The 126,478-nt window shown below is 31.1% G+C and overlaps 10 protein-coding genes, 2 long non-coding RNA genes and 1 other non-coding gene across 24 annotated transcripts; 7 read left to right on the top strand and 6 right to left on the bottom strand.

The window, feature by feature from the left end:
* Positions 1-8,137: 8,137 nt before the first annotated feature.
* Positions 8,138-12,094, bottom strand: LOC107940119 (double-stranded RNA-binding protein 2). 2 transcript variants are annotated; one of them, XM_016873547.2, is made up of 3 exons: positions 10,930-12,094; positions 9,299-9,518; positions 8,138-9,173 (listed from the first exon to the last, which is right to left on the bottom strand). In XM_016873547.2, the coding sequence occupies exons 1-3, from the start codon at positions 11,173-11,175 to the stop codon at positions 8,374-8,376; spliced, it is 1,266 nt and encodes a 421-aa protein (XP_016729036.1). In that variant the 5' UTR covers positions 11,176-12,094; the 3' UTR covers positions 8,138-8,373. The 2 variants fall into 2 exon arrangements, with proteins under 2 accessions (XP_016729036.1, XP_040930994.1); XM_041075060.1 differs by lacking the exon at positions 10,930-12,094 and adding an exon at positions 10,588-10,810.
* Positions 12,095-12,969: 875 nt separating this feature from the next.
* On the bottom strand, positions 12,970-19,365 carry LOC107940118 (vacuolar fusion protein MON1 homolog). 9 transcript variants are annotated; one of them, XR_001695361.2, is made up of 16 exons: positions 18,765-19,365; positions 18,418-18,497; positions 18,232-18,303; positions 18,055-18,094; positions 17,292-17,396; positions 16,970-17,091; positions 16,063-16,195; positions 15,829-15,920; positions 15,162-15,243; positions 15,012-15,076; positions 14,494-14,793; positions 14,291-14,382; positions 13,780-13,844; positions 13,554-13,676; positions 13,150-13,193; positions 12,970-13,067 (listed from the first exon to the last, which is right to left on the bottom strand). XR_001695361.2 is itself a non-coding variant. In XM_016873545.2 (15 exons), the coding sequence occupies exons 1-14, from the start codon at positions 19,203-19,205 to the stop codon at positions 13,581-13,583; spliced, it is 1,785 nt and encodes a 594-aa protein (XP_016729034.1). In that variant the 5' UTR covers positions 19,206-19,365; the 3' UTR covers positions 13,107-13,193; positions 13,554-13,580. The 9 variants fall into 9 exon arrangements, 6 of the variants coding, with proteins under 6 accessions (XP_016729034.1, XP_016729033.1, XP_040930992.1 ...); XR_001695360.2 differs by having other exon boundaries at positions 13,150-13,190; XM_016873545.2 differs by lacking the exon at positions 12,970-13,067 and having other exon boundaries at positions 13,107-13,193.
* Positions 19,366-24,627: 5,262 nt separating this feature from the next.
* On the top strand, positions 24,628-25,517 carry LOC107940123 (60S ribosomal protein L12-3). The gene has a single exon (XM_016873551.2). It carries the CDS (start codon positions 24,835-24,837, stop codon positions 25,333-25,335), a length of 501 nt encoding a protein of 166 aa, XP_016729040.1. The 5' UTR covers positions 24,628-24,834; the 3' UTR covers positions 25,336-25,517.
* An 8,861-nt stretch (positions 25,518-34,378) lies between these two features.
* LOC107940116 (probable aquaporin PIP2-2) lies at positions 34,379-36,290 on the top strand. The gene is made up of 4 exons (XM_041075056.1): positions 34,379-35,190; positions 35,291-35,586; positions 35,679-35,819; positions 35,915-36,290. The coding sequence occupies exons 1-4, from the start codon at positions 34,893-34,895 to the stop codon at positions 36,026-36,028; spliced, it is 849 nt and encodes a 282-aa protein (XP_040930990.1). The 5' UTR covers positions 34,379-34,892; the 3' UTR covers positions 36,029-36,290.
* A 2,708-nt stretch (positions 36,291-38,998) lies between these two features.
* Positions 38,999-39,695, top strand: LOC107940126 (uncharacterized). Its single transcript, XM_016873555.2, has one exon. The coding sequence runs from the start codon at positions 39,094-39,096 to the stop codon at positions 39,511-39,513; it is 420 nt and encodes a 139-aa protein (XP_016729044.1). The 5' UTR covers positions 38,999-39,093; the 3' UTR covers positions 39,514-39,695.
* Positions 39,696-50,572: 10,877 nt separating this feature from the next.
* Positions 50,573-51,278, bottom strand: LOC107940127 (uncharacterized). The gene is made up of 2 exons (XM_016873556.2): positions 51,151-51,278; positions 50,573-50,924 (listed from the first exon to the last, which is right to left on the bottom strand). The coding sequence occupies exons 1-2, from the start codon at positions 51,209-51,211 to the stop codon at positions 50,680-50,682; spliced, it is 306 nt and encodes a 101-aa protein (XP_016729045.1). The 5' UTR covers positions 51,212-51,278; the 3' UTR covers positions 50,573-50,679.
* Positions 51,279-54,432: 3,154 nt separating this feature from the next.
* LOC107940128 (putative defensin-like protein 263) lies at positions 54,433-55,139 on the bottom strand. Its single transcript, XM_016873557.2, has 2 exons — positions 55,011-55,139; positions 54,433-54,783 (listed from the first exon to the last, which is right to left on the bottom strand). The coding sequence occupies exons 1-2, from the start codon at positions 55,060-55,062 to the stop codon at positions 54,539-54,541; spliced, it is 297 nt and encodes a 98-aa protein (XP_016729046.1). The 5' UTR covers positions 55,063-55,139; the 3' UTR covers positions 54,433-54,538.
* A 4,762-nt stretch (positions 55,140-59,901) lies between these two features.
* LOC121205090 (skin secretory protein xP2) lies at positions 59,902-60,432 on the top strand. Its single transcript, XM_041076019.1, has one exon. It carries the CDS (start codon positions 59,902-59,904, stop codon positions 60,430-60,432), a length of 531 nt encoding a protein of 176 aa, XP_040931953.1.
* A 2,753-nt stretch (positions 60,433-63,185) lies between these two features.
* On the bottom strand, positions 63,186-68,367 carry LOC107962783 (4-hydroxy-3-methylbut-2-en-1-yl diphosphate synthase (ferredoxin), chloroplastic). Of its 3 annotated transcripts, none has more exons than XM_016899294.2 (20): positions 68,122-68,367; positions 67,586-67,824; positions 67,153-67,310; positions 66,825-66,931; positions 66,617-66,717; positions 66,459-66,535; positions 66,148-66,267; positions 65,829-66,059; positions 65,582-65,698; positions 65,414-65,488; positions 65,252-65,329; positions 65,121-65,180; positions 64,974-65,036; positions 64,735-64,879; positions 64,498-64,636; positions 64,276-64,353; positions 64,032-64,191; positions 63,856-63,954; positions 63,641-63,745; positions 63,186-63,523 (listed from the first exon to the last, which is right to left on the bottom strand). In XM_016899294.2, exons 2-20 carry the CDS (start codon positions 67,791-67,793, stop codon positions 63,422-63,424), a joined length of 2,223 nt encoding a protein of 740 aa, XP_016754783.2. In that variant the 5' UTR covers positions 67,794-67,824; positions 68,122-68,367; the 3' UTR covers positions 63,186-63,421. The 3 variants fall into 3 exon arrangements, with proteins under 3 accessions (XP_016754783.2, XP_040930988.1, XP_040930989.1); XM_041075054.1 differs by having other exon boundaries at positions 65,564-65,698; positions 68,122-68,350; XM_041075055.1 differs by having other exon boundaries at positions 65,585-65,698; positions 68,122-68,350.
* Positions 68,368-81,043: 12,676 nt separating this feature from the next.
* Positions 81,044-81,150, top strand: LOC121205602 (small nucleolar RNA R71). The gene has a single exon (XR_005900678.1). It is a non-coding gene; the product is annotated as a small nucleolar RNA R71 (small nucleolar RNA).
* An 11,845-nt stretch (positions 81,151-92,995) lies between these two features.
* Positions 92,996-93,683, top strand: LOC121204702 (uncharacterized). Its single transcript, XR_005899890.1, has 2 exons — positions 92,996-93,110; positions 93,336-93,683. It is a non-coding gene; the product is annotated as an uncharacterized lncRNA (long non-coding RNA).
* Positions 93,684-103,502: 9,819 nt separating this feature from the next.
* On the bottom strand, positions 103,503-107,188 carry LOC107944690 (uncharacterized). The gene is made up of 8 exons (XM_041075053.1): positions 106,702-107,188; positions 105,785-106,270; positions 105,347-105,509; positions 104,888-105,185; positions 104,570-104,642; positions 104,381-104,471; positions 104,207-104,286; positions 103,503-104,017 (listed from the first exon to the last, which is right to left on the bottom strand). Exons 1-8 carry the CDS (start codon positions 106,786-106,788, stop codon positions 103,769-103,771), a joined length of 1,527 nt encoding a protein of 508 aa, XP_040930987.1. The 5' UTR covers positions 106,789-107,188; the 3' UTR covers positions 103,503-103,768.
* A 7,952-nt stretch (positions 107,189-115,140) lies between these two features.
* LOC121204701 (uncharacterized) lies at positions 115,141-115,938 on the top strand. Its single transcript, XR_005899889.1, has 2 exons — positions 115,141-115,265; positions 115,492-115,938. It is a non-coding gene; the product is annotated as an uncharacterized lncRNA (long non-coding RNA).
* The last annotated feature ends 10,540 nt before the right edge of the window (positions 115,939-126,478 follow it).

Here is a 126,478-nt window from a genome sequence, read left to right as displayed (position 1 = left end):
CTTTTATTCTACAATTCAACTTTCATCCTTTATTCAATTTAGTCATTTTTCCTAATTACTCTTAATTAAACTAAATTTACTTAATTAAACTCTAATTAACCACTCAATTGACTTCGTAAATATTTTTAATAAATATTTTTAATAAATATTTACGAATCCATTTTTCAGAAACGGAGACCCGAAAATACACTTTTTCGGTAACGGTAAAATTCGGGTCGTTACATTTAGACTATTAGCTAAATTGCTTAAATGCATTTTATATGCTTACCTTGAATGTAAATGAATGGTAAGCTTATTTCTCGTTATACAAACTTATTAAGCATTAAATGCTTACTCTGTTTTATTTTCTCTGTTTTATAGTAGCTCGGAAGCTCGTTAAGATCGGAAGCTGGTCAAAGACACATCACACTATCCATCGGCTCATTTCGGTATAAATAGTAAATTAATTTTTTGTTATAATGACATGTATAGGTTTAAATAGCCAATATTGGCATATAAATGTTTTGGTTGTAATTAGCCATTGGAATGGCTTATAATGAATGTGTTTTAATGTATATATATAAGATAATGTCATGTTTGATATGAGTGTTAAGTATGGACAATTGATAGTAAATCTCATAAGTAAGCCTAAATGTATTTTTGGTCAAATAGGTAAGTTTGGATATATGGATTTATGAAGTAATATGTCATGTATAAGAATTGATTTTTGGCTTGGTTTAAATGTCTTAGATTGGCCGGTGTATGTGTTAAAGTGTTGATGTAGGTGGAAAACTACTTGGGTGAAAAAAGTGGCCTCGAAAATGGCAATTTTCTTCCACACGAGCATGTGTCTCAGCTGTGTGTGACACACGGCCTAGCTCATGGGCGTGTGTTTTGGCCATGTGTCCCTTGCATCTTTAAATTTTCAAAACATAATGCTCAGAATTGATCACATGGCTTGGCACACGAGCGTGTGGCTTGGCCGTGTGACCCTTGCACCTATTTAATGTTAATTTTCATATTCACACGGCCTAGCACACGGGTGTGTGACTTGGCCATGTGACCCAAGTTATGAGAGTTACACAGGTACGGACACGGGCTGGGACACGACCGTGTGCCCTACTTTGAATACCCACACGACCTGAGACACAGGCATGTCTCTTGACCGTGTGGCCCATGTCTTAGGCCGTGTGGCTCACACAGCCTAACCATACGTGCGTGTGTCACTTGCACCCTCGAAAAATTTTAATGTTTTGCGAAATATTCTCTGAGTACCCAATTTAGTCCTGTCTTGTTTATAATGTATGTTTTGGGCCTCAAAGGCTCATATAAGAAACTTTAAGAATAATATCTAACATGAATATTAAATAATATGAAATGCTTGTATTTGATCTGTTTATTCCGGTAATACTCCGTAACCCTGTTTCAGCGACGGATATAGCTTAGGGTGTTACTTTTATATATTTGTACGTGATTATTTAATATGAAATTTAAATTTAAATTATAAATTGTGCGTAACTATTCTGTAATTGACTATAGCATCTCGTTGTTCGACTCCGGCAGCCAAACCGAGTGAGGGGAGTTACAATTTCACCCCCAACGACCATAAATGTCCACAAACACATTTCTTGGTATAAATACAAGTCAAAGCCACATCAAGAGATAATAGATGAACATTTAAGCTTAAATCTCAAGAGAAAAACCTTTAATTCATTATTCTCTTTATTTTCTCTTATACATATCTCTAGGAGCTTATTTTTATATCTTTGATCATTATCATTTTCCTTTGTTTAGAGTTCAAACTTGTAAATATCCACCTTTTTAGAGGTTGTTATTATTTATTTTTCATTTCATAATTGTAAATTGGGTTTGAGTTGAGTCATAAAATTAAGAAGGATTTTAATTTAGCCATAAAAACTAGGGGAAGAGTTTTATCTAAGCTTTAAGAAAAAATAGTGCTATAAAAGTTATACCTTCTCATTGAAAGGTATAACTAAAAGTAGTAAGTTGAGAAATCTTTAGCATGGAAAACTAAGGTATGGAGGTAGACAATTGAGTTCGAATCGCTATAAATTAAAGTGTCCAAAATTCTCTTCTATTTCCTTATATAGAATCAAATCTAGCTGTGTCTGATGAAGTTGATAGTAATGTTCTTGCTTTCGATTAGGGAGATACCCAAAGTTTTCCCGCTCTGCAAGCACCTGGGAACGAGGTAAGAGATGTTTTTTTTCAGATGATGAACCAATGGTTCACTCGGTTTATGGGAGCTACCCCTTCAACTCCACAACTTCAAATCCACCATCTACCTTTAACTGTACCTCCTATGACACCTTTTTGTCCTCAAAACCTAATACAGTAACTGTTAATCGATCCCCGATCGATAAAATTCGTAAATATAGAGGATTATATCAAATGGTGATTTAGAGGTACCCAAGGATGAATATGAAGGGAAGTTGAGAAAAAGAAGGCTCAACTCAATGTCAAGGTTATACACGCTCTCTTTTGTGTATTAAGGCCAAATGAGTAAATAGAGTGTCCTAATGTCAAAATTTCAATGAGATTTGGGACAAGCTTACCACCATTCATTAATGAACAAGCCAAATCAAAGATTGGTCTATTCACTACTGACTATGAGCTTTTCAAGATGAAGTTAGAAAAGAACATCAAAGATTTGTCAAATTAACTCATCAATATCATTAATGGATTGAAGACACTTAGAATATTTATTTTAACAATGAATTGGTGAAAAAAAATTCAATAGTCTTCCAAGTGATTGAGAAGCTAAAGTAACAATTGAGGTATCCAAGGATGTGAATAACCTTTCACAAACAAGATTAATATTTAATATTTTAAAATATTATTAAAATTTCAAAATTTATTATTAATAAATTAAGATTTAGCTTTATTCAAGTTAAATTTTATATAAAAATCAAGTTACTTATAAGTAAAATTGATCATAAGGCAGACTTACTCACCCATTCAGGTTTGACGGCCTGCTCGAAAAGTGAGAGGGTTTGGAAAAAATATAAGTCCGAAAAATGGGCTTGGATAAAAAATAAAGCCCATTTTCTAAAAGGGTCAAGCCTCGGGTAGGATCTTTTTACCTAGTCCCAACCTGAATAAGTTGTTTTATTGTCATTTTGTTATTATATTGCTACTATTTTGTTGTCATTTTGCTTTTATACTGTTGCTATTTTGTTGTTATTGTTTTATTATTAATTTTAATACTATTTCAGAGGTACTTGCTTTCTAAGTTGCTACTATTTTAATATTTTTAGTGTATTAATGTATTATATTTTTTTAAAATGTTTTTTCTATAAAAAATAATCTAAAAAATTAATAAGGTCGGGTCAAGTTTGGGTAGAATTTTAAGATAATTTTTTGGGCCGAGTTCGAGCCTAAAAAATGAGTTTAAAATTTTACATCGATCCGACTCGTGATCAGGTCTACTTATAAGAAACTATTTTCTATAAGATAACTTGTGGTTTTCAAAATAAGAAGCCATTTTTCAAAAAATATATACTTTTTATTTCACCACTAAATTATTTTACTTGAAACAAATATAAAAAAATACATAAATATTTTCACAAGTCATTTTGGCTAAATTTTATATAAAAAAAGTTTATTTAAAAAAATTAAGGTTTAGGCCATTTTCTGGGATATTTAGGAAAATAAAACTATTTTGAAGAGAGAAAGTAAAAATGCATCCTGTTAGACGTGCTTTTGTCTAATATGGCAGGGAAGGGCTCATTTTCACAACGATAAAATTTCAACAATCACAAAACTCCAATGGCTAAAAGACAACTAGTTTATAACCATTTTCTTCATTTTTCACTTAAATCTAATTCCCTCAATTCATCCATTCTCTCAAGTTTTTAGTTCTCATTCTCGCAAACATACGATGGAAACGTGGGAACACACCGCACTCAACCACAGAGGAATGGGATGAAGATGGAGATGAAGCTCGATGTGAAGACGAAGACGATAGAGATGAAGAGTCGAAACCCCAACTTGTACGAAGAAATTCGTTTCGTAATCAACACCCATCGAGTTGTGGCACACATTCGGCCCGATGATACCGATGATTTTTTTCCACAAAAATTTTGTCTAATTTGTATTATATTAATTTTTTTTCCATCCATAATGTAGTTGATATCAATAATGCATACTTATTTTTTTGTAATCTACAGAAAAATGAAAAAAATTGCTTATGTTGTATCTCACGGTATTTTACATCAATAATATATCAATATTCACAATTTATCAAAAAATGAGAAGCAATGAAAAAAATGAACAAACTGTCTATCAAAGGAATGAATAAATGTGTTAATGAGGTCTTGTCCTCAATATTCCACCAAGTGTGGACATGGTGGCCTCGTATGCCCTGAGTTCCTACAATAATTGCATAACCTTGACTGGTTTGTCCTCTCCCGAATATCCTCTTGTCGTGTATCCAAGTAGAAGTCGACCGACCTTTTGGCTTGCAACACAACAGAATATTCGATATCAACTCAAACGAAATGTTCGATACAGACGACCACATACTTTCATTTAAGATCGATGAGAATTCAAATTTTCATTCGTTATACATATGTTCTAGTTTGTACACTTCGTCAACATAGCTCATACAATCTAGTCGTGTCAAGGCACGTGCAGCAATTGTTTTAGAAAACGACTAAAAGCCCTAAACCTTTAAAAATCTTAAACTCTTAAAAACCCCAAAATCTTAAAAAATGTCTATGAGAGAAAAAGTGAACTCGTGCATTTTCATTTGCTCTCTCTAAAAGCAACATATTTCCTTAAATGTTTTAGAAAATGGCCTAAACCTTATTTTTTAAAAATTGACTTTTTTTTTTCAAATTTAGCCAGTCATTTTTTCTATAGAAAAAAGGCATAATGATTTTTTTGGCCCTCCAACTTTATAAAAAAGTTATTTTAGTCATTCATTTAATTTTTTAAAAATCTTTTTAGCTCTTAAAATTGCGTTATTTGTCAAATCACCCAAAAATAGATGAAAAAAATTAATGTTTGTTAACCTTGTTGACGCTGTAAAAATATGGATTGCCATGTGAATGTCACTTTAACAATGAATTATTTTTTTAAAAAAATTAATTTTTTAATTAAATTATTAAAAATTATATTTTTTAGGTTTTATTTTTTCAAAATTAATTAATTACTAGCATGATATACATATGACAATTAATGTGTATGTCATGTCAATAAAGTTAACAAACATTAACATTTTTATTCGTTATAAAATGATTTGACAAACAATATAAATTCAAAAACAAAACATAAGTTTTGTTTGGAAGCAGGTAAAAGCATTTTGTAGTAGAATGAAATGGCATAAGATAGCAATAACAAAGTCAAAAGGGTATTTGCATATATATTAACTTTAGGCGATGGGATTAATATTCTTCCACTTTGTCCCCAATCCCCACAATTTCTGTTCATCTTATTTTTGCTTTTTTCTTATTGGCCGAAAGGGCTATATAGGTGGAGGAGGGGGGTTACTATTTCATTTTGCCAGTGCTTTTGGGCCCATTTTAGTTGAATTATAAAAGCCCACTTCCTTCTCACTATTTAGCTTCAAAATCCGATTTAGAGAATTTAAATACAAATATTAATCTCAAGAAATTACTTCAGAGAAAAAATAGGAATTTAATTTTTATTATTCAAAGTTTGAATTTTGATTATTTTATTTTTATATATTATATATTACATAAAAAATTAAATTTTTAGCAATATATTTATACTAAAATTTAAATATTAAATATTAAATTATTTATATTTAGAATTTTAATAAAAAAGTATAAAATTATTAAAAGTGACAAAATATATATTTTTAAAAAAAGTGTAAATTTAAGAGGAATTCAAAATATCCATTTATAAGTATAGATGAAGTAAGAGAAGATTATAAATCCAATGGTACTTGAACGAGTACAAATTATATTAGTACTTGACCTAACACATAAATCCCTCTAATCTGGAAAAAAAAAAGAAAAAGGAGAGAACAGTGACGTGGCATTACCTTGAAAGGTTGTCCTAGTTGAAGTGGAAATTTGGTCCCACACAAAGGTCAGCCACTTGATCACACTCTCAAATTTGGACCATTCAAAATAAATTTGTTGTGACATAAATACATAAGCTGGCTGCTTATTGTTTCCATATGATTTTCTATTCTTTTTGACATGAAACTTCACCTTACAATATCATGAAATCTAATTAAAAATATTGTAAGTGCTAAATTATGTTGATATGACTACAAACATTATGATTAATGTTTATGAATGAATATGCTGAAATGAGATATCATGGGTCACCCACTCTACATTTACACAACCTTTTTTGAAGTGAAATGATAAATATTTCAATTTTTCCCTATTTCAAATTTGCATCAACCTATGTTTTCATTCTCATTATTTTTTAATAATAATTTTTTTAGTCGATGAATTGTTTTTTTTTTAAATTTATTTTAGCTCTTAATTTAATTTATTATTTTTTTAATTCTTAAAATTAATCACCATAAAATGAATAGAAAAATTAATGTCTATTTAATTTTGTTGACGTGACATACACATAGATGCCACCTTAGTAATTAATTTTTAAAATTTTAAAAATTTAAAAATTATTAAAATTATAAAAACTATAAATATTTTTAATATTTTTTAAAATTAATTGCTAACACATCCACATGATAAACCATATGTATATCACATCAATAAAGTTACTAGACATCAATTTTTTTATTTATTTTTGAGTGATTTGATAAATAATATAAATTTAATAACTAAAAAAGAAAAAAAATTAAATAGGGAGCTAAAATTACTATTTTTAAACTTGGAAGAGCAAATAAATCATTATATATATTTTTTGTTATTCATGTCTATTTTGCAATGTATTCTTATTACACATCCAAATTACAATACTGTTGAGATCATAAACCAGTGTGTGTGTGTCTTTGGAAGGTTTTCATTTGATCAAAACTGCAGGCTTTATAAATGTATAGAGAGAAAAATGGACGGAGAGGGCTGGATCAACATGTTTGTAAGAACATCAAAAGAGTCTTGTGGTTTAGTTCAAGGAATCAATGAAGATAGCTGAGGGCTAGGCTAAGGCTAAGGCTAAGGTTAAGGTACCCCACTTGCTTTATGTTTCACAGTTTTCTTTTCCCCACTGGACCTTTGATTAATTTACCTCCCACTAAATTAGATAGTGCACTCACATACCCCACGTCCAATTGCCATTCTGTGTTTTACTTTATCACCTACTTCCTGCCTGCTGAAATATGCATTACTTACTTTCACAGCAAACTTTCACTTTTTTGTTCCGTGGTTTCAATACCTTTTTTTGCGAATATATTCATTCATATGTTAAAACCATTTTGGCTGTGAAGGAAGGAGAAAGACAGGAGGGCAGCCAAAGGGACTGTTAGAACTGCTACTCAGGCTCAGCCTGTGTTAGGGGGCTTTATGATTTTGTCCTTTCTTGCTTCTCTAAACCAACAAAAAGAGGCATTTAAAAAACAAAGGCCATCACATCATCTGTTTTGTTTTTGTTTTCGGTTAGATCCAATAGTCAAGGACCAATGACAAAGACATTGCATTTGGGTCAGTAAAGATGTCTGTGGGAGGGGGGGGTTCCTATCTTTTCAACTGTGTGTAACAATAAAGAAAGTCTGTTCTGTTTTTCTGGTTTACAGACCAGTTAAAAGGGTTTTCCTTTTTTCTTTTTCAGATGATTGAAAACAACCTATTTTGTTTGGTTAGGCAAAATTCTCAACTTTGGTGCTGTCAACCCCAGAAAGAAAAGAAAAATATCGGTGCTATTAGCAAAGCCCTTAATATGCAATGCGTGTGTGTTTTTTTTAACAAGCCAATAAACCCTTTTGAAGTTTGAACTGATTGATTTTCACTTTGTCCTCTCACAAGGGGGGCCACTTTCCAGGGAATTAAGGGCTTTCGAGGTCCCATTGGGACCGACCATCTCTTCTACAATATTTTGCTATTCCCTTCTGGATTGTTTCATACCCTTATTTTCAGCTTAAAATGTCAACTTTCTAATTTCTTTTTCGATATCCTTTAGTCAACTACACTCCAAATCTTCTCTATTCATAAGCTTGAATAAGAATGGCCCCGGATGATAGAAATAAGCTAAATAAGAAATCAATCTAAAGATAGTATTAACTTTAATTGTAATTATATATGACTGCTGATACTAACTTAACCTGCAGAAAGTTTAGTTTCTAAGAAAACAAAAAAAGGATAGTGAAGGGGTGGAAAAAACACAAAGAATAAAGATAAAAAGCACTCATATGATGAGGTGACAGAGTAACAAAACAAGCTCGATTTCAACACAACCATGGCTCCTGTCTTAATGCCTCCTTCACTACCATCAGATTTTGAGTTGTTCTAAACTCTGTACTGTCTCAGATTCTTGCAGGTTCTTTGTTTTTGTGTTCGCATCTTCCTCTATTTGAGCATGTGATTTAGTGGCAGTTGTGTTGTCTTCGTTTATAACTGGTGGAGTATCTTGTTTTCGTACTGGTGGAGAAGCAAATACTGGAATTGCTTGCCTAATAGTGACGGGTGGAGGGATACGTAGCAATTGGGTTGGAACTGTAGATGGTGGCTGCTGAGGGGTAGCTGCACATGGTGGTGGCTGAGAGGAAAGACCCGACTGTCCTTGCTGAGTAGGAACTGCAGATGCTGGTGGCTGAGGGGATACTGCAGATGGTGCTGGACGTGGAGGCGCAGAGAAAACAGGCACAGCAGTTCTTATTGTCACTGGAGGAGCAATGCCATGGCAAGGTGTCCTGAACTGTTGGATGGGAACATATGGAGCTGCCCCAGCCACAGGGAATTTCTGCATACGAGGCCCACGGCTTTCAGGTGCCTGCACCAACGGCAGCATGGGCTTGTCACTTGCTGTTGCTGACATAGATCTGTTTCGAGGAACCACCTTCCGGCAAATAAGCGGAAGGATTTTTGAGGTGGTAGCAGGAGGCTGTGGACTTGTTGGTCTTGGATTCTGAATCGGAAACTTCTTTGTAAATGGTATTGGGGCAGTGGAGGAGTTTGCCATAGCCATTTTTTCCTTTATGCGGTAATTCAGCAATGCTCGAGCTATTGTGATCTGTTCAAGCTCATCATTGTTCTCCGGCTCTGATGAAAAACTTGCAGTTTCTTTCGCCACTGACAAAAAAGAAGACAATGTTATTCAGTTTTAGGGTCACACTACTACTTACTGCATACAGCATTTTTAGGTCAGCTCAAACATGAGGAGATTGATAATTCTTCTAACCACGAAATGGACTCACATTGTTTCAGAGAAGTCCAAGCAGCCATGGCAGCATTCTTTTCCGCTTGTTTCTTGTTCTTAGCAGATTCCCCGGTGAATGTGATTCCAGCCAATTCAACTGTTCCCGTAAAAATGGGTAGATGCCCAAGGCCTGATCTAAATGTTGTATACTGAGGCAATGGAGCTCCAACTCTCTGCGCGATTTCCTGTAAGAGGTTCTTATAAACCCCTGTCTCGTCCTAACATCATGAAGCAATATCAGTATCAAGCTCCACAAAAGAAACTCCATAATCTACCCTTCTTTTAAATTTGAAAGTTTTCTTATACCTCTACGAACTGAATGAGATGACGACAAATTACCAATATCCAAGTTCACCCACGTTTTCTTATAAAAAAGGTATTAACCTCTACAAACTGAATGAGATGACAACAATTTACCAGTATCAAAGTTCCTCCACGGACTGGACACTATAAGCTGAACACAATTTAAAGTACACAAACTACTTCTACCGGGGGGTGAAAATCGAACAAATGTGCAAGCAACTTAGCAAGATAGAACAAGGCCAGAAAGGTATCAGCCAATAAACATAAGTAGCGACAACCATCATAGATGATGTATGAGATGAACATCTAAAATGTCTCTCATACATACTTTGTAGTCCTACGTAAACATACTTTCCGATCAGCTTGATCATAACTATATACTCCTCTTTCACTACATCTATAGTTCACATTACAAATGCACTAAAATTCAAGTCTCAACAAGACCGAGTCCAACGGTATATTAACTTAATCTCATATCAACGTTTGCTAGATTAAGCCTCTAAATTATCTCTAAAAAGTGACATCTTTAGTTTTTGGAAGATTCAAAATTTACACATCTGCTTAAAGCAAAACTTTTTTTATCCATGGAAGAAAATCAGACCCGCCCCCCCCCCCAAAAAAAAAAATAAACAAAGCATTTCATTTGCATTTTACATTTATTTTTCTTTATGGGGTTTTTTTTTTGGGTTGCACCGACAAGTGCTCCTACAACTACTCGAATTAATTGAGTCTGCAGGAAATTAAGACGCCTTTTTTTTTAAAAAAAAATTTTGAAACATTAATTTTTGCCCTCTCTACGGTTATTTCTCCAGACAGTCAACTGAGACGGCCGGAAAAAAATTATTTTTAATGACCGGAATACCCGTGATTAAGCCATTAATTACACCAATAAAACCCAGATTATTGAAGTACAGCTGTTTCCCAAAATATGAGAATTATTTTTTAAAGAAAGTCACAGTTGTAATTAATTATGGCATTCAATACCTGAAGAGAGAAACTTCCCCAGTTCCCATTGTTCATTTCCATGGAAATTAATTAAAATTTCGCTTTCATCACCTAAAAAGTCAAGAAAACCCCCCACTGCCTTCTGTTAATTCATTAACCCCGAAGGACTTTCCGGTAATTTCCACTCCTCTATCCTCCCCCACCCCAACCACCTGAATTGAACCTCCGGTGAACGTGGTTTAACGCCGATCACCGTCAATGGCTCAACTTAACAAACAAAAGAAAAAGAGCTTCGTAAAAAAAAAATCCCCCCCCAAATTTAAGCCTTAAATTAAGAGACGCATATTAGCAAAAAAAAAAAAAAAGCTTTGAGAAACTTACTAGGATTCTAGCGGCTAGAGAGTGAGAGGGTCCACGACTAGAGAGGGATTGAAGGGCGACCTCGGCGGCTGAGTGTTCTGCTAGACGGAGAGTAGAACAATAGTGAGGACTCTCAAAGGTTTCGCCGTTAAAGTTAACGGTGGCCTTGAACCTCGGTGCGTGGTCTGGACCTTCCCTAATGCACGTGTAGGAAGGAAGATTAAAGCAGCTCCTCTGGGCTAGCTCTTGAAGCTGATTTTTATACATTTCTCTAAAAAAATCTTTTCTTATTTTCACCTTCTAATTTTTTTAAAAAAAATATCACTCTTCTTCTTCCTGGGGTTTATCTACTTCGGGTAGAATAGGAAGGCGAAATGGGATAGGACCCAGATCGGGTCGGGTTGACATAGGAAATGGGTTGTATGAAGATCAAGGTTTTTAGGGTTTTTGCATTGGAGAAGAAGAAAGGTGGAGGAAAAAAAAACAAAGAAAAAAAAAAGGTGAATTTTTTTTCTGAAAAACTGAAATCAGAAAGGAAGGGCTTTGCTTTCTACGAGAGAGTATTTTAATGAGATATTATGTATTTATTATATTGCTCTTTAATTATTTATTTATTATATTGCTCTTTAATTGCTGGGGTCAACTGAGCATTAGGCTGCAATTGCATGCATGCATGGATGATGTATACGAGTTGTGTATCTTTTTTGCTGGATTTTCTATATTATTTTCCTCCTCCATCTTTTTTTCATTTTAATTGATTCAATAGGTTTTGTTGATTCAATTAGTATCATTTGATTTTTTAGTTGCTGATTCAGTGGGTTTATTGATTCAATGAGCAGTATCACTTGAATTATTTGCTTAGTGATTCTTCGCTCATTTTGACCCAACAAAAATTGTCTTCGTGGATGAAAAAAATGGGATAACTTTGCTCGCATCAGGGGTTGACAGGACGAAATTTCAAGTTCAATAGGAGCCAAAACTATTATGGAAGAATTAAAATTAAACAAAAAAACTTCAGATTATTTTGAATTATCAGAAGAACCATGGGCAGAGATTGAAAAGTAGAAACGGAGTTTCATGGATGTGATGACTAGAATTGAATGTCTGAAAGTTACAGCTCAAAATTAATTAAAGATAAACAGAAAACTAGTATTGAGGCTATTTAAACCTCGCCATGCTAGGTCTGGCTAGACAGTCCAAACACAATTAATGACTGTAGGACATTATTATTATTCCCACTATAAATTATCCAACTACACTTCGTGTAAAAAGACGAAACACAAAAAATTTAGATAAAAAAAGTTTTCTTCACAAATAAAAAGGATTTAGCTATATTTGCAAGGTTAACTAAAATTATCTAAAAGAAAATTAAAATGATTTTTTTACAATAATTGAGAAGTAATAAGAAAAGATTATTATTATCCCATAATAGTTGTCAAAAAAAAGTAATAATGGTTCAAATAAAATAAAAATAATAAATAAATAATGGGGGTGATCACGTGAGCCAATGAATTAAAGTATTATTGGGTTTGGTTTTTTTCCATGATGAATATGAAAAAGAGGTGGCCTAGGCCTGGCCTCCATGACCACACCATATATAGTAGTATAGTGCACTCTTTTTATAAAAATAAAATGATGATGCCCCCCAGTCAGAGTCAGAGCACCCGGTCCATGCACAATCACCAATATACCCTGCACCTTGTATTTCTACTTTATTAATTTAATTTTCCTTTTACATTTAACATATTAATATTTTTATTAAGTAAAATTTAATGCATATATATCTTTATTTTTATCATATTTGCATATAATATAATTTTTCATACCATATTTTAGTTATGGTTTTAAAAGTACTCGAGTTTATGAAGGAGTTAATGGTCATTCCACCAAAATAAAACAACATACTAAGATTTCATTATCGTGGACTAAGTGGGGAGCAAACAAACTTTAATGATAATGATAATTATAATCTCCAGAATTGAATCCATGAACTTTGACCAACTTGAAATGACGAAATTGTCACCAACGAATTTCAAAGACGAGTTTTAATACTCGGTGGGATCAAACTCAAAAACTATTTGCGTTTTTGTGTTTTATAGCAAAAACCCCATCAAGACCTCATTTTGTAAGGTTAGATCAGTTTCTTAAATATGAACTTCCTGCAAAACCAAAGACTACCTTTCACTTCACTTAGTTCATGCAATAACCTTAAATGATGTCATATGGATCTCGAATTCAAACCTTAACATCTGCAACCCCTTTCTCTTCAACTTTCCAATAATCTTCTTTGTCCACCCCCCCCCAAAAAAAAACAAAAAAAAAAAAAGAAAATAGTTCAGCTAAAGTCATACTAGGAAAATATGCACATAATGAGCTATTTTTCTCACCTCTATTTATCATCCAAACTAATACGAAACAAGGCCTCAGTTTGAAAGAATGAAAGAGTACCGCTAATTTTAAATTTTCTCTAGCACGTTAGGACTTATTATGTTACTGATGAAAAAGAGGCAAATCTTTAGGAGGATGAATCGTACAAATGGCCAGCTAGCTAACTATAAGTAGAAATTCTAAAGTGTATGACCGCGGGGGGGGGGGGGATTACTATGAAGAGCAAATTGAAAAGGACAAAAAACTAGAGTACATACTGTATAACCGGATTGACTTATCAGTTATCACCATGAAAAAGGGCTTGCTCCATGCAAAAATATCTCATTTTCCACACCTTTTAACCATTGACAAACCCGGTTGCATGTCTTTATGGCTTCTGCCTGAAGATAATGTAAAAAAAATGGAACTTTAAAGCTTTTTCCACGGAGATGTATTCAGTATGTACTTAAGACATCATTTCAATTTTGAACACGCTAAGCAAACCTTGTCTGCAAGGGGATCAAATGCCGCATAGAGTTCAAAATCCTGCGTGACCCAGCATAGTAAAACTGACAAATAAAATTAATCACATTAATTCTATAAAGGCTGTAAAATAGAAACTGCAAACTGATAACTTGTAATAAGCAATTGCTGTCAATTAACCAGAGAACATTAAGAAGGAGAACTATAGTGAGAGACACTCAAAAAGTTTTTTTTTTTTTTTTTGTCTGAGACCCCCAAGTGTCCTGTAGTCACATTGGGCTCCGACTAAATCCAAGTCAAGTTGGGCCGGAACCTTAAACGGAGAAAGATCTCTCATAGGTGTTTTCTCCATCCACAAGACTCAAACCCAAGAATTTGCTTAAGGGGCATCGAGCCCCTTACCATTTGTCTCAATAGACATTGGTACATCAAACGAAAAAATTAAATTTCATCTAGTTAGTTGTAGTTCATAATAGACGTCAGCAAAATTAATGTGTGTGTGTGAGAGAGAGAGAGAGAGAGAGAGAGTTACCGTAGTTTTCATCTCTTTTGAACTGCGTTTTGTATGGTCCAATTCCTTTATCATGCATGGAAGCATACAGTCTTAGGTAAGCTCTATACAATCTGGACCAGAAAAAACCAGTTACCCTCCCAACTATCATAAAGCAAAATATACTATATCGATTCAACATGAAATAAGTACAAATTGAACTGGTACAGGTTCAACAGTTTTACCTTTTCTGTTGCTGATGATTGTTCAGTGGTGGTGAGAACTCTGAGGATACATATTGATCTAGATATATACTGCGATAAATGAAATGCCAAAGTCCAGCAGGACCACCAATGCCAACAAATGGTTCCCTAGGCCTCTCAGGAGAATCTGTTTGAAGTATTTGCTGGACTTGATGAGGTAATGGTCCAGATCGAGGCAATGGGGCAACATGCAAATCCTCAACTCGAATCCCACCATCTAGCAGTGATCTCTGAACTTCACTAAGAACATTGGACTTTAAGAGGACTGTTTCTATGCGTATCCTATAAAATTTCAGTCAAATTTCTCAATTGCCGAGAGGATCAAAATAAACATTTTATATTTCTATACAGAAGGCCTAGAGACAAGTAAATCTGGCTATATTTCCATTTTTTCAGATGGACATAAGTCAGCCTCAAGATATACAGTCAACTTTCATAAATAATAGGAAGGTTATACCCTAAGTTCACTAATATCATAATCAAACAAACATACAGTTTACCTGCAATCTTTAAGATGATAGAAGGCATCTGAACTAGTAGTAAGCAACATCAAGTATGTATCGACCTGACACAAGAAAGTAGAAGTTACCACAGCATTGCATGTAGAAGTTGCATAAAATTTAACATATTGCAAACCAAGTGTCACTCACATCAAGAAAATGCACATAAGCATGCAAAAATGCCAAAGGATTATATCTAGGCAAGCAAATTGGAGAAAATGATTCTGAGGTCCTGCATAAAGCATGAAGAGATCATTCGTAAAAAGCCCACAAAATCATTAGCATCAATGAAACATTAAATCTGCTAGATATAGAAGGAAAAGAGGAACTAAATAAAAAATGCAAAGACTACACAAACTCAGGACTCAATTGTCTAAGTTCTGGATTATAAAGAAATTGTTTTCTGCCAACCAAATGTGGTTTTGGACTGTTAAGAACTATTTTTTAAAAATGGTCACCAAAATAATAAAAGTGCTAGTAAGCATGTTAATTGCTTAAAATATGCAAAAAAATTCTAAACTGGAATTTCAATTTAGAATTCAATTAGCACATGAGGAATACTTGTAAGATAAGATAATGAAATCGAGGTTGTTTATTGTACAAAAAATGTTTAGCTAGAAATCTGCATAAAGCCCACCTCCTATCCAAGTCAAAAGGATCAACATTACTGATCCACACTCCCTACTAAGGAGGATTATCTAAGAGATGGTTCTGAAACATCATAAGTAATGTGTTTCTGAGGGCAAGTGCATTCAGATTCTCAGGAGTTGACTGATAGAAGGGGATTAAAGACCAGTTAAAAGTTTATTCCACTTACCTAAATGACTCTGATGACATCACAAAGTTTGAAAGTAGCAATATATCATCAGGACGAAGAGAGGCTTTTTGTGCACCAACAAGACTGATAACCTGAAATTGACCTTCAAGTCATTAAAATGTTCTAAACAGTAAAACACTTCTTATGAAGTAACAGGGAAAGAAATAAGAACAAATACAATGCTGAAGCTTATTTTCGGGGGAAAATAAGAAAAAAGAGATGCCAGAGTTTTACCTTGTGTTTACACATTAGTATTGCAAATAACACCCCTGAATCAGCAACATCTTGCAATATGGCACCAGCAGCCTGCCTTGTTGCATAAGCAAGGGGTAGGCAGGTGTATGCATGAAGAAATGTAGCTGGGTTCCTAAGAAAAAAAAAAGAAAAGGTTAGAAGATACCATTCAGCTACTGTGGAGGAAAATGAAAGTAACACAAATGTGTAAATACAAACACATATTATCCTTGTTCTGAATGCATAATCAATATTTTCAACCAGGGATAGAATAGGACAAATTTTTAAACAACTAGAACTGATAGTCACGGAATTGACTCGGGGTCTAGTAGAGATTACAATAGTGCTTGTGCCGAAATTAGTTATGATAATAGTGAGACTGGAGTTGCAGTGCAAACTGCAGAGATATGTTTAGATAGCAAAAAACCTGTAACTATTAGTGATAATAGAAATTGAGCATTAAGGACACTGATATTGCTACATTATTTTATGTATTTATTTTCCTATTTTCATTATTTTTGTACTTATTATATAATTATATAATCTTTTTCATTAAATTAAATGAATATATAATTTGAAAAGAATATAGTTTAGAAACTTTTAAGTAAAAAAATAGTAAAAATTGGAAGGAAAATTGCAACCATAGGGATGAATTTTCACTGGACCCATGAGGGTCCAATCTTCAACTGAAGGTGCAACACGGTGAGAATATTCCAGCCATGTTACCCATGAGTTGTGTGGTGTGATTGAAGACCCAATCACGTGCACCAATGTAATCCAAATGCGGCCTTAAAATAAGTCAAAGTAGGTTTAAGCAAGAAAGCAAATGAGGGGGGTAGCAGGGTAGGATGGAGGCAGAAAGGGGAGCTCCAATATTTATCTGCAGGAAAAACCCAAAGAAACGCACCAACTGAAGGAGTGAATAAGGGAAGAAAAAACATCATCTGTTCCTCCAAGCAAATGTGTCATATCAAACTTAGGATTCTTCTCGAAGCTCCTATTTATGGACTTTGTTAAGATAAGTATCATCTGCATCCATTTGATAACCAATCAACAGTGACTGAGAGAAGTACTTTTGCGTGACCGTCATTAACAAATAATATAAGGGTAACCAAATAATAAAGCGTGAGAAATAAAGGGATCAAGGGAAATTCACAAGCCTTGAATAGGCAGCAGCAATTGAATTCATCAGTCAGGAACTAGAGATTTGCAAGGGTTATTGTACAAACTACCTGACCATAAATAAGCTCCAACTGTCCCTTTAGTGATTCAAAGGGCTCCTCGTTGCAGCTGATGCAAACTAAATAAATCGGTCCCTTTACAACGAAGACTACCTGAATGAAAATAATACATCACCCCATATTTTATTCAATTGATCAAACAAAAATGTTTGAATATATAAGCTTTAAGTTGGGCCAGTGTTTAGGCATTCTATTCCAAAAGAATAAGAAAAAAGTGAGAGTTTTGTGTGCTTTCTTGATGAAATCAACAGACAATTTTCATGTAAATGTGCCTATTTTCAACAACAATATCATTTAGAATTTTTGCTTTCTTTTGCAGTCTTCGTGTGTAATAGAATTATTAGATTATTGAATATTTAGTTGCTTGTGAAATGCAATTTCAGTTGTCATAAGTTTCAAAAAAAAAACTTTCTGCTATCACGCCACGACATTCACTTTTCTTGCCAAAAACAATAACTCTCAAATAAAATGTCTTGAAAATAATTATTTTAGAGGATTAAAGTTCAACTATAAGGAAACTATCAATAAGATAATAAGATTAAGGTGAAATAGAAATTAAATTGAAGCTTTTCACTATTTTTTTCCTATGGTATTTGATATGTGAAAGGAACTCCAAAAGGTGCACTTAAAAACCTGAACTACTAAGCGAATGAGAAAGTAGTTTGAATGCAAGTAATCTAATAATAACTGATTCTAAAGCTAAAAAGCATAAATATCATCTCCAGAAATAGAAAATTTAGCCATGCAATACCTGGTGTTTTCCAGCCTTCACCAATTTGACACGGTCTCCCCTGAGAATCAATCAACGATACATTAAAACTCCTTCAAAGAACTGACATAAAAAGGGAGAAAGTAGCTGAAAATTTTGCATTTGATTAAGCAAAAGAATCATTTGTAAAATCTAAGTAAGCTAGATCCAGCCAAGTACCCATTCTCCATGAAGGAAATAACGGCTTGTAGTGTCGCAGAAAAACCAGCTAATTTGTGTTCATCTCCATATCTACAAGTTAAGTATACAAAAGAAACTGAAATAGGAATTATAAGCAAGCAGCCGCTAGTAATTCGCACATCATGCACCTTCCAGTGCTAGAATATTTAGGAACTATTAACGAACCTGGAATATATTGGTTTGCCAGAGTTACTCAAGATAAAGAAGTGTTTCTTCCTCTTTCTCCATGATATCGAAGCATCATCCTGCACTTATAAATCAGACATGGTTTATTATAGAAATAGCACTTGAAAATAGCTTCTTCTTTTTTTAAATAAATGCTGACAATGAAAGGCAAACAATAAAATCGTTGTTGATTAATTCAAAGCTTCCTATCTGTTTTCAATTCCAAAATCTAGTTCATAAATATGAACGGCAATGATTGGTGAATTTGGTTAAGAAAAAGCTAAACAAAAAAGTTTTCTCCACATTAACAAGGCCAACAAAAACAAAATGTTAATGAAATGGCTGACCTCGTCGACGCGGTGTTTACCGGGCACCCCAGAGGAGGGCTGAGAATCCGAGATACCTTCGAATGAGCTCTCGTTCCTCACTTCCTGAATCTCAATATCGTCAATATCACTCGCTGCATCAATCCTCGACACGCTGGTGGCGCTGGCGCTCCCTCTCTCACCGGCGTAACTGTAACTGTTTGGACTCGAAGGCCCTTCATCGGCAACCAATTCCTGATCCTCCACTCCTAATTGATCGTCGTCTTCGTCGCCGGTGCTTCTCTCCGGATTCAAGGATCCATTGGTGAATCCATCGCCATTTCCTCGATGACCGGGTTCGGATTGGATCGGTTCATCAGTCACTGATAATAAATCAAACCGTTGGTCCACAGCTTTGGGATCAGAATTAGGGCTTAGTTGGGTGGAGTCATCTAGAGATGAAGTAGATGAGACCGAATCCATTGATATTTAGCTTTACACACTCAGGAAATAAAATCAAAATAACTAGAAGCACTCTTTCAGCTACGCTGCCCGCCTTAAATTTCTTGTTTTGATTGCGCGGTTTTTTGTTGGTTGGTTGGTTTCTCCCCGACTGTTTTCCGCTTTGGTCATGAAAACCGATAGTCTAATAATTATATCAGGTAAACTAACAAAATAATCTTTTTTTTTTTTTGAAATGTTACATTCTAATTATTGATGTTAATGTGTAAGGATAAGCTGATATCACCTATTAAATCATCATTTTAAATAAAAATTTTAGATTAAATTATACAATTGGTCTCTATATTTTTTTTAGCAATTTAAATTTTTTCTTTTATATTCTTTTAACTTTTCTTTTTATTCTTTACTTTTTATTTTCTTCTACTTCTCCCTCTATTTTTCTCCATTCTCCGTCTCTTTTAACATAAAAGAAAAAAATTAAATTGCTCAAAATGAAGAAAAAATATAGAGACCAATTGTATAATTTAACCTTAAATTTTCATTTGAAATACATGTTAGGTTAGCTTATCATTACATCATTAACGACAATTAACGCTCAATGACTAAAATGTTACAACACGATAACATAAGTGACTAAAACGTAACATTTCAAACATATGCGACTAAAATATAACCTGAGAAAAACTAAATTGAGACAAATTAAAGTGACTATTTTGATGGTTTATCCATTATATTAAGGTTTTGTTTTATAATTAGAAAGAATTATAATTTTCTTGAGTTTTATAATTACCAATTATAATTTTTGAGAGGTGTTTAGTTGATAAAGTGTAATTATATAATAATTTTATATATGATATTTAATAGTACAATTTGTAAAACATAATTTATATATTTTTTAAATATTAATAACCATAAAAACTTGTTAGTATGAAAATAATATTGAAGCAAGTAACAAAAATTAAAATCAAATCATTAGATGCATTATGATGGTCTAAAAAAGTAGTTGATAATACAATTACTAGTAAAAATAACAAGAAAAATAAATCTCATATGTAATTTATTTAATTATTTTAGTGCATATTTATTACGTTATTTCCTCTTTAATATTTAACGTATATGCTTTATTATCATCGGTTAGTCCTTAACCGAGTTCACCACATAATTAAAATTATCAAGATATCCTTCTTCTATGTACTCTTCGAAATATGAATCGTCTCAATTCAACCTATGGTTGAATATATGAAATATACAATATACTAGTACAATTTAACATTGTTTTTTCATGCTATACTAAGTTGACGTTAATATAAGAAATATTTTTTTAGAACAACAAATGTCTTCTCAATTATATTTCGAAGCTTTGAATATCAAATTAAAGAGTTAGCGAGCTGTCTTAGTGCTTGTGTCTGCATAATTAACATCAACCTTATAATATTTTGGTTCATACTCTAAATAGTCTGTAGCTTTAGTTATAAAATTTTATTTAAATTTAATTTGGAGTAAGACTTATACTAGATTATATTCATTTTTTATAATACGTAAAGTAATTAAAATATATATAATTTATACTATATAACTTTTATAAAAAAATTTTTATAAGTTGTCCAATAATTTTCATATCACTTCTTATAAATAATATAATTTTTGTCATGACTTTAAAAAATTTATTTTTTATAAATAATTTATGATTAAAAAACTATAACATTTTTTTATGAATAATTTTATTATTTTTAAAATATATAGCATGGACTCATAAATAAGTTATGTTTGTACTTCTTGACTATAAATTTTTATAAATCAATATATTAAACATTTTTACAACTTGTAAATTATTTTTATAAAAAACTTTTTGATAAAAAAATTTAGAAAATTTTTAAGATTTAATAATATAATTTTTTGCTGTAATTTTATAAAATGCAGTGCACAATTTATATTTATAATATAATTTTTTAGGATTCATAATATAATAATTTTTTTATCATAACCATCCCAAACACTCATACATTTTCATACTTATAATATAATTTTTTATAAGTTGTATAAAAATACATTTTTAAACTTGGATTCGGGTGTAATTATATGTGTAATTGCTTCAATTCTCACCCTCCCCTTACGAATTTGAAAGTGTAATTAGGGTACTCCGATTACAACCAATCTGGTGAGACCCATCAATTACAATGGTTACACAAACATATCATCATTGTATAATTACAAGCAATTATACTCGAATCTAATTACTAAATAACTTTTCAAACGCTACCTATAATTTTTTTTATAATTGTATTAGACGAAAACTTTTATATTAATCACTACTAACATGTCACATTAATATTAAACTTGAAATTCCATCTTACGAAAGTAAAACAATTTGTATTATAAAAACAAGGGTAGTATCAAAATTATACATGAATTTTAATTCAATGTGCAATGTCATACATGAACTTTGATTTTGTGTATTTTTATACTGAAAATTTTGATTTAATTTAATTTTCACAAATTACTAATAACATTACCGAATTAGCATTATTTTACATTAATATATTGTATACACAAATAATTATATTAATATAATATGAAAATAAATGTTTGTATTCATTTTTTAAATGTGTACAATTGAATCAAAATAGAAGTTTTATGTATACATATGAACCATAATTCAAGTTTCATGCAAAAAATTGCACCCAATGAAAGTTCATGTATCGGATTGCATATTGGACCAAAGTACAAGTACAAATTTAATATTTATCCCATAAAAATATTAAAACAAAGTTTTGATTGGAGTAGAAAATACTAAGTATCAATCTTAAAGTAAGCTTAATGTCCAACGTAAATGAATGTGCTTTATACCGCGTTCAATTGGAGATTAATTGATAAGTTGCTACTCTGCTTATGTGAAATTGTATGATGTCATGATATGAGTTGTAATGTTAACATTATAGATATTGAGAAGATATATTGAAGTGCATAGTGATGAGATTTGATAATAAAGATTTGTCTTATTAACAATACGGGGTAGAATTCAGATATAGTTGGCATGCCATAGGATTTATGTGTTTATCGATGGGAGCATTCTGTCACATCGATGCAATTTATTTTGACACTTTGATGCAATTCATTTTTGCACTTCAATGCATATTTTGGCACTATGATGCATATTGTGGAGTGTTAAGGGATGTTGATGTATTAATGCTCAATCAACACTTATGTGCATATTGTGGAGTGTTAAGTGATTAATCCATGTACATGTCCTTTATTTCATATTAAGTTAATAGAGGCTAATTATGAATGTGATACGTGATCTCGCTATGAATATGATATAAAATTAATTATTTGCACTGATAACAAGAAAGATAATTGTGACATGAAACAATTAATAAGGTATAAGAAGCATTGTATGAAATATGATATTTGGATTGGTAATGAAAATTGATTGAGTAACATAATGATTCATGGATATGAAATGCATATAGGTATACGAGATATTATGAAAAGAGACGACATTGGTATATATATATATATATATAATACATTGTATAAGAGACTATTGTAAAGTTAAATTAATTATTCAAAGCAACATGGTGTAATGTAATTGCATGATATGTTAAGTGTTAAATTGAAATTAGTGTACTATTATTAAAGGTTGTCAGAATGTTTAATTATTTAATGATTTAATGTTTTTATTTCGATTTATGTTGGTACGACTGAGCTCTTAATGCTCAGCGTGTGAATTTGTTTGATTCTGTGTGCAGATGATGCATAAGTTTTGTTGAGCTCATGTTCTATTAACAGCATACAAGACTCTTATCTTAGCTCAATCACAATTTGTAATACTCTTTTTGGTTCTAGTTGCGTAGTGGCATATACCTAAGTTAACAAGGAATAGTTGGAGTCTTATATGTTATCTTCAATTTGTTGGCTCTTGGTAACTTTGTAACCTAAGTTAAGTATGTTTTGATCATGGTTTTGTATGTTTATGTATATATATCATGCCATGTTTGATGTATGAAATAGTTATACGATGGATGAACATTAGAATGATCAATATCTTAGGTGTTAAGTAAGCTAACATGATGGTTGAACTTGGTAATTCTTGTGATATGTATATGTTCACTAGGTTTATAGGTGTTCTATTGCATATTTTGTATGTTTTGAACTTGGTTTTGAGTCCCATGAGTTAATATTTTGATAATATATAGTGACAAGTTAAAATTGATGAATTATGAGGTTAATTTTAGGCTTAGTCATAATTGTATCAGTACATGGAGCCAATTCAATTGTAATAACTCTGGTAGAATCTAAACATCTGTAATACCAAGGATTTGTATCCTTACAAGTCCCTACTTGTATCGATACATCTACGCCAAATAAGACTTCCTCCCATGTATTACACTGTTTTAACCCCAAAGACTCGTACTTTGTCCCAAGTGCCTTTGGATACTTAGAAATAGTTTCAAAATATTTTCAACTTGATTTTAAAGTATTAAAATTGAAATTGATTAATATGAAATGATTTTATAAAAAATATTTTTAACTTGATTTTCTAGTGAGTACCTTGCATGATTATATTAGAGTTTCTTTGACAATGAATGTAATATCTCACATTCGGATCAGATATGAAGTGCAACATAATTAATAAAATTAAATGAAAGAGAGACGAAATTAGTTATTGCTCAATTGCTACAAATTATGTATATATTTTTTGAATTTATAACAATTCTTATTATAACTTTCGTATACATATAAATTTTATACTCTTCGCCTGAGAATTTAAAGAATTAATTTTAAATTTATTTTAATTATAGCAAAAAATTATCATTTTAACATTTCATCAAAACAAATTCAACATTACACTTATATAACTATGTTAAATTATATAAACATATAAAATAAATTGAAATATAATAAAAATATGCCGCGAGACTATTAAAATTCAACACGTGCCATAAAAGATTACAAGAAAATGAAATGAATATATGGATTTTTTTTTTACTTTCCAATATAATGTTTAATATGGGCATTGTAACTTTCAATCTTAAATTTTTATAACAATGCTAAATATTCAGAAATTAAACTATATTTTTCCACAACACTTCCTTCTAGTATTTTTTAAAAATTATTTTTTTTCCGAAATGCAACCATTTAAAAGCTTCTACACTACAGCAATAATACCAAATTAGCCCTAACTATTTTGATTGAAAAGAAAATGATATAATATGGAATTAAATAAATATTTAAAATTATATTAAATTGTTTATGTTTAAAATATTTTTTTAAAAATAATATAAACCAACCTAAACAATTTTGGATATCTACTTCACGAAATCAAAATATCTATTTATGGTGTTGATATTTCAAAAAGAAAAAAAAAAAAAAAAGGCATTGATATCACCTAGTCCAAGCCTTATATATAAAGTGGAACCCAATTGAGGATAAGCCCAAACATCGAAGTCTCACCTATTGCACAGCCCTATATCTGAAATTACATATATACCCATCAGATTTCGATTTTCCCGAGTTCACTGAAGGTTAAATCGGGCGATAAATCAAAGAAACTGAAAAACCCTAGCTTTATTACTCCACCCTTTTATACTCTTCCATTTCTGAAAACCCTAATCCTCCTTTTCTCCTCTATCAAAGAGTAAGCCCAACAATGCCGCCCAAGTTTGACCCAACACAAGTTGTCGATGTGTTCGTCCGCGTCACCGGCGGCGAAGTCGGAGCTGCTAGTTCCCTCGCTCCGAAGATCGGTCCACTCGGTTTATCTCCCAAAAAGATCGGTGAAGATATTGCCAAGGAAACCGCAAAGGAATGGAAGGGTCTCCGCGTGACCGTCAAGCTCACTGTCCAGAACCGTCAGGCGAAAGTCATGGTTGTCCCGTCGGCGGCGGCGCTGGTGATTAAGGCTTTGAAGGAGCCTGAAAGGGATAGGAAGAAGACCAAAAACATCAAGCATAATGGGAACATCGGCCTTGATGACGTCATCGAGATTGCTAAAGTAATGAGGCCAAGGTCGATGGCCAAGGACTTAAGAGGTACGGTGAAGGAGATTCTGGGCACCTGCGTCTCCGTGGGATGTACGGTTGATGGCAAAGACCCCAAGGATTTGCAGCAGGAAATCGACGATGGCGATGTCGATGTTCCCCTGGAGTGAGAATGCTTGTTTTCTTTTTTTCTTTTATTATCAATATTATTCTCCCGTTTTTACTTTCCTTTTTTTTTTAATTTTTGTTTAGTTTTAATGTTTTGGACAATTTGCCGATTTTTGTTCACCAGAGGTTGTTTTTGAGGTCAAGTTAGACGATTTTAACATTTATGGATCCTCAAATCGCTCTATATGTGATGTTTATTTACTTTGTTTTCTTAAAGATCCCTTTTTGCATCTTATATTGCCCGTTTAAATGAAAATCTTGGTAGTGCTTCTGCTTGGAGGGTAAGAAATCAGTGGAAAATGCAGGTCTTGGTAGTGCCCTGTTTGGTAAGTCGGAAATGAATGGGAAATGCAAGTTTTAGCAGTCATTCTGCTTGAGAAATGAATGAAATATTTTCATGGTAGTTGAGTATAATTTTTGAACTTGTTTTAGGAAGTCAATCACATCGTTCTGCTGGTTATCAATGTGTAATCTTTTTGTGAAGGATGTTAAATATTTTCAGCTTTGATTCTATTGATTTATTGCTGTTTTCTCCCTAAACTACACCCCAATTACCTGTCAATGTGGTTGTGTTGTAGGATTGGGGATTACTTCTTCATAGAAGGTTGAGAAAAGCTCCTTTTTAGATCTTATTCTTGGAAGCAATTAGTACTTGTTGACATGTTTGCGTCTCCTTTATTATTTTATCTGTTGTGCTAATGGTTTGATTCGAGATCATCAACTCTTGTTTTTAGGCTTTATTCCTTAAATTCAAATGCGTAAACCATGTTTTTTCTTGATTCATGTTGCAACCACAGGGAAGTTTTTCTGTGTATCAGTTGCTGAACTGAGATGGTGTTGTCATTAAGTCAATTCATCTGTGCTTTCTGCTTGTTCCCTCGCATCTGAAATGATATAGCAGTACAATGTGTAAGGTGTATACTTCCCTAAACTCTAATCTAGCTACTTAGAAGTACTGCTTACGAATACATATTCTCGAGTTATGATTGACTTCACAGTTTAAGTTAGTTTGCACTGGTCATGAATGTGTCTGATACTCTAATCTAGGAGATGTTGAGTGACCAAAAAAGACCATTCATGTTTTGTGTGCAAATTAGGGGTTTGGTAGAGGAACAACCTGGGTTTTTATAGATGCTATAGGATCTCTTGTTGAATTATCCCACTCCATGACTGTCTCTTGAGACAGTATAGTATTGTTGGTGTAAAGTGCTTTCCTTTTTTTTAGTCTGGATTGGAAAACCGCTGCAAAAGTGTTTTTTTAAATTAAAATATTACTTTTGGGAAGTTAATTTAAGTAACATTTCATTAATATTACGATGTTATGATATATAAAATATAAATCAAATAGAAGTAGAAATGGGTTTGAACAAAAGTTTTTTTTTTTTTATTTGAATGAACAATAGAGATTGAATTGATTATTTAATTTTATTCCTTCTTTTCAACCTTAACCTCTAGCAATTATTATAACGAGGATGGAGCTGGATTGTTGTCTCCTAAGCTGAGCCACTGATAAAAGCAAAGAATTATATAAAGAAAATTTCCCAGGCCTTTGGAATTCAGCCAAGTATGTGTTTTCTTGTTCAACAAAAAGTTCAATTTATAAATCAAAATTATTAACAGCAGTCTTCATTATAAAATAAAATTCAAAATTATAATTATTGGTAAATTAACAAAATGATACGTAGTTATTGATAAGGAAAAAAAGCAGTAGAAAGTATAGGAGTGCTTTTTAAATGAGTGGTCATTTTCATTATTTTAAAAAATTAAAAACAAGAGACTTTGAGTCACGAGTTAATTATTTTTCCTTTTGGAGAAAATGAAGAGAAACATAAAGTAATCCGAGTAGTGGGGAAAGAAATGTTTTTTTTTACACGATTTTATGTAGGATCTTTTTTTCACTCCACTCACAAATCATATAATATATATTATAAAAGATTGCATGTATATGAAATTTTTGAGTTTTGGGATTATTTTTTAAATTAAGTTTTAAACATGATTTTCTTGTCATAAATAATAATGTTTTCAATAATAAATAACTTTAAACATGATTATTAAATTATAATTATAATTCAAAATTAAAATCTCAACAATAATCACAAAATAATATAATTGCATGAGATATAATAACATTTTTTCTTTTTAAATTCTTATAAAAATATTTTTTAAATATAAATATTTTTTTATATATTTAAATGACATTTAGAAAATAACCAATCAAACCCTAAAATGAAATCAACTTATAAAAAAATAATTATTTTTTAAAATTTCATGAAAAATAAAAAAAATGTTTTTTTTTACTATCGAGAAACGATTTTTGCTAGCACCATAAATTTTGTATTTTTACCTTTTTTTTTCTTCTAAAAAATATAAACTTTCTAATATTAGAAACTACATAATTATTGGGACCTATGATATTTCCAGTATTGAAAACTAGAAACATTTAAATTTTGTTGTATTGAAATAAAACCCAACCTAAAAAACGATATATATATAGCAAGGAAAAATAAAGAAGGGAAATTTTTTTTTTCTTTCAATTTTTTATTTTTATTTTTCAACTATCCCATTATACATGAAAAAAGAAAGCTAAATCATCAAATTGGGCTCCATCTTTTTAAGGATTACTCACATAAGAGTTAAACCTTTAAAAAATATTCATATAAGGGATTAATATTTAAAGAAATATTTAAATAAAAGGAAAACCTTTCAAAATACTCAAATAAAAGCCAATTTTTTTTTAAATACTCAAATAGGGTCAAATCTTTTTATAGTGCTTAAATAATGGTTTCTCACATGTTGTATATCTTATTTCAAATTATATTATTTTTATTTTTATTTTCAAATAATATCTAATTCAACCGTCATATATTTTATTTTAAATACGTTAGAATTCACCTAATTTTTACTCAAATTGAGCTAAAGCTAATAAAAAATAATATTTTTATAAAGTTTGCTTCCTTTCTTTCTTTAATGGACGGTGAAAGGAGGAGAGAATGGGATTAAGGTTTTTCTCTCTCCCATCATCAAAGCATATATATAGAGATAATTAACGCATTAATTAAGTTAATTAAGTCACTAATAATGATTTAATTAACTTAATATTCACTTAGTGGAAAATGATGACACTCCACTTAATTAAGCTCTAACATGAAATTAAAATGGTTTAATTGCTAATATAACTTTTGTTTAATTGTCATTTAAGGCACTTGCTAATTTGAAAATCACTTTCCTTTTCAATTTTGTCACTAATCAACTTAGTCCTTGTGCTATTTTTATTAATCGATTTAATTTAATAACACTTAATTACTTAATCTCTCCGACCTATACGTAACTCTTAATTATTCTATTTTAAATTATTTACTAGCTCAACTCAATTAATCCGATCCAAAATCGAGTTTTACGACACTATTAAAAATCAGGTTGTTACATGCAACCACTTGATTAGTCAAAGCAACATTCTCATATTTTAAACACTTGTTTTCTTGAGACAGTTGAGTGTTGATCTCACACACCATTGCACATTTACCAAACATCTCTTTATAAGTCTTCAGAAAGTCTTCATCGTTTTCACCACAAAACTTTATATTAGAATCCTCTTTACCAACATTAATAGTAAAAGCAATAAAGTTTTGATGATCATCTTCTGAGTCAGAGCCACTAGAGGAATCCTCATCACTCCATGTCGCATAAAAAGACTTTTTCTTCTTTTTAAGGTGTTAGCACACTCAGATTGAATGTGGCCAAACCCTTGACATTCATAGCATTGTACACCTTTCTTTTTGTCATTCTTAGGTTCTTCTTTGATCACAACTCTCTTTGACTTGTTTTTGGGAAAATTGGTATTGGCTTTAAATTTCTTGATTCTCTTTGAATGTTGTCTGAATGCTTTACTAAAATTCTGAGTAAGCAAGGCTATCTCTTCTTGTAAGTCCTCTAATGTAGTATTTCGAGAAGTGGGTACTTCCTTTTTTACTTGAAAAGAAATATTTTTATCCTCTTTTCCTTTGATTCGCTTTGCTTCATCTAGATTTATCTCAAAGGTTTGTAGAGAACCAATGAGTTCATCTTGGCTAGTTGTTCAAGGTTCTTGGCCTCTTCAATGGCAGTGACCTTGATGGAAAATCTTTCAGGGAGAGATCTTAGCGCCTTTCTTAGAAGCTTGGCTTTCAAATGCAATTTTTCATAAAATTCACTAATTGTCTTTGACTCCTGTATCCTCAGACTTTCAAATCTCAAAGTTAGCATTTACATTTTTTATTGCTTGACTGTGGAGGTTCCTTCATATGTTGTTTCTAAGATATCCAAAGCATTTTTTGCCACAATACATCTGACATTCTTTTGAATTCTTGCATATTGATGCGGTCATTGAGAGCACCAAAAATATCCTATTCCCTGTAAAGTAGTAAAAATAACAGTAAAAGGGGAGTGGGGTCGAATCCTTAGGGACCGGATTGTATGAATGCTCGTTTCTTGAAATTCTGGACAATTTCTTGGCCAAGAAAACCTGCGTTCCTAAAAAAAAAAGACAGAATTAAGAATTTCGAAATAAAATAAAAACATAACTTAAAGTCGAACTGAATTTGCAAAATTAAATAAATTGCGAAAATTTAAAATAGAGAATATAAAAATAAATAGAAGTTGAGGAAATAGAGAGTTTCTTATGTGGCGAGATTCCAACCTCCGGTTGTCTCGATTCGCCTTGGGTTCAATCCTTGGCTTTTAAGTAACCCTTCTCGAGCAGGATAAGCCAGTTATAGTGGAAGAAGACGCCTACGACCACCAGCTCCAAGAATTTAGACTTAAGATTTGGCGGAACCTAACTTTAGCCAATAATCGCTTTTGTGGGACTATCTTCTGCTAGATCATCACTTCCCAACGGTGAATACCACGCCGTTTTGTCTCTTGAACTTGCCAATCTCTGACGAGAAAGCCAACGAACCGACTGTGCAACCTTCTTAAAACGTACAAAGCGGCCGTTCCTTGCACAAGTTGAAAATATCACCTATTAAGGGACATGGACGGAAGCGTCAGCCCCGTAATGTGGAGAAGCGATGAATACCCTGTTGAGAAGGCTAAGCGCGGATTCTAAGCCTCACATGAACCTTTTTTGGGGAATTTCGACAACCTTTGACTAGATTGCTTTAGTGGCTCATGATTTTTGGAAAAGAAATAAATATAATAGAAATGAGATTTTTATTGAAGAAAATATGGAGAGAACAAAAAATAGAGTTTTTGGGAGAGGGAGTGTTTACAGAAAAAGAGATGTCAAATATGTGCCACTCTATCCCCTATTTATAGTACTAGAAAACCTAACATATTCCTAATTAAATTCTAAAAGATAAATACAAATAAATAAAGATAATTAAAGATAATTAAAGATAAATAAAAATAAATCCTAAATTTAAATCTAAATAATTATCCTTAATAATTATCCTAATATAATTAAACATTAAATAGAGTCTTGTGCTATAAAATCTTTTTTTTTTGCACTTTTGCCCTTATGTCTTCATACTTGCATTTTTGGCACCACCTTTTTTCCTGCGTTGCATGTTGGGCCATTGTATCTTCAAATTTTTTGCCTCTAAATTTACTTTTGCCTCCAATTTAATCCCTAAAAGATAAAAGATTATAAAATAACCTAAATTAGTAGGATCATACTCAAAATAAACATGCAATTAGCACATAAAATATGTCGTTCTAGAGTATTATCACATATCCACTCTATAGAAAATTGCATATAATGCCTTTGAGTTAACATTTCTCAACTTCTCTTCCTCTATGGTCCACTGTATTTTTTACTTTGTTACTCTCTCATTGTCACTATCCATTTTAGGTGCCTCCAATCCAGTTAACATAGCACGACAAGCTTTCTCATCAATTGACTTTAAATAGGACTCCATGCGTGCTTTCTAGAAGGCATAATTGCCAACTTCAAGCATAGGGGGTCTTGACGTGGATGAACCTTCCATATTTAAATCTTAGCAACACTTTAAATTTCTACTAGCTATTTTAAGTGGTAGGCTTTGATACCAATTATTAGCTAAAATATGTTGCTAAGAACAAAAACTTCACAATCAAATTGGTGCCTGAAATGGTAGGTGCTTCTCCAATGACTAAACTAAAAACAATAAACACACAAGACACAAGAAGATGATTACGTAGTTTGGTTTCCCTATGCTTGTGAAGCTTAGCTCAGTAAGAAATATGCACTCCTTCAACAATTGTAAAGTGAGCCTACTCAATCACACACTGTGATTGTTTCCCTTACCATTGCACTTTAAAGATACAATATTCTCACCATTATGATCACAACAGGTAAAACCACAACCAAAGATTTTACTAGCAAAAAACACTCTTACAAATTATTCTCACAAGAATAGATTAAGTGCCTAACTCTCAGTACATTATCCTAGGCAAGTCTCTCAAATATATAGGCATTGATTTCAAGGCTTGCTTACAATAGAAGATCTAATACAACTCTAATAAAACATTAATACCATAAAAGTAATACAATATAATAATATATGAAGTAAATATGAACTCTATGTAGCTCATTAGCAGAATCATGATCCAATCCAAAATCCATAATCTAAGGGATTGCTTTGGGGAATCAATTGCTAATGTTAGTATTCCCAAGTAAAATGATCTTTCATAATGAGCTAGATATTCACCATGTAATTAGTATAGCCCCAAAATAAGGTTCAATAATTTGCCAGCACCTAAATATAGAAACTGTCTCAACACAGATTTGGTGGGTAGGGAAGTGGGCACTCTCTTTGGCATCAAATTGCCAGTTTCATATTTTTCAACACTTTCCTAACTTTTATTGTAAATAAAACTATGACCATAGTTTTGTCTCACATTAAATCATTTTGTTTAAAATATGTTTACATTTTTATTAAAATATTTATAAAAAGGCAATAGATTTTAATTAACACATGATCATCTCGAGTAAAATAATTTTTAATACTATTTAAATTTTAATATTTTTTTCGTAAAATTTATGCATGTAATAGATTAAAAAAATTACAATATTACAAGCATATTATATTTCAAATATTCTGTATAAAAAGTAAGCCCATGCTTCGCATGGATAAAGAAACTAGTGGGTATATAAATTATACCATTATTCTCATTTTGGTATTAATTTTTTTTGTCACAAGTGATGCTCAAGCTATTTTTCATTGTTCATTTTGTGTCAAAATTTTATATCTATAAAAAGGAACTTTAGCTGATAACAATAATTTTTAATTCTTTTATTTTAATTTTTTATACACTCTTTCACTTTTACTTTATTCTTCCTTTATAATACCTGGTAATGCCAACAATGCTCAAAATTTTCCCTCCAAGGTCGAGACGCTAGCGATTTATTTTGTTTTCAAATTTTATCACCTACTTGCTCAACCTGATAGGATTTAAAAAATTCTTTCATCAATCAAAACTAACAGATCAACTAATTGAATATGAAACTAGTTGAGATACCACTTTAAAGATGAGAGGTTGAACCAAGATAAAAAATTAATTGAATTATTATTATTTTATTTTAATAAGTTTTTAAATAATTTATCTGATTGAACCTAATAAACCAATAAAACTTAAAAACAGTCCATTAAATTAATTGATGAAAAGAAAAATGGTAAGAAGAAATGCTGAAACGAGAACCACATCCAACCTTGAGTGATGAATAAAATAACAAGTCTAATAAGAGGGTTAGTAATCCATCGTAGTCCCATAACAAAGAAGAAAAAGGCCACCGCCCAGGCTACTCACTTTATTAGATTTTGAATATTTCAGAATCCCATGCTTGATTTTAGGATAATACGTGGCGTCTTTCTAACCATACCTCATATTCAATGACCAGCCAGCCGCCGCCACCAGAGTAACCCCAAATCCAAACAAAAGCAACGCATAGAGTTTATATAAAAATTTGGAATTTAGAACATGCTAGATGATCATACCATGAGGTTAACGTTTGAGAACAAATATATATCTGATAAACGTCAGATTGTTCGGTTCATTTATACATTAATGTCAACACTGGGCATGAATTATGTAATTTATGGTATTATTTTAAATTTCCTTTTTTATTTATAAGTATTTGAAATTTATTTGTTTTAATTTTTCTAAATTTGAGGTTTGTAGTTTACAAAAATTAAGTTTTTATTTCAGTTTTTCATACTTAGAAATTAGACAAGTGGGTAATAGTGTTGAACCTTATTACTAAATGTTGAATTTACATAATGAAATAGTAATTCAATGATTTATATACAAATGGGAGCAAGTTATCACTTATTATAAAGTAGAAAAATTAAAATAAAGGGACCAATCATAAGATAGAGGGATGGAGTTCTAATTAGACCATTTATAAATTACATTTTATCATTTTATTGCGAAAAAGCTGATGAGGATATTTATTTTGTTCCATTAAATGACCATCTTGTTTCTCCAAATAAAATTAGTATGGGAAAAATCAATTAATCCACCCTATAAATTATATAGTTCGGTGAAAGCTTTGCAATTTGCATGTAGGTTTTAATGTCAAGGACCGACTTTTTTAAATGCTTTTATTAATTTTGATTTTTTTTTCCATGGTTCAACTTGTGAAATGGAAAGGAAAAGGTGAAAAGTTAAAATTTTCACGTCTCAATCTTATTTTTCTTGACCAACCAAGTGTTCCGATAGTTGTGAATTGCAAGTATAACTATTAAAATATTAAAAAAATACGGATTGAGTCCTAGTTTAATTTATATGAGTATTATTGTCAATGTTATGTTGAAATGTATTATCTTTTTAACTATTTATAAGTTAAGAAGATGTTATGGTTAGTTTTAAGTATGATGTAAAAAAGAATAAATATGATTAAAATTTATAAATAGATTCGATTTATTAAATTTAATTTTAAATCCGAAAATCATAAAAATGATGTGATGTGGAATAATGTAGCAAATTGTTGAATTAGGTTTTAGGTAATGGCAAACGGTGTTGCCTACTTTACTAATTAGAGTGGAAACCCTACCTATTTATATGTTATTTTTCTCTGAAGGACATAAATGAATGAGTTTTGATAATTTTAAAATGACCTAATTTAATTTCTATTTTGTATTGCAGGCAATGCTTTGATTATGATAAGCTTTTAAATTATAAACTAATAGAATGAATTTAAGGAAAATTACCATTCAATTTTAATCTCTATTTTTTTTTACTTCCCCCTTTTTTTTTTTTGCATTGATTAAGAAAAAGGGCCAACAATGCATTGTTTCTTAGAATTCAGTATCTCTTTTTATCTGTTATGTTGCATTTGCATTTTTTTTTTGTTATATATATATATTTTTTGTATTGGTTTTTTCGTGTTAGTAATAATTAAAAAATCGAAAATCAAAGGTGGATTGGACGGCTAAAAATTAATCATAAAATGATCATTAATTTAAACTTAAAACATAATTACTTTGTTTAATCAGTAGAATCCTCCCTCCTTTATATACCCTTCTTCTCCCACTCAACTCTCTTCATCTCTTCAGCTTTTGCTTTAAACCCACAAATTCCAAGCCAAAAAAAGCAAAATATGGTTAAGGATGTAGAGATGGCAGCAGGAAGAGACTACCATGACCCACCACCGGCGCCATTGATAGATTCTGAAGAGCTCACCCAATGGTCATTTTATAGGGCTTTGATTGCTGAGTTCATTGCTACCCTTCTCTTCTTGTATGTCACAGTATTGACAGTGATTGGCTACAGGGTCCAAACCGACCCTTTAAAGAACACCGTCGATCCTGATTGTGGTGGTGTTGGTATCCTTGGTATTGCTTGGGCTTTTGGTGGCATGATCTTTATTCTTGTTTACTGCACCGCCGGTATCTCCGGTGAGTACTCTCTCTCTCTCTCTCTATATATATATATATTTTTTTTCCTGGTAACCAAACAAAAGTTAGCAACGAATATAATGTAATGAGACACTTGCAGGAGGACATATCAACCCGGCAGTGACCTTTGGGTTGTTCTTAGGACGAAAGGTGTCACTGGTTCGAGCCGTGATGTACATGGTGGCTCAGTGCTTGGGTGCTATTTGTGGTTGTGGGTTAGTCAAGGGGTTCCAAAAGAGTTACTACAATACCTATGGTGGTGGAGCCAATGAGCTACAAGATGGTTTCAATAAGGGAACTGGGTTGGGTGCTGAGATCATTGGGACTTTTGTTCTTGTTTACACTGTCTTCTCTGCAACTGATCCCAAGAGGAATGCAAGGGATTCTCACGTTCCTGTATGTGCTTTTATAATCTTACACTCTTTAATATAAAATCATTTTTTTTTGGTGTGTGAAATAGTGATTAATTAAACCCAAAAAATGGAAAGGTATTGGCACCACTTCCCATTGGGTTTGCTGTGTTCATGGTTCACCTAGCCACAATTCCAATCACTGGCACTGGTATCAACCCTGCTAGGAGCTTTGGTGCTGCTGTTATTTACAACAAAGACAAGGCCTGGGATGACCAAGTAATCTCTCTCTCTCTCTATATATATATTTCATTTGAATATTTGTGTTGTAATGTATGTATTTAACATTAATGAATGTGTTATTGTATGGGCAGTGGATGTTCTGGGTTGGACCTTTCATTGGAGCTGCCATTGCGGCAATCTACCACCAATACATCCTAAGAGCAGGAGCAATGAAGGCACTTGGGTCTTTCAGGAGCAATGCTTAATTAAAATCGATGGGCTTTTATTTTTCACATAAAATTCAAGGAGTCATCATGAATTAGAGATGAAGAAAAAGATGAGTGTAGGTTTGTGAGAGAGGGTTCCCTTTTGCATTTTGTTTCTGCAATGTGTTTGGAGGAGAAAAATGCTTAAGAAGAGCCATTGAACTGTAAATATAATATATATTAACTTGTGTTTTTGTCTTCTTTTTCTTTTCAAATATTCTGTATACTCTTTTATGGAAGAATGTTTGCATTCTTTTCTTAATAGTGTTAACTATATTTATTGGTTGCATGTTCTTTTAAATACTTAATTATAATATATATATATATTAATTTCAACAAGGTATAATTATCTAGAGACTAAATTTGAAGACTTATGTCAATTTAAGATTTCAACACAATTTTTAGCAGGTTGAATCCACATTCTCAATCACCATACTTTTTTATTCATAATTCTACTACTATATAACATAATATTAGGTATTCAATTTTTATCTTCTAACTTTAAAATTTTAAACCATTTAATTCAAATTTAAATAGATACTAATTGATTAAAAACGAAAATCAACCTGAACGTAAATTAATTTGATGAAAAATATTATTCACTTTTGTTTGAGCTGAATTATTCAAATTATTACACTAACAAATTATGTATAATATAATTGAAGGTCATTAATAATTTTTTTTACAAAGTTTATTAAAAAAAAGTCATTATTTGATTTAGAATTTTTTGTGATGATTCTTTGGATTTGCCTAAAATTTTTAGATTTTATTTATTTCTCTTAAGAGTGACTTGCTTTGGTTTTGACACATTTCATGTAACAGAATTGTATGGTCCTGAAACATGAGTGTCGAACCTTTATAGACTAACTAGCAAGGTCCAACCTGTAAATCCAGCATGGGTTGTAGAAGGTTTTGATCCTTTTGTTTTAGGAGGAATAGCCTCTCATCATATTGCAGCAAGGACATTGGGCATATTAGCAAACTTATTCCATCTTAGTGTCCGTACGTCCCAACATTTATACAAAGGATTATGTATGAGAAATATTGAAATAGTTGGTAGAATATTTTAGATTTCACAAGTGAGACGAAGATGTGACAAATATCATATTTATTTATATCATTAAATTTTTTTATTTTCTTTACTACACTTTATAATCACTTATCAAATTTTAATCACTTGTGGAGTCTAAAAAACTCTACTAACATATCAATAATTTTCCTTTTTAAAAAAAAAAGATGGGATAGAAGGTGACATTTTTTTTATCTTCTTTGTATAGCCCCCGGGTTGAGCCTTTGAGGAAAACCATTGGTTTCCCAATTGTTGTTCTTAAGAGTAGCCCATCAAACCACTAAATCAACCCTTTTCTCCTCTACACACTATCTAAAAAGTCCATTAACTAACAAACACCAAAGCATCATTGTAGAAAATGTTTAAATGGGCCACACTGCAGGGGTAAGAAATAAACATATTTACTTGTAAGAACATCAGCAAATTTTGACATGATTTTTAACTATTCATGTGGGGGGAAGTTGGCTGCTGCAATTGATTTCAATTGCTGGGGCTTCTAGGGCATGCTTATCCCCTTCTCCTACAATAATATTCAAAGGCCAGGTGTCACAGCCTAGCCATTATAATTACTCACATCAAATTATGTTTTTTTTGGGCCCTTTATTGATCCTTCAACTTCAAGCTAACTAAAGTGTAACCCTATATGCTTCCATTTCTTTCTTCTTCTTTTTTTCTATCATATACAATATATATGAATAGAAAATCATTCACAGCATAGTTTCCTATCCATTTGTTTTTCCTTTCGTTGATTTTAATTATTTCTATGTACATAATGAAATCAGAGTATGATTTTTCTTCTCATTTGAATTACATGTGAGTGAATTGTAAATAATAATTAAGTTAAAAATAATATCTTTTGCTATTAGTCCCTAGTCCATTAAAGTGTTAGGGAAGGCACTCAATCAAAATGATAAGTCAATGGAGATTGAAAAGAAAAGAAAAGTTTACTAGAACTCTACTAAACATTGCCATGTTGAGCCATTATTAGCTTTATTCTACAATGATGAGAGAAGGGGCTCAAAATTAATAGTACGAGACATTTTAGTTTAGAAGAACAATTCGCTATATTGGGCACTTAGGACTACAACAAACACTTTTTTTTACCTACTTTAGATCAATTATTTATGGGTCGTTTTTTAAAGATGATAACATGCTTGAAATAAGTTTTTCTAGAAATCTTTTCGATTAAATGATATCTCGAATCTCTTTCAATTTTGATATTAAGTGAACTGAATATTCTCAAACAAATCGAAGCAATTTAATTTATGTTAATTTTGAAAGCGAGCAACTAAAGACAATTAATAACAATGATAATGTTTTCAGTCAATTGTACATATTTTTATTGGTATAATAATAAAATTATTGCTCAAAGTTTTTCTATTCTATCAATTTGACCCTAATTTAACAAATTTAGCCCACAACACATTTGTGTAAATTTTGAGACTACATTTGTTGAATTTTTTAGAACCAAGACCTTGACAAAATATATAAGCATTGAAGATTAAATTTGTTATTATACAAATCAAAATTATGTATAATTGACAAAAGACATTAACATCGCGATTAATTGCTTTTGTTGCTCAAGTTTAAGCAAATTTAATCAAAGTTCTTGTTGCTCAAATTTAAGAGAGATCAATTTGCTTAAATTTATATTTTAGAGGGATGGAAGAAATTTTTTACCTAATATTTTCTTTTATTGTTAAATTATCATCTCTTCTTTTATGATTAGCATGCACCTTAATTTTGTGCATATTGTAAACTGATATTCCAAGACTGAAATCAAGGGGAAATTTGGGAGACCAAACTATTTAGAAAGAATCATTCTCATCATTTTGTTCCCCTCTTTTGTACCATCATTTGCCTTACCAAAATTAAATGCTAAGCAACCACCACTATAAAACGCCCCTTCCAAAAGCCAATTGTAAAGCACGCCCAAAATTTTAACTCAAAAGCCTGCTGCTCTTTTGGCCTCTCCTCAATCAAAGAAAAACAACAAATGAATCCATTTGCTTCTTTCTTGCTTCTCTTATCTTCTCTAGCTTTTCTTGTCTCCATTGGTAATGGTCAAGACAGAGCTCCCCATGGCATTGCTCACGAGAATCCGATGGCCTTCTCCCCGTCGGCTTACGAATTCTTCCACCCCAAAACCCAAAATCAAGACACCAAAAACCCATGTGCAGCCTCCAAATGCTCACCATTGCCTGTAGCAGCTGAAGTGGACTCTAACAAAGCACTTGAAACCAAAGCATTACCACAACAGAAACCCGGGCATCCACTCGGTGCTGGTGGAGTTGCTGCCATAGTTTTCGGTTTAGCATTTGTTGTGCTTTCGGCAATGGGTGTTTTCTATGTGATTAAAACCCGCCGAGTTACTGCTACAACTAATCAACCAAACACTGTTCAACTCGATGCCTGATAGTGTACTCTTCAAGCACCAAATCTCCATTGTATAAATACATATAGGCGAATGCTCTATTAGAATTAAGCTTTTCTTCAATCTTTTTTTTTTCTTATTTCTCTTTGGGGTTTTTCTGCTTTCATGGAGTGTATTTGCTTTATGATTCAATTTGTTATATAATTGGGATGATAGTGTTTCACATATTTAGACTATTTCAGTGTCTGAGACATAAGCAAAGTTTATATAACACAATCATTGGAGGCAATGGCAGACACAAAAACTGTTTAAAAGTCCTGAAAGTCAATGAAAGATGATTGAGATTATCATTTATGCCCCATAATCATTGGAAACAGTTCCAGTTCCTGGTAAGAACGTTACAGAACAAGTAAAAGCTATACCGTAGGACTTTAATTCTCTCATTTTATACTCATAATTGCATCATTGGTCAGATAACTAAGATACTTAAAATTGCATGTAAGGTGGCTAAGAATTAAACCTTGGTCACCAAGGGTTTTTGTAACCAAATCGGACGTTGAATCAATTAGACCATTGGTTCAAATAAATAAATAAATAAATAAATAAATTATTATTTTAAAAAACGATTCGTACCTATTCACAGGTCGACTGGTCTAATGCCACTCTATAGACTGCTACTGTGACTAAATCTGGTTCAAACAATCATATTGGTCGCTAAAATAGCCATTAGAACAAACTAAATTTCCATTCTTCATATATAGTAGATCCTAAGAGCTTATTTTACCAACACGGGAACTTTTGATAAAAAAAGTCCAATAACATGTATATTTTGATTTTAGGAACTAAACCATGATACACTATAGGGATTATATTAGTAACTAGAGAATGAATTTGGATAATAAGAGCAAAACCACTAATCTTACGCTCAGAATATAAACTTAAGAGAAGGAGTTTGTATATAATTTTTCTGTGAAAATTCTGAGCGTAATTGCAAATAGTATTATTACCCAACAAGTTAATAAAAAGTTAACAAAGATTCACAATTTATACCATTAAAAAAGAAACAATGGAGAAGAAATGAAATATGTCATGAAAATGAATTTACCATTTTTACAAGCTGCGTATTACAAACAAGTAAGCATTCCCCCTTTTGGTTCAAAGAGATTTGAGAGATAAAATTAACAGCAAGCAATTGTACGCATGCAATGATATGAAGTAAAAGCCACATCAATAGTTGACCGTAAAAATTACCCCAAATCTTCTACCATCGACGGGAACTAATGGCTTCAATTACTGGGACAAATATCTGGTCCACCGTTTTGTTCCATAGAAGGGCAAACTCTGAGCGAGATTTCTTTCCAAATATTGGTTCTTTCATCTGGGAAAAGTCAAAGTCAAACTATGAGAGCTTAATTAATCTACATGCACTGCAGATGGCCAAAACCAAATTCAACTTACGAATGCGTAATCTTCTTGAATAGCTTTCAAATTAATACATGGCTAGAAAACTAAAGAGCCCTTACACTTTCTAAGTTTATTAGCCCTATCCATTTAGTTTATATCCAATAAACCTTTAAAGCATTATTTTCATCCAATTGAGCCCTTGAAGTGCTATTTTATCTAATTATACCCTAAAAGTACTGTTTCTGCTTGACTAAAACCGCTATTCTTCTGATTATATTTAGAGGTTTCCATGCAAAAAGGGGCATAATAAAACAGAAGTAACACTTTAAGAGCTTAATTGGATAAAATGGAAGGATCAAAGACAATTAAAATAAAATTCCCCAAAAAACAAACAACTATATATTCCTTGGAAGTTTTCTCCTGATCAACCTCAATTCCTATAGATAACCAGATTAACGAGAAAGCAGAATGTTGAGAAGAAAACCATTTTGTCTTGTTGCTTCGTAGAACCAAATATAAAACTAAAAGTCTACATTTCTCATTACACATTTCATTTTCACATCTTCACTCCTTTCCTTCCCCCAATCAAATCCCCAACTTTTACCACTTGAGCTAAAGCACATGGGTCTAAAGGTCGACTAGGAAAACTTTACACCACATTAACTGGGTCTAGGACATACTTGTTCTAATGACGCATTAGCTTAAGCGATAAAAAGCCAGACAAGATTGGAGTAGGCATTAATATTGACTCTAGCAATAGCAATAGCCTTATCCAATATAACTTAATTTGTAATAATTCCTCAAAACATCCAAATCTTCAAATACAAAGCATCTCATTTCCTTTCATCTAAAATATAGATAATGACACAACAAAGTAATCCAGAAAAATCCTCTTCAATTAAAAAAGAAGCAACAAATAATGAAAAGAAGAAAATATGAAATAACTTTAATCTATTGCTTGCTTTTTCTAGGGTTTGATATGAACAAATATCGCTAGAAAATTGAAGAAAAAAACCTCAGATTGATAATTTGAAACGGAATCATATATGCGTTTACGTTGCTCGAATACAACGATCCCCGTCAATGCGCATCCTAATGTTGCACCAAGCAAACGCTCCTGCATTTTCATCAAACACCATATAATTAAAAGGAAAGAAGAAGAATTAGGGAAAAAAAAAGAGATCAAGCGTTTTAGGATTTGATTCAAGTGGGAACCTGAGCAAGAATGCTGATCATGGTCACAATCTCTGAATTTTGGCCTCGGATTTGGGGGGAATTTCTTTAGGGTTTATTTTTTTTATTTTAGTTCTGCTTTAAAATTTTAAAAAGAAGAACTGAGGAAGAAAACATATAGCGCTCCGCGTAAGTAGGTTTGCCCGTACATGTCCATGGCCCGAAATAGAATAACATTGGGGGCTTGAGGCCCATTTTCCTATTCACATCCCAAAAGCTACGAATTTTGATGTTTATTTTTCATTTTTCAATTTTAGAAATTTAAAAAGCACTTTTTAAATGAGAATTAAAAAAAAACTAAAAATAGGAAAACATATTTATATTTATTTTTCATAGAAAAAATATATACATTTTATATTAACTTGGACTAAGTTTTATGTATTTGTTAAACCCTAAACTCTTCTGTTAGAAAAACATGTGTTAAACCTAAAACGCATTATTGATTTGCATTGATTTTCTAAGCACAGTCATCTGACCTACTTCAAATGGAACTTACCATTCGTGTTCATAGGAGAATGTTATTTTAATGTGAACGCACTTCCAAGACAATAAGGAGTTTGTTTAAACTTAATTACTTCCCATCAATAGGATCTCGTAATACGTGTCCATGATTATCTATTATGCATTTAATGAAATTAAATGCTTATTTAACCAATATCATTCCATGGACAATGAGACTTTTTCCTATAAATACATTGGAAAACTATGGATAAGGGATGGACTCTTTTTATACCTTAGAGTTATTTTAAGCATTTATCTTTTTAATCAGCTTGCTCTCGTGTCTTGGTTTTGGCTTTCAACTTCTATAAGTGAATTGACCTCCACTACGTCACTTTGATCTCCTCTTTGTTCCACTTTATCTTTCTCCATTGTTATACTTTGTATCAACAATTGGTGCTTACTCCTCCATTGTTATACTTTGTATCAACAATTGGTGCGGTAAGCGTGGACTAAATAAAATGTCTCAAAATGAGAATGATGCTACCCATAACTCCATTAACAAAAACATTGACACCAACCCTACCAATTCTTCCACTTGGAAGAATGGCGACAATGTCAGAAGCACTGAACTTCCTTCAACCAAATCAAAATATCGATTCACCTAAGCATGACTACTATGAAAGCCCTCACACAACTCTTAAATACTCCCTCAAGTAATCCTGCCATCATGGTCTTGCCTTCAACTCCCAACACGTTATCCTCCCTTGCCACCCCATAAGACCTTAAAGATGATCTTTTAAAACAAATCCCCTCTTGTTTAGCCTCGCAATCTCAAGCTACTATTGTGGTTATTCCCTCATATCAAACTTCCCAACAACAACATCTATCAGCTTCCCTACACCATGTTGTTGAGATACAAAGAAAGAAGTGTCTCACGGAAGCATCAATTTCAAGAACAATAGGAATGCCAATGCCTGCTAGATCAACGAAATGCCCGTAATGAGTGACTAATAACAGATGTTGCACGCAACAAAAGACATTGTCAAAGAGGGTGAATTACCCCTTTCGGCAGAACTGGAAGATACAACACAATCAACTATCTATACAGACAAGAAAATGGTGTAATTATTATAAGATTTTATAAGACCCTCAACTTGGTCAAGAACCCCGAAACAAAATCATTCCTGTTGAGGAACAAATTGCAGCGCTTCGATTAGCATTTTTACAATAGGCTAAAGTTTCTAAATCTGATGAAGTTTTTTGGAGCTTGCTAACAAACCTTTAGCTCCTTCCATGTTGACTCATAACTTTTCTACCTTTTTCAAGTTTTCCAAGTTGACTTACGTTGAAACTAGAGACCAAAAGGTCACCTAGCCCATTAAAATAACCACATGAACATTCTTGGAGCCTTGGACGCTATGAAATACTGAACTTTCTCTGAGACCTTTTCTAACACAACCCAACAATAGTACTTATCACTTCTTTCAGGATTTATATATAATTTTGATTATTTGGTTGGGTTAATTATGATAAGATTCTTAACCAACAAAACCCTACAACAATCTCCAGCCTACTTCATATCCTTCCGATAGAAAGAAAAACCCCGTAACAATCCCCAACCTACCTCATGTCCTTCCGGTAGAAAGAAAATAAACCCCTCCGTGATTCCATGAAAAGATCTAATGTCGTAACTATGATAACCAATGGTGTTTCCAATACTCTAGCCATCCAAGCTTTCTTGGAAAGAACTACTCACAAGTTCCTCCGATTTGACCTCATTAATAACCCCCCAAAAAAGCTATCTTAACTATATGAAATGGTCCATCGCTTCATAGAAGGTGATCATATGGACATTTATCAAGCAAAGTTGATGACCCAAGTAAAATAAACATACATTTTTTTAAAATGATCCCCTTCAACATAATAATCCAGTGAAAACTTACCAACATCAACCACAACAAAGAACTCTCCCTCTGATAGGTAAAAGGTGATTTCAGCAATATAACCCACTGTAACAAGGGGATTGATGAATGGTTAAAATAATATGTCCACCACGTCACCCATGACCCATGAGAAACAATTGTCCCAACCAACATCAGCGAAAGTGAGTCCCATATAACCAACATTGCACATACCATAAACTTATTTTCTCTTCCGCTACCATATTTGAGCAAATCGGGTATCAAAAAATTCTACCGAACCCATCAACCATGCCTTTCAACCTTCGCTGAGATGATTCGCCTTTTCATTGCCATTACCATACTGTTGTTACCCCATCGTAACTTGCCTTCTCCTCCAAGGTATACATGTACTTGAACAAAGGCATGAAAGGCCAAATCCTCCTCTGACTACATTTGATCATAAATCTAATTATTAGCCACCAGGAACTCCCAACAATTGCGTAGGTGCCAAACAGTAGGAACACAAAAATTCCATTACAAATTGGTAAGTCGACAGACGAATCCCCCCTTCCAACAAGAATAACGATAAGTAAAATCCTAATCTCCCTTCGTTAAAACGTGGCCCTAACACAAAGCTTAAACTATGCTTCCTCGTGGGGACACTAAACTCATATTTGGGATGCCTGGTAAGAAAGCCCCTATATCTTTGTGCCCTTCTCATCTCTTGCTCTGTTGCCATGCACTTACATTCAACAATAGCTACTGGCTTATTGTAATCCCTCAAATGTTTTGAGAATTTTCCCTTTTGGCTCTCGTCCGTCAAAAGCCTCCTAGAATTGACTATAGTTGGACTATTACTTGTTGTTGCCATCATATTGTCGACGGTAAAAGACTTTTCCCTACTTTTCTATGACGAAGACTTGTTAGTCCTCTCTCTTCTCTTCACAAATCTGACCATTTTTCGATGGAATAACACAAGAATGACAAACAAAAGAAAATTTCAAAGTAGCTATAAAACTGAATAAGAATCTTAGCTAAAAAGATTTTTAAATGAAAATATAATCTCAAGCACAAAAGAAAAATAAAATCTATAGACGACTCAATTATCCCTAAAAAATTTGTCATTTTGGGGACTTGAGACCATGACCAATAACATTTGGTTACCTAAACAATGACAGATATTCAACATCATGACCACTACTTGTAGTACCCCTAGCCTGGTCCAATCATTAGACCTGAGTTAGAGGATGTTACCATGCAAGATTCACATGACATACACATACAACATATATGTCGGATCATGCCACAAACTAAAATGTGGCGGATTGATCTTACGAGTTGTCCAACTGTGGTAATTCCTACGGACACAACTACTGCGGAAAGTAAGGTGGACACCTTATTTTGTAATTTTATATGGATATTTAAAATGACGAACTGTTTCGCGAATACCCCATATTGAGATAAGTTTCGCAAAACTTAACAAACGGAACATAACAGAACCTGAAATCATTTTATTTACATCCATCAAGATAGCCCAAAATAAACATCTTCAACATTTAAGATTTTTGCTTACAAAATGACCATATACTTAAATACATGCCACTTAAACAATTAAGTCAAAACCAAATGTCTACCGCAATTCTTAGTGGATAGTATGAACTTCTTGTTGATTCATTCAACATGCTCTGAACTTTCGAAATCTACAACATAAAAGCAACCTAAGCGTAAGTATTACGAACACTTAGTAAGCTCATACAAATTTAATAATTAACTTATCGCACATAATAATTATGTGATAACTTAATACTCAAACATAGTTTACTTATAATCCAACACAATTTGTCAACAAGGTAAATACGTATACTATATCATATATTGCATATCTAGTACGCAACATGGTGCATTAGCATGCTTCATATATGATTCATTCCCATACTATTCACAGGTGCATACTTTAATTTTTAATAGTTTAGGCTTCCAATATCCCTCATTTCTTAATTTTCCAACTTGACAATCTCACATGTTTTGTACTACTTGATAAACATCGTAAAAGAACTCAAAACACAGTTACTCTTCACATCAGAGGCTCGCTAGAGCTAGTCATGTATACAGGTGTCAGGTTACCCATTCGGGCTAAACCTTTATCGACACATTGAAAGCCTGGATAGGGCTTTATGTGCATGTAAGGTTAATAGTTCAGGCTAAACCTTTAAAACATCATTAGATTTAGCCTGAACAAGAAACGAAAAAAGTTAATGATGTTAACTATTTAGACTAATTAATAACATAATAAAATATAATGATCAATTTACGTTAAAAATTTAGTTATAGAAATTAAATCTTAAATTTAGACATTTTAGAGGGACCAAAATTAAAATTTAACCATTTTGGTAAAATGCAAAAGAGAAAGAGAAATGGAATGTAATGACCCAAATTTTAAGGTCATTGGAAAAATTAAAATTTTCGGGTCATTAATTTTGCAAAATGAATTCGTAAATATTTATTAGAAATATTTACGAAGCTAGTAGTGTAGTTGATTAGACTTTGATTAAGTGAATTAGCTTGAATTAAGGCTAATTTAGTGAAAGGACTAGATTGAATAAAGTGTGAAGGTTTAATTATAAACTGTAGGAAAGCCAAGGGACTAAATTAACAATTAGGCCATAAGGTGACAAATGTATGGTAAAAATAAATAAAATGTGTAAAACTATAAATGGTACACATGTAATAAACATGTGTATTTACTTATTTTATAAGAAAATAATAATAATGATTAAAGTATATTATAATAATATAATATAATAAAGTAATTAAATAAAAAAATAAAATAAAAGAAAGAAATAAAAGAATGAATGAAAATGAAACAGAGCATGGAAAGAAAGAAAGAAAAAGGGAAAGAAACAGAAAAGGAAAAGGAAAATTTAGGGTTTTGGAGTTCCAAGCTTGATTGGTAAGTCAATTTGATCACTTTTCTTGTAATTTCGATGCCTATGGAATCCTAGGAAAGAACACTACTTGAGTTATGTTGAAATTTAGAAAGTTATTAAATTTTTAGATGTTGATTAAGTTGAATAAATGGAAGAATTAAGTGTTAATTTGATGGAAATTCAAGTTAGAAGTGGGAGAAGGATTAAATTGTGAAAGAAAATATAGGTCTTGCAATAATAGAGATTGAATTGAGAAGATGTTATAATTAGTGTTTTATGCTGTAAATTTAAGAGTTGGAATAGTTTAAAATGATAATTGGATGAAAATATAGGATTTGTTTTGAAGAAAAAGAATGGTTATGGTGGAAGGACTAAATTAGAATTTAAGTAAAAGATACATGAAAATACAAGAGTGTGTTATTAAATAATATTTATTGATAGTTTTAAATGTTAAATTTTTGATGTAGCCAACGTAGCACCAGAACCATCATCGAAAAAGGGAAAGGAGAAAGTGAACGAGGATATCGAGTAAACTCGAGAAATTTGGTTTGTATTTCTATAAACTATGCTTAATGATTTAATACAATGTAATTGCTATTCTTAGTAGTTAGAATGTATAATGAATGATATGATAGAAACTATTACTGCTTTTGTATTGAAATGTAACAATTTGTACATCCTATTAACAAGTGTCGGACTAGTCGGATATAATTGGCATGCCATAGAATTGGAAGTGTTCAGGGATATTCCGACTGTGTGTCGATAAGACACTATATGTGTCGACTACTGTGACTGTTCTAGATTCGTTTCGAAGAGTTACTTTGTACTTGACTATGACTGTTATTGTTATTGTTACTATTACCCTATGGTGTATTCCAGTTTCGGCCGATGAAACATTGTATGATATCCCGGTGTGTGGGTTGGACCCGTGTATCTGTCCAGGTCCGAGTTATGTTAATAGGGGTATATGAAAGTATTGAAGACTGACTACTGTTGATTATGTGACTATGACTGTTATATAAATTATTGAAAGATATTGAATGATATGAAATGTATATAAAGAATTGTTTAATTACATCTAAGAGCTATAAGTTAAAGGTAAGTGATGAAGTTATTAAGATTATGAAAGTAAAAAGTTTAAGTTACAATGTAGATACATAGCTTATTATTGTTTAAGTATTAGTTTATAGAAATACCACTGAGTGTATACTCAGCGTACGGTTTGTTTTCTGTGCGCAGGTCTAGGTACGAAAGAAAGTTAAGGACTCAGCATCCAAGCCAATCTCGGACTCAAAGTGGTGAATACTTTTCTTTTGGTAAAATGGCATGTACCTAGGTTGTTAAGGTGTTATTTTGTATATAATAGTGTATAAACATGAAAGTTGTTGAAGCATGGTATGAAATATGCATATTTTGGAAGTTAAACTTACATGAGTTTGACTAGTATGATAATGTTGTATAATTTTGATATGCATTGTGGTACATAATTCTCAAGAGGTATTGAAGTGAATGAATGAATATTTGCTAAGTTTGAATGGAATAATGAATGATATTTGATTTAAGAACTATTAGTAAATGTTTGGGCATGAAATAAATGTGTTTAGCATGTGAAAATAGCTTAAAAATGGTCAAAAATCATGTTTTCACACGACCAAGTCACATGGGCGTGTGCCCAGGCTGTGTGAATAAGTCAGAATCTGCCCATGGCCAGGCTACACGCCCATGTCCCAGGCCACACGGGCGTGTGCCCCTATCTTGAAGGAAAAATTTCTAAAGTTGCCAATTTAGTTCCGAATCACTTCTAAAACATATATTGGGCCCCGTAGGCCCATATAGAGACTTTAAGATGAAATTTGAAAGGTTTTGATTTGTAATGAAAATTTATGACTCGATTTTGTATAAATTCTAGTGTATAAGTCCAGTAATGCCTCGTAACCCTATTCTGATAACGGTTTGGGATTAGGGGGTTTTACATGGAACAAGGGTTAGGTGTGCCATTTGTAAGTAGAAGAGGACCTTAGACATATTAGAGGGACCAAAACTGAAAATTAATCATTTTGATAAAATGCAAAAAAAGAAAAGAAAAGAAAAATAGAACATGATTTGGTTGCCACGTGTAGGTAAGATTACCTTTCTTTTATATATATAGTTATATAAAAAATTAGTTGAAATGGAATTTAAAGGCTTTCAGCTTCTCGCCATCTCTTCTTCTTTCTTCTTAAAAAAATTATATATATATCAAATAAGAATATTTACATATATTAAATATTTTAAATGCATGTAAAAATGATTTGAAATTTGCTGAGTGAGTCTTAGCTTGATTGGCATGTGCATTGTTAACAATGTAGGAAGACGTGGGTTCGAGAACTAGGTATTGTCTCACATGGATTAGATATAATAAAAACCTATAATAAAATTGTTCAAAAAAAGATTTAAAATTTAATAAAAAGTAAAGAGGAGGTTGACTTCATCATCTATCCTTAAGTCGAAGATGACGCAAGAACGCCACGTTGGATCGGACTGTGCATCACCTATTAAAAGAATGTGAGCGTTGCGCGCTTGGTAAGGTTTAAACCCTTGCCATTATATTTGCTTCTAAGGGCATGTACATTGCCACTTAATCAAGTGGTACAATGTTTCCCCTTTAATTACCTATATGGTATAGGTTCAGGGTTTCATACTCTACCACATACAAATAACCACTATTTCCTTTAGTAGGTGACCATGCACAACATATAGTCTGATTCAACGAGGCACTTCCGGTGTCTCTTCAAGTAGTTTCAGGCGCTCAAGTTTGCCGTACAGTTGGGAGACAAAACACTGGGTTGATCCAAAGACAATAGTGACCTGTTGAGGGGTTTGTTTGGTTCAAACACTTAGGTGCCATATAAAGAGGAGGAGTTCAAACCATACTAAGCACATGACGCACGGCCCAATCCAACAAGGTGCTCCTACTTTATGAATCCCGCCTTCGATTCAGGCTCCCATCAATGTCAGAAGTTTTTTGAAGTAAATTTTATCATGTTAGATATGACATGATTACACAATATAAATATAACCTGACATAAAAAAGAACATAAACATAGCACAAATACATTTTTTGTATTTGAATTGGAAGCATGATTTTAACTATTAGCTTACATCTATTTTTTCAAGATCGATAACGTAGTTTTTAGTATAATAAAGACAATTTGATTCTCTCAACACCTTTATCTATTCATTCATTTTATGTCACCAATTTTTTAGAACAAATTATTGAAAGGCTTAAATTTGGAGTCCTTTGAAAAAGAACAATATATTTTTCAAGCACTACAATAGCATAAGCAAAAGCAATGAAAACATTTAGGTGTGCAATCTGGCGGACAAGCATCCTTGCAATCATCATCTGTGCTGCATTTAGCATTCGCCATCGGTACACCATCAAAGGGTAATGGCTCAGGCACCGGCAAGCAACTACATTTATTGGTTTTTAAGTCACAAAGACCGAGATGATCACAGTTCAATTGACACTTTGAGTCATGAGTACATGCGTCCGAGTTTGATACACCTACAAAATAAACAATAAATTTTCATCATTTATTTGTTTTATTTAATTTTTTAATTAGATATTGATGCATATATATAATATGAATCTAAGACAAATAAGATTTGAATCTCAACAATTGCAGTCTCTCCTTTTATCTTAAGATCGCAATACCTTTTGTACAAAAAAATCATATGTATATGTATATAATGATTAAATATCGAAGTAAAGAAATATTATATACACTAACCAAATGCCACGATCAAAACAATGAGAAAAGAAGCAACACCAAAAGAAGCAAAAGAAGCCATTGTTTGAAAGATGTTGAGAGATGAAATTTAGAGTCGATTATATTATGAAAATGAGTTGGTGATGCACAATTTATGAGATATATTGGACATTTTATAGCAGAATTTGTAGAACCTTTTGAATCTAATATTAAATGATGCAATATCTAGTTGATGATATACTTGCCAATTATGTAGCATAATGAAAATCTCAAATAGGAAAATAATAAATTTACAATTTAATTTACACACAACTTATGGTATAATAAGGATAAGAACAAAAGTAAGACAAATAGAGTTACCATATATAATAAATTTTTTTGGAAGTTTCACTATTATAAATAAAGATAAATACCAAAACTATACATGAATTATGATTTAATGTGTAATTGTATACATGAAATTTGATTTTGTGCAATTTTATATATGAAATTTTGATTTGATCCAATTCTTGTAAATTATTAACATAATTATTGATATGACATCATTTTATGTTTATATATTGCAAACATAAAATAATTATATTTATCTAATATAAAAATAATTATTGTATTTATTTTTTAAAATGTGCATAATTCAAATCAAAATTAAAGTTTCAAGTGTACATTTGAACCACAATAAGAGTTTCATGTGTATAATTGCACCAACTTAAAGTTAATGTATACTAATACACATTAAATCAAAGTTCATGTATAATTTTTAGATTTATCCCTTATAATAAATGCAATACTTTCACAAATATAATATAAGAACAAATTTATGTTTAGCCAACTATAATGTAAAATCAAACTAGTACAAAGCATAACAGATGAAGAATCGAAAAGAAAAGAATTGAACAAAATTTACACATTATACACACATGGTACAATTGAAGACACATATTTCAATAATTTATCGTGAAATTTGAATCTGTGTACTCAAAGCATTTACCATATTAATATTTTTTTTATAATTTGCAGTAAATTGAAAATAATTTTCTAAACAAAGACAATAATTGTTTTTAAAATTTAAGTCAAATTATTAAGTTAAGATTTATAACTTAGTGAATATATCTTATATCGAAAAAATCATTGATGTTTCATTTTTGGGTAAACTTCTAAAATAGTCACTTTTGTTTACCTCATGTTACATTTTAGTCATTTATGTTTGAAATGTTATGTTTTAGTCACTTACGTTATCGTAAGTCTAAAACTGAAGTTTGTTCATTGTCTAATAATGTACAAAAAAAAAGAAAAAAAGCAACAATACAAACCTAAAAGAAATAGAAAACTATGTATCTGTCTCTAAGGTTGTCTTCAAATTATATATAACCATGTAATATTTTAATTGAAAAATTAATTATATGAACTATTTGTACTAATTAATAACGCTATAAAAATACAGTGACCAAATTGCATTAGAAATTAAAGTGTAGAAGTTAAATCTCAAATTTAGGACCAAAATTGAAATTTAATTATTTTTCTAAAATTGTAAAAAAAAGAAAAAAAGAAAATATAAGACTGGCGCAAACTTAAAAGAAATAGAAAACAATGTGTCAATGTGCCTGTCTCTAAGATTGTTAGGGTATTCAAATTGCATATAATCACGTAATATTTTAACAAAAAAAATTAATGATACTAACTATTTTGACTAATTAATAACATAATAAAAATATAAGGACCAATTTACGTTAAAAATTAAATTATAGAAATTAAATCTTAAATTTAGAAATTTTAGAGGGACCAAAACTAAAATTTAACCATTTTGGTAAAATGCAAAAAAAGAAAGAGAAAGGGAGCACGGTTTGGCTATGCCACTTGTAAGTAAAAGAGGGCCTTAGTGATATTAAAGGGATGAAAACTAAAATTTAACCATTTTGGTAGAACGCAAAAAAAGAGAGAGCATGATTTCGCTGCCACGTGTAAGTAGGAGTACGTTCCTTTTATTTATATAGTTATATAAAAAAAGTTAGTCGAAATGGAATTTAAAGGCTTTCAGCTTCTCACCATTTATTCTTCTTTCTTCTTAAAGAAATTATATCTATCAAATAAGAAAATTTACATATATTAAATATTTTAAAGGCATGTAACAATTATTTGAAATTTGTTGATTGAGTCTTGACTTAATTGGTATGAACATTGTTGACAATGTAGGAGGACGTGGGTTCGAGTGCGTTGAAGCACATTATCCTCCTATTTATGAGTTGGGAAAAGGCTATGGATAGTTGTAGGCATTATGATACAAATAGCAGATATAATCAAAAACTATAATAAGATTGTTCAAAAAAATGATTTGAAATTTAGGAAAAAGTAAAGAAGAGGTTAACTTCATCATCCATCCTCAAGTCGAAGATGACGCTTATAAAGCAAGAACGCCACGTTGGATTAGATTGTGCATCACCTATTAAAGGAATGTGAATGTTGCACGCTTGGTAAGGTTTAAAACCTTGCCCCTTATATATGCATCTAAAGGCATACACACTACCACTTAATCAAGTGGTTTTATGGCTCCCCTCTAATGACCTATATGACATAGGTGCAGGGTTTAATACTCTACCATAGGTAAATGACCACTGTTTCATTTGGTAGGTGATCATGCATCACATATAGTTCATTTTAACGAGGCACTTCCACTTTATGAATCCACTGAATCTTCAAGTAGCCTCAGACATTCAAGTTTTCCATAGAGTTGGGAGACAAAACAGTAAGTTGATCCAAAGACAATAACGACCTGTTGAGGGGTTTGTTTGGCTCAAACCCTTAGGTGCCATAAAAAGGGAGGGGTTCAAACCTTACTAAGCATGCGACGCATGATCCAATCCAACAAGGTGCTCCTACTTTGTTAATCGCACCATCGGTTCAAGCTCTCATCAATGTTAGAAGACTAAATCCCCGCTAGTTCAATCTAACATTTTATTTGGGTTTTTGTTTTCCTGCTAGTTCAATTTTAATAGTTGAAAAAAATAATAATAAATCTTTAAGTACTCAAACATGTCTCTTTTAACAAAACATAGATGATTTGCAATAATGGTTCTAGCAGAGAATTAATGAAGTTATGCAACAATCAAGAAGTTCTTTAGAAGTAAATTTCATCATGTTAGATATGACATGATTACACAATATAAATATAACTTAACATAAAAAAGAACATAAACATAACACAAATACATTATTTATATTTTAATTGGAAGCATGATTTTAACTATTAGCTTACATCTATTTTTTCACGATCAATAAAGTTGTTTTTAGTATATAAAGACAACTGAATTCTCTCAACACCTTTATCTATTCATTCATTCTATGTACCAATTTTTTAATACAAATTATTGAAAGGCTTAAAGACAAAGTCTTTTGAACGAAAACAATATATTTTTCAAGCATTACAATAGCATAAGCAAAAGCAATGAAAGCATTTAGGTGTGCAATTTGGTGGACAAGCATCCTTGCAATCGTCATCCGTGCTGCATTTAGCATTCGCCATCGGTACACCATCAAAGGGTAATGGCTCAGATACCGGCAAGCAACTACATTTATTGGTTTTTAAGTCACAAAGGCCGAGATGATCACAGTTCAATTGACATTCCGAGTCATGAGTACATGCTTCCAAGTTTGATACACCTGCAAATTAAACAATAAATTTTCCACATTTATTTGTTTTATTTTTTTTAATTAGATATTGATGCATAAATATAATATGAATCTAAGATAAATGAGATTTGAATCTCAACAATTGTAGCCTCTCCTTTTATCTTAAGATCGCAATATCTTTTGTACAAAATAAAAAATCATATGTATATGTATATAATAATTAAATATCGAAGTAAATAAATATTATATACACTAACCAAATGCCACGATCAAAACAATGAAAAAAGAAACAACACCAAAAGAAGCCATTGTTTGAAAGATGTTGAGAGATGAAATTTAGAGTCGATTATATTATGAAAATGAGTCGGTGATGCACAATTTATGAGATATATTGGACATTTTATAGCTGAATTTGTGGACCCTTTTGAACCTAATATTAAATGATGCAATAAATAGTTGAGGATATACTTGCCAATTATGTAGCACAATAAAAATCTCAAATAGGAAAAATACTAAATTTACAATTTAATTTACACAACTTATGGTATAATAAGGATAAGAACAAAAGTAAGACAGATAGAGTTACCATATATAATAAATTTTTTGGAAGTTTCATTATTATAAATAAAGATAAATATCAAAACTATACATGATATGATTTAATTTGCAATTGTATATATGAAATTTAATGTTGTGCAATTTTAGACATGAAATTTTGATTTGATTCAATTCTTGTAAATTATTAACATAATTATTGAGATAACATCATTTTATGTTTATATATTGCATACATAAAATAATTATATTTATCCAATATAAAAATAATTGATGTATTTATTTTTAAAAATGTGTATGATTTAAATCAAAATTAAAGTTTCAAGTGTACATTTGAACCACAATTAGAGTTTCACGTGTATAATTGCACCAAATTAAAGTTCATGTATATTAATGCACATTAAATCAAAGTTCATATATAATTTTTAGATTTATCTCTTATAATAAATGCAATACTTTCACAAATATAATACAAGTACAAATGTATGTTTAACCAACTATAATGTAAAATCAAACTAGTACAAAGCATAATAGATGAAGAATCGAAAAGAACTAAATGAAATTTACACTTGTTATATACACATGGTACAATTGAAGACATATTTCAATAATTTATTATGAAACTCGAATCTATGTACTCAAAGCATCCACCATATTAATATTTTTTTATAATTTACAATAAATTGAAAATAATTTTCTAAACAAAGACAATAATTTTTTTAAATTTAATTCAAATCATTAAGTTAGGATTTATAACATAGTGAATACATCTTATATCCAAAAAATCATTGATGTTTCATTTTTGGGTAAACTACTAAAATAGTTACTTTTGTTTACCTTCTGTTACATTTTAGTCATTTATGTTTGAAATGTTATGTTTTAGTCACTTACGTTATCGTGCTGTAACATTTTACTCACTGAGCTGTTAACTGGCATGGCACGATAAATCATCATTTTAAATGAAAATCTTATGTTAAATTCTAAAATTGGTCCCTATTTTTTTTTTCATTTTGAGAAATTTAATTTCTTTTATGTTCTTTTAACTTTCTTTTTTTTTCATTCTCTTTTGCTTATCCCTCTGTTTTCCTCCCTTTTTCATTTCTTTTAACGTAATTTTTATTTATTTATGTTTTCTATTTGTTAAAACTAGTCCGCAAGCTTGCCTCACTCAAAAAAATTAAATTGTTTAGAAAAATAAAAGTATAAGGATTAGTTTTAACAAATGACAAATATAGAAAAACTACATTAAAACAAATAGAGGAGAGGAAAATAGAGGGAGAAGCAAAAGAGAATGAAAAAAAAAGAAAAAAAAAAGAAAAGTTAAAAGAACATAAAAAAAATTGCTTAAAACGAAAAAATATGGGGACCTATTGTATAAATTAACCTAAATTTTTTTGCTAGAAATGATGATTTAACGTTTCACGCCAATTTACTGTTATATCGTTAACGGCAATTAATGGCATAGTGACTAAAATGTTAGAACGCGATAATGTAATATTTCAACCATAAATTGCTAAAATGTATTGTAAAATAAATAAAAATAATTATTTTAAAAGTTTACCAGATTTAAAATTAATTTATTTTTAATTCATTATAGGAATGCTCCTCATTATTAATTTAAAATCTAAATAAGTTTTATAATAACTTAATATATGAAGTTGGAAACAGTTAGTGGCGTTAGTTATTGTCCAATTTCATTAGTTAATGATGACATGGATAGTTGGAAAAGTGGCATGTGATCAAAAAGTTTAACATGTAAAATAATTTAAAATATAAAAAAAATTAGAATGCTCAAACTTTAAAGGGTAAATTACTCCGTTTTTATTTTGGTCTATGTAAAACCCTTTAGTCCTGATTCTTTCTCATAACCTCACATCTAATATAATTAATTAACACAACATTTTCAAGCATTCAACAATGGTAATCTCATGAAATTTTTAACAGTTTTAGAAATGAATACCTCTGCTAGCTAGATTGAAACAAAACAATCTCAAAAACACAACATTCATGCACAACAGTCTCAATTTAGCTTACCATGCAAGAGTACAAAGCTTGACTGATTTTCCTTGCTCAACAAAGAGGAAAAACAGTGATGGAAAGGATAAAGGAAAGAAGATGATCTGCCTCTTTCCATCTACTATGATACGGTATATATATGTCTAATCTAATTATTAATTGAGATTAACATCATTATAAGTAATGCCAACACCCGCCCGACCATTATATATATAAATGGATGAATTATCATTTTAGTCTCTAATCGATCAACGTATTGTCATAAGAAAAAGAAATCTATAATGGTCACTTCTACCACCTTTACGATTCAGGATCTATACTATAATCAATTTTCTAATCAATCTGATTACCAAATCAAGTTTTTGTATAACAATATAATAGACTAATAATTTAAGTATTAAAACTTATAGACTCAATCATCGGTAAATGGGGTTCCAAAACCATCGTTTTTGACATCACTGAAACGGGGCACTACTCCCTAGAAGAACATTACGTCTATGACAATTGTCCAATGGCACCTCATCCTCTCCGACTAGATAAGCCTTTAAGAGACTCTTGGAATATGTATTGTGAGAGGTCACTTTATGACCTCTTGCTCGACTAGGGGGTTATTGTTATGCCCCTCCGCCAGAAAGACACGTGTCAAGCCCAAAAGGCATCGTTGACTCTACATTAATCCTTTGTATACAACCATCCGACCCACTTCAAGGGGAACCTACCACCCATGTTCATAGGAGAACGTTATCCTAATGTGAATACAGTTTCAAGACAATATGGAATATATTTAGGCTTAATTACCTCATACTAATAAAATCTCAAAATACGTGCCCATAATTATTCATTACACGTTTAATGAGATTAAATACTTATCGAGCCAATATCATACTAGTGGACAAGGGTGTTTTTTCCTATAAATACATTGAAAAACTATGGGCAAGGGATCAACCCTTTTTATACCTTAGAGTTACTTTGAGCATTTATCTTTTCAACCAACCTGTCCTTTTGTCCTGGTTTCAGCTCTTGGCCTCTACAGGTGAACCGACTTTCACTACATCACATTGTTCTCCTCATTCCACATTGTCTTCCTCCCTTATTATACTTTGTATCAACTGTAATAGCCTAAATTTTTAGTGGTGTCGGAACAGTGATTCGAGATCACTAAATCCGACAAATGAGTAGAAAATATTATTAATTTAGTGAATATAAGTTAAATGTGAAGTTAGGAAAATTTTTGAAATAGCGAATAGTGTACTAGAAATAAATATTAAAAAATTAGAATCAGAAACGAGGTATCGAGACTTTGAAAATTTTAAACAGAGCCATAAATATTTTTTATAAATATTTACGGAGTGTTAATAAGTTAGTATTAAAGTTTCGTTAAGAAATTTTAAAGTTCCGATAGTTAATTGAATAAAAAGGACTAAATTATAACAAATGTAAAATTATGAGAAATGATTAAATAGTTTAAATGATAAAAGAAAAAAGGTTTAAAAGGCAAATAGACCCAAGGTCTATTTGGGCTGGACGGCAAGGGGCATGAAATCAGCAGGAAAATTGATGAATTAAAGGCAAAATTGGAATATTGTAAAATTTACTTAGTAAAGCTAGGACTAAATTGGAATTATCTAGATTTCTCTTTATTTTTCTGCATTCTCATCAGCAAAAACACCATAGAAGGGTTTTCTTAAGCTTTTTTCATATTTTTACTGCAAGTAAGTTCAATTCTTGATTATTTCTTGAATTTTTTGTGTTTTTGTAACTTTTACAACTAGGTCCACTTGTTGAATTCATTAGTTTTTGATTCTATGAAAGAAATTGAAAGTTTCTATGAATATGTGCTGGAAGTATATGATGATTTAGCATGGAATTAGAGCTTTAAATTGTTTATATGCTGATTTTATTGAAAGAATTGAATAGAAAGTGAATGTTTGGGACCTAATGGTGAAAGAGTTTGAAGTTAGGGTTTTATGTAGAAATTCTGAATCTAAAAAGATGGTTCTGTCTTTTCATGTTTTTCTACATATGTAACAAAAAGAAAAGATATACTTCATTTTTGTTTATTTGTGTATTGTGGGCAACCACAATAGCAAGTATGTATAGAGGTTGGTGCATCTATTTCTTCTTTTTCTTTTTATTTTCTATAGTTCTGCTCTTCTCTTCTCTATAGTAACAAAAAAACTTCAATTGTTGCTTTTTTTTTTAATTGGAGAAAATTGAGTTTTAAGGTAAAATTTTGTATTCTATTTTCATAAAAAAATTAAGTTTTCTCATCCCAGTTGAGCATTTAAAATCCATTTTAACTGCTACATCATACTGTCGTTTGAGATGTAACAAATTTTCACGATAGAATGATCATTTTATAACATAATAATAACGTAAATAATTAAAATATAATATTTCAAATATAAATAAAAGTAACAATTTTAATAAATTAATATTTTTCTCCCTAGATGTATCCCGTGTTAACTACCTTATAAATTCCTTCTTCCATAGCCTTTCTTTTTGAACCTTCCTCTGTTTTTCTTCTTCGAACTTTTTCCTCTTTTTTCAACTGCATTTTTTCTTACATCTACTCTAATGGCAAAACTTGAATTTCTTACCATTGCATTCCTCCTATTTCTTCAACTCACCTTCGCTGCCATTTTGGCCCAGCCCTCGCCAGCCCCAGCCCCTTCACCCGGTACACACTCGCCCGCGCCAGCCCCTTCACCCGGTATACACTCGCCCGCGCCAGCCCCTTCACCCGGTACACACTCGCCCGCGCCAGCCCCTTCACCCGGTACACACTCGCCCGCGCCAGCCCCTTCACCTGGTACACACTCGCCCGCGCCAGCACCATTTAATTCCACTCCGGCGCCGTCTCCATCAGATCCGGCACAAGCGAGGTCTCCTTCTCCTGGCAGAAATATCCGCCACAACAACGTTAATCCGGACGTGAAGAACGCCAGTGGTGGCGGAGGAATGAGCGCAGGAAAAAAGGCGGGAATCGTTGTGGGGGTGTTGATAGCAGCGTGCTTGGTTGTCGTCGGTGGATTGATTTACAAGAAGAGACGAGATAACATCAGGAGATCTCAGTATGGATACGCCGCCAGGGCAGAACTTCTCTGAAGAAGAATAAGATAAGTTCGTGATTATACATATTAAAACAAACAAGATCAGAAAGGTTATATTCAAAAAATCAAATTTGCTACTACTTATTCAGACTATTTCTGCATGAGATAGAATTGTTGTAGTCAGCAGTTTACTCTGCACTATAATAAGTATTAGTCAACCATGTTTAATTTTATAATACATTTATGGAATTCATTTCTCATTTCTTTTATTTGATTGAAATTTTCCATTCCTATAATTCCGAGTTCTGGGTTGGGATATTAGGCTATCATTATTTCAACTTATTTTTCAATTGTTTTTCAACTTTCTTTTAGCATGAGAAAGTTAAACTTTTGTTTATGACAACTGTCTCATGTTAATCTTTTGCTTGAATCATACATAATACTTTCGTCTATAATGTGTGAGCGAGGACTAGGAGGGGCTAAAGTTATTTGCTCGTGGCCCCCCTTGCACATGATTGAAAGACTTTAACGTGTCTTTCCCATCAACGAGGGGATGGTTCCAATGAAGAATTTGTCTTCCAAATTGCAGCTTTCCTTCTTTTGTTCATTAAATTACAGCTCCCTCTCTCTCTTTTTCCTCTTAATAGAAGATTCATTAATATATATAAAGTTTTACTGTTTGTTTTAGTAAAAACAAAATCCATCTTAAAAATAGGGTACTATTGCATGACTGAAAGTCAGGTAATAGCAGAGAAAACATTTTACCTGAACTTACTGTTAGAAAAACACAGGTAAAAACATGAAAATCAGAACACAAGTTACATCAGGGCACCAAACACCAAATCGAAACTCCAGGAGCTTGTGTGTCAAATCCGAGAATGATGGCATTGTTGTTTCTGTTGAAACTAATGGAGCCTGTAGATTAATAAAATGTTATGGGTCGTTTTTACCGTTACCGAAACGGGGAGTTTTTGTGTTTTAGTTGTTTTCTTAGTATAATAAAACGATGTGGATTGAAGGGAGTAAGTTGTTCTTAGTGAAATGGTGCGTTCCATTGTGTACAGTTTTAAGTAACAACTAGCCTAACTGAATTTTAGTTCTGTTATACGTTACTGTACTTAAAAATGATTAATTTACACAAAAATGCCAAAAAAAATTAAAATAATTACCAAAATAGGTTGATTTTTAAAAAATTTACAGGAATAGACTGTTTTTACGAAATGATATTAAATTAATATAATACTTATCAAGATGAATCTACATTAAATTTAATATTAAATCTATTAAATTAATAGATTATTCATGCATGAGATAGATATTAAATTAAATTTAATATTAATATAATCACTTTAATATTAAATTAATAAATATTACCAAACAAGTATTAAATTAAATTTAATAATAAGTTTATTAAAATAATATTATTTTTAAAATAGTTAATTTGAAATCAAATTATTCAGTAGAGTTTCAATAGGAGTGATTCTTCCACTACTTAACCGTTGAAGGACTATTCATCGACCACTAGAATACCACCATTGTTGTAGCTGATATCGTCGTGTTCAGTGGTGCCATCGCAGATGCGACACCCTCACGGCACCCCAATCTGGTTCGGTCCGGGCCAATGACAACTCAACTAGTCTGGTCTTGCCACCGGTTATACTGTCGACTCGGTTTCACATAAAAAGCCCCGTTCGATCATTTTAGGGTCTCGATCTCAGTTTTGGGTTCTTGAGCCCAATTTTCAATCTCAAGTTCAATTTTCAAATTCAATTACTCATTAAGGCAATTGTCTGACTTGAAAATCAATTTCCAAAAATATGATATTAATTTTAATTAATTTGATTAATTTAATTTTACTTGATTAAAATTAATTCTCTAGTTGAACAATTTTGACGAAAGCTTAATTTAATTTTACTCAATTAAATTATTTCCAAAGTCATAGAATTTTATTTTGATTCAAATGCAGTCAAATCGAGCTTTTGTTGAACTAGCGGAGGAATCAATTGAACATATACAATTAAGCTCAAATAATTACAATTATATTTAAAAGTATCATTCCGATAATTCGTAATTTACTTTGTCGGTCTAAAAGAATTAGCATGATTGAAAACAATAAATTTCATGCCCTTAAACAGTGTGTTAGTGAATAGTGTGTTCCATTGTGTACAGCTGCAAGTAACAGCTACCGTAACTGAATTTCAATTCTATTATAAGATTAATTCATTAAGAAAAGAAAATGATTTTCAATTGAACCCATTACTGAATCAAAAACAAAAATATAAAAAAAGAAATCTAATTTTAAAAAACATTTATGGATCCTTAAAAATTGCTGATGGGGTGTAAAGGGGTTACGGAATTGGTTATCAGTGAAATACAACGGAACTTCTTCATTCTTCTCTTTTCTCTCTGTTTCTCTAATTTCTGGAATCAGCCCGCATCATAAAGCCATTTGGCTAAGTGTAGCAAACCACCACAAACTCGAGAAAAGTCAGTCATCAATGAGTCTGAGAGAACTTCTATTTTTCCGAAAGCAGGGACTTCCTCATGCCGGAAAACAATAGAAGGCTAATGAATAGAAAGCAAGTCCCAGCAAAGGAGAGGATAGGAGGAGAAGGGCCAATGACCAGCACCAAGGTCCATGCATGCCGGCCAGCCGAATGAAAGAAGATGAGGGAGGAGGTTGGTGAAAAAAATGCTTTAAAGCAATGCAATTGCAGCTCTCTTTCAAACCTTGTTTGTTTCATTTTTAAATTATTTTAATTTTCAAATTATTTATTCATGTCATGTAACAAATTTCTATATTCCATGTAGGAGTAACACAGAATACTTTATATATTTTTTTCTGTCAAAGTCACGTCTACAATTCGAAACATTTATATGTTTTACAAAACATTGCATACGAATTTGTGCAGCCTGCAATGAGGCAATCATTTTTGCCCACACGATCTTCAACCGCTATTATTTACTATATGTGGTTCGAAGATGGGAATGTGATTCCCCCTTGACCCATGCTTCTTCCATCCACAGGCTATAACCTCCTAAACTTATTCTTCAGCAGGAGGATCTACCCATCGCCCATGATCTTTTATTAGTTGGATCAGAGCATCGGTTGCATGCTCCATTGCGATTCCACGCTTCACAACAGTCTGAAAGAGAATCCATAAGTTCAGAGCATATTTCATAATCCATGCATGCATTCATTTTGTGCTCATGTTATTTTCCCGTGCTGACATGAATTAGAAAGGCATGAAATGCTCTAGTACCTTGCCTACATAGAGGTCGATTTTTCCTGGAGCACCACCAACATATCCGAAATCTGCATCAGCCATTTCCCCCGGACCATTAACGATGCAACCCATAATTGCAATCTGACAATGAAAAAGAATTTTCATTATTCAATGTCTGTTTAAAACAAATCAATGACGAACTCGACTGTTATTCGATGTCGGACTGGATCACTAAGGACAAGTTATATTACCGAAACACCAGGCAAGTGTGACGTCTTTTCTCGTATTTGTGCACTTATTTCTTGAAGGTCAAACAATGTTCTACCACAAGATGGGCATGAAACATACTCCTACAACCAGAACTCGCATATATTAGATGTAGATCTGAAGATTGTCATGTTTTTCGACTCAAAGATAAGATCCATACCGTCTTGGTATTCCTCATTCTACAGCCCTGGAGTAAGTTGAAAGAAGTGTTTCTGAGGAAATCGAAATCTTGGTCTGGTGCTTCCAACAATATACCATCTCCGAGTCCATCCACCAGAAGGGCTCCAGCATTGGTGCCAGCATTAATGACCAAGTCATCCCTGCATGTCAAGAAAAAGCCATTATAAACCAAAACTATTAATACCTTGTACCTCAGTCAACAAACCCTATGGGTTTTTAGTTACCTGTGAGTCCCATTTGGAAACTGAATATGGTGGATTACAGGGAAATCAAGACTGTTCTCCGATAGATACTCAAATAACCTGCGGAAGCATAATGTTCAAATATCTGGAACCCAATGTGTGGCAAAACCATAAAAGTAAAGACAAAAGGCTAAAACAAGTCAAGCATAACCAAAATAGCACTAATCTTAACAAATATGCAGGTCAAGTAATTGAACAAATTACCTCCTTGCTGCATGCACTCGACCAATCTTTTCTTCATCAAAAGGTATATTATGAAGAAGCATTGTAGCATCAATGTCTTTCAGGATTTCCAGCTCTTCATATGACTCGTCACCACGTACAGATACAACCAAGCGTGTACCTGCAAGGTAAATAAATTGATATCATAGGAGCAAAAAAGAATAAACGTGGATAACCATCTGTATGTTTAGAACTCAATATAAAAATAAGCAGACGCACCTTCAGGCAAAAGCTTGTAAGCTCCAGTTGATAGTTCCTTACGGTTTACTAGAGCCATAGCATTAGGCAATGGCTTTGTTAGCTGTTCCGATAAAGGTGTAATAACACCCATGCTTATGTCTATCAACCTTTTAAGAGCCAGCCGCTGGTTATAGTACAATAAATAGTGTCTGTTATTTCCAAATTTTCGTGAAGACTAGAGAGATACTGAGAGAAAGGACGAAAAGACGGATTCTTACAGCATCAGCGTCATCTACTGGTGGAAGCTCCCGCAGTATGATTGAGTCTACTGTTGCCAAGTCCTGCATCAACATATAGCAACTCAATCATGACAAAAGCCCACATAACGTAGCCAATCTTATAGAGTACATGGATCAAGAGTAGACCTTAAATGGCATGCCTACGACCAGCTTTGCTGCAAGTGACTTGTATAAGAGTTCTGGTGCCTGCAGAGGGGGAAAAGGAATTAATGGAATTCTCCCTGTCATAATTAAGGAAGCTAGTGAGAATATGTTACCTTCAACTGGTCAAGAGAAACAGACATAAGAACCGAGCCATCACGATGCAGGACACCTCTAAAGTCCACCTCTTCGCCCTATAAAGAAATAAATTCCTCATTCAGAACAGTCCAGGGCACAGGGTTAGCTAACACGGTGTTACCGAGACATTTATGGCTAACCTCCTTTTGTTTTGGCAATTGACCAGATCGACTCTGGAAATCAAAGTAATGTCTGTGCTTTTCCTCAAATGGTGCCTGATGGAATTTCAAGTGAGAAAGGTTCTCAAAATAAGAGTATTTAAAGTGATAAAAACATCATGTCTAATTAACTGAAGTTGTCAAATCTACCACCCCTCGCTGCAGTTCGGCAGCTTTCATACCAAGGTCAGCCATCCTTCTGCATGGATCTATCTCTTCCTCAGGTGGCTCGGTGAGTGAAACTCTGATTGTGTCACCTAAACCATCCTGCAAGTATAAGATCATAATATCAACAAATCAGCCAGAGTTGAATACATTTTCAAGATCACCATAGCATGAAAACTTTAAATGGTAATTGCTTCTATTGATTATGCTATATATATACTAATGGAGGTACCTGAAGGAGGGTCCCAATGCCAATCGCGGATTTCATCCTTCCATCTTCACCTTCTCCAGCTTCAGTGACTCCCAAGTGTAATGGATAATCCCAGCCATGAACGTACATTTCAGCAACAAGGAGGCGGTATGCCTGGACCATAACAACTGGATTGCTCGCTTTCATTGAAAAGACAAAGTTATGGTACTCCAACTTTCTACATATCCTAGCAAACTCGAATGCAGATTCAACCTGTTGAGGAACACCAATTAATTGGAGGCATAGGAAGAGAAAACACACTTGAAGCTGTCAGGCAGTAAGAGATAAGATAAATGTTCACCATTCCCCTAGGAGAATCCCCATAGTAGCTCATTATACGGTCAGAAAGACTCCCATGGTTGGTCCCAATACGCATTGCCCTTCCATACTTCTTACATTTTTCAACCAACGGAGTAAAAACCTGTTGTAGTTCATGGGGGTTGGCAGAGGGAGGTTCAATATGTATAGTGAAACTGATACATGTTAAAATAAAGATTCACTGCTTCGATATTAGATGTCAGTGAATAAATGGTTTATTTTCTAAAAGTTTCACTAGAATCTACTAGATAGTGGACGATGCATGATTGAATTCTAAAAGAAGAGTGGTCTGACCTCCTCAATATGCTCAAGTTCTTTCTGATACTCCTCATTTGTATATTCTATCTGCTCAAACTGGGCCCGTCTATCAGCTGCAATTTACCACATTTTTTTATTCAAAATAGCAAAAATCAAAATCTAAAAACAAAATGAACGTACATTAAATCACTTACCAAAATTTCCAGGGTTGACTCGAATTTTATCGAAGCACTCGGCAACTCTTAGTGCAACTGAAGGAGCAAAATGAATATCTGCCACCAGAGGTATATTATAACTGCACGAATACGAATAATAAGTCAATGACGGTAATAATTTCCATATAACATATGAGACTGAAACTTCAACAAGTGACAAATAATTCTTATAAAGAACCAGACTTACTTCTTCTGTACCAGAGAGTTTTTTATTTCAAAACATGCATCTGCCTCTTTCTTCCCTTGAACAGTTATCCGGACAATATCCGCTCCCTTGTCTGCTATTCTCATCACCTATTAAAAAGACGGCAGTAGTTAATTTCATAAGACTAATTCATAAACCTCAGGACACCATAAGGTAGAAAACAAGAGATCGCATTCTACACATCAAACATCATCAGATATTCATATACGCTGTCAATCCTCATGACTGGACAATCTGTGAAGAGATCCCAAACCCCATTATTTGAAAAGAAAAAAAAAAAAGTTTAAGCGCAGATGGGAGAAGTGGATACCTGTTCAACTGTCCCAGCCACATCCTTAGTGTCGGTCGTAGTCATTGTTTGAATCCTTATTGGATGCTCGCTACCAAGAGCCACATTTCCGACCATTACCGTCCTAGTTTTTCTCCTCACAGTTTTGTGTATGGATTCACAATACTTTTGCCTCGGAACTAAAATAAAAACAGTTAATTAATCAGAGAAAAACACCAAGTTGAATTGAGTACTTAGCTTAATTATTAAGTGAAACTTAAATTTTGGCATTTGGAACATATCTAAATAGCACAAGAGAAATGAACATAGTTCATCATGGGGAAAAGGCCGCTCTTTCAACTAAGTTTTTTTCACATCAATTCATGTAAAGATCAACACAAAATTCAGGAAATAGTGTTCACAAATCAAATTTTAATTTAATTTCTTTTCTTTTCTTTGAATTTTGTATTTATACCTAACAAAGGGCTCCCTTCAGATGCAGGCTGAAGTTGAGCAGTATCCTGACTGGGATTCTGATTCCGAATCACAGAGATTCTTGTTCTACCAGTCTTGGTCCTTCTCAAATCACATATCCTCACAAAATCCGTACTTTTAGCGAATCCTAAGCCTGGGTCCTTGCTTTTCAAGCCTGGAAAAGAAGCTGGTACAGCTCCACTCGCCATTTCCACACAGCACAAAGCCCTTCACCTTTTACTGCCCAAACATACAAAACTCAGTTAATCAAACCGCCACCCAATTTTTATGGCTAAAAAAAAATAACACAAAAATTATCCCAAAATTTCTTTTAACCCCGAATTCAATATTTTAAGACATACAAGATTGCTCGGCTCAAAAGAATCAAAGGTTTCATCTAAAAAGAAAAAGAATCCTTTTTATCAACTAGACAACATTAAAGTTACAACTTTGTCATTAGTGTGATCATTAACACAGCATGCAAGTTATAAACCCAAAAAAATTGCAAAAAATCTAACTTGAAAAACAGCTAGCTACCTTTGCTGAAGATGGGTTTCTTGTTTATAGAGAACTTAAAAATTGAAGTCCAAAATAGGCTTAAGCAGTGATTTGGACTTAAAAGAGAGAATTGAAAATAGATTAATGGAAAGGTCTGGAGAAGAAAATTTGGTGGGTGGGAGCTGTTCGCAAGGATTTTCAGAAAAAATAAGTGAATTGTGGGTTATCTGAAGATTTTATGCTGTAAAAAAAAAATTAGAAACATGACAAAAACATTGTTTGAGCATCTGGTTATTCTATCGGACATGAAAATAAAATGGTTAAATTCACTGAAGGTCACTAAACTATTAGTAAATTTACATTTTGGTCACTTAACTTCAAAATGTTACAAAATAGACATTATATTGTTTGATAGTTTTCATTTTAATTACTGGACTGTTAAAATTTCTATGCATTTGGGGTTTTGTAAAATAACTGGGGTAGGTTTCTTAATGAAAGAAAACCTAAAATCAAGGGGTAAAAGAGAAAAAAAAATCACTTGAATTCCATCTTATAGTAAAATTTGGTTTTCATGGAAAGTTGTACTTGGAATTAGATTTATTTCCTTATTTAGCCCAAAATTTTGAAAATTTGACATTAAAGAGAAAAGAAAAGAAAAAAAGAGAAATTTTATGTGTTAGCCTGATGGTTAGGGTGTTCAACACTCCAGGTGTGGCTTGAATTCTAGTTACCTTACTATTAAGGTTTTGCCCATCTCTTATAATTATCCACTCTAAATAAAGAGCAAAAGATAAACATTCAAATATAAGGAGTCCAACTTTTGAATTAGGACATAGTAGAAGGACTTAACTTCAAAGTTACAAATGGCACGGTCACGGCACAAGACAACTAGTTATATTAGGAATCTATTATCGTTGGTTTAAAGATATTCCGGCTCTCAATACCTATTTAATTCACACGAGTCTCTCTCATGTTGGCACATCTAGGAAGGCCTTAACTCTTAAATTTCCTTTTTTTAAATTACGCAGTATGTTTTCGTTTTATTTATTTAACTTAAAAAATTATAATTTAGCCATTAAATTATTTAATTTTTTTTATTTAAGTCACTAAAATATTTAAAAGTTTTTATTTAAATTACTGGACTGTTAATTTTTTTTTAAATGTTCAACTAATGAGCTTCAAGCGATAATTTGATAATCGATACGGTGGATTAGTATTCATCAATGAGTAAAAGAACATACATTATATTCAAATTGATTTGACAGCCAATATTAGAGATCAGAAAAAAAAAATTATTTGAATTTTAGTTTACAGATTTTTGACGTCCAAAGCTATTTCCTGAGAAAAAAACTAAATTGTAGAAAAAAAGGAAAGAAAGCTTTCCATTAGTGCAGATAACGCTAATAAAAAAAGTCATATAGTATCAATTTCAACAACCTAATGTCTTAAATAAAAATTTTTGAATAGTTTAGTGACCTAAACAAAAACTTACCCATAATTTAATGACTAATAGTATAATTTACCATTAAAAAAATCTAGTTGTAAATTTCATTTCATTTTTACCTTAATTTGTTAAAATTTGTTCGTCCCATATTATAAAAATTAAACAAAGTTAATCAAGTTTTTAACAATTATTTTTCCTTAATTTTTGAATTTTTTTTAAAAAAAAGTAGAGAGATGAAAATCAAAATTAAACCCAAAGAAAAAAAACAGGTAGGTTCCATCCCACCACGAAATTCACGATCCCAAACACGTGAATCTCATAGTAGTTGACCCTTCAATCATCCATGCATTTATAGTACCGTTCTCTTTGCGACAATAATATTATGCCTCTATTTTTTTTTTCTTTTTTGTATTTGAATAATTTTTTATATTATTTTGGATATTGAAAATATAAATTGTAGTCCATTGACTGATGTATGTGGCTTGCTACCAAAATATCGAGTGGCACAAAAAGTGTATTATATAAAATAATTTTAAAAAAATAAAAAAGAAAAGAGAAAAAAATTCTCAAATTTTAAAAAAATGAAAATCATAATAAAATATTTTTTTAGGAGTACATAAAATTCAAAGAATGAAAAATAAAACCGTAAAATAGAAAAAAAAAATCCAAGGCATTCAGCTTCTACCCGTCTTTTTTTTTTCTGGAAAATATTACTAAAAATTAAATCATTATTCATGGGCATATGCGAAGTAGATCTACTTATAAAAGAAAATCTTAATTAAACATTTTTAATTTATAGAAAAATTAGGATAAACTATCAAAATAGTTACTTTTGTTTGTTTCAGATTACATTTTAGTCATTTATGTTTGAAACGTTACGTTTTAGTCACTTATGTTATCGTGTTGTAACATTTTAGTTACTAAGCCGTCAGGGGCGAAGCCAGAATAAATTTTTAGGGGGCTAAATAAAATTTTAATTTTTTATAATCTATATCTTTATAATTTTTAAAGGATTAAATCGAATATTTTAATTTTAAGGGGCCAAAGTGTAATTTTACCTTTACTAATTTAAAAATTTTTAAAAATTTTAAGGGGCTAAATAAAAATTTTACATTTTAGGGGGGCCGGGGTCCCTGCTAGCTCCCTTAAATCGGCCTTCGTAAGCCGTTAAGTACCGTTAACGGTGTAACAGTAAGCTGACGTGGCACGTTAAATCATTATTTCAAATGAAAATTTTAGGTTAAATTCTATAATTGGTCCATATTTTTTTTTCATTTTGAGCAATTTAATTTTTTCTTTTATATTCTTTTAACTTTTTTTCTTTATTTTTCATTCTCTTTCGCTTCTACTTCTGTTTTCCTCTCTTCTTCATTTCTTTTAACGTAGTTTTTCTATGTTTTTCATTTATTAAAACTAGTTTAGAAGATTGTCTCACTTAGAAAAATTAAACTGTTCAAAAAAATATATAGGGATTAGTTTTAACAAATGACAAATATAAAAAAACTACGTTAAAAAAGAGTAGAGAAGGGAGGAAAATAGAGGGAGAAACAAAAGAGAATAGAAAATAAAGGGAAATAAAAAAAGAAAATTTAAAAGAACATAAAAGAAAAAATAAAATTGCTTAAAACGAAAAAATATGGGGACCAATTATATAAAAAAATCTAAATTTTTTGTTTGAAATGATGATTTAATGTGCCACATCAGCTTACCATTACACCGTTAATGGAAATTAATGGCTCAGTGACTAGAATATTACAACGTGATAATGTAAGTGACTAAAACGTATCAAACATAAACGGCTAAAATATAACATAAGGTAAACAAAAGTGACTACTTGTAGTTTACCCAAAAATGAAACATCAATGATTTTTTAGATATAAGATATATTCACTAAGATATAAATCCTAACTTAATAATTTTACTTAAATTAAAAATATATATATTGTCTTTGTTCAGAAAGTTATTTTCAATTTATTGTAAATTATAAAAAAAAATTAATATGGTGGACGCTTTGAGTACTCAAATTCTAATTCCACGAGAAATTATTGAAATATGTCTCTTCAATCATGTGTGTATAATATGTGTAAATTTTGTTCAGTTCTTTTCGATTCTTCATCTGTTGTACTTTGTACTAGTTTGATTTTACATTATAGTTGGTTAAACAATATTTGCACTTATATTATATATGTAAAAGTATTGAATTTATCATAAGGGATAAATCTAAAAATTATACATGAACTTTGATTTAATGTGCAATTATATACACGAACTTTAATTTGATGCAATTATACACATAAAACTCTAATTGTGGTTCAAATGCATACTTGAAACACTAATTTTGATTTAAATCATACACATTTTAAAAAATAAATACATCAATTTTTTTTATATTAGATAAATATAATTATTTTATATTTGCAATATATTAATAATTATGTTAATAATTTACAAGAATTGGATCAAATTAAAATTTCATGTATAAATTTACCCAAAATCAAAGTTCATGTATACAATTTCATATTAAATCATAGAATTTATTTATAGTTTTGGTATTTATCCCAATTTATAATAATGAAACTTCCAAAAAAAATTATTATATATGGTAAAACTATTTATCTTACTTTTTTTCTTATCCTTATTATACCATAAGTTATGTGTAAATTAAATTGTAAATTTATTATTTTCCTATTTGAGATTTTTATTGTGCTACAAAATTGGCAAGCATATCATCAACTAGTTATTGTATCATTTAATATTAGGTTCAAAAGAGTCCACAAATTCAGCTATAAAATGTCCAATAAATCTCATAAATTGTGCATCACTAGCTCATTTTCATAATATAATCGACTCTAAATTTCATCTCTCAATAGCTTTCAAACAATGACATCTTTTGGTGCTGCTTCTTTTTTCGTTGTTTTGATCGTGGCATTTGGTTAGTGTATATAATATTTCTTTACTTCGATATTTAATCATTACATACATATACATATGATTTTTGTTGTACAAAAGATATTGCGATCTTAAGATAAAATAAGAAGCTACAATTGTTGAGATTCAAGATAAAATAAAAAGCTACAATTGTTGAGATTCAAATCTCATTTGTCTTAGATTCATATTATATATATATGCACCAATATCTAATTAAAAAAATTAAATAAAACGAATAAATGATGAAAATTTATTGTTTAATTTGCAGGTGTATCAAACTCGAAAGCATGTACTCATGACTCGGAGTGTCAATTGAACTGTGATCATCTCGGTCTTTGTGACTTAAAAACCAATAAATGAAGTTGCTTGCCGGTGTCTGAGCCATTACCCTTTGATGATGTACCGATGGTGAATGCTAAATGCTTCACGGATACAGATTGCATAAAGGCTTGTCCACCAACTTGTAGACCTTACTGTTTACATTTCTTTTGTGTATGCTATTGTAGTGGTTGAAAAATATATTGTTTTCATTCAAAGGACTTCAGATTTAGCCTTTCAATAATTTGTACTAAAAGATTGGTACATAAAATGAAAGAATAGATAAAGGTGTTTGAGAGAATTAAATTGTCTTTATTATACTAAAAATGACTTTATCGATCTTGAAAAAATAGATGTAAGCTAATAGTTAAAATCATACTTCCAATTCAAATATAAATAATGTATTTGTGTTATGTTTATGTTCTTTTTTATGTCAAGTTATATTTATATTGTGTAATCATGTCATATCTAACATGATGAAATTTACTTCTAAAAAACTTCTTGACTGTTGCATAACTTTATTAATTCTCTACTAGAACCATTATTGCAAATTTTATATGTTTTGTTAAAAGAGACATGTTTGAGTACTTAAAGATTTATTATTATTTTTTCAACTATTGAAATTGAACTAGCGGGAAAACAAAAATCCAAATAAAATGTTAGATTGAACTAGTGGGGGCCTTCTGACATTGTTGAGAGCTTAAACCGAATGTGGGATTCACAAAGTAGGAGTAGTTTGTTGGATTGGGTCGTGTGTCGCGTGCTTAGTAAGGTTTGTACCCCTCCCTTTTATATAGCACCTAAGGGTTTGAACCTAACAAACCCCTCAACAGGTCGCTATTTCTTTGGATCGACCCAATGTTTTGTCTCCCAACTCTATGGAAAACTTGAATACCTGAGACTACTTGAAGATTCAATGGATTCATAAAGCAGAAGTGCCTCGATAAATCAAACTATATGTGGTGCATAGTCACCTACTAAAGGAAATAGTGGTCATTTACCTATGGTAGAGTATTAAACCTTGAACCTATATCATATAGGTCATTAGAGGGAAGCCATAGTACCACTTGATTAAGTGGTAGTGTATATGCCTTTAGATGCAAATATAAAGGGGCAAGGGTTTAAACCTTACCAAGCGCGAACATTCCTAAAATATGTGATACACAGTCTGATCCAACATGGCGTTCTTGTTTTATAAACATCATTTTCGACTTGAGGATGGATGATGAAGTCAACCTCCTAAATTTCAAATATTTGTTTTATAACCTCCTCTTTGCTATCCATATCATTAACTAATGAAATTGGACAATAAGCTAACATCACTAACTGTTTGCAACTTCATATATTAAGTTATTATTGATGGTCGCTAAACTAACTAAAAATTTGACTAAGGCAAGCACACCTATCGAACAGTAGTATAGTTATGGTGAGACCGGAAATATCGTATCTACAAGGACTAAAAGTACTAGTAATTACTATCTCTTTATTATTTAGCCTAATAATTAAAGGAATGTTTTAAATAAGACTAATTATCTAATTAACTAAGATTACGACAGAGATAAAAGTTGAAAAATACTGTTTAGAAATCGAAGGAGAAGACAATACCCAAGGAATAATTCACCTAGACTTCACTTATTATTTCTGAATTAGACGATTTATTCACTTGACTTAATCCATAGAAATCCATGATTTATGTTAATATCTCTCTTGAGACTAAAAACAACTGACTCTAGGTTGATTAATCGAAATCTCTTTCTAATTAAATCCTTATTGTTGCATTAACTCGATCTATGGATTCCCTTATTAGATTTGACTCTAATCCGACAGATTTATGTTGTCCTATCTCTAGGATTGCATACAACTCCGCTTAATCATGGAAGATCTACTCTTAAACAGGGACTTTTGCTCCACTAAATAAGCACATCAAAACCTGAATTAATATCCTGGAATATTAAAGCAATGATTAAAACTCACAATTAAGAATAAGAACAAGTATTTATCATATAAATCAAATAGTAATAAGATTCGTCTTAGGTTTCATCTCCCTTAGGTATTTGGGGAGTTTAGTTCATAATAATGGAAAACATCTCAAAATTGGGAAAACAACAAAACATAAAGAAACCCAAAGAACTTCTTAGGAAATTGAATGGAGATTTTTAATCTTAAAGTAGATCCTACTTCCGAGTTGATTCCGATGGCTATCCTTGAGTATTTTCTGCCTTCTACTCTCAGTGTCATTTTTAATCCTCTTCTAGGGTGTTTATATAGACTTTGAAATTCTTCAAAACCCTCAAAATTAGCCTTTTCCAAGTAGAATTAGACTTTGACTCGACAGGGACACGGCCGTGTGCCACGCCCATGTGAAGGTGCTCAAGCCGTGTGTAATTCTGATTTGGTTTTTAGTCGACATGACTATGACACATGGGCGTGTGGCCTGCCCGTGTGCCTCACACAGGCATGTGGTTTACTCGTGTGGAAGTGCCTAGGCCATGTGAAATACTAAGATAAGCCCATTTTATCCGTTTTTGGCCCATTTCTTGCTCTTTTCACCTTCCTATGTTCACCTAAGTATAAAACATGAATTTAATGGATTAGGAGCATCAAATTCACTAAATCTCATGATAAATATAAATATACTATTTATAATATGAATATAAATATGAATATAAATATACTATTTTTTTAAGAATAATAACAAGTATGGAAAGTACATAATAAGGAATAATTCAGCAACTGAAATGAATGAATATAGTTAGGTAACTAATCAAATCAAATCTCGATAAAAAAGGGAGTCAATAAAAAGGGAAAAATTCTCAACAAATCAAAAAGGGTTAAGTTGTGGGTTAGCATTAAATGGGAAATCAAGAAACAATGGTTAAGGCTCAAAGGGGTTCACTAAGGTTCAATTGTGTGGGTAGGCTTTTATAGGGTAAGTGGGTTAAAACCTAAGTGCCTTTATCATCTCAGTATATCAAATCAAAGGTGTGGTCTTGACATGCATAATCGAAGCAAGTTCTAGAATAACAAATCAATGTTGATACACTCATAATCAATAAAATCAGTGAGCAAGAAAGATATATGCTCTAAAAGACTCAAAATCTCACGAAAATTATAGGTATTTGATGTCAATCCTTTAAACTCAAAACTTCAAGATAATACCTCAATTCAGAAAAACAACGTAGCAATTTTAATTCTCAAAAGTCCACTTATCATGCTTGATTCTCTAATGCCTTTAAAGTTTAATCAATCAATGTATAATTCCCTATGATTAAATTCAAAACATATTAATAAAAATTATAAATCAATCAGCATTCACTTTAATAATAGTATGAGGAAATTATTTGAGAACGAGATAAAAATTTAGGGATTTTCTAATAAACATATAAATAACCTCCCCACACTTAAGATGTACATTGTCCTCAATGTACGAAGATAGATAATAATATATAAGCATAATATCAGAAGAGATAGGGAGAAGCGAAACTGCCCTGAATTTTTGGATGAAATCCTTGGAATAGTGAAAGCTAGAGTTGTAGATAAGGCTAATGAAAGGTATGATTCTGAGTTACTAATAAGAAAATAAACACAGCTGTGGAAGAGAATTGAGGGATTACTTGATAATAACCATAAATATAAACATAGTTCAAAATATAAAACATAAGTCTTAAGAAAAAAATAAAAAAAAGAAAAAAGAAAAAGAAAAAAATAAATGGGCTCAGAGGTCCTCATCATCAGATGCGTCAGCGACATAAGGTGGTGGTGGTGGAGGCGAGATGTGGAAGTGCTGGCAGATCTACTGCAGAGTTGCCTCGAGGCTGTCAAACCTCGCAAAACACTGTTGCTTGAAACGAGTGAATCGCTCAGATATATCAGTCACGGTGGCAGCAGGAGGTCAGTGACTCGATGGTGGCGGTGGGTGTGGGTCCTCGTGAGAGGGAAGGACATCATCAGTAATGTCTTCTGCTCATCCTGGTCATCAGAGTGAACGAGTCTGTACTGGGGGGTCGAATCCACGGTGTCGCTCTATCATCCTCATGTGGATCATACTAGAAATTCTCTAGGGAACTATCTGGCCTACTAGTGTAAGTGTCGATGACATCTCTAGAGTGTCGAAGAGGCTGAAGTATCGAGCGAGACGAGTTACGTAGGGATCAAGATAGATGGGACCCTTCCTATGGCGGTCCATTTAATGGTGAAAAGTAAGCGCTATGAAGTATGCCAAATCAAAGACGTGACTAGTCGCCATGCTCCAAAGATAGTATGCGTCAGTAGTGCTTACAACTCCTGTGCTATCTCTCCTGCCAGTCAACGTGTAAGCTAATAAGGCATGGATGTATCGTAGAGTCAGAGAAAATATGCATCAGTAGTGTTTACAACTCCTGTGCTATCTCTCCTGCCAGTCAACGTGTGAGCTAATAAAGCGTAGATGTATCGTAGAGCCAGAGAAAGAGATGTCGCCTTCGAGCGACTCACATCATAATGGATCTGACTAACTGTCTATAAATTCATCGGTGTAGATGCCCAAAGCTGCGCCAAACTCAGGGACGCTCATATGTCGCACTGAGCTACCAAGTCGGAAAGTGATAGTACCAGCCTCGTCATGTGTATTCATTATATGCTGTAGATGGAAAGTAGTGCAAAACTCCAAGATAAGCTCTGAGTAAGTGGGCTCGATAATCGCAAAGAATCGATCTTACGGGGCAGTGGTAATGAAAGCACGGACCTCATCAGCTAGTTTGACCTGCTCCAATGTGGCCAAGTCAATACATCGGCCCAAACCTAGCGGTCGTACACGCAAAAGCTAAAACAAGTCGTCTTATGGGCCTGACGAGAATAGAAGCAGAGGATGACGAGCTTCAGTTAAGGTGCTCGAGGAGGTTGCGCCAAGACCCTTCCACTTTTTCTAAGCGGGAACGGCAGTCTTCTTACCTTGTGTGTTTGTCATCGTATACCTGAAAATAACAAGAATAAAAAACAACACCAAGTATTCTACCATATATCGAAGAAAGAAAAACAATAGAATCTAAGTAGTAAAAATAAAACTAATGTCCTAAAAAGAATATGTCCTAACACTAATCATAGCAAAGACTTGAAAAATATATATGAATATAACAATAGCACTTGAGGAATAAAACTTAAAAGAAAGAAAAATCATGGAATGAATATAACATCAAACAAATATAGGAAAATATTGAATGAATACTAAAAATAATAATATAGGATAAAACAAAGAACAAAAATGAAAGAATCAGAAAACGAAAATAAAAACAAACAGACTAATAATAAGAATAATAATCAAATATAATGAATAATAACAGTAATAATAAAGAAGACTAACTAAAAAAATAAATAAATAGATAAAGAAATAAATAAACAATAATAATAATAGGGGGAAATAAATAAATAATAAAAATAGGGGATAGATTAATAGATGGAAATAAAAAGAAATGGAAGGAGAACCGGATGCTGGTGGTCGGAGGGACGGACGACGTGGGGTCGACGGTAAGGGAAACGGCTGGTGGCTGTGCGGGTAAGGGAGAAAGAAAAAGAAAGTAGGGAGGGGAAAGGAAGAAGAGAGGGGAAGAAGAGAAGAAAAGGAAAAGAAAGAAAGAGAAATAAAAAGAGGAGGTGGTGGCCGGTCGACAGTCGAGGAGAGAGAGAAAGGAGATGGTCGGTGTGAGGAAAAGGGGGCTGCGACGGCGGCTGGTTGGGAGGGTTTAAGGAAGAAGAATACAAAATAAAAATTAGGTTTTTGGGGGTTAAAATAGAGGCACGATCGTGTTAGGACCCAGTGTTGGGCCACACACTCGTGTGGCTCGAGTTTAACTCGTGTTAATCGAGAATATAGAATGCCCATTCGTCACACAGCCGTATCACACGACCCTGTGCTACGTTGTTCGCTTCTCCAATGTCCGTGTGGTCTCCCACACGTCCGTGTGTCTGAACATACAGCTGTGTGGTTCGCTCGTGTAGCTCTCTGACCTGTTTAAAATTTGAAAATTTAGTTCCAGTTTTCACACGGCCTAGAACACGCCCATATGTACTTGCCGTGTGCTTCATACGGCCGTTTGGATCCAGTTTATGACCGTGTGGCTCGATACTTGGGAATTTTTAGCCCTGTTTCCACATGGCCAAGGACACGACCGTGTGTCCAGGCCGTGTGGGTCGCTGTCTCTGTATAAAAACACAAAAAATATATAAAATAAACGGGTTAGTGGTGTTAGTGCTCTGGTTGCCTCCCGAGAAGCGCTTATTTATAGTCTAAGCTCGACTCACCTCATATTTGCATGGTTATGGTGGTTCGAGGAGTTGAAACTCCCCATCCCTACTAACAATCTTATCAAAATAAGGTTTTAGATGAGTACTCTTTGCCTTAAAAGTGCCGAATTTGGAATGAGTTACCTCGACTATAACGTATGGAAAAACGTTGAGTACCGTAAAAGGTATTTCTCCATTAGGTTCAGAAATGGCAATACGAAGGTCTGCTTCATCTAATAGTACTTTGTCTTCAACCTTAAGTTAATTTGATTCACCTTTAAGTTTGTCATGGCACCGCCTTAATTCATCGTGTATTTTCGGTTTCTCCTTAACCTATGTTCGCCATTCATCTAGTTCCTCGATCTGTAGCCTTCGCTTTTCATAGATAGTTTTGTCATCACATAGACTAGAACGAGGCTCATTTGTACTTCTCGAAAGTTTTTTTCCTGTAAAGAGGGTTGAACAACAAGGTTACTCACATTAACAAGTTTTATAGACTCGTCTTCATGACTCGATGTCTGGACAGAATCAAAAGCTTAGAGCATGATTGTATCTTCTCCTATACGGAGTGTGAGTTCACCTGTACCAACATCAATGATAGTTCTAGCAGTGGCTAAAAAGGGGCATCCTAAAATTAAAGGGACATCACTATCCTCTTCCATGCCTAGAACAACAAAATAATTAGGAATATGAATTTATCAATTTTTACGAGTACATCTTCAACAATACCCCTAGGAAATCTAATGGTTTTATCTACTAATTGAATGCTCATCCTAGTTTTTTTGGGTTTCCCAAAACCTAACTATTTAAACATTTTATAGGGCATGACATTAATGCTTGCCCCTAAATCAGCCAAAGCATTGTTAGCATTTAGACTACCAATTAAGCAAGGAATCGTAAAAATCCCTGAATCTTTCAATTTGTTGGGTAGCTTATTTTGTAGATTGGCTGAGCAAACTACGTTTAATTCCACATGCGACGCATCATCTAACTTTTATTTATTATCTAAGAGCTCCTTTAGAAATTTAACTGAGTTGGGCATCTGCGAAAGAGCTTCAACAAAAGGTAAGTTAATGTGCAACTTTTTCAAAATTTTTAGAAATTTACCAAATTGTTCGTTGGTGTGGTCTTTCTTAGTTGCGTTGGGATATGACACTCGAGGTGTATAGTCTCTACTTACCGGTTTATGTTCAATGTGATTCATCTCAACCTTACCACAGATTATTGCCTCGGTTCTGGTTCATGTTTAACTAACCCTTCTTCATCTCGAACAGTAATCGCATGAAGCTGTTCTCTTGGGTTTGTTTCAGTGTTACTTGGCAAGCTACCTTGTGGTCTCTCTGATATCATCTTAGCCAGTTGGCCTACTTGATTTTTGAGCCCTTGATGAGATGCTTGTTGGTTTTTAAGTGTTGTGTCAGTATTCTGAAAACGTGTTTCTACTATCGAGATGAATTTCGTTAGCATCTTTTTAAGGTTTGGCTTCTTCTCTTTTGGTAAGATGATTGTTGAAAACCTAGAGGATGTTGTGATATTTGATTTTCTTGACAACCTCACGAGAAATTGGAATGGTTCCTCCAACCTGCATTATAAGTGTTACTATACGGATTATGTTGAGGTCTAGAATTATTACCCATATAGTGGACTTGTTCCTCATCGGTGCTAGGGTTGAAGGATGGATAATTTGTGTTGTGTGCTCCTCCTTCATTTGAATTACACCTCATCACTGGATGTACCTGAGTAGAACCATACAAACCATCAATCTTTTTATTTAAAAGTTTTACTTGGTTAGATAGCATAGTGATCGCGTCAAGGTTGAAGACACCAGCTGCTTTTATCGGCTTCGTTCTCATGATTTGCCACTGATAGTTATTCAGTGACATTTCTTCAATAAATTTGTAAGCCTCTTCAGGTGTTTTATTATTTAAAGTTCCACTAGCAACTGCATCAATCAATTACCTTGTTGAGGGGTTCACACCGTTGTAAAAAGTCTGAACATGCAGCCATAGAGGTAACCCATGGTGAGGGCACCTTCTCAATAAGTCCTTGTATCTTTCCCATGCATTATAAAGAGTTTCTAGATCCATCTGCACAAAAGAAGAGATATCATTCATTAATTTAGCCGTTTTAGTCGGCAGAAAATATTTAAGTAAAAATTTTTCGGTCATTTCTTCCCAAGTAGTGATTGACCCTCGTGGTAACGAGTTCAACCATTATTTAGCCTTATTCCTCAATGAAAAGAGAAACAACCGAAGGCGAATGACATCATCAGAAACGCTACTGATCTTAAAGGTGTCGCAGAATTCCAAAAAATTTACTAAATGAGTGTTTGGATCCTCATCCTGCAAACCATCAAATTGAACAAACTATTGTATCATTTGAATCATGTTAGGTTTCAGTTCAAAATTATTTGTAGCAACAGTAGGTCTAACTATACTCGATTCAGTTCCTGTTAAATTGGGTTTAGCATAGTCGTACATAGTACGAGGAGTAGGATTCTGATTAATTAGATTTGTGGCAACCATAGGAGGTAGCGGATTATTTTGATTTTCAGCCATCTCCTCGATTGTAGTCTGATTAATTAGATTTGTGGCAACCATAGGAGGTAGCGGATTATTTTGATTTTCAGCCATCTCCTCGATTGTAGTGTGAATATCGCCCTCTCGCTTTTCCTCTATGTATTGGAGGCTTCGCCTTATTTCTCTTCGGTTTCTATGAGCTATGCTTTCAATCTCATTGTTAAAAGGTAGAGGTCCTGACAGGTTTCTTCTAGTCATAAACTATAAAAACCTGTCAGAAGTAAATAAAAGAAAAAATTAGTAATAAAAATAAAATTAGATTGCAATAAAAATAAAAGAATGGCTAAAGTAAAAAAAAAATTAAGTGTTCCTAATATCTTAGTCCCCGGCAATGGCGCCAAAAACTTGATGATTGCTAAACTAACTAAAAATTCGACTAAGGCAAGTGCACCTATAGAACAGTAGTATAGTTATGGTGAGATCGAAACTATCGTATCCACAAGGACTAAAAGTACTAGTAATTACTATCTCTTTATTATCTAGCCTAATAATTAAAGGAATGTTTTAACTAAGACTAATTATCTAATTAACTAAGATTATGACAGAGATAAAAGTTGAAAAATATTGTTTAGAAAACCGATGGAGAAGACAATACCCAAGGAAGAATTCACCTAGACTTCACTTATTATTTCTGAATTAGACGATTTATTCACTTGACTTAATCCGTAGAAATCCCTGATTTATGTTAATATCTCTCTCGAGACTAAAAACAACTGACTCTAGGTTGATTATTCGAAATCTCTTTCTAATTAAAACCCCTATTATCGCATTAACTCGATCTATGGATTCCCTTATTAGATTTGACTCTAACCCGGTAGATTTATGTCGTCCTATCTCTAGGATTGCATGCAACTCCGCTTAATCATGGAAGATCTACTCTTAAATAGGGACTTTTGCTCCACTGAATAAGCATATCAAAACCTGAATTAATATCCTGGAATATTAAAGCAATGATTAAAACTCACAATTAAGAATAAAAACAAGTACTTATCATATAAATCAAATAGTAATAAGATTCATCTTAGGTTTCATCTCTCTTAGGTATTTAGAGAGTTTAGTTCATAATAATGGAAAATGTCTCAAAATTGGGAAAACAACAAAACATAAAGAAACCCAAAGAACTTCTTAGGAAATTGAATAGAGATCTTCAGTCTTGAAGTAGATCCTGCTTCTGAGCTGATTTTGATGGCTATCCTTGAGTATTTTCTGTCTTTTACTCTCCGTGTCATTTTTAATCCTCTTCTAGGGTGTTTATATACACTTTGGAATGCTTCAAAACCCTCAAAATTAGCCTTTTTCGAGTAAAATTAGACTTGGGCTTGACAGGGACACGGCCGTGTGCCACGCCCGTGTGAAGATGCTCAAGCCGTGTGTAATTCTGAGTTGGTTTTTAGTTGACACGGCTATGACACACGGGCGTGTGGCCTGCCCGTGTGCCTCACACAGGTGTGTGGTTTACCTGTGTTGAAGTGCCTAGGCCGTGTGAAATACTGAGATAAGCCCATTTTGTCCGTTTTTGGCCAATTTCTTGCTCTTTTCACCTTCCTATGCTCACCTAAGTATAAAACATGAATTTAAAGGATTAGGAGCAACGAATTCACTAAATCTTATGATAAATCATCCAAAAATATGCTAAGAATGGGATAAAAATATGTATATATTATGGTTTATCAATTATAAAACTTATTTAGATTTTAAAGTAATAATGACGAGCATTCCTATAATGAATTAACAATAAATTAATTTTAAATCAGGTGAACTATTAAAATAGTCATTTTTGTTTACCTTAAGTTATATTTTAGTCACTTATATTTGAAATTTTACGTTATCGCGTTGTAACATTTTAGTCACTGAGACATTAATTGTTGTTAACGGTATAATAGTAACCTAACGTGAAACGTAAAATCATTTCTAACAAAAAATTTTGGTTAATTTATACAATCAGTCTCCATATTTTTTCATTTTAAGCAATTTATTTTTTTATTTTATGTTCTTTTAACTTTCTTTTTTTTTCTTTATTTTTCATTCTATTTTGATTTTCCCTTTGTTTTCCTCCTTTCTCCATTTGTTTTAACATAGTTTTTCTATATTTGTCATTTGTTAAAACTAATCTCTATACTTTTATTTTTTGAATAATTTAAATATTTCCGAGTAAGGCAAGCTTGTAGACTAGTTTTAACAAATGGAAAACATAAAAATAAAACTATGTTAAAAGAAATGAAAAGGGGAGGAAAACAGAGGGATAAGCAAAAGAGAATGAAAAAAAAAGAAAAAAAAAGTTAAAAGAACATAAAAAAATTAAATTGCCCAAAATGAAAAAAATATAGAGACCAATTTTAGAATTTAACCTAAGATTTTCGTTTAAAATGATGATTTAATGTGTCATGTCAGATAACAGCACAGTGACTAAAATGTTACAACACGATAACATAAGTGACTAAAACGTAACATTTCAAATATAAATGACTAAAATGTAACATGAAGTAAACAAAAATAACTATTTTAATAGTTTACCCAAAAATGAAACATCAATATTTTTTTGGATATAAGATGTATTCACTAAGTTATAAATCCTAACTTAATAATTTGACTGAAATTTAAAAAAAATTATTGTCTTTGTTTAGAAAATTATTTTCAATTTATTGTAAATTATAAAAAATATATTAATATGGTGGATGCTTTGAGTACACAGATTCGAGTTTCATAATAAATTATTGAAATATGTGTCTTCAATTGTACCATGTGTATATAATATGTGTAAATTTTGTTTAGTTCTTTTCGATTCTTCATCTATTATGCTTTGTACTACTTTGATTTTACATTATAGTTGGTTAAACAAACATTTGTACTTATATTATATTTGTGAAAGTATTGTATTTATTATAAGAGATAAATCTAAAAATTATACATGAACTTTGATTCAATGTGCATTAATATACATGAACTTTAATTTGGTGCAATTATACACGTGAAACTCTAATTGTGGTTTAAATGAACACTTGAAACTTTAATTTTGATTTAAATCATACACATTTTCAAAAATAAATACATCAGTTATTTTTATATTGGATAAATATAATTATTTTATGTATGCAATTTATAAACATAAAATGATGTTATCTCAATAATTATGTTAATAATTTACAAGAATTGAATCAAATCAAAATTTCATGTCTAAAATTGCACAACATCAAATTTCATGTATACAATTGCAAATTAAATCATATGTCATGTATAGTTTTCGTATTTATCCTTATTTATAATAATGAAACTTCCAAAAAATTTATTATATATGGTAACTCTATATGTCTTACTTTTGTTCTTATCCTTATTATACCATAAGTTGTGTAAATTAAATTGTAAATTTATTATTTTTTCCTATTTGAGATTTTTATTATGCTACATAATTGGAAAGTATATCCTCAACTATTTATTGCATCGTTTAATATTAGGTTTAAAACAGTCCACAAATTCAGCTATAAAATGTCCAATATATCTCATAAATTGTGCATCATTGACTCATTTTCATAATATAACCGACTCTAAATTTAATCTCTCAACATCTTTCAAAAAATGGCTTCTTTTGGTGTTACTTCTTTCTTAATTGTTTTGATCGTAGCATTTGGTTAGTGTATATAATATTTCTTTATTTCAACAATTAAACATTACATACTTATACATATGATTTTTTTTGTACAAAAGATATTGTGATCTTAAGATAAAAGGAGAGGTTGCAATTGTTGAGATTCAAATCTCATTTGTCTTAGATTTATATTATATATATATATGCATCAATATTTAATTAAAAAATTAAATAAAACAAATAAATGATGAAAATTTCTTGTTTAATTTGCAGGTGTATCAAACTTGGAAGCATGTACTCATTGACTCTGAGTGTCAATTGAACTGTGATCTTCTCGGCCTTTGTGACTTAAAAACCAATAAATGTAATTGCTTGTCGGTGTCTGAGTCATTACCCTTTGATGGTGTACCAATGGCGAATGCTAAATGCAGCACGGATGACGATTGCAAGGATGCTTGTCCACCAAATTGCACACCTAAATGCTTTCATTGCTTTTGCTTATGCTATTGTAATGCTTGAAAAATATATTGTTTTCGTTCAAAAGACTTTGTATTTAAGCCTTTCAATAATTTGTATTAAAAAATTGGTACATAAAATGAATGAATAGATAAAGGTGTTGAGAGAATTCAGTTGTCTTTATATACTAAAACAACTTTATTGATATTGAAAAAATATAGGTAAACTAATAGTTAAAATCATGCTTCCAATTCAAATATAAATAATGTATTTGTGTTATGTTTATGATCTTTTTTATGTCAAGTTATATTTATATTGTGTAATCATGTCATATCTAACATGATGAAATTTACTTCTTGGAGCACCTTGTTGGATTGGATTGTGCGTCGCGTGCTTAGTACGGTTTGAACCCCTCCTCTTTATATGGCACATAAGGGTTTGAGCCAAACAAACCCCTCAACAAGTTGTTATTGTCTTTGGATCAACCTAATGTTTTGTCTCCCAACTCTATGGAAAACTTGAATGTCAGAGGCTACTTGAAGATTCAATAGATTCATAAAGTGGAAGTGCCTCGATAAATCAGACTATATGTGGTGCATGATCACCTACTAAAGGAAATAGTGGTCATTTACCTATGGTAGAGTATTAAACCTTGAACCTATATCATATAGGTCATTAGAGGGGAGCCATAGTACCACTTGATTAAGTGGCAGTGTATATGCATTTAGATGCAAATATAAGGGGCAAGGGTTTAAACCTTACCAAGCGCGTAACGTTCACATTCCTTTAATAGGATGCACAGTCCGATGCAACGTGGCATTCTTGCTTTATAAACGCCATCTTCGACTTAAGGATGGATGATGAAGTCAACCTCCTATTTACTTTTTCCTAAATTTCAATTTTTTTTGAATAATCTTATTATTAGTTTTGATTATATCTGCTCTTTGTAATATAATGCCTAGAACTACCCATAGCCCTTTCCTAATTTATAAATAGGAGGATAATATACTTCAACGTACTTGAGCACACGTACTTCTACATTGTCAACAATGTTCATACCAATCAAGTTAATACTCAATCAGCAAATTTTAAATAATTTTTACATGTCTTTAAAATATTTTATGTAAATTTTCTTATTTGATATATATATATATATTTAAGAAGAAGTAAGAAGAAACGGTGAGAAGCTGAAAGCATTTAAATTCCATTTAGACTGACGGCCAAATCATGCTCTCTCTTTGTTTGCGTTTTACCAAAATGGTTAAATTTCAATTTTGGTCCCTCTAATATCTCTAAGGTCCTTTTCTACTTACAAGCGGCACACCCAGACCGTGCTCTCTTTCTCTTTCTTCTTTTTGCATTTTATCAAAATGGTTAAATTTCAGTTTTGATCCCTCTAAAATTTCTAAATTTAATATTTAATGTCTATAATTTAATTTTAAACGTAAATTGGTCCTTATATTTTTATTTTGTTATTAAGTAGTCCAAATAGTTGATATTATTAACTTTTTTATTAAAACATTACATGATTATATACAACTTGAATACGCTAAGAGTCTTAGAGACTGACATTGTTTTCTATTTCTTTTAAGTTTGCGTCAGTCTTACATTTTTTCTTTTTGCAGTTTTAGAAAAATAATTAAATTTCAATTGTGGTCCTAAATTTGAGATTTAACTTTTATACTTTAATTTCTAATACAATTTGGTCATTGTAGCGTTATTAATTAGTATAAATAGTTCATATAATTAAATTTTCGATTAAAATATTACATGTTTATATATAATTTGAAGACAGTCTTAGAGACAGATACATAGTTTTCTATGTCTTTTAGGTTTGCATTGCTGCTTTGTTTTTTTCTTTTTTGTACATTATTAGACAATGATCAAACTTCAATTTTAGACTTTTACTTTTATAATATCATTGGTTAGTTTAAATATTTATTATTGTTATTTATTTCAATAAAAATGTTGACATCAATTTTCTTAGGAACAATATTCTAACAAAAACATTATTTTATCATGATACATTAGAATGAATGTTTTAAGAAAGAAATCCATATAAACATTTTTAATATTATTTTATTATTACATGATTGACAATTTTTTTTAAATTTTAAAATGTCACATCAATAAAATTTATAAAAAATTTTAACTATAGTAATAATTGGACTTTAATTTTTAAATTAAAAAAATAAAAATAATAAATTTCTAAAAATAATATTAGAATATGATTTAACATTCAAATTTATTCTTCTGATAAAAATAAATAATCAACATAATATGAAGCAAGAGAATGATGCTAATATAAAAGGTTTCCAAACCTTGACACGTGTTTGCCCTTCATTTTTATTTTTATTTTTTGCTTTTCATAGGAAAATGGTCAAATACCATTTTTCGGTCCCTTTACCTACCATGCCTAAAATTAATATTTGATCTTTATAAAGGAAGGTCCTTTACCTTGCACGTGTCTAGGCCTTCAGTCTTCTACGCCGTACATACAAAAATGGTCAAATATCACTTTTGATACCTCTACTATACTTAAAATTAAGATTTAATTTTTATACTTAAATTCTACAATAATTTGTCCCTATTTTTATAATGTTTAGTCTAAATTGTTAATATTGTTGACTACTCTGACTAAATTTTTGACATAGATTTTTTTAAAAATATTCTACTAACAAAAATATATATATTTTGACATGATGAGTTTGGATAAGTTTTTTAAGTTTTTATAAATTATATAATTATGGTCAAATTTCAATTTTTGGTTCCTATATTGCACTCAAATTTAAGATTTAATTTTTATATTTTAAGTTTTTGACATAATTTGGTACCTTAACTTTTTCAATATCATTGATTACCCCAAAAATTATATTTCAATTAAAATGACGATGTAATTTTTAAGAGTTGTTAACATTGTCAAAATTATCTGTTAAATTCACATTCATTGCAATGTTTTTTTTTGTTACATGGTTATTGTGTGGATTTTTTTTTTGAACTTTCAAAATGTCACTCCAACGAATTGAGCAAAAGAATTTAATGGTGTGAACAATTAGATCTGAATTTTTAAATTTAAAAAATAGAGAGACTAAATTTAAAAATAAGTAGGGTTTATATAAAAAATGAAATAGCCATTGGGGGGTAAAAATATAATTAGCCATTTGAAATTTTAACTGTTGAAAAAATTGACTATTTTATATTTTTTGACAGTCGGATAAAATGGTCGTTGTATGAAAATGCCTTCTAGAGGCATTTTCTGTTTCTTTTTCAAAATTAGTCTATTTCCCTAAATTTGAGAAAAACAGTCTAATTCCCTCATTAACTTTCAAAAATGGCATTTTTGCCTAATTAACCCATTTTTCTTTGTTTTTAGCTTAACATAGAAGATTCAAGATCATATAATCAAAAGAAATTTAGGTTTTGTAGACAATTATTAAAGATAGTTATTTGATTTCATTTTAATTTGGAAACATAAAATAAAATTTTAAACTTTAGAAGGAGATTAAATTAATTAAATGAATTAATTTCAGTATTATAATATAACAAATCAGTTGACACTCTCAAGAGATAAAAAAATCTCAACAATTTATTTAATTGATTTTGATGTTTTGAAATTTAAAGTTTCAATCTTAAAAAAAAATTAAAACTTTCGGCAATGGGGTAAACAAATACACTGTGATAAGTTTTTTAATAAATTATTTTAGTTTCTACCGCTTTTTCACTTTAATCCTTTTTTTACCCGGATCAAGACTTAAAATAAATTGGTGCCAAAAATGAAAATGACCAATTGGAGTTGTAACACCCCATATCCGTTACCCATGCCGGGGCGGAGTATAAGGCATTACCTAACTTGATCTCATGCATGCAACCCATCTTAAGTCACCAAGACTCGGCCCAAATTAAAACTTTTTCAATTTCTACTTAAAACCCTTTAATATGGACCTATGAGGCCTAAATAGACCATTGGAAACCATTCGGAATCCTTCCGAGTTCTTATCTAATCTATGCAAACTTTGCATTTAAAACAGGGTACACGCTCGTGTTGAAGGGTAACACGCCCGTGTGACCATCTTAACACGGTCGTGCTGATAGCCCGTGTGTCTCACACGGCCTAAACACCTAGGGACATGCCTGTGTCCCTTACTCGTGTGGCCAATTTATTTACACAATTTCACATAATTCAAGTGCAGACTTCACATGGCTTGGACACATGCCCGTATCCCTGGCCCGTGTTGCTCACACGGCCTTGACACGCCTGTGTCTTAGCCTGTGTGAGAAAAGTTGAGTATCTTGTTTCTGACGTCAGCACACCCAACATGTCACACGGCCATAACACACGGGCTGAGAGACACGGCCGTGTCCCTGTCCGTGTATTTATTACCATGCATACTGACTTGAAATTTTTACGTGCAGGGGACACAAGGCTTAGGCACACGCCCGTGTGCCTACCCGTGTGAACAAAATAAGGCTATTTACCAAGCCTATTTGCCACCCTTACCTACATCAATTAACACAAACTCAACCAACACCGATTCTAGTCTATACCATACAGCCAAATCAGCTACAATAGACATTCTTTCATAAGGCAATTTACCCAGCCGAGGAAATATCATCTTTGCATATAATCAAAATGAGTAATAGCCAATATCAAGGCTAAATTCAAAGTGTGGGATTTATCCCAAGCCTACACATTTGACCAATGCTTAAAGACACAAAATAATCAAGGCTAAGCCCTATACATGCCATATTCAAAAATATGGGTACTAAAATGCAACTTTTGCCTTTTATGCGATTTAGTCCTTTTTTCACAATTGGGCTCACAAACATCAAAATTAACTCACCAAATTTTTTTATACACTAATATAATCATGTTATAACCTCATAATAATAATAAAAATAATTTCAAACTTTGGATTTGTGGTCCCGAGACCACTGTTCTGACTAGGCCCTAAATCGGGCTGTTACAGGAGTATACAATCATATGCAGTTAATAATTTAATGTTTAGGTGACTAAAATGAAAACACTTTAAAAGTTGAGTGATGAAATTGAAAAAATATTTTTACATAGATGAAAATAAAAACGGAGTAATTTACCCTTTAAAGTTTAAGCATTTTGATTTTATAATTTTTAAATTATTTTACATATTAAACTTTTTGTACCACATGCCACATTTCCAACTATTCATGTCATCATTAACTAATGAAATTGGACAATAAACTAACGTCGCTAACTATTTGCAACTTCATATGTTAAGTTATTATAAAACTTATTTGAAAGGGTTATATGAAACTGTGATCTCACGTCATCCCTTTCCCTTTCCAATAGGAGAATGACAAATCAGATTTTTCCTCTTAATTTTTAGCCTTTTTAGTTGGATTTGAATTTTTTCAGGAGTAAAAGGCTGAAAATCAGGAGACAAAATCTGATTTGTCATTCTCCCATTAGAAAAGATAGAGATAATGTAGAATCATAGTTTCATACAATCTCATCTCTAAAACTTATTTAAATGTTAAAGTGATAATGAGGAGCATTCCTATAATGAATTAACAATAAATTAATTTTAATTGGGTAAACTATTAAAATAGTCTTTTTTATTTGCCTCAGGTTATATTTTAGTCACTTATGTTTGAAATGTTACGTTTTTTTTACTTACGTTATCACGTTGTAACATTTTAGTCACTGAGCCATTAATTTCCGTTAACTGTATAATGGTAAGCTGAAGTGGAACATTAAATCATCATTTCTAACAAAAATTTTAGGTTAATTTATATAATCGGTCCTCATATTTTTTTTATTTCAAGCAATTTAATGTTTTTTTCTTTTATGTTTTTTTAGCTTTCCTTTTTTATCTTTATTTTTCATTCTCTTTTGCTTCTCCTTCTGTTTTTCTCCCTTCCACATTTCTTTTAACATAGTTTTTCTATACTTGCCATTTGTTAAAACTAATCCTTATACTTTTATTTTTTTGAACAATTTAATTTTTTTCGAGTGAGGCAAGCTTGTGGACTAGTTTTAACAAATGGAAAACATAAAAAAAACTACGTTAAAAGAAATGAAGATGGGAGGAAAACAAAGGGATAAGCAAAAGAGAATGAAAAAAAAAAGAAAAAAAAGTTAAAAGAACATAAAAATAAATAAATTGCCCAAAATGAAAAAAATATAGGGACCAATTTTAGAATTTAACCTAAGATTTTCGTTTAAAATGATTATTTAACGTACTATGTTAGCTAACGAATCAGTGACTAAAATGTTACAACACGATAACATAAGTGACTAAAACTTAACATTTCAACCATAAATGACTAAAATGTAACATAAGATAAACAAAAATTACTATTTTAGTAGTTTACCCAAAAATGAAACATCAATGATTTTTTGGATATAAGTTGTATTCACTAAGTTATAAATCCTAACTTAATAAACTGACTGAAATTTTTAAAAAAATTATTGTCTTTGTTTAGAAAAATATTTTCAATTTATTGTAATTTATAAAAAAAATAGTAATATGCTGGATGCTTTGAGTACATAGATTTGAGTTTCATGATAAATTACTTAAATATGTGTCTTCGATTGTACCATACGCGTATAATATGTGTAAATTTTGTTCAGTTCTTTTCTTTTCGATTCTTCATCTATTATACTTTGTACTAGTTTGATTTTATATTATAGTTGGTTAAACATACATTTGTACTTATATTATATTTGTGAAAGTATTGCATTTATTATAAGGGATAAATCTAAAAATTATACATGAACTTTGATTCATTGTACATTAATATACATGAACCTTAATTTGGTGCAATTATACACGTGAACTCTAATTGTGGTTCAAATGTACACTTGAAACTTTAATTTTGATTTAAATCATGCACATTTTAAAAAATAAATACATCAATTATTTTTATATTGGATAAATATAATTATTTTATGTATGCAACATATAAACATAAAATGATATTATATCAAAAATTATATTAAAAATTTACAAAAATTGGATCAAATCAAAATTTCATGTCTAAAATTGCACAACATCAAATTTCATATATACAATTGCAAATTAAATCATAGGTCATGTATAGTTTTGGTATTTATCCATATTTATAATAATGAAACTTCCAAAAAAGTTATTATATATGGTAACTATCTATCTTACTTTTGTTCTTATCCTTATTATACCATAAGTTGTGTAAATTAAATTACAAATTTAGTATTTTCCTATTTGAGATTTTTATTGTGCTACATAGTTGGCAAGTATATCCTCATCTAGATAGTGCATCATTTAATATTAGGTTCAAAAGGGTCCACAAATTCAACTATAAAATGTCCAATATATCTCATAAATTGTGCATCACCGACTCATTTTCATAATATAATCGACTCTAAATTTCATCTCTCAACATCTTCAAACAATGGCTTCTTTTGGTGTTGCTTCTTTTTTCGTTGTTTTGGTCGTGGCATTTGGTTAGTGTATATAATATTTCTTTACTTTGATATTTAATCATTACATACATATACATATGATTTTTTTGTACAAAAGATATTGCGATCTTAAGATAAAAGGAGAGGCTTCAATTGTTGAGATTCAAATCTCATTTGTCTTAGATTTATATTATATATTCATCAATATCTAATTAAAAAAATTAAATAAAACAAATAAATGATGAAAATTTATTGTTTAATTTGTAGGTGTATCAAACTTGGAAGCATGTACTCATGACTCGGAGTGTCAATTGAATTGTGATCATCTCGGTCTTTGTGAAAAAACCAATAAATGTAGTTGCTTGCCGATGTTTGAGCCATTACCCTTTGATGGTGTACCGATGGTGAATGTTAAATGCAGCACGGATGATGATTGCAAGGATGCTTGTCCACCAAATTGCACACCTAAATGTTTTCATTGCTTTTGCTTATGCTATTGTAATGCTTGAAAAATATATTATTTTCGTTCAAAAGACTTCGAATTTAAGCCTTTCAATAATTTATATTAAAAAATTGGTACATAAAATGAATGAATAGATAAAGGTGTTGAGAGAATTCAGTTGTCTTTATATACTAAAAACGACTTTATTGATCTTGAAAAAATAGATGTAAGTTAATAGTTAAAATCATGCTTCCAATTCAAATATAAATAATGTATTTGTGTTATGTTTATGTTCTTTTTTATGTCAAGCTATATTTATATTGTGTAATCATGTCATATCTAACATGATAAAATTTACTTCTAAAGAACTTCTTGATTGTTGCATAACTTCATTAATTCTCTATAAGAACCATTATTGCAAATCATCTATGTTTTGTTAAAGGAGACATGTTTGAGTACTTAAAGATTTATTATTATTTTTTCAACTATTGAAATTGAACTAGCGGGAAAACAAAAATCCAAATAAAATGTTAGATTTAACTAGCGGGGATTTAGTCTTTTGACACTGATTGGAGCTTGAACCGATGGTGGGATTCACAAAGTAGGAGCACTTTTTGGATTGGATCGTGTGTCGTGTGCTTAGTAAGGTTTGAACCCCTCCTCTTTATATGGCACCTAAGGGTTTGAACCAAACAAACCCCTCAACAGGTCGTTATTGTCTTTGGATCAACCCAATATTTTGTTTCCCAACTCTATGGAAAACTTGAATGTCTGAGGCTACATGAAGATTCAATGGATTCATAAAGTGAAAGTGCCTCGTTAAATTGAACTATATGTCGTACATGATCACCTACCAAAGGAAACAGTAGTCGTTTACCTATGGTAGAGTATTAAACCTACACCTATATCATATAGGTCATTAGAGGGGAGCCATAATACCACTTGATTAAGTGGAAGTGTATATGCCTTTAGATGCAAATATAAGGGGCAAGGACTTAAACCTTACCAAGCGCGCAATGTTCACATTCCTTTAATAGGTGATGCACAATCTGATCCAACGTGGCGTTCTTGCTTTATAAGTGTCCTCTTCAACTTAAGGATGGATGATGAAGTTAACCTCTTCTTAACTTTTTCCTAAATTTCAAATCTTTTTTTTTAACAATCTTATTTTAGGTTTTGATTATATTTGCTCTTTGTAACATAATGCCTAAAACTATCCATAGCCCTTTCCCAACTTATAAATAGGAGGATAATGTGCTTCAACACAGTCGAATCCACGTCCTCCTACATTGTCAACAATGTTCAAACCAATTAAGTTAAGACTTAATCAACAAATTTCAAATAATTGTTACATGCCTTTAAAATATTTAATATATGTAAATTTTCTTATTTGATAGATATAATTTTCTTTAAGAAGAAAGAAGAAGAAATGGTGAGAAGTTGAAAGCATTTAAACTCCATTTCGACTAACTTTTTATATAACTATATATATAAAAGGAACGTACTCCTACTTACACGTGGCAGCCATATCATGCTCTCTCTTTGTTTGCGTTTTACCAAAGTTTTGGTCCCTCTAATATCTCTAAGGTCCTCTTCTACTTACAAGTGGCACACCCAAACCGTGCTCCCTTTCTCTCTCTTTTTTTTTTTGCATTTTACCAAAATGGTTGAATTTCAATTTTGATCCCTCTAAAATTTCTAAATTTAATATTTAATTTCTATAATTTAATTTTAAACATAAATCAGTCCTTATATTTTTATTATGTTATTAATCAGTCCAAATAGTTAATATTATTAACTTTTTTATTAAAACATTACATGATTATATACAATTTAAATACCATAAGAGTCTTAGAGTCTGACACATTGTTTTATATTTCTTTTAAGTTTGCATCAGTCCTAATTTTCTTTTTTCTTTTTTTTACAATTTTAGAAAAATAATTAAATTTCAATTTTGGTCCTAAATTTGAGGTTTAACTTCTGCACTTTAATTTCTAATGCAATTTGGTCACTGTATTTTTATAGCGTTATTAATTAGTACAAATAGTTCATATAATTAACTTTTCGATTAAAATATTACATGGTTATATATAATTTGAAGATAGTCTTAGAGACAAATATGTAATTTTCTATTTCTTTTAGGTTTGCATTGTTGCTTTGTTTTTTTTTGTACATTATTAGACAATGATCAAACTTCGGTTTTAGACTTACAATAATGTAAGTGACTAAAACGTAACATTTCAAACATAAATGACTAAAATGTAACATGAGATAAACAAAGGTGACTATTTTTGAAGTTTACCCAAAACATCAATGATTTTTTGGATATAAGATATATTCACTAAGTTATAAGTCCTAACTTAATAATTTGACTTAAATTTTAAAAACAATTATTGTCTATAATATTAATGTGGTAAATGCTTTGAGTACATAGATTTAAGTTTCACGATAAATTATTAAAATATGTGTCTTCAATTATATCATGTGTGTATAATATGTGTAAATTTTGTTCAAATTCTTTTCTTTTCGATTCTTCATGTATTATGCTTTGTACTAGTTTGATTTTACATTATAGTTAGCTAAACATAAATTTGTACTTATATTATATTTGTGAAAGTATTGCATTTATTATAAGGGATAAATCTAAAAATTATACATGAACTTTGATTCAATGTGCATTAATATACATTAACTTTAATTTGGTGTAATTATACATGTGAAACTCTTATTGTGGTTCAAACGTACACTTGAAACTTTAATTTTGATTTAAATCATACACATTTTAAAAAATAAATAATCAATTATTTTTATATTGGATAAATACAATTATTTTATGTATGCAATATATAAACATAAAATGATGTTATCTCAATAACTATGTTAATAATTTACAAGAATTGGATCAAATAAAAAATTCATGTATAAAAGTACACAAAATCAAATTTCGTGTATACAATTACACATTAAATCATAATTCATGTATAGCTTTGGTATTTATCTTTATTTATAATAGTGAAACTTCCAAAAAAATTATTATATATGGCAACTCTATCTGTCTTACTTTTGTTCTTTTCCTCATTATACTATAAATTATGTGTAAATTAAATTGTAAATTTATTATTTTCCTATTTGAGAGCTACATAATTGGCAAGTATATCATCAACTAGATATTGCATCATTTAATATTAGGTTCAAAAGGGTCCAAAAATTCAGCTATAAAATGTCCAATATATCTTATAAATTGTGCATCACCGACTCATTTTCATAATATAATCGACTCTAAATTTCATCTCTCAACATCTTTCAAACAATGGCTTCTTTTGGTGTTGCTTCTTTTCTCATTGTTTTGATCGTGGCATTTGGTTAGTGTATATAATATTTATTTACTTCGATATTTAATCATTATATACATATACATATGATTTTTTTGTACAAAAGATATTGTGATCTTAAGATAAAATGAGAGACCGCAATTGTTGAGATTCAAATCTCACTTATCTTAGATTCATATTATATATATGCATCAATATCTAATTAAAAAATAAAACAAATAAATGATGAAAATTTATTGTTTAATTTGCAGGTGTATCAAACTCGAAAGCATGTACTCATGACTCGGAGTGCCAATTGAACTGTGATCATCTCGGTCTTTGTGACTTAAAAACCAATAAATGTAGTTGCTTGCCGGTGCCTGAGCCATTACCCTTTGATGGTGTACTGATGGCAAATGCTAAATGCAGCACGGATGACGATTGCAAGGATGCTTGTCCACCAAATTGCACACCTAAATGTTTTCATTGCTTTTGCTTATGCTATTGTAATGCTTGAAAAAAATATTGTTTTTCGTTTAAAGAACTTCGAATTTAAGCCTTTCAATAATTTGTACTAAAAAATTGGTACATAAAATGAATGAATAGATAAAGGTGTTGAGAGAATTAAATTGTCTTTATTATACTAAAAATGACTTTATCGATCTTGAAAAAATAGATGTAAGCTAATAGTTAAAATCATGCTTCCAATTCAAATATAAATAATGTATTTGTGTTATGTTTATGTTCTTTTTTATGTTAGGTTATATTTATATTGTGTAATCATGACATATCTAGCATGATAAAATTTACTTTAAAAAAACTTCTGACACTTATGGGAGTCTAAATCGAAGGCGGGATTCACAAAGTAGGAGCACCTTGTTGGATTGGGTCATGCGTTGCATGCTTAGTAAGGTTTGAACCCCTCTCCTTTATATGACACCTAAGGATTTGAACCAAACAAACCCCTCAAGAGGTCGCTATTGCCTTTGGATCAACCCAATGTTTTGTCCCCCAACTCTACGGCAAACTTGAACACTTGAGACTACTTGAAGAGACAATGGATTCATAAAGCGAAAGTGCCTCATTGAACTAGACTATATTTTGTGCGTGGTTAACTACTAAAGTAAATAGTGGTCATTTGCTTTTGGTAGATGAAACCCTGAACCTATATCATATAGGTCATTAGAGGGGAAGCATTGTACCACCTGATTAAGTGGCAATCTATATGCCCTAATGCAAATATAAGGGCAAGGGTTTAAACCTTACCAAGCACACAATGCTCACATTCCTTTAATAGGTGATTCATAGTCTGATCCAACGTGGCGTTCTTGCTTTATAAGCGTCATATTCGACTTAATGATGGATGGTGAAGTCAACCTCCTCTTTACTTTTTCTTATATTTCAAATCTTTTTTTTTTGAACAATTTTATTATAGGTTTTGATTATATCTGCTCTATGTTAGACAATACCTAAAACTATCTATAGCCCCTCCCCAACTCATAAATAGGAGGATAATGCACTTCAACACACTCGAACCCGTGTCCTCCTATATTATCAACAATGCACATGCCAATCAAGCTAAGACTCACTCAACAAATTTCAAATCATTTTTACATGCATTTTATGTAAATTTTCTCATTTGATATATATAATTTTTGTTAAGAAGAAAGAAGAAGAGACGTGAGAAGCTGAAAGCCTTTAAATTCCATTTCGACTAACATTTTATATAACTATATATACAAAAGGAAGGTAATCTTGCTTACACGTGGCAACCAAATCATGCTCTCTTTGTTTTGGGTTTTACCAAAATAGTTAAATTTTAGTTTTGATCCCTCTAATTTGTCTAAGGTCCTCTTCTACTTACAAATGGCCCACCCAAACCGTGCTCCCTTTTTCTTTCTCTTTTTGCATTTTACCAAAATGATTAAATTTCTATTTTGGTCCCTCTAAAATGTCTAAATTTAAGATTTAATTTCTATAATTTAATTTTTAACATAAATTGATCCTTATATTTTTATTATGTTATTAATTAGTCCAAATAGTTAATATCATTAACTTTTTTTCTTAAAATATTACGTAATTATATACAATTTGAATACCACAGGCACATTATTTTCTATTTCTTTTATGTTTGCATTAGTTTACCTTTTTTCTTTTCTTTTTTTTTATACTGTTTTAGAAAAATAATTAAATTTCAATTTTGGTCTCTCTATCATACCTAAATTTGAGATTTAATTTCTACACTTTAATTTCTAATGCAATTTGGTCACTTTATTTTTATAGCGTTATTAATCAGTACAAATAGTTCATATCATTAATTTTTTGATTAAATATTACGTGGTTATATATAATCTACAGACAGTCTTAGAGACAGATACATAGTTTTTTTTATTTCTTTTAGGTTTGCGTTGTTGATTTTTTTTGTTTTTTTTGTACATTATTAGACAATAATTAAACTTCAGCTTTAAACTTTTACTTTTATAATATTTTTAATTAGTTTAAATATTTATTATTTATTTCAATAAAAATGTTGACATCAATTTTTTTTAGGAACAATATTCCAATAAAAAATTTATTTTATCATGATGCATTCGAATGAATGTTTTTAAGAAAAAAATTCATATAAACATTTTCAATACTACTTTATTGTTACAGATTGACAAATATATTTTTTTAATTTTAAAATATCTCATCAATAAAATTTATAGAAAATTTTTAACCATAGTAATAAATGAACCTAAATTTTTAATTTAAAAAAATGAAAAAATTAAATTTCTAAAAATAATATTAGAATATAATTTAACATTCAAATTTGCACTCAATAATTTGATAAAAATAAATAATCAACGCGATAAGAAGAAAGAGAATGATGCTAATATATAAGATTTACAAGCCTTGACACGTGTTTGGCCTTAATTTTTTTTTCTTTTCATAGGAAAATGGTCAAATACCATTTTTGGTCCCTCTACTATGCCTAAAATTAATATTTGATCTTTATCAAGGTCCTCTACCTTGACACGTGTCTAGCCGTTCCTTTTTTCACGCCATTCATACAAAAATGGTCAAATATCACTTTTGGTCCCTCTACTATAGTTAAAATTAAGATTTAATCTTTATACTTAAATTCTACAATAATTTGTTCCTATTTTTATAATGTTTAGTCCAAATTGTTAATATTGTTGACTACTCTGATTAAATTTTTGACATAAATTTTTAAAAGAAAATATATTACTAATAAAAAAATTATTTTGGCATGATGAGTTTGAATAAGTTTTTTAAGTTTTTATAAATTATGTAATAATGGTCAAATTTTAATTTTTGGTTCCTATACTACACTCAAATTTAAGATTTAATCTTTATATTTGAAGTTTTTGACATAATTTGGTACCTCAACTTTTTCAATGTCATTGGTTAGCCCAAAAACTATATTTTAATTAAAATGATGATGTAATTTTTAAGAGTTGTTAACATCATCAAAATTATTTGTGAAATTTTCAATTACATGGTTACTGTATGAGTTTCTTTTTTTAATTTTAAAATGTCACTCCAGCGAATTTATCAAAAGAATTTAATCGTGTGAACAATTAGATCTGAATTTTTAAATTTGAAAAATAGAGAGATTAAATTTGAAAAATAAGTAGGGTTTATATAAAAAATGAAATTGCCATTGGGGGGTAAAAATATAATTAGCCATTTGAAATTTTAACTGTTGAAAAAATTCGCCATTTTATATGTTTTACAGTTGGATAAAATGATCTTGGACGAAAATGTCTCCCGAAGGTGTTTTCTGTATCTTTTTCAAAATTGGCCTATTTCCCTAAATTTGAGAAAAACGGCCTAATTCCCTCATTAACTTTCAAAAATGACATTTTTGCCTAATTAACCCATTTTTCTTTGTTTTTATAATAAAAAGAAATTTGGATTTTGTAGACAATTATTAAAAATAGTTATATGATTTTATTTTAATTTGGAAACATAAAATGAAATTTTAAACTTTAGAAGGAGATTAAATTTAATTAAATAAATTAATTTCAATATTATTGTAACAAATCAATTGACATTATTATCAAGAGATAATTTTTTTTAACAATTTATTTAATTGATTTTGATGTTTTGAAATTTAAAGATTTAATTTTGAAAAAAAATTAAATCTTTTGGCAAAGGGGTAAAAGATTACAATACGATAAATTTTTAAATATATTATTTTAGTTTCTACTGCGTTTTCACTTTAATCTTTTTTTTTTAATCCAGATCAAAACTTAAAAAAGTTGGTGACGAAAATGAAAATGATCAATTGGCGTATAGAGTCATATGCCATTAATAATTTAATGTTTGAGTGACTAAAATGAAAACGCCTTAAAAATTGAGTGATGAAATTGAAAAGATTTTTTTAAATGACCAAAATGAAAACAGCATAATTTAACCTTTAAAATTTGAGCATTCTGATTTTTTTTCTTTTTTAAATTATTTTACATATTAAATGAAGAAGGGAGGAAAACAAGGGGAGAATCATAAGAGAATGAAAAATAAAAGAAAAAAAAAGTTAAAAGAACATAAAAAAATTAAATTTCCCAAAATGAATAAAATATAAGGACAAATTGTAGAATTTAACCTAAGATTTTCGTTTAAAATGATTATTTAAAGTGTTATGTCAGCCTACTGTTACACCATTAACGGTAATTAGCGGCTCAGTGACTAAAATATTACAAAAAAAATAAGTGACTAAAACATAACATTTCAAACATAAGTGACTCAAATGTAACTTAAAACAAATAAAAGTGACTATTTTAATAGTTTCTCCTTTTAAATTTCAAAATTATACTAATTATTTTTGATAATATAACAGTTATTTCAGTATGCAAAAATGAAATGAGGCATTAAATTGGTAAATAATGAAGATGATTTTGGTTCAACGGATGCATAGCATTTGCAAATCACCCATTACATAAAACATGTTTCACATGATTTTGCCCCCTGGGGGTTGATGTGGACTGCCCCTTTATTTTGAATAATATCCAACTTTCATTTAATGTTTTTCTTTTCTATTTTGTTCAAGTTTTGCTCCAATTTGAGGCAATAAGGCATTATTACCATAATTTCATTCCATCTACCTAATAAGGGTATTTTAGTTTAATTCATCAGTAATTTTCTTTTTTAAAAAAATGTATTCATCTATGACTTGCATCTTGATAATTGCATTTCACAGACTTTGAAAAAACAACAAACTCAATTAAAATATGGATTCAATTTTTCATATTATATTTACTTAATATATTATTTAATATCCGAGTTCAACATTTTTATTAATGTGGTATTTATGTTATTTTTAATCTATTTTTATATCTATAGATTTAACAAAAGTTATATATTTTAGTAACCTTAATTTTTTAGTATTTAATTTGTGTTTTAAGGTTAATTTGAAAAAAAAATTAATTGTTACTATTATTAGTTTGAGTTTTTCATAATTTTGTTAATAAAATAAACTAAGTATTAATTGTAAATTTGTTTAATTTTGCGTTTGATTTATCAAATACAATTAAATGAATATGATTTAATTCAGGTTTTGATTAATTTGATGAAAGTTTATTGCTAATATTTCATTAAATCAATTTTAAAACTCAAATTAAATTACGGGTGAGCATTCGGTCAAGTCTAGTTGAATCGAGTCAAAAAATTTGGAGTTAAGTCGAGTGTAGTTAACGAATTATATTATTTATACTCAATGTTGTATTTACAATGACCGATTATTTAATTAGTAAACGAAGTACAAGATTATTTAACTATATAAATAATATAATGGTTTTGCTTTTTAATTTAATGGGTAAACATTTATTAAAACGACGTAGTTTTGCCTTTTAACCTAATGGTTTTGAAGGTTAATTTTAGAAAATATAAACATTTATCAAAACAACGTAACTTTGTCTTTTCTTATTTAGATTTTGGATAACTCGAATTGTATAATTCATATTCGAGTTAAACCAAAAATTTTATTTTTTTTATTTGAGTTGATCTGAATAACTCACACTATTTAATTCAAAATTTATATTTTTTTATCGAGCTTTTCAAATCTACTCGATTTTTTCTCAATATATATTTCATTTGCTCTTTCATTCTCAGGCTTTGACTTCTTCTTTCTTTTTAACAATAATAACAAGTGGCATCTGAGTCTTGTTATATTGAATTATTGAGAACAAATTGATTCTCTATTATTTTTGAGTTTATTCGTTTTTCAAATTTTATGGATTTGATATTTGGATTCGGTGTTTTTTTTATCATACATGCCAAATCTTTTGGATTTATGTTAATTTTTTAGGGTTTCGATTTGTTTTAAAATTTTAAGGATTTAAAATATTAATTTGGTGTATCGATTAATAAATATTTGAAAATATTGATAGAAACCTTTAAGTTTATGCTATAAATATAGGTTGAATTAATATTTAAATATACAATTCAGTGAAAGATTAAAGACTATAATATATTTGGTTCTTGATTTATACATGTATTTAGCTATTTTTTTTCTTTCATGGATGTCGCAAAGGTTATTATTTGTTAAAATTAAACACACAAAAAGATAATAATATTACCTCCCAGTACTAAAATGTATAACTTTTGCCATATTAGATAAAAAAAAAACTAACATAAATATCATATGTTAAAAAAATGTAAAATTTAACTACCAAATTATGTATTAAGCCTATTATATTATATTATATATACCCTTTTGCAAGCACATTACAAACTATTTCATTGTATATAAAAAGAAGCAAACGATGCTTCACCTGCAGATAAACTAGATTATACATACTGCATTGTGGGGGCCTCAATGTTGGGCTTACCAATGTAAGAAACAATCAAAGCTTCAATTTCAACGTATGTCAATGAATGAGCGGAGCGGATATAGTAGGGAACTCGATAAGTGCTACCGAAGAGGCGAAAGGTGGATCCCTTCAACTCCCACTGAAAGTTTCTGCTCTTTGCTGGTTTCCATCAGGAACTCTCCGAGGTGAATTAACAGCTCGTGGAGGTTGGACCGGCGGTGGTGACGGAACTTGGGAATTATGGTGCTGCTGGTCGGACCAAGCCTGCCATCTTCTTCTCCAACGCAAGATCTCGACAATGATAGAACTCCCACTCATTGCAACGCCGAAACCAGAAAATGTTGCAAGGAGAATTGATAGTACTGCTTGTACTTTCACCTGCATGTCCAAGAACGATTAAAAAGTTAATTGAACCATGTTTTACACAAAATTTAATGTTTAAAAGTACCAAAACTGTGTATTTTAATGACCATTGCATTGATATTTCTCGGAGAGGTGAGTGTTGGATACAAGTATATCAAAAAATCGAGTTCAGCGGGTGGTAAACAAGATAGAGAAATCACTTACCAATGAATAAAACATATGAGCAAAGAAAACCACCAAGGCGAATTGAATCGATGCGTAAACCCAGATGAATCTTCGCTTCACTGAATACCAAACATTAAAAAGGATTTTTTCTAACCAACATTTGAATTTCCTCTTAAATTAATCAAAAAGCTTGAGGATGTTTGCCAAGCCTACCCATAGTTGAAGAAGTCATCGATGCAAGCAGGCCTAGCACACAAGAAAATGGAAGCGATATAGCAATGGCTCCGGTACCCATTTTTCCAACCTGCAGGTAAATGGAGATATCTATGTATATATCAAGGATACATTTATATATACAATAGCAGAGAAGGGAAGTTCTGAATGGAAAACAACTTATCCTACCAGAAGCTGCTCGAGAAAACAAAAATATGCAAGCATGCTGATGATTACAAGAACCGGGACCTCCTGCCAAACCCTGCAATCATCAAACGGATAAGTGCTCGGAATGTACACAATAGAGCAGTCAGGTAATTCGTTTTTTACTTAATGTTTAGAAGGTATGAGGAATGCTTGTAGGATAAACTAAAAGCTAAGGCATCATTGCCCTAGGAAGCCTAAGGTATAACATACAAAACCGAACATACTAGTGACAGAAACATATCCGTATCTGATATTCGCACCTGAATCCTATAGGAGAGTTGGTAAGAAACTGTAATTTACCTGTAGCCACGAGCTTCATCCGGAAAACCTCTACTTGTTCCACCACGGCGAGCACGAACACTTTGGATTCGTAAAAGGGTGACGGGTAGGTTCTGAACCTCTTGCTTGCACACATCGCATGTCTTGTTGCCTTTGATGGTAAACCATTTAACGGCACAGTCTTTGTGAGCCAACGCAAGCTCGCCTTTGCAGCTGCATTCCATCTTAAATGTTTCGCCTGCTTCGCATAGTTCAACCATACAAATTCTACAAACAGCCTCTTCTTCCAGTATGTCCTCACCATCAGGGTCTCTGTTTTCTGAAAAAAAAAAAGAGATTTTCATAAGACATTGCTGACAAAAGTTCTAGGCCGAATATCTTTATATGCTTTGAACTTCATGTTGGATCTATTTAGATGAAAGGCACTTTGCAAAATTTTGAACATAAGCATAAACATAGATGAATGCATAGAATGGATACCTGAATCGGGCCTGATAGAAGGGTTTGAACTTATTTCTCCTTCCTTTGCTCGCGGAGTTGAGGGAACCACTCGAAAGAATGAATCCATTCTCCTTAATTTTCCTTCTTTTTCGTTTACGGGAACTGAAAACGAGCGAGATATCTTCAGCATGCTTCCCTTACTCTGCAAAGGAACCAACACTTAAATCCTTGAATGAAAATGACTTCTTTCAAATGTTCTTCATTTAACATTAAGACATCACTTGGTCAGGTCAATAGATTGCAAACATGCAATAATTCTAGCAGCTAACTAACATGCCCCTATTCGTTAATCGAAAACTGACGACGATAATCCAACATGATAAACTCCAAATATTCACTGTCTTGTTGATAGAAAAGACGATCTAAATCCAATAAAAATATAGTCACAATGTCAAGTAAGAACATAACAAAACTTACAGAGCCACCAAGGCTTCCCCCGCTTGCAGATTCCGGGTTCGAGTTTGCAGTTTGAGTTACAGGCAAGGAAGATGTTCTGTTTATCATGGGAGTAAATATCTTGTTAAGTGACAATGTCCTCGACATGGAAGGCTTCTCTTTTAGAGAAGTAATCGAAGATTCGGGAGCCAAGTTTGCAGCCTTTTCAATATCCGAACTTATACTTCTAGCCTTGAAGCTTAGTTTTGGCAAGAGACTCCTCAACGATTTACCTTTCGACGACGAAGGACCTGAGGAGGATCCATTAATCCTTCCATCGGAAGGATTCGGTGTCAAGTGAAAATTCACTTTCCTGGGAGTCAAACTAGGTGTTTGGGGCATCTTAACTGTGACAGAGTCTTGAGAAGAATCATCCAAACTTCTCGAGGGGATCTCGAGAAAGAGGTTGGTTCGCTTCCAATTACGAGCATCCGCCGTTTCCTCGGTTATTCCGGCAGAATCTTCCACCTGAAACAAGAACAATTCATCATTATGCAACCAAACATGCAATAATGAACTACACTTGAGAGCTGCTTTCAGCATATTAATGCAAAGATGGGGCAAACATATAACTTCACAATGAGTAGCTAGGGTCCTACCGACAATGTTCCAATGAAACCGGTGATTTAACCGATGTATTTAACTACCTTAAAATATAAAAAAGATCAGTAACAGTTTAAAATTTAAATCCACCAGAATGAAGATAATTAATTTGTGATTTATTTCCCTCATAAGTACAAAGTGCCATTAAAAACAGCCTAAAACCATAATCTTTACATCGAGTAAACATGCAAATTTCCAATCTATGGATTCTAGCTGTAAATGTTATGAAGTAATATTGAATATTCAGTGAAAAGATACAAATTAAGCATTCCAGTAACAAGGAAACTGGAAAATACCTGTTGAATAGGAACAGAAACTGTTCCTCGTCTTGCAGCAGCACCAGCATCATGTTCCTCTGTCACTGTTTTTTCTTCAGTCTTCATCTTTTTTTTTTTTCATCAACAAAATCGAAGAAATCTCACCAAATTAACAATCTTAAAGAAAGAAAAAGGGTTGTTGGGTTTCTGTTGAAAAGAGTGGGAGATGAACAATATTTGTCATTTAAGGCAAGATATGGTGGAAAACATGGCCTACTGACACTTCTTTCTCTCTCTCTTTGGTACACGACACTGCAGTGGAAAACCAGTTTTTAACTTTCACTTCAATCACTTGGTCTGCTTTCACCTCCATGAATGCTTGTAAACGATAAACCCATGGTTGTTCTTCATGATTTCAATAAAACATAAAGGAAATCTGGTAACCCATTATTCATTTCCTTTTCTTCTTTTAAAAGCAGTGGGTCAATGTTACGTGCTGTTCATGGCTTTTGAGAGGTTTATATATAAGACAAATTATTTTAATAGAAAATATATTTGGATTATATAATAATATTAATTTTAGACTAATCAGTATAAAAAGAAAGAAATTATTGAATTTTTAAACTGATTTGGTATTAAATACATAGCTCATTAAGGAATTTATTGAATGAGAAAGATGTAGCTTTTTCTGGCTCAAACTATTCCATAAATAAGAAAGGTAGCAACACGCAGAGTTGCATTTGAATGCTTAATACTTTAAACCTTATAGAATGAAGAATTAAATCAGAATATTTATCATCTAATAAACCACATGTTATTTGATATAACCAAATATATAAACTTTTAAAATCCTAAGAAAATGTATGGAAATTTTGTAAATTAAATTAATGGGAATAAAATAATATTTAAAAGAAGAAAAATAAAGTATAGATGATGTAAACAATATTTATGGGGAAGTATGGATGCCGCCCTAATTTATTGAAAGATCCATAAATGCGTCTATTAAATTGGTTAGTTGGATTCTTAATTTTATAACCCTCTCTTCTTCTTCTTCTTCTCTTTTTTTTTTTTGTTATTCTCCCTTAAATATTAATAATATGGGTATTGCCATTTCTACATGATATCAATATTGTTTGAATCAAATTGGACTGATTAATTAGTCAGATCGAAAATCGTTAAGAGTATCGGTCTGATGAAAAGTATAAAATCAATTGTCCCATGGATTGGTATAAACAAGTTGAACAAAATTAAAAAGTCAATTTGAACTTACAGTTGAATCGGTTTTTATATTTTTAATAATTTTTTTTCTTTAGACCACTCGAACCAATGGTCTAACTGGTTCGAACATTGATTCAATTCCTAAAACATTGGTTGCAATCAATAATATCAACTTTTTTTACAACAACAATTTTTAAATTTTTTTTAAAGATTATGCTTTAAGTTTAAAATTAATTATTTTTATATAAAATTATAAAAATAAAAATACTTTTATTCTAGATGAATGGGGTCAAGCAAGTTATTCTTCTTAACAACATCATTGGCTAAGCAAAGCTTTGCAATCAATTGCTCATTATGATTTTGCAAATCCAACAAGCATTGGCACTCCAACTACTCCTGAAACTAGCATTGTTGAGCCAAGAGTTGTTCTTGCATGAGGCGCATTTTCTCTTAGCATTGTTGAGCCAAGAGTTGTTCTTGCATGAGGCGCATTTTCTCTTACATCTTATTGACTTGCAATTGAGGGTCAAATGCTTATTATTGTTGAGAAACCTAATTTGAGGATCCACCAACAATAGTGGGTTGAGACTAGAGAGTAGTCAAATTGAAAAAAATTAGGCACATGATCTGATATCTGGAATCTGACATGGAAGTGTCGGGCGAGATTTGAATGCTTAGAGTAGTTGGTGGCATGACTATGGTTGTAGTAGGATCAGCCATAGGAGTGCAAAAAGGGATATAGAAGGTGGCCATGAGTTGTGTAAAGGCTTCAAGAGGGGTAATGGTTGGGTTCTTTGTTCTCTAAGTGCTAGGATGAAGATTTTGGCTCGAAAGAAGCTTAGTGTTAGTAGGAACTTTGTCATTCCCCTAAGAGGAGTTGGTAGGGTTAACGAAGTTGACGAGATTAAAAGAGGTGAGAGTTGTATTTTCTGGAACTTATATATTGTTAATCTACGTTTACCGCACCAATTGTTAATACAAGACACAACAAGGGAGGAGTTAGTGGTGGATTGGTGGAGACCGGCTCACTTAGAGGGGTGGAGAGTCAGAAAGGAACAAGAGGATAGGCTAACTAGAGTAACTTTAGGGTTTCAAAAGGTCAATCATTTCTTCGTCGTTGTTAGTGCATTTATAGGAAAGGTCATCTTATCCACAAGTTAATGTGGAGGGATAAATACTTAGTCCAAAAAAATGCGTAAAGGATATTTATGGGTGCAAAGGGTGACCATGGAGCCCATTCTATTATGTGCTCAATCAAAATGAGGTAATTATGCCATAACAAGCTCCTTATTGTATTGCGAGCATGTTCACAAGTGTTCTCACTTAAAAGTGGGTGATATTGATAATGAAAGGGTGCTATTACCACTCCCAAAATTTGGATGAGTGGCCGATCAAAATATTATCTCAAATAAAGTCAAATAGGAAATCCATGTTTTCTATCATGCTTACGCATATCTATGTAATGAAAAGATAGAACACATTTTTTTAAAAAATAACTATTTTATGTATGCAATATATAAATATAAAATAATGTTATATCAAGAATTATGTTAATAATTTATAAAAATTAGATCAAATCAAAATTTCATGTATAAAATTGCACAAAATCAAAGTTCATGTATAGTTTTGATATTTATCCCTATTTATAATAATGAAACTTCCAAAAAATTTTATTATATATGGTAACTCTGTCTATCTTACTTTTGTCTTTATCCTTATTATACCATAAGTTATGTGTAAATTAAATTGTAAATTTATTATTTTCCTATTTGAGATTTTTATTGTGCTACATAATTGGCAAGTATATCATCAACTATTTATCGCATCATTTAATATTAGGTTCAAAAGGATCCATAAATTCAGCTATAAAATGTCCAATATATCTCATACATTGTGTATCACCGATTCATTTTCGTAATATAACCGACTCTAAATTTTATCTCTCAACATCTTTCAAACAATGGCTTCTTTTGGTGTTGCTTCTTTTTTTCATCGTTTTGATCATGACATTTGGTTAGTGTATATAATATTTCTTTACTTCGATATTTAATCATTACATACATATACATATGATTTTTTTTGTACAAAAGATATTGTGATCTTAAGATAAAAAAGAGGCTTCAATTGTTGAGATTCAGATCTCATTTGTCTTAGATTCATATTATATATATATGCATCAATATCTAATTAAAAAAATTAAATAAAACGAATAAATGATGAAAATTTATTATTTAATTTGCAATTGTATCAAACTCGGAAGTATGTACTCATGACTCGGAGTGTCAATTGAATTGTGATCATCTCGGTCTTTGTGACTTAAAAACCAATAAATGTAGTTGTTTACCGGTGTTCGAGCCATTACCCTTTGATGGTGTACCGATGGTGAATGCTAAATGCTACACGGATACAGATTGCATAAAGGCTTGTCCACCAACTTGCAGACCTTACTATTTACATTTCTTTTGTGTATGCTATTGTAGTGCTTGAAAAATATATTGTTTTCATTCAAAGGACTTCCGATTTAGCCTTTCAATAATTTGTACTAAAAGATTGATACGTAAAATGAATGAATAGATAAAGGTGTTAAGAGAATTAAATTGTCTTTATTATATTAAAAATGACTTTATCGATCTTCAAAAAATAGATTTAAGGTAATAGTTAAAATCATGCTTCCAATTCAAATATAAATAATGTATTTGTGTTATGTTTATGTTTTTTTTTATGCCAGGATATATTTATATTTTGTAATCATGTTATATCTAACATGACAAAATTTACTTCTAAATAACTTCTTGATTGTTGCATAACTTCATTAATTCTCTACTAAAACCATTACTACAAATCATCTATGTTTTGTCAAAAGAGGCATTTTTGAGTATTTTAAGATTTATTATTATTTTTTCAACTATTGAAATTGAACTAGCGGGGAAACAAAAATCCAAATAAAATGTTAGATTGAACTAGCAGGAATTTAGTCTTTTAACACTAATGGGAGCGTGAATTGAAGGTGGGATTCACAAAGTAGGAGCACTTTGTTGGATTGGGTTGTGCGTCACGTGCTTAGTAAGGTTTGAACCCCTCCCCTTTATATGGCACCTAAGGGTTTGAACTAAACAAACCCCTCAACGGGCTCTTTATTGTATTAAGAGCATATTCACACTTAAGAAATGTTCACACTTAAAAGTGGATGATCTTGATAACGGAAGGGTGCTACTACCACTCCCCAAATTTGGACAAGTGGCTAACCAAATTACTATCTCAAATAGAGTCAAATAGGAAGTCAACGTTTTCTGCCATGCTTACACATATCTATGTAACGAAAAGATATAATACATTTTTTTAAAAAAATTGAAAATCATTATTATACTTTATTTTGATTAATATTTAATATTGTATTTTAAAAAATAAATTATCATTATATTTTAGCTTTATACCGAATATTATTACTTACATTTTGTTTGATTTTTATTAAAATTTACAATTCAATTTTAATTTTTAAAAAATAATTCAAGACAAAATTGAATTAATAACATTTTGTTTTTTAGACTTAACAATAATAAGGTAATGAATATAATATTAAAAACTAATAAAATTGTCATTTTATCTTGGTTTGCATGTGATAATGATTAAAACTTTTGTCATCCATTTATTTGAAATGGGAATTTAAAAAAATAAATTAATTAATAAAATGATCTGGACCAAAAATTATATAAGGAATGACTTTTTTTTTAACAGTGTAACTTGGTACTGTCGGTTGGTCAGGCGATACCACTCTGTTTTTCAACATCATTATTTGCCAATCATCAGGTTAAAAAAAATCTTTTTTGTGTCGTCACTATGTCAGGCGACACCTGTATTTTTCTCAAAATATTTGTGAAAAAAATGAGGACTCACGACCGAGAAAAAAAAAGAAAAAATATATATTTTTTAATGGGTGTCGTCGGTGTCTCAGACGACACCAATGGCTATCAAGGTAAAAAAAATTTAATGGATGATGTCAGACTGTCGGGTGCCACTGCTAATTTTTGTAATAAAAAATTTATTTTTTTGTGCTTCCATGTTATAATAAAATATATATTTATAATCATTATTATTACAAACTAAAAAAAAAACATTAAAATTATCTTAATCTATCCCTACACATTAAACACATATATAATATTTATGATTAGAAATATAAATATAATCTTAATTATATAAATATTAACAAATATTTAAAATGAAAACATTAATATAATACTCAAATTATTATAATAAACAAAATAACTTATAACCTACTATCAAATTTTCTCCCTAAAATATCAACACAAATCAACTTTCCCTTAAACCAATAACAATTAAAAAAACTCCAAAACTTTTTTTTTCCTTTCAATTTTCGGACAAAGCGGGAGGAGGGGACCATCCCCATTTATATAGGGGATACCAAAAGGAGAGAAAAAAAGAAGGGGAAAAAATGGGGGAGCCCGTAATTTTCCAATCACGTCGTGGCAGGGCTATCAGCTCGGTGCCGCCTGGTCTTTTTTTTCGATTCCTTTGTTATTTTCAATTTTTTTTGTCGATTCCTTTTTATTTTCATTATTCATTTTTTTCTCTCTCATCTTTTTTCTGACACCGATTTTTTCCCACCATCAATACCCGTTAAATTATTTTCCACCTAAAATAATATTTTTCGAGTTAAAATAAATTGGGAAAGAAAACATATAATTTTTAATAGGTGTCGCATGATACGAATAAAAACATTTTATGATTGCACGGATGAAAACATGCATGTACTTTAATAGTGAAAGTATTTTTTTCATCATACCAACGACGATTCATGCATGTATCTCTAATTATAGTTGACGTTAAAGACATTCGAAACTTCATTTTGATTATACCTTTTTAATTAGAGATACTAGTCAAGGCCCTTATTCCATATATTTTAATAGTGAAAATATTTTTTTTTCATCTTACCAACCATGTTTCTTTTTTTAGTGAACAGGAAAGTTTTTTTTATATCTATCGTAATTGTAGTTACATGAATAATAGATCGAACTATAATGATCCTTACTGTCATTTTAACTTGTATGATAATGACACTAACTATAGTTGAATAATCACATGATACAGTGGCTATCACCGACTCACTATATTATCTTCTTCTTTTTTCTCAGTGTTTTTTTCAATTATTTTTTTCTCACACTACCGTTCGCTATCAACTCCCTCGCTTTGTACTATGCGCTTTCAGCCTCCTTGCTGCCACCTCAGCCCAAAACGCTTCCAACATGACTTTTTCTCTTCATTCCAATTTTTGTTTGTGTTGGGTGTTGGAAATTTAGGGAGAAAGATTGATTTGGGTTGATGTGTTAGGGAAAAATTGGGATAGTTTTAAGGTATGTTGGAGTTTGCGGTGATACGGTGGCGTTCGGACACCCACACATTTCATTAATTGTGTGGGGAGTGCACCATCATCCTAGAAGTCGTGGAATTGCAACTCAGGCACCCAGTTGAGGGTGGTTATGCGACCATAGGTTTAACTATAACTAGGGGCCCCAATTGACGATGGCTATGCGTTCACGGGTTCAACTATAACTCGGGCCCCCAATTACTAATGGTTATGTGGTCACGGGTTCATGTTTCATGCCACCAGAAGAAGATGTTTTATAAAGCTCATACATAAGTTTAAGGATTGTTGTGATTAAAGAACTCATTAATAACTACAATCATTATCGCCCCTTAGTTTTTCCCTATGATTATGATCTCAAACTTATGTATGAGGATTATAAAGCATCCTCTTCTTGTGGCATGAAACTTGAACCCATGGTTGCATAACCACTATCAATTGGGGTCTGAGTTATAGTTGAACTCATGACCGCAACCTCTCTGTCAATTGGGAGCCTGATTTGCAATGCAACTTCTAAGGTGATGGTGCACTCCTTATACAACAAATAAAATATGTGGGTCTTCGAGCATTATCGCATCACCATAAACTCAAACATATCTTAAATCTGTTACAATTTCTCTGTAACACACCAACACAAATATCAATTTAAAACACAAAACACACAAAAAAAAATGTTTTCTCCATTTTTATTGAACACTGATCTTTTCCTTTTCCACTACTACTAACCACAACTCTTTCTTCTTCTTTTTTTCTTCTCTTCAACAGAAAAGAAATTCAGCAAAAAAGAAACTACTTTAATATATAAAGATTTTGCACCATGGATGGGGTATATATAGTGGGTGGTACTGCTTGACAGCGTGGCGGCTCCAATTAATTTTTTTAAAAAAAATTCACCGATGCCACCAAACAAATCGGCGACACATAATTAAAAAAAAATTCCCACCGATACCACTTAACAACGTGGCGGCACCAATTAAAAAAAATTTATTGTCTTTGTTTAGAAAATTATTTTCAACGTATTGTAAATTATAAAAAAATATATTAATATGGTGGATGCTTTAAGTACTCAGATTCGAGTTCCATGATAAATTATTGAAATATGTGTCTTCAATTGTACCATGTGTAGATAATATGTGTAAATTTTTTTCAATTCTTTTCTATTCATCTATTGTGCTTTGTATTAGTTTGATTTTACATTATAGTTGGTTAAACATATATTTGTACTTATATTATATATATCAAAGTAGTATATTTATTATAATGGATAAATCTCAAAATTATTTATGAACTTTGATTTAACGTGCAATTATATACATGAACTTTAATTTGGTGCAATCATATACGTGAAACTCTAATTGTGGTTCAAATGTATACTTGAAATTTTAATTTTGATTTAAATCATACACATTTAAAAAAATAAATACATCAATTATTTTTATATTGGATAAATATAATTATTTTATGTATGTAATAAATAAACATAAAATAATGTTATATCAATAATTAAGTTAATAATTTACAAGAATTGGATCAAATCAAAATTTCATGTATAAAATTGCACAAAAATCAAATTTCATGTATACAATTGTACTTTAAATTATAGTTCATGTGTAGTTTTAGTATTTATCCTTATTTATAATAATGAAACTTCCAAAAAAATTTATTATATACGGTAACTCTATATGTCTTACTTTTGTCTTTATCCTTATTATATCATAAGTTATGTGTAAATTAAATTGTAAATTTATTATTTTACTATTTGAGATTTTTATTGTGCTACATAATTGGCAAGTATATCATCAACTAGTTATTGCATCATTTAATATTAGATTCAAAAGGGTCCACAAATTCAGCTATAAAATGTCCAATATATCTCACAAATTGTGCATTACCGACTCATTTTCATAATATAATAGACTCTAAATTTCATCTCTCAACATCTTTCAAACAATGGCTTCTTTTGGTGTTGTTTTTGTTTTCATTATTTTGATCGTGGCATTTGGTTAGTGTATATAATATTTCTTTACCTCGATATTTAATCATTTTATACATATGCATATGATTTTTTTGTACAAAAGATATTGTTGTCTTAAGATAAAAGGAGAGGCTACAATTGTTGAAATTCAAATCTCATTTGTCTTAGATTCATATTATATATGCATCAATATCTAATTTAAAAAAATTAAATAAAACAAATAAATGATGAAAATTTATTATTTAATTTGCAGGTATATCAAACTCGGAAGCATGTACTCATGACTCGGAGTGTCAATTGAACTGTAATCATCTCGGCCTTTGTGACTTAAAAACCAATAAATGTAGTTGCTTGCCAGTGTCTGAGCCATTGCCCTTTGATGGTGTACCAATGGTGAATGCTAAATGCAATACAGATGCAGATTGCAAGGATGCTTGTCCACCAAATTGCACATCTAAATGTTTTCATTGCTTTTGCTTATGCTATTGTAGTGCTTGAAAAATATGTTGTTTTCGTTCAAAGGATTTTCAATTTAAGCCTTTCAATAATTTGTACTAAAAAATTGGTACATAAAATGAAAGAATAGATAAAGGTGTTGAGAGATTTAAATTGTTTTTATTATATTAAAAACGACTTTATCGATCTTGAAAAAATAGATGTAAGCAAATAGTTAAAATCATGCTTCCAATTCAAATATAAATAATGTATTTGTGTTATGTTTATGTTCTTTTTTATGTCATATATTTATATTGTGTAATCATATCATATCTAACATGATAAAATTTACTTCTAAAAAACTTCTTGATTGCTGCATAACTTCATTAATTCTCTACTAGAACCATTATTGCAAATCATCTATGTTTTGTTAAAAGAGACATGTTTGAGTACTTAAAAGTTTATTATTTTTTCAACTATTGAAATTGAACTAGCGGGGAAACAAAAATCTAAATAAAATGTTAGATTAAACTAGCAGGGATTTAGTCTTTTGACACTAATAGGAGCCTGAATCGAAGGCGGGATTCACGACGTAGTAGCACCTTGTTGGATTGGGTTGTGCGTCATGTGCTTATTAAGGTTTGAACCCTTCCTCTTTATATGGCACCTAAGGGTTTGAACAAAACAAAACAAAAAAAAAACCCTCAAACAGGCTCCTTATTGTATTCAGAGCATATTCACACTTAAAAAGTGTTTACACTTAAAGTGGATTATCTTCATAATAGAAGGGTGCTAGTACCACTCCCCAAATTTGGACGGTGGTTAACCAAATTACTATCTTGAGTTAAATAGGAAGTCAACGTTTTTTGCCATGCTTACACATATCTATATAACCAAAAGATATAACACATTTAAAAATAAAATAAAATCATTATTTACTTTGATTAATATTTAATATTGTATTTTAAAAAGTAAATTCATTATTATATTTTAGCTTTATATTGAATATTATTACTTACATTTTGTTTTATTTTTATTAAAATTTACTGTTCAATTTTATTTTAAAAAATAATTCAAGACAAAATTGAATTAATAACATTTTGTTTTTTATACTTAACAATAATAAGTTAATTAACATAATATTAAAAACTAATAAAATTGTTATTTTGTCTCGGTTTGTATGTAATTGTGGTTAAAACTTTTATCTGCCATTCACTTGAAATGGGTTTTTTTTATACAAATAACTTAAAAAATTAAATTAATTAATAAAATGACTTGGACCAAAAATTATATAAGGAAATGACTTGTTTTGAATAGTGTAACTCGGTACCATCAATTGGTCAAGCGATACCACCCACTTTTTCGACTTCATCATTTGCCAATTATCAGGTTCAAAAAAAAGAATATTTTTGTGTAGTCACTATGTCAGACGACACCCGTATTTTTTTCAAAATTCTTGTGAAAAATACGGGTATTCACGATAGAGAAAAAAAGAATAAAATATATTTTTAATCGGTGTTGTCGATGTCTCTGATGACCCAGTGGCTATCAAGGTAAAAAAAATTAATGGATGACGTCGGACTATCAGGTGCCACCGCTAATTTCTGTAATAATTTTTTTGTGCTGCCACATTGTAATAAAATATACATTTATAATCATTATTATTACAAACTAAAAAAAATTATAAAAAAAAAACATTAAAGCTATCTTAATCTATCCCTCCACCTTAAACACAAATATAATATTTATGATTAGAAATATAAATATAATCTTAATTATATAAATATTAACAAATATTTAAAATGAAAAAATTAATATAATACTCAAGTTATTATAATAAACATAAAAAAAAAACTTACCATGTACTATCAAATTTTCTTTCTAAAATACCAACACAAATTAATTTTCCCTTCAAACAAAAACAACTAACAAAAACTTCAAAACTTTTTTTTTCCTTTCAATTTTCGAATAAAGGGGAATGGGGGACATCCCCATTTATATTGGGGATACCAAAAAGAGAAAGAAACAAAAACCAAGAACAAAAAAGAAAAGGAAAAATGGGGGAACCTGTAATCGTCCGGTCACGTCGTGACAACAGGCCTGGTCTTTTTTCGGTTCCGTTTTTATTTTTAGTTTTTATCGCTAGTTACTTTTTTATTTTTAGTATTCTTTTTTTCTTCTCTCATCTTTTTTCTAATACTAATTTTTTTCCCACCGTCAATACCCGTTAAATTACTTTTCACCTCAAATAATATTTTTTTCGAGTTAGAATAAATTGGGAAAGAAAATATATAATTTTTAATAGGTTTCGCATGATATATGATTGCACGAATGAAAACATGCATGATATAAATCATTTAGTTGACGTTAAAGACATCCGAAAATTCATTCTGATAATTAGAGATACTAATTAAGACCCTTATTCCATATATTTTAATGGTGAAAATAAATTTGTTTTCATCTTACCAATGATGGTTCTTTTTTGAGTGAACAAGAAAATTTGTTTTATAGCTATCGTAATTGTAGTTACAAGAATAATAGATCGAAATATGATGATCCTCACTGTCATTTTAACTTGTATGATAATGATACTAACTATAGTTGGAATAATCACCTGCTTACTATATTATCTTATTCTTTTTTTCTCAGTGTTTTTTTCAATTATTTTTTTTTCTCACTTTATCATTCTCTATTAGCTCTCTCGCACTGTACGATGCACTTTCAACCTCATTGCTGCCACCTTAGCTCAAAATGCTTCCAACATGACTCTTTCTCTTCTTTCCAATTTTTGTTTTGTGTTGGGTGTTGGAAATTTGGGGAGAAAGATTGATTTGCGTTGGTGTGCTAGGAATAAATTAGGATAGTTTTAAGGTGTGTTGGAGTTCATGGGGATACGGTGGCATTCGGAAACCCACACATTTTATCAATTGTGTGGGAAGTGCACCATAACCCTAGAAGTCATGGAATTGCAACTCGGGCTCTTAGTTGACGGTGGTTATACGATCACAGGTTCAACTATAACTAGGGGCCCCAATTAATAGTGATTATGCGATCACGGGTTCAACTATAACTCGAGCCCCTATTTGGCATTGGTTATGCGGTCACTGGTTAATGTTTCATGCCACCGGAAGAAAATGGTTTATATACCCCATACTTAAGTTTGAGGATTGCTGTGATTAAAGAATTCATTAATAACTATAATTTTTGTTGCCCCTTAGTTTTTCCCTATGATTATGATCTCAAACTTATGTATATGGTTTATAAAGCATCCTCTTCTCGTGGTATGAAACTTAAACCCATGGTTGCATAACCACTATCAATTGAGGCCCGAGTTATAGTTGAACCTGTAACCGTATAACCACCATTAATTGGAGCCTTAATTATAGTTGAACTCATGACTGCAACCTCGCCGTCAACTGGGAGCCCGATTTGCAATGCAATGTCTTTCAGGATAATGGTGCACTCCCCACACAGCAAATGAAATATGTGAGTCTTCAAATGCTAGCACATCAGGATAGTGGGTAGTGTTTCCTAACAGTGTAGTGGCACCAATTAATTTTTTTTAAAAAATTTCATCAGTGCCATCGAACAGACCGACGATACCCAACAAAAAAGTGTTGCTGACACATTGCTGGCACCCAAAAAAAATATTTCCGCCACTGGTGCCACCTAACAATCTAATGATACCTATTAAAAATAGATTTTACCCTGACAGCCACTGGTGCCACCTGACACTGCGACGGCACCAATTTTTTTTAAAAATTTTCACCAGTGTTGCCTAACATATCAGTGACACTCATTAAATTTTTTTCCCTTTTTTTCCACTTTGAATACCTGCATTTTTCACAGGTATTTTGAAATACGGGTGTCGTCTGAGAAAGTGACGGCACCATTTTTTTTTAAACTTGACGATTGGCTAATGATGGCACCGAAAAGTGGGTGCTGCCACTTGACCAACCGGCGGCACCAAGTTACACGGTTCAAAACGGGTCATTTCGTTAACTAATTTTTGGTCCAGGTCATTTTGTTAATTAATTTTTTTTAAGGTTATTTGTATAAAAAAAAGCCTAGACTTGGGTTCAAACCATGTGACCTCCCATCCTCCACCTTCAATATTGTATAAAAAAATTATTATTTTATAAAGAAAATTCTTTTTTGATGTATATTTTTTATTTTCAAGTCTTTATTTCATTAAATAAAAATTCAAGTTAATTTATCAAATTTCAATATTTTTTTTAAAAATAACTTATTTTTAACTATTGAAATAAAAGATTTGAAAAGAATTTTTTTTCTTGTTAAATTTTGTTTTTAATCCTCACGATCAATATCAAGGTGAAAATTTTTTATCTTTAAAAAATCAAATTTGGTGGCAATATTCGATAAAATTTAGTAGAAAAATTCAATCACATACAAGTTGAGTTGTAAGTTTACTTATATTCTCAATGTATAATATCAAATATCAATTAGAATAAAATATAGCGACAAATTTCAATATTTGTCTATATATGGTAACAAATTTACATTTTAAACTTCTTTTATGAATAACAAAAATACTTATCACTAAGGTGGCATTTAATGCTTTCTCATGTTATGATTCCAATGAAATGTGATTTTTTGGAATGTAATTAATGGAAATGTGATTGCGAGAAAATTAATGTTAGCTCGAAAGATCAACTCGAAATCGCTAAGAGGGGGATGAATTGGCCTTTAAGAAAACTTGTGGAATCAACGAAAGAATGTGCAACAATGAAAACAACAATTTAGAGTGGTTCGACTCAAATTGTCTACTCCACTACTTTAGCTTTTCACAGCTAAGAATTTTCTAAATTTTACTAATTTGACAACTTTTGAGGACAAGATTTAACCTTACAATCACCCATAAGATTTTTACCCAAAATCTTAATATTGTAACTCCCTTAAGGTTTCTACTCAAACCTTAAGACTCAACCCTCTCAAAGAGAATAACAAATGGCAAACTAAGAAGTAATCCTTACAAGATTGATGTATTTGCCAATTAAGCACAAATACAAAGAATAACACTTGAGTTGAATGAATAAAATGAAAGCTCACAAATGTTTACAAGAAGAATATGAATGAATTAAGCACTAAGGTTGTGTTGATTGATCTTTAGGCTTGATGACCTCTCTCCTTGTTGTAGGACTTTTGGAACATGGCATTTATACCCTCTAATACATTTCCAATCGTTGGGGTTGTTGTGAAAGTTAATAAAGCCATTGGGGATAAAAATACCAGATCATTAAATTCACCTGCAACAAAATGCATCGATACTATTAGCATTTAATGTCTGGTTCATTGACCGTTGAAATTAGTTTACAATGATACCAAAGACAAATTATTGAAACCTGGTAAAAGGTATCGATACTTTTTATAAAAATTGAAAATGGAATGTCAATTTGGTATCGATTTTAGATTGGGTATCGATATCTTGAAAGTTACCAATACTTAGCCAAAAAGTATCGATACTTTTTGACCTAGAGCAATACTGACTTGTTTAAAAATAGTTTTAACATGATTGAAAATGTTTAACTCAATTGAAACCATTTTAATTTGATTTTATCAATTTTGCCCAATTTTGTTCAACTTTAATTTTTATTCAAAAACACTTGAATTTGTTATATTAAAACATATTATTAAATAAATTTTAGTTTAACAATTACTTTGCAACATTTGGTATACGTTGGAATGTATTGATTAAAATATTAAGAATATTATATTATCATGTTTGATTTGTTTAAGTATTTTCCTAAGAATGCAATGATAATTTACAAATCTACCCTTATCAAATAAAATGTAATATTCATGTATTTAATTTTCATAATAAATTGTATTCTTAACAAATATTCGGATTAAATATTTAATAATAAATTTTAATTGATATTTTAAAATAATAATAATTTATAATGTTAATTGAAAGCAAATTTGTCATACATATATTTTCTAAATATAATAATGCACATATAAAATCATGTAGATATAAATCTTGTTTTGGAATAAATTAAAAAAATTGTATATATAATATATGCGAAGAATCTGTTAAAGTAATAGAGAAAATCAAGTAGTAGGACAAAGGAAGAAAGCGATATATATTTTTTTTACGATTATTAGTAAGACTAATATCCAAAACCAATATAAAATAGGGTTAATTTTATCTTAATATATTTTTTTAACTTTTTCACCTTTTATCATGAGAATCACATTGCCATGTTCATAGGAAAATAGCTCCCAATGTAAAATTAGGTTGAAAGTAAATAAAATTTGACATACTAAACGTTGGAATTACTTTTCAATTGATTAAATTTACAGGAAAGTGACAACTTTCCATCACACCAAACGCTACTTAAAAGGAACCATAAATAATGAATACATAGACATGACACATAGTGTATACAATATCAAAAAAAAAACTATAAGTTGATGCACAAATGTCATTGTTTGCATAAGAAAGCTCAAATATAAGACAAAAACAACCGGACAATAATCACAACACTAAAATGATTAAGAAGGAATTCAAGTATGCATCACTTTGATTAAACAACCATATTTGCATTCTAACCTCACCATCATCAGACCAACCTGATAACGAACACCAATCAATCAAAAAATTATTGTCAAAAGCCTCAAGAGACCCATTGCATCATATGCACAAAAAGCCAAGCCTCAAATGGTCTATCCTCCTCAACATTTCAAAGCCTAATTTTATGAACACTTTCTAAATGAAATTTCAAAGCCTAATTTTATGAACACTTTCTAAATGAAATTCTTTGAGAACAATTCCTAATAGATTTGGTAGTATCATTGTCTTAGCAAATCTCATAGGTATATATATATCATAATACGATTAGAGATAAAACTAAATAATGAAAATTAAAATTAAAACTAAAATCACCAAGTAAACATGATAGACAAAAACCCCATGAGTGGACTGAAACTAGACCTATCAAGGTTTTTTAAATAAACAGAGTGAACTGAAACTAAAAACTAAAGAGAAAACACAAAAAAAAAAAAAAAAGTTGAAAAGATTTGAGTCGAAAACTAGTGAAGTGGGTGATGCGATCGCCAATAAGACCAAATTTTAGTTTGAAGAAAGTTGAGCCACCAAGTTTTGTAAACTGAGAATTAGGTTCACCCTTTCAATTTTAAACATTTATTAATTTTGTAAATTATAAATTTAATTTAATGTATAATTTTTAGATTTAAATTTGAAATTTAAAAAATAAAGAGATTAAATTCTTAAAAATAAAAATAAAAAAATCAAATTTTAAATTTTAAATTTACGAAAAGTATAAAAATTTTAAGCAAGTGAATTTTTTTTATAATTTTTTATTATCTAATTTAATATAACCCTAGGAAAGCAAGAAAGTAACGACACTGGTTTTCCGTTGCAATTTAATTGACTACTCTCCCTTCATCTGCAAAGTTTCCTGTTTTCTGTCTGTCATTGTACTAGCTTTTATTTGAACCAAGTCATGAATAAATTATTTTGGCATTTTTTTTACATAATACAATAAATAAACTAAAATATTTCATACCTAGATTTTGATTTTTTTTCTAATTTAATATAAATATAATATAGATAATTTAAACATGACAAATACCATACGAGAAGTATATAACAATGTCTGAATTTAAGATTGGACAACAATAATAATCATTCATCTAGGATCTATCTATCTATTTATATATCATTCAGTATAGCTTAAAGAGAAATTATTTTATAAATCCTTCACACTACATCATCTATAGTCTCTTGTTAATTATTTAATAATATTTTAATAATTTTTTTTTATGACATTAGCACATAATTTTAATAATTTTCTTACCCCAAATCAAAACTCTAAACCTTAAACATCAAATCAAAACCGAACACTAAACTTGACTCAAACCCATTTTTTTGTTTATAAAGAAAGGAAAAGGGTAGTGTGAAGATTGTGGTAATAAGTAATACAAGGAAGTGAATGTGGTTACTGAAAGTGACCTCTGCCTTTTCTTTTTCTTTTTAATTTGTTAAGTTGCTTTACTTTGTTTTGAAAAAGAAATGAATGAAATTCCAAATTTAAAGAAGGAAGGAGGGAGATCAGATAAGCTGCTTTTCTTCTTTTGCTTTTAATCTTTCAATGCCGCTTTTTTTTTTTTTATTCAAATCCTCTTCCTTTTTTTATCTTCTATTTTACATTTTCTTTATTTATCTTATCTCTACTAATTTTATTTTATTTGTTCATCAGTGTGAATGAAAATACCATTATTTTATAAAATAAATTATATTATTTTAACATTCAACTAAATTTTGAACCAATTTTTTATAATTTTTAATTTTTAATTCTTATTTTAACATTCAATTTAGTTATAAATATTTTTTATAGATATAATTATTACATAATTTTATTTTTCACTCACATGTTAATATTTTATATATCAATAAGCCCGATATAAAATATTATAAAAAATAAAATTAGATTAATTTAATTTGGTTTAATTTTAATTCTTTTATAATATGCCACGTGGGATGTACTAAAGGTGGATAGAATTTTATATATAGGGACCAAGCCTAGAGCAATAAGAGACGTTGATCCCCTTAATCAGATTGGAACAATTGAACTTTTAGTCTTATTTCTAAAATTTTATTTTAAGATTTATATTTAATGTATTGTTAGTGTATAAGTTTTATATATCTTCGGTAAATGATAGCACGATATTTTATTATTAAATTAAATAAAAAAATGAAAAATTTATAAATAAATATTAATAATTTTTTTAAACACAATTAAATATTAATTGTAATTATTATAAATAAATATTAATAACTCTCGTATTTAAGATCTTAAATTTAGGAATTTAAATTTTAGTGTCTCAGTTAAAATTTTAGCATTTATTTATAAGTTTCCATTATTTTTTATTTTATTTAATAATAAATTAATCTTATATCATTATTCACTTTCATTAATAAATTAGCTTAAATGTGGTTAACGCACAATTGTATAAATATGAAGGAAAGAGGTAGCCCAAAAGGGTGGAGAGTGGAGCAAGAAAGTGGAAAGTGACGAAGTGTAGACAAGAGGCTCTTTTTCACAGCAGCTGCTAAGTGCAGGTAGCCGATTTCTAGCTGTTGACTAAACCAAAACAATAAAATAAAGAGGCAAGGGAAGGGAAGCTCCACTATGAATGCGAATTTGAGTAATCAATCATTTAGATTTGTCCACAAGTGACGATTTGAACATAAACCTAACAGCACCACATGACATCTACATTCCACATCACCATTGTCACTGTTTCAACTGTGTGTGTTCATTTTAGATAAACACGACAGTAGACTGAAAGTGTTTTATTTTTTATTTAAAAAAAAAAAGTGTAGGTAAGGTGGCAGCCTTTCAGAGTTGAAAAGAAGAGAAAGTAAATTAAGAATAAGAACCATCAAGCCAAAAAAAGCAGTCAAAAGAAGAATTTAAAATTCCAAAATTATTACCACATCTCCTTCCTGCCCACCATTATTATATACGTAACACAGTCAGTCGAAGGCATACACACAGTACATTCAACACATGGATGACAATGGAGTGAGGGTGAAAGTGGGGCTCTCATATTCACCTCTCTCTTACATTCAACATCTGTATTTATAAATAATCACTTCTTATTGTTATATATAGTTTCATTTTACTTTTCTTTATCCATAAATTTCTGATTGAGTTAATATTAAATACTAATTTACTTTTATAAGATAACAAATAATTCTCAATTTTAACGGATTAATGTTAAATCCATGAAGCAGTTCAGATTTTACCACCTCTACAATAAATGATAAAAGCTTGCAAGAAACTACTGTGTAACCTATTTCACCACTGCAACATCCAGAAGTTATATAAGGTTCGCAACAATCCCTGTCTGGGATAATAGAATCATGAGATGAGATGAGAGGGGACAAAGTCCAGCCATGGCGGGCAAAGTCTCAACAAGCAAGGGTAACGTATCCCATGTGATCATACAACTTATTGCGGAGATAAAGTCCATCTTAATTATCCTGTTTCAGGTCCACTATCTCCATTAGTGTTTTACTTTTGCATTATTTTTCCAAGCTCATTGAGTTGAGATGACAAACAAGTGGACCCTTTCACTTGTTTTGCGACAGCGACTTGCCTAAAATGAAGAGTTAAATGGTCTTATAGCTATAGGCAGATACCTTGGATCATGGGCTTTCGACGGTCAGACCGAGAGAAGAAGAAAAAACTTAAAAAAGAGCTCCACCAACCAACAAATGTTGGATATATTTAGAGATTGAATTCGAACTGTAGGATAAATTTTGAATTAATCTATTTTGAATGGAACAACTTCTTTTTTTTAAAAAATTTTAAGAGTTGAATTTATAGTAAGTATGAAGCAGATATTAGAATTATTTGTCTTGTTGCATTCTACTATATAAAATTACAATTTTATTTTTGTATATATAAATTATTAAAAAGGTAAAAATATAATAGTCCATTATAAAAAAAAATTTATATATTTTATATTTAAATATTTTAAAAAAAAATTATGTTTAAATATTTACTTGACTTTAAAAAAATTTGAAAATACTAACTATAATCAGCAAAAATTAAATTGAAGTAGAGCAAAGTGAGATAGAGATAGATGTATCCAACATCCATAAAGGTAATAATGGTTATCAAGATTGTGCATCCATAGTGGAGCGGGATAAGTGGAGGAGCAGAGTAGGGGTAAGCATTTGACCGAATCGAGTTTAATTGAGTGAAAAATTTTGAGTTAATTGAATCGGTAAGTTTTATTTTATCATCCTA

The sequence above is a fragment of the Gossypium hirsutum genome, chromosome A08 (genome assembly GCF_007990345.1).
Source record: "Gossypium hirsutum isolate 1008001.06 chromosome A08, Gossypium_hirsutum_v2.1, whole genome shotgun sequence".
Taxonomy (NCBI): domain Eukaryota; kingdom Viridiplantae; phylum Streptophyta; class Magnoliopsida; order Malvales; family Malvaceae; genus Gossypium; species Gossypium hirsutum.
Note: the sequence above shows the minus strand (reverse complement) of the source record. Positions and strands in the feature narration are given on the sequence as shown.

Excerpts from the sequence above, each read along its gene's own strand:
- LOC107940119 (XM_016873547.2), bottom strand. The coding sequence starts at position 11,175 with ATGTATAAAAATCAGCTTCAAGAGCTAGCCCAGAGGAGCTGCTTTAAT. Across the intron at positions 9,519-10,929 it reads CTCTAGCCGCTAGAATCCTA|GACGAGACAGGGGTTTATAA; the intron begins GTAAGTTTCTCA and ends TCATGATGTTAG. Across the intron at positions 9,174-9,298 it reads TTGGACTTCTCTGAAACAAT|TGGCGAAAGAAACTGCAAGT; the intron begins GTGAGTCCATTT and ends CTTTTTTGTCAG.
- LOC107940118 (XM_016873545.2), bottom strand. The coding sequence starts at position 19,205 with ATGGATTCGGTCTCATCTACTTCATCTCTAGATGACTCCACCCAACTA. Across the intron at positions 17,397-18,054 it reads TGAAGGCTGGAAAACACCAG|GTAGTCTTCGTTGTAAAGGG; the intron begins GTATTGCATGGC and ends ATTTTCATTCAG. Across the intron at positions 13,845-14,290 it reads CAAAAGAGATGAAAACTACG|TTTTACTATGCTGGGTCACG; the intron begins GTAACTCTCTCT and ends TTTATTTGTCAG.
- LOC107940123 (XM_016873551.2), top strand. The coding sequence starts at position 24,835 with ATGCCGCCCAAGTTTGACCCAACACAAGTTGTCGATGTGTTCGTCCGC.
- LOC107940116 (XM_041075056.1), top strand. The coding sequence starts at position 34,893 with ATGGTTAAGGATGTAGAGATGGCAGCAGGAAGAGACTACCATGACCCA. Across the intron at positions 35,191-35,290 it reads CTGCACCGCCGGTATCTCCG|GAGGACATATCAACCCGGCA; the intron begins GTGAGTACTCTC and ends AGACACTTGCAG. Across the intron at positions 35,820-35,914 it reads ACAAGGCCTGGGATGACCAA|TGGATGTTCTGGGTTGGACC; the intron begins GTAATCTCTCTC and ends TTGTATGGGCAG.
- LOC107940126 (XM_016873555.2), top strand. The coding sequence starts at position 39,094 with ATGAATCCATTTGCTTCTTTCTTGCTTCTCTTATCTTCTCTAGCTTTT.
- LOC107940127 (XM_016873556.2), bottom strand. The coding sequence starts at position 51,211 with ATGGCTTCTTTTGCTTCTTTTGGTGTTGCTTCTTTTCTCATTGTTTTG. Across the intron at positions 50,925-51,150 it reads TGTTTTGATCGTGGCATTTG|GTGTATCAAACTCGGACGCA; the intron begins GTTAGTGTATAT and ends TTTATTTTGTAG.
- LOC107940128 (XM_016873557.2), bottom strand. The coding sequence starts at position 55,062 with ATGGCTTCTTTTGGTGTTGTTTCTTTTTTCATTGTTTTGATCGTGGCA. Across the intron at positions 54,784-55,010 it reads TGTTTTGATCGTGGCATTTG|GTGTATCAAACTTGGAAGCA; the intron begins GTTAGTGTATAT and ends TTTAATTTGCAG.
- LOC121205090 (XM_041076019.1), top strand. The coding sequence starts at position 59,902 with ATGGCAAAACTTGAATTTCTTACCATTGCATTCCTCCTATTTCTTCAA.
- LOC107962783 (XM_041075054.1), bottom strand. The coding sequence starts at position 67,793 with ATGGCGAGTGGAGCTGTACCAGCTTCTTTTCCAGGCTTGAAAAGCAAG. Across the intron at positions 67,311-67,585 it reads TGAAGGGAGCCCTTTGTTAG|TTCCGAGGCAAAAGTATTGT; the intron begins GTATAAATACAA and ends TTTTTATTTTAG. Across the intron at positions 65,489-65,563 it reads TGGTAGATTTGACAACTTCA|GCACCATTTGAGGAAAAGCA; the intron begins GTTAATTAGACA and ends AAATTCCATCAG.
- LOC107944690 (XM_041075053.1), bottom strand. The coding sequence starts at position 106,788 with ATGAAGACTGAAGAAAAAACAGTGACAGAGGAACATGATGCTGGTGCT. Across the intron at positions 104,643-104,887 it reads GATGAAGCTCGTGGCTACAG|GGTTTGGCAGGAGGTCCCGG; the intron begins GTAAATTACAGT and ends TGATGATTGCAG. Across the intron at positions 104,018-104,206 it reads CTCATATGTTTTATTCATTG|GTGAAAGTACAAGCAGTACT; the intron begins GTAAGTGATTTC and ends TTGGACATGCAG.